The sequence below is a fragment of the Grus americana genome, chromosome Z (assembly GCF_028858705.1).
Source record: "Grus americana isolate bGruAme1 chromosome Z, bGruAme1.mat, whole genome shotgun sequence".
Lineage (NCBI taxonomy): Eukaryota > Metazoa > Chordata > Aves > Gruiformes > Gruidae > Grus > Grus americana.
In genome coordinates, this window is record NC_072891.1 from 64,317,128 (window position 1) to 64,454,221 (window position 137,094).

The window sequence follows — 137,094 nt, forward strand, 5'->3', positions numbered from 1 at the left end:
CCCTTGTCCTGTCACTACACTCCCTGATAAACAGTCCCTCTCCAGCTTTCCTGCGGGCCCCTTCAGGTACCGGTAAGCCGCAATTAGGTCTGCCCAGAGCCTTCTCTTCTCCAGGCTGAACAATCCCAACTCTCTCAGCCTGTCCTCATAGGAGAGGTGCTCCAGCCCTCTGATCAGCTTTGTGGCCCTCCTCTGGATGTGCTCCAACTACTCCATGTCCTTCTTACATTGGGGGCCCCAAAGCTGGATGCAGTACTCCACATGGGGACTCACCAGAGCAGAGCAGAGGGGCAGAATCACCTCCCTCAACCTGCTGGTCATGCTGTTTTTGATGCAGCCCAGGATGCAATTGGCTTTCTAGGCTGCAAGTGCACATTGCCAGGTCATGTCCAATTTTTCATCCAACAGGATCCCCAGGTCCTCTTCTCTGCTCTCAATCCATTCACCCCCATTCTGTATTGATACTGGGGATTGCCCTAACCCATGTGCAGGACTTTGTACTTGGCCTTGTTGAACTTCACAAGGTTCACATGGGATCATTCCTCAAGCTTGTCAAGGTCCCTCTGGATGGCATCCCTTCCCTCTGGAATATCAACTGCACCACTCAGCTTGGTGTCATCTGCAAACTTGCTGACAGTGCACTCAATCCTGCTATGTCATTGATTAACCTATTAAATAGTATTTAATGCTGATGACAGACAGGGTATACCTGTCTCGAAGGGGGAAAAGGATTTTTGCACAGGAGTTAGCAGGGCTCATTGAAAGACCTTTAAACTAGATTTGAAGGGGGAAGGGGATAAAACCAGGCTTGCTAGAGATAAGCCTCAGGGCAGCATGCCAATGTTTGTGGGATGATGTGCTACAGACATCCTTTGGTCTGCCATCTCAGTATAGGTAGGAGATGGAGAGCCATATTGATGGGTAAGAAACGATGGAAGTGCCTGAGAATGGTCAGGTGAGAATTAGAGCTTCTCCCCTCAAAAAGGTGATGGGATCAGTAGCCCAACTGAAGTGCATCTACACCAATGCACACAGCATGGGCAACAAACAGGAGGAGCTGGAAGCCATTGTGCAGCAGGAAAACTATCATATAGTTACCATCATGGAAACATGGTGAGATGATTCCAGTGCTGCAATGGATGGCTATAAACTCTTCAGAAGGGATAGGCAAGGAAGGAGAGGTGGTGAGATGACCCTGTATGTTAAGGAGTGTTTTGATTGCTTAGAGCTGAATGATGGTGACGATAGGGTTGAATGTTTATGGGTAAGAATCAGGGGGAAGGCCACTAAGGCAGATATCATGGTGGGAGTCTGTTATAGACCAGGCAACCAGGATGAAGAGGTAGACAAAATATTCTGTAAGCAGCTGGGACAAATCTCATGATCACTAGCCCTTGTTCTTGTGGGGGATTTCAATTTACCAGATGTCTGCTGCAATTACAATACATCAGAGAGTAAACCATCCAGGAGGTTCCTGGATTATGTGGAAGATAATTTCCTGACACAGCTTGTGAGTAAGCCAACGAGGGAAGGTGCCCTGCTGTACCTGTTGCTTGTGAACAGGGAAGGACTTGTAGGTGATGTGATGGTTGGAGGCCCTCTTGGGCACAGTGATCATGAAATGATGGAGTTTTCAATTCTTGAAGTAAGGAGAGTGGTCAGCAGAACTGTTGCCTTTGACTTCTGGAGGGCAGAATTTGTCCTGTTTAGGAGACTGGTTGACAGAGTCCCTTGGGAGGCAGTCCTGAAAGCAAAGGAGTCCAGGAATGCTGGGCATTTTTCAAGAAGGAAATCTTAAAGGTGCAGGAACAGGCCATCCCCATGTGCTGAAAGATGAGCCAGTGGGGAAGAAGACCGGCCTGGCTGAACAGAGAGCTTTGGCTGGACCTCAGGAAAAAAAGGAGAGTTTATGGCCTTTGAAAGAAGGCACAGGTAATTTGGGGGGACTACAAAGATGTCATTAGGCTATGCAGGGAGAAAATGCAGCTAGAACTTAATCTGGCTACTGCAGTTACAGAAAATAAAAAATGTTTCTATAAATACATTAGCAACAAAAGGAGAGTTGAGAATCTCCATCCTTTGTTGGATGTAAGGAGAACCATAGTGACAAAGGATGAAGAAAAGGTTGAGGTACTTAATGCCTTTGCCTCAATCTTTAATAGTAAGACAGTTGTTCTCTGGGTACCCAGCCCCCAGAGCTGGAAGACAGATACAGGGAACAGAATGAAGCCCCCATAATCCACGGGGAAATGGTTAGCAACCTGCTACACCACTTAGACACACACAGGTCTATGGGGCCAGATGGGATCTACCCAAGGGTGCTAAGGGAACTGGTGGAAGTGCTCACCAAGCCACTTTCCATCATTTATCAGCAGTCCAGGCTAACTGGGGAGGTCCCAGTTGACTGGAGGCTAGCCAATGTGAGGCACATCTACAAGAAGGGCCAGAAGGAGGATCCAGGGAACTACAGGCCTGTCAGTCTGACCTCTGTGCCAGGGAAGGCCATCTTGAGTGCCACGATAGGTTTATGAAAGGCAGGTCCTGCTTGACCAACCCGATCTCCTTCTATGATAAGGTAACCTACTTAGAGGGAAAGGCTGTAGATGTTGTCTACCTAGACTTCAGTAAAGCCTTTGACACAGTTTCCCACAGCATTCTCCCGGAGAAACTGGCTGCTCATGGCTTGGATGCGTGCAGTAAAAAACTGGCTGAGCTGCTGGGCCCAAAGTGTGGTGTTGAATGGAGTTACATCCAGTTGGCAACTGGTCACAAGTGGTGTTCCCTGGGGCTCAGTGCTGGGGCAAATTCTCTTTAATATCTTTATCAATGATCTGGGTGAGGGGATCGAGCACACCTTTAGTAAGTTTACAGATGACACAAAGTTGTGCAGAAGTGTGGATCTGCTTGAGGGTAGGAAGGCTGTACAGATGGGTCTGGACAGGCTGGATCAACGGGCCAAGACCAATTGTATGAGGTTCAACAAGGCTTAGTGCTGGGTCCTGCACTTGGGTCACAATAACCCCATGCAACGCTACAGGCTTGGGGAAGACTGGCTGGAATGCTGCCCAGTGGAAAAGGACCTGGGGGTGTTGGTCAACAACCAGCTGAATATGAGCCAGCAATGTGCCCAGGTGGCAAAGATGGCCAACAGCATCCTGGCTTGTCTCAGAAATAGTGTGGCCAGCAGGAGTATGGAAGTGATCGTCCCCCTGTACTTGGACCTCAAGTACTGTGTTCAGTTTGGGCCCCTCACTACAAGAGAGACATTGAGGTGCTGGAGGTGTCGAAAGAAGAGCAATGAAGCTGGTGAAGCGTCTAGAGCACAAGTCTTATGAGGAGTGGCTGAGGGAAATAGCCTAGAGTAAAGGAGGCTGAGGGGAGACCTTATCGCTCTCTACAACTACCTGAAAGGAAGTTGTAGCAAGATGGGTGTCTGTCTCTTCTCCCAAGTAATAAGCAACAGGACAAGAGGAAATGGCCTCAAGTTGAGCCAGGGGAAGTTTAGACTGGATATTAGGAAAATTTTCTTCACCAAAAGGGTTGTCAAGCACTGGAACAGCCTGCCCGGGGAAGTGGTTGAGTCACCATCCCTGGAGGTATTTAAAATACACATAGATGTGGTGCTTAATGACATGGTTTAGTGGTGGACTTGACAGTGCTAGGTTAATGGTTGGACTTGATGATCTTAAAGGTCTTTTCCAACCAAAACAATTCTATGATTCTATGATTCTATTAGTCACAGCACAGACCCTTGAGGGACACCACTCGTTACTGCTTTCCACTTGGACACTGAGCCATTGACTGTAACTCTTTGGACATGGCCATCCAGTCAATTCCTTCTCCATTAAACAGTCTATCCGCCAAAATCAAATCTCTCCAATTTAGAGCTGAGAATGTTGTGGGGGACCGTATCAAAGGTGTCATGGTTTTGCCCTAGTTGGCAGCTAAGCACCACACAGCCACTCACTCACTCACTCACTCACTCCCCCAACAGTGGGACAGGGGAGAGAATCAGAAGAGTAAAAGTGAGAAAACTCCTGGGTTGAGATAAAGACAGTTTAATGGGTAAAGGAAAAGCCATGCGCACAAGTGAAGCAAGACAAGGAATTCATTCCACACTTCCCATGGGCAGGCAGGTGTTCAGCCATCTCCAGGAAAGCAGGGCTCCAGCATGTGTAACAGTTACTTGGGAAGACAAACACCAACGCTCCGAATGTACCCCACTTCCTTCTTCTTCCCCCAGCTTTATACGCTGAGCATGACATCACATGGTATGGAATATCCCTTTGGTCCGTTGGGGTCAGCTGTCCCGGCTGTGTCCCCTCCCAACTCCTTGTGTACGCCCAGCCTCCTCGCTGGTGGGGTGGTGTGAGGAGCAGAAAAGGCCTTGGCTCTGTGTAAGCACTGGTCAGCAGCAACAAAACCATTTCTGTTATCAATGGTTTTCAGCACAAATCAAAAACACAGCTCCATACCAGCTGCTATAAAGAAATGTAACTCTATCCCAGTCAAAACCAGCACAAAAGGCCTTACAGAAATGCAGGTAGATGACATCCATAGCTCTTCCCTTGTCCACTGATGCAGTCACTTCACTGTAGAAGGCCACTAGGTTAGTCAGGCAGAAATTTATTTGAAGACACTCTCATAAATTGGTTTCAAGAAATTGTGAAGGTTTCTCTCTTTTTATGAAGAGGAAGGTTACTGCATGTACCACAGAGACATTTAAAATTGTTTTTATTTAGACTGTCACACAGCTGGACATTGTTTGATCTAATCCAAACAAATTATTATGATTCTCATCCTTTAGCTTTTAGGCAATATGCCAGGGAAAATAAAGGTGACTGAATTTACAAAAATATTACTAAAAACTATTGTCTTTCAAAAAGCCACAATCAGTGCGATTCGTCATATGATTATGTAAAAATATACCATTTGTAACAGTTAATATTAGTTCACCATGCCCATTTTCATTATATTGGTCAAACTTGTAACAGCTTGTATTTAGCTATTCATGATCATGGTTTGTAGGATACAATTTTATGGCCCTTGAAATGGAAAAGGGGATAATCAGGACACAGCAATGACAGAAAATGCAACTAAAAATTATATTCACATTTCAGGAAAATTTCGTTCCTAAAATAAGCAGTACAAACAATATCAAAACATAAAATGCACAGACTCAGCTATTTATCAGTATGTATTGCCTTTCCTAAGTATCTGTTTAACACTCACAAACACTTGCAGTTTGACAGCAGCTTGTGACAGATTCCAGTATGATGTCTGTCCAAGAGGAGTGAGAGAGAGGGCTTGGCAAGGCAATTCCTTTGATACTAATGATGGGGAGTAGAACTTGTCTAGGCCCAAATGAGGAGAACAGAAAGTTGTAAAACACTGCATGTCAGGTCTAAGCAGGAAATGAAGAGGACAAAAAGAATTTGAAGAGCACCTTGCAAAGGATGCTCAAACTGGTAGTAAAAAGGTCTTTATATACATCAAAAGAAAGTAAGTGGTTACAAAACTGGTGAGACTGCTTAATCATAAAAGTCTAAAAAGCTCGGGGGAGGGGGGGAACGTCAAGGATGGCAAAGGTGGCACAGAGAAGCTCACAGAGTGGTCTGCCCTAGATTGCAGTTGGGGATGCTGGAGATTTGTAACTCCACACCTTTTTCACAATGGGGACACCAGAGGAACTATCAACTTGAAGTAACTTTATAGGAAATATGAGCCCAAAGAGGAAAATGAAATACAGGGTGCATAAGCTTGTCACCTGGAAGTGGAGAAAGTCACCTGAACCACGTGACATTCAGCCAAAAGTGACGAAGGACCTTGGCTATCAAACAGCAGAACTGGTCACGTACAACCCATTCTTAAGGCTGGGAGCTGGCTACCAAAGCATCTTCACCAACTCCAGGCATGCTGGAGCCTACCTTGAGGACACACCAGAGAGACTGGAGTGTCTTGCTGCAAAGGTGAAGCATTTATGGTAAAGCTCACTGAGCATGTGGACGAACACAGGCTGACAAGGAAGAATGTATCTTCTGGGAAGGGAAACTGGTGGGTGACGGTCCCAATAAACATGTAGGGAAAGGGGATAGGTCCCACATTGTCCTTCAGCCTCCATACTTGGCTGCACATGGACACACAGGCCTTTCTGCCAGGGTGAGAGGCATTTCTAGCCTGTCTCTCCTACACCTGACAGTAAATTATGCTCCACAGTCGGGCCAGGACACCCCTCAGGAAAGACCTCAGTTTTGCTGCAACCACTCGAGTGCTACTTCAGGCTCTCACCACCGAGCGACTTTGCTCGATCAGCGCAGCGCAACGCAACACAGCCCCATCCCATGCCATCGACCTCCAGGCCTCCATGCGGGGAAAGGACCCCAGCAAGGCAGCCGAGGCTTCGGAAATAGCAGGTGGCCCCGGAAGCGGCGGGCAACCGGTAACGGTTGGCCCCAGTGAAACCGCCCGTCGCGGCAGGTGTGCTCCACAGGGAGGGGAACGCGCATGCGTGCCGCCGCCGCTGCGACCGGGATTTCCTCGACTGCGCCTGCGTGCTCTTCTCTCCCCTTGGGCAAGATGGCGGCGGGGAGATCAGTCCTGAGGAGCAAGTGAGGGAGGCGGCTGAGGAGCCGGGCTGGTGGGGAGAGGGCCCTGGCGCCTCAGCTGAGGTGCGCCTGAGGGTGGCAGCTGCCGGGCGGGGGCTGAGCCCGCGCAGAATCTGGGGAGGAGGCCAGGGCTGCCCTGGAGCCCGCCGCGGGGATGAGGAGCTGGGGAGACGGGGCAGGGACCGGCCCTCGCCGGTGAGGAGGGGCCCCCATATGCGCGCCCGCCCGCCGGCTGCCCCTGCACGCCGCTCCGCGGGACCGCGGCGGGAGGCGTCGGAGGAGTCGCGGTGGCGCTGCCGGGCGGGGAGAGCAAGGCAGACAGGTGAGTGCCCGTCGGCCGGAGCGCTGGCCCCAGTGGACCCTGCTCGCTTCGCCCCCACCTTCTCGGGCAGCACTCGCTAACGGCAGCCCCGGGGGGCGGGGGTTGAACCAGGTATCCGTCTGGTTAAGGCTTGTGTGCGCTTCTTCCTGAAAGCGCCCGCCCCTGCCCCTCGTCTTCGCGGCCCTGCCGCGGGGGTCGCTGTGCCGGGATAGGGCTGAGCCCCGTAGGTGCTGTATCCCCCGCGGAAGGAGCCTGGTCTTGTAGGTGTTACTCGAAGCCAGTAGTGGCTGCTTTTTTTTTTTTTTTTTGTGGTAGTATAATGTGATTTTACTTCATTTAGTCGTTTTGTTCTTCAAAATCTGCATTCAGATATTCGGTAGCTACCACTGGAATATGAAGGCAATAGATCAAGGCCCAGTGACTAGGTCTTAGGAAGATTTCAGCTACTGTCTTCTATGAAAAGGAGATATTTAAAGTCCTTGACATGTAAAAACCTTCCTCTAACTGTTAGATGAGTCTTCAAATACTTTAATACTTAAAAACTCAGTAGGGCTTATTTTTTCTGTTATGTGTCCTCTGACGTCTTGTAATGTGGGGTGGATCTGTACAGGTGTGTGTGACTACAGCCTCAGTTTCTGAAGCAATTCTAGCCTCAGTTGCCACTGGTAGCAGCAGAAGTGATTGAATGTAAAGTAAAAGAGTTCACGTTTCTGTAAACGTCAGCTTCATTGTGTAATTGCAGAGTAGTGGAGAAGTGAAGATGTGAGTGTACTAAACAATATAACTGACGTGTTGCCCCCCTCTCTTCCCCCGACTATAAATAATATGACGGTAGTGGCCACTAAAACTGGGAGGACAAGCCTTTTGGTAAAGCTGTCACAGAATTCTTTAACTGTCTGAAAAATAAAATAAGGTTCTGCAGAAACTGTTTTCATGTACTTGCTTCTGTCAGCTACTGATTGACAAGAGATGATTTTTGTATGTACTGGGGGAGAAGCACAGATTTGAAAGCTTTGCTTCAGGAGTACTGCTAACATTTTGGTAAGTTAAGGTTATGGCACTAGTGAAGTAAGCTTAGGTAATTGAAATGCAGAGAAACTGAACCTTTTTCCTATTCAGGTGCTGTAATCTTATAAACTGGATTTGAAAAAAAAAAATGTATGCCAGATGGGTTCATCCAATTCTAAACATTCAAGAAATATTAAAGTGAATGTCATGAGATCATTGTTATGCTTCAGCTTCAACTTCCTTGGTATGTTTTTTTTTCCTTTAGTTATGGTGAAGACTATTTATAGAATAGTTCTGCCCAGTGAGGAAGACCTTGCAAGTACTTGCTCTCCTTGGATGTTTTAGGTTTCAAAAACCAACCAACCAACCAAACAAAAACCTGGTAAAAGATATTTATACTGAGTGGTATAAAGGAATAAAAAACAAAACTGTGGAAATACAAATGGGGGTATAGTTGATAAAATAATTTTTATTTCTAAATAATGCATTGGGAAATGGTATTGAGTATAAGAACATGTCCTACTATGTGTTTTATTTCCATGCAATGAAATACATGCTCAAGTGTGTCAACTTTTGATACCTATCTGTTGCACAGAATGTTTCTACAGTTTCTTTAGAATGTCCAACGAATACCATCAACAATGTGCTGTGATGCTATATGTAGAAAGTTTCTGATAATCTGTTTAGGTCTATGCTAGTGCTAAAGTAATAGCTGTTGACCCCAATGAACACCTGCATTTTGTATTTACAGTACCGTGTTTATGCTTTCAAAAATATGTATGTATTTGTGTGTAAACATATAATTTACTTTCAATAATGTCTTCTAGATTATTTTTAGAATGTTCTTATACCTAGATAATTTCTAGAGTAAGGGAGTTATATCCCTTTATGATAGTATTACCAGATTCACAGATTGGTAGGGGTTGGAAAGGACCTCTAGAAATCATCTAGTCCAACCCCCCTGCTAGAGTAGGATCACCTAGAACATGTTGCCCAGGGTTGCGTCCAGGTGGGTTTTGAATATCTCCAGAGAAGGAGACTCCACAGCATCTCTGAGCAGCCTGTTCCAGTGCTCTGGCACACTCACAGTAAAGAAATTTTTCCTCATGTTCAGATGGAACTTCCTGTGTTCCAGTTTGTGCCCATTAACCCTTGTCCTGTCTCTGGGCACCATTGAGAAGAGTCTGGCCCCATCCTCTTGACACCCTCCTTTTAGATATTTATAAACATTGCTAAGACCCCCTCTCAGTCTTCTCTTCTCCAGGCTAAACAGACCCAGCTCTCTCAGCCTTTCCTCATACGAGAGATGCTCCAGTCCTTTAATCATCTTTGTAGCCCTCCACTGGACTCTCTCCAGTAGTTTCCTGTCTTTCTTGAACTGGGGAGCCCAGAACTGGACACAGTACTCCAGATGTGGCCTCACCAGGGCAGAGTAGAGGGGGAGGATAACCTCCCTCGACCTGCTGACCATGCTTTTCTTAATGCACCCCAAGATACCATTGGCCATTTAAAACTAAATAGCACAGTTAACAATAAAACTTCATTAATCATGTAAAGATCAAGAAAGCAAATTTTAATTTGGCTAACTTCTTGGCTAGACTCAAAATTCTTTGAGTGAAAGCAAAATAGTTTGGATTGTTTTATAGTAAACTTCTCTTGTTTGTTTCAAGCAGCTCAGTAACAATAAACAGAAATATTCACACTGGTATTTTTATATATATGCGCTATGGAAATATTTTATGGTAGCAAGTTGTTCTAAAGTATCATGAGTGGCAAGTGAAAGCATAGCACTGATTTAGGATAGTGCGCATCTTGTTTCTATCTTCAAACTACGCTGCAGAAGTTGTTTCATAGCATTATACAGTAGAAATCCATTAATTCTTTGATCTTCTCTCACCCTATATGAAACTCAGTGTAAGAATCCTTTTTTTGTTGTTGTTGTGGATGTATGTTCTCCTTTGAGTGGTCTTGATTTTATTTGGACAGTAGAAAGCAATGTGTCTTTGTCTTTTCTTTGTATCAAGTTACCATGGTTTCACAGTGTGATTTTTAGTAACTTGTAGGATAGTGATGGAATACAATGGTTTAATGGACTAAAATTATGTGGGTAACCATCTTGGTGAATAAAACATACACTGCTAACTTCTCATGTTTTAATGAGATTATCAATATTTTCAGTGTTAAAAGGAAAAAAGGTGTATCGAGATTATTTTATGAGCTTAGCTTTCAATGAAGTCTCCATTGCAAGTTTAAAAATGCAATATGGCTGTGCTAAATGAATGTATATGGACTCAGCTGGGAAGTGGAATACAGTAGTTGTAACTGATCTTTAAATAGACCGTCTAGTTGTTTCCTGTTCAAGTTCATATTATTTTCTTCATCCATTTATTACCAGTATTAGCAAAGCAAAACCAGTTTTACTGTGTAGTCTTAGCTTTGACTCCTCCAGATTTACATACCCAACTTCTAATGTTTTGATATTTAATACCTCACTCTGTTGGGATTTTGACCCTAATTGACTTGAATTATGACTACAAATAGGACTTTGTTAAAATAACCTGTGATAGTGATTTCAATGGCAAGTCATGCTCTGCTATTGTAGAACTTGGTTTGTTGGGTTATTGCCGTTCAGTTTTAGTTGAAAGTTTGCATCTTGTTGTATCAGGTGTAGCAGGACAATAAAGGTGCTAGGCAGTAAGGATTTGCTCAAAATATTGGAGATCTAAATTCAGGAATGGTATGTTTCAGTGAAGGTTGTAGGAGAGGTAAGTAGTTGGCAAAAAGGTTAAAAAGATTAATACTTGTTTAGTTTTGTTATCTCCACATGCTACTATAACAGTACCTCTGATACTGCTGGTCATGGTCACAAGGCTAGTATATGCTAATCTGAATGGAATGCCAAAGATTAATTGGGTTCCATGAATATGTTAATTTGTGTCTTTATTAGACAATGATTGCTTTAATGTTAGTCATCACTAGTGGAAATGAGACATTTTAAAAACGTAAATGCCTTTTGAGATCAGAGAGAATTCATTTTACCATTACTTCCATGTGGATTTTCAGAAGGTGAGAAATAAAATTCAGTAGACAAGAATATCTTTTGAAATAGTCAATACAGTTGTATTAGATTACAAGTAGTTTGATTTCTCTATGGCAATGGTATACTAAAACATTGAAGTTTGAGGATCAATAACATTTTGAGATGTCTTTCATAAATGTAGTTTTATTCTTTGGGGGTGCGTTTTAACCACAAATTGATAGAATATTAATCTCTAATGAAAGAAGAGACCTTACTCATGTAGACATTATAGTTCAAAATAAAAATAATTTAGGCTTGTGTGAAATGGTATAATGATGCCTTTCTTAATGCTGTGGTTTTTTGAAGATATGAACTTTTTATTCTTATCCTGTAATACAACTTTGGTGACACAGTAAGGCTTAGCTTTTCACACATAGATTAAATTCTTTGAGTGAAAAATGTGTATTTTCTCTGGAAATCGGATATCAATAAAAAGCTTTCTTATTTGTGCAGTTAATGGTATGAGTGTTGGCTGTTTTAAATGGAGTCTGAAAGGTGCTGAGTTTCACAAAACTGAATTTGGCTGTTAGTAGATTGGCCTTTTTGTAGAAACTGGCATGTGGAGGGAACTGGAAAGAAACTAGGACTTCTCATTGTTGTGTGACAAGGGTGCAAAGAAATCATGAAAGCATAAATTGTGTGAGTTGGCTCTCCCTTTATTAAAGGAAAAAGGTTCTCAGGATCACATGAGCTTTTTCCACTCTCTGAAACCCCTGCTATGGAGATCCCACATTACTGCTGCTCTTCCATTTAAAGGGGTTCAGCTAAGAATCTCTTTAGTACTAAGGAATAATTTTTCTTCTATAATAGTGTTAAAAATTCCAATTTAACACATTTTATACAGAAATTTACTTATTTTACTCAAACATGCCTACTTTGTCTCATTGTTCTTTTACTTTAATTTCATTGAGTATATTGAATTTTATGACTTGGTTGTGCTTTGCTGCTATTTCTTGGTTAAGATTTCCACTTTTTTTTTAACATACTATGAATTGAAATTCAGTTGATCGATAAGAAGCATTTCCTTCAAGCACCCTCTGGCTTGTTTTGGTACAGGCTCTACTGGAGTTTGCATTTGGATCGCAAACTCCCTGTTTAGGTAGTGGGGTGACTTCTGTCTATTATTTGAATGCCTGAGGAAGCATGTCAGGATAGAACTTACGGGGATCACTGTATATGCTGAAGTGAAGTGCTCCTTATTTTGGTTTATCTCCTGATGTGTGATTTGTTTGGTTATTGGGTGGTTTTGTTGGGGTTTTTTTTGTTATACAGGAGTATTTTTCTTAACTGATTTTTGGGAATATGGAAAGTTAGGTATTAGTATGAATAAAAATATGATGTGGGTGGAGGCTCTGGTTATATAAACAAGAAATGAGGTTCAAACATGGTGGCGAAAATCAAAAGTACTGTAATATTAAATGTATCCCTATAGCTTTAGAGGAAATACCCATCAGATTGTCTTTGCAAGGGTTTTTTTTTTTTTTTTGGACAAAAGTCCTGCGAACATCTTTGGTCACAGACTTTATATTCAAGTATATACAGCAGAACATATCTGAATCCATGTTGCTACTTAAGTTGGAGAAATAATCTTTAGAGTGATAGGAGCAAAATGTTACTACATCAGAAGTATTACAAGGAGTCTGTCCAACTTAGTAGTTTTATGTAATGTGGCTTTGTGTTGTAATTATTTCCTAGAAATTGATGGGTGTTACTAAAAACAAAGAAATACGTATGTAGTGTGCAGAGATTTTTGTTGTCACAAGGAGTGTTTCTTGTTTGGGGTTTTTATAATTAATAGTTTTTCATAAATAATTGTAATAAATTTGTGGCCTTCTCAGGATAAAGTTGGTAGAGTTCATGCTTCTCTACAATTTAGTAATTATAATGATGGCTCTCCTGTTTGTTATAGGTAGCTGTTCATGCACTGTGGGTGTAAAATTCTTGCTTACAATATCTTATCTTGCAGTGGATCTCTGTTCTCAGAAATGATTGATTTGCCAAGCTTGTGGAGTTCGATGTGAGTAATGTTGCTTTTCATGCCAGTTGTGCTTGGATTTGGAAGAGAATATAAGAAAAGGTGTTGATGGCAGGTAGTTATAAGTTGTAATGAAGAGAAACAAAGCGGTGTGCTGCAGAGCAAGTTAAAATTGAGATGAGTATATAGCTGTACCTACATTTCAGTGCTTTTGTTTGGGGGGGGAGGAGCAGGGGAAGGTTTAGTTATTCCTTGCAGCATAGACCTGAAGATCAAACTTACACACTCCATTAAGAAGCAGTAGACTGTGCTATTATAAGAGGACTACATACTGAAACGACTCTTTTCACATGTATGTGGGTTCTTTGTTAAGGAATAGGATAATCTTTTTCTATATAGATTGTATGTACTGATTTTTATGTACAAACTGCTTATATGCTAAACATACATTCTAGCAAGTCCTACTGTGTAGTTAACATTAATGTACCTTTCTTTGGGTACGTCTGAGAGTATATGAAGGATGTTTTAGGAAATACAGGTACCATGTTGTTACCTACTTACTGGCATTGGAATTTACTGGTTTGGAGATTAGATTCTTTCAGTTCCTAATTTTTTAGAAGTGTTACTTCAGACACAGTAACAGTGCTGTCCTAGAATGTAGTAACACTAGGAGTTAAGCTTTTCGTGCGGCTGTGGTATAAGAATTTGAGCAGATAAGCTCATGACAAGAAGCAGTCATGCTACTTGTTATCCTAATAGATGCTTTAATCATAGAATGGTTTGGGTTGAAAGGGACCTCAAAGATCATCTAGTTCCAACCCCACCACTAGACACCCTCCACTAGACCACGTTGCCCAAAGCCTCATCCAACCTGGCCTTAAACAATTCCAGGGATGGGGCCTCCACAACGTCTCTGGGCAACCTGTTCCAGTGCCTCAGCACCCTCACAGTAAAGAATTTCTAACACCTAATCTAAATCGACCTTCCTTTAGCTTAAATCCATTACCCCTTGTCCTGTCACTACACTCCCTGATAAACAGTCCCTCACCAGCTTTCCTGTAGACCCATTTAGGTACTGGAGGGCTGAAATTAGGCCTCCCCGGAGTCTTCTCTTCTCCAGGCTGAACAGCCCAACTCTCTCAGCCTGGTTTCACAGGAGAGGTGCTCCAGCCCTCTGATCAGCTTTGTGGCCCTCCTCTGGACTCGCTCCAACAGCTCCATGTCTCTCCTGTACTGGGGCCCCCAGAGCTGGACGCAGTACTCCAGGTGGGGTCTCACAAGAGCGGAGTAGAGGGGCAGAATCACCTCCCTCAACCTGCTGGTCACGCTTTTTTTAATGCAGCCCAGGACATGGTTGGCTTTCTGGGCTGCAGGCGCACACTGCTGGCTCATGTTGAGCTTCTCATCAATCAACACCCCCAAGTCCTTCTCCTTGGGGCTGCTTTCAATCCATTCCTCGCCCAGCCTATAGTCGTGCTTGGGATTGCACCAACCCACGTGCAGGACCTCGCACTTGGCCTTGTTGAACTTCATGTGGTTCGCACAGGCCCACCTCTCCAGCCTGTCAAGGTCCCTCTGGATGGCATCCCTTCCCTCCAGCATGTTGACCCCACCACACAGCTTGGTGTTGTCGGCAGCCTTGCTGAGGGTGCACTCGATCCCACTGTCCATGGCGCTGACAAAGATGTTAAACAGTGCCAGTCCCAGTACCGACCCCTGAGGAACACTGCTCATCACTGTTCTCCACTTGGACATTGAGCCGTTGACCACAACTCTTTGATTGCGACGGTCCAGTCAATTCCTTATCCACCGAGTGTTCCATCCATCAAATCCATGTCTCTCCAATTTAGACACAAGGATATCATGCAGGACAGTGTCAAATGCCTTGCACAAGTCCAGGCAGATGATGTCAGTTGCTCTTCCCTTGTCCATCAATGCTGTAACCCCATCACAGAAGGCCACCAAATTTGTCAGGCACAATTTGCCGTTAGTGAAGCCACGTTGGCTGTCACCAGTTACCTCCTTATTTTCCATGTGCCTGAGCATAGTCTCCAGGAGAGTCTGCTCCATAATCTTGCCAGGCCTGGAGGTGAGACTGACCGGCCTGTGGTTCCCTGGGTCTTCCTTTTTTCCCTTCTTAAAAATGGGGGTTATGTTTCCCCTTTTCCAATCAGTGGGAACTTCGCCAGACTGCCAGGACTTCTCAAATATGATGGCAAGTGGCCTGGCCACTTCATCTGCCGGTTCCCTCAAGACCCGTGGATACAACTCATCAGGTCCCATGGACTTGCGCACCTTCAGGTTCCTTAGATATTCTAAAATCTGATCTTCTCCTATGGTGGGCATTCTGCCAGTCCCTGCCTTTGCCTTCTGTGACCTGGGCAGTGTGGCTTGAGCACTTGCCAGTGAAGACTGAGGCAAAACAGTTGTTGAGTAACTCAGCCTTCTCCATATCCTGGGTAACCAGGTCACCTGTTTCCTTACAGAGAGGGCCAACATTTTCCCTCGTCTTCCTTTTATCACTGACATACCTATAGAAGCTTTTCTTGTTGTCCTTAACATCCCTGGCCAGATTTAATTCTATCAGGGATTTAGCTTTCCTAACCTGATCCGTGGCTGCTTGGACAATTTCTCTGTATTCCTCCCAGGCTACCTGCCCTTGCTTCCACCCTCTGTAGGCTTCCTTTTTTTGTTTGACTTTGCCCAGGAGCTCCTTGTTCATCCACGCAGGCCTCCTGGCATTTTTGCCTGACTTCCTCTTTGTTGGGATGCGTCACTCCCAACCTTGGAGGAGGTGACCCTTGCATATTAGCCACCTGTCTTGGGCCCCTCTTCCTTCCAGGGCTTTGTCCCATGGTATTCTACCAAGCAGATCCCTGAAGAGGCCAAAGTCTGCTCTGCTGAAGTCCAGGGTAGTGAGCTTGCTGTGTGGCCTCCTCGCTGGCCTGAGGATCTTGAACTCCACCATGTTGTGGTCACTGCAGCCAAGGCTGCCCTTGAGCTTCACATCCCCTACCAGCCCCTCCTTGTTGGTGAGAAGAAGGTCCAGCATGGCACCTCTCCTTGTTGGCTCCTGTATCACTTGGAGAAGGAATTTATCATCAACGCATTCCAGGAACCTCCTGGATTGCTTATGCCCTTCTGTGTTGCCCCTCCAACAGATGTCAGGGTGATTGAAGTCCCCCATATGGACCAGGGCTTGTGAACGTGAGGCTGCTCCTATCTGCCTATAGAGAGCCTCATCTGCTTAGTCTCCCTGGTCAGGTGGCCTGTAGCAGACCCCCGCTGTGGTGTCCCCTGCCCCTGTGCTGGCCATAGAGAGGGACACCCCCTCCTTGTCTGCCCTCCCTGTCCTTCCTAAGAGCCTGTATCCTTCCATCCCAACACTCCAGTCATAGGAGCCATCCCACCATGTCTCTGTGATGCCAGTAAGGTCATAGTCCTGCAGGTGTGTGCATGTGTCCAACTCCTCTTGTTTGTTCCCCGTGCTACGTGTGTTAGCATAGAGGCATTTCAGTTGGGCCCCCAGTGAGGCTGGCTTACTGGCTGGAGTGGCTGGAATTCCTTTGATGTATTTTCCCGTTGTTTCCCAGTTGGTTCCTGTTGCCCCAGGAGCCCCTGGCTCATCTCCTCTAGACTTCAAGCATGCTGCAGTGTGTCCAGCATGTCTCTGAGCAACAGGCTGAGGGCCATCGCCAGCACCCTGTCCCTCCAACCTTGGCATGTCATCCACAACTTGTCACAGGCAAGCCTGATATCCCCGTCCCCCTTTGAGCCTAGTTTAAAGCTGTGTCAGTGAGCCCTGCTAGTTCCTGGGCAAAGACCCTTTTTCCCCTTTGAGAGAGGTGAATCCCATCAGAGTTCATCAGGCCTGGTGCCTTGTAGGCCGTCCCATTGTCAAAAAACCCAAAGCTGTGGTGGTGACCCCAGCCATGGACCCATGCATTTATGGTAATGGTGAAGGCTTCTTCTAATAGTGTGATATAACAATAGCTTTTATTTTTATTTGAATGATAATTAAAACATTGAAACATGCCATTATCAATGATAATTTAAACATTTAAATATTTTCTATATTTTTTAAAAAATCTAGAGTAAAAAATTTCTGATTGATCTTCATTTTAATAATGCAGTCCATTCCTTTCTGGCTTGAACCATCTGAAAATAGGATCTTAGAAAGTACAAGAGGTTTTTTACTGTTACCTCCCTTGCTTTGTGTATGTATAACATAATTTGGAATAGGCAACGATTCATTAAACTGTGAAACAAGATACTGCTTTTGAAAATGGAGCAAAATAGTTCAATCAAACAAGTTCATGATTGTACTAAGTTGTATTTTGCTTGTACTGTATCTGAATAAAAATACTGAGTTCCTCAGTTGTTCCTCTTGGAGGCCGGTCATAGTAGTGCAGTCTTTTATAAATTTAAATTCAGATGTCAGTCTTGCAAAGAGCTTCCACTTTGCCTCAAGTTGCTGACATCTTAGTGTAATACTGCTATTGTCTATTGGTCTTGGTTTGTTCTACTCAGATTAAATATCTGTTTTCAAAACACCATCCTAATATGTATTTTGAAAATATAATTGAAAATATTTTTCTTGTTATAGAGTGTTTCGATAATCACATTGGTCTTGATGGTTGGTCTTTACTATTCAGTGAAAATTAAATTCAGTTTAGTTAAACTGTGGATTTCTAGAAGCTTGTTCTTAAAACTAGCAGTTTAGTGTGCCTTCATTTGTGAACCTTTTTTGTCAGTTAAATGCTGACTTATAGTTTCCAAAGCTTTGAAGCATTGTCAGAATGCTTATAAGGCTTAATGCCTTGTAAGGGCCTAAGGAAGTGGGTGATACTCACACCACTCTTGCATACTTAGATCAGCTACAGGAAAGGTATTTTTCACTAGTGCCTGGTTTGAAATTTTAGTATCGTGTTGCAACCTGCTTATTTCAGTGAACATGCTGGCCATCCTATCATTTTGGTATTCAGTAAAAGCTTCAAATAGGTAGGAAGGCACTACATTTTCATGAGAAAGAGAAGTCAGCTTCCATTCTGAAAGAGAAGTTTGTATTTTGTCAGTCCTGCTCTAGTGTCCTTCCAGCGCCCATAATGGTTACCTCAAGGAAGGATTGTCTCTTTTCCTCATGTTTAGGAGTTTTTCAAGTAGAAAATACCCATTTGTGATGTGTGGAGCATATAGGTCATAAAAGGGCTAAGTAGCAGTGCTTCTTTTACTATAGTGGAAGGGCTACAAGACCAAAGTTAATTTGAACCCAGAACTTTTTTTGTTAGGCTTTGGGTTTTTTTGGTGGGTTTCATTTTGTTGTGGGGTTTTTGTGTGTTTGGGTTTTTTTATTTCAGCTTTGTTTTTTAATGTGTGTGTGTGAAATCAGGTATTTGAATTATACCTTGAATAATGGGATTTCTGGAGTTAAATGTCTGCCTTGTGTCTCTGACATTGTTTGCAACTTCTATATTTTCTGTTCAGACAGATGAACATTCAAGGTTTCTACTCTTTCTAAGCTCTTTCCCACAGAACTTGCAATCCAAGGGCTCATGTAAAGTCTCCTCAATTACTCTGTATTAGTCATTAAAGGCTTGAATGTGAAATGAAGTTTGGGTAAAATTGTTGGCTGTCAGCAGGTGCTATACACCAGGATCTAGACCAACCAAAAAAAAATGCTGATTATGTTATAATTAACTTTTGGCATCAAAAGCCCCCTTGTCAGCAGTTTTGGAGTAAAAGCTTTGGTGCAGGTAACCTTGACGCTATAATTGGCACCTATTGCTGCCGAGAAGACAGCGTCAGCAGGTAATGCTGAGATACATTACGTGAGTGTCATGGTTCAGCCCCAGATGGCAGTTGAGCACCAGGCGGCTGCTCGCTCACCCCTCCCCGTGGCAGGATGGGGAGGAGAATGGGAAGACAAAGGCAAAACCTCCTTGGTTGGTATAAGGATAGTTTACTGGGACAGCAAAGGGAGAGGGAAATAACAACAGTGCTAGTAAAAGAATATATAAAGTGGGTGATAACAGAAAGCAATTTACCAGTCTGACAACTGACTGGACACTCAGCCCACACTCAGACCTTCCCAGAGCTGTGACAACCCACCCCTCCCCAACTAGCTCCCTTTTATGGTGAGCATGATGTCACGTGGTATGGAATAGCCTCCTGAGCTTGGCTTACCTGTCCTGGCTCCTTGTGAAACTTAACTCTATCCTAGCCAAAACCAGGACAATGAGATTCTGAGGTTAGCAGAATCTAGTGTATGACCATATTCCTTCCACATTGTTGCTTTTTAACACACAGCTAAATTGATTTTTTTTATAATACAACGTAACAAAAATTTTCTTTACAGACTGTTGACACTAAGATTAAGCACAACTCTGAATACTTCCCAATTCCCTTATATATCTGTTTTTTTAATCTTTCTTGGTACTAGTATTCCTCCTCCCCTCTATTTCAGCAGAATGACTCTATTGGGATTTTGTTCCCTGGTATTCCAGTTGTTCAACTACAAGCATTTCATTGTATAGGTCTCTAATTTTAGCCCAGTCTAGTGGAGTGGTGACTCAAACTTATGTAAAATTCCTCTTTCCACAAGAGCAGGCAAAATACAGAGTTCCTACCATTTGCTCCAGCATTTTTCTACATTTTGGATGTTGGGAAACCACAGATCTAAATTACAAAGACAAGCTGAATAAAGGCATTAGCTAATGTGATTTTTCTTCTTTGGTTCCAAATATAGCTTATTTGTTTATATGTATTGTTATATATGTTCATGACTTTTTAAAAATTCTGTATGGACTCAGGGTAGAAATGTCAACATAGAATAATGGTACTTAATTCACATGTATTAGTCTCTACATGTGGTGCAGAATGAGCTCCAGAAAGGTTTAAGATCAGGACTCAGCTTGGAATCAATGAGAGAATTTTATTTCATCAGATCTTTTTTCCTCTTCTTTTTTTTTTTTACTTGCATTTCATTATAATTGCATCCAGGCTACCAGGAAGCACAGAATATGCCTGAGTACCAGTTCATCCACAAATGTAGTTGTTATATTTTTGTCTTAAAATATCCTTGCTAATTTAACGTGTGCACACTGTAAATCTGTGTCCTTGCATTCAGTTAGTCTCACTCCACTGTTGTGTTAATGTGTGCCAGTGCAATCAAGTAGCCAGAATATTATGAGGCTTCTTGTTAGTTAATATAAGAGGAATGGGATGTTTGAATTGGCATTGAATTAGGTCTCTGACAAAAGCTTTAGATGCCAGTCCAAGTGATGGCTTGCTAATTAAATGTCTAAATGTCATTGTTAAGACCTTGAGAACTAGACTTGATTCATAAAGCTTTTTCCAAAAACTGTTTCAAGTGCTGGAAGCTGAAAAGAATGAATTGAATGGAGAAAGAGAGCTTGTCTTCCTCTAAAACCAGTGGATTTGTGTATTGCTTTATTTTCATGAAAAAGTAGTTGTCTGTACATGACTGTCTTTATACTGTTCCAAATCTCTCTCTGTTTTACTTGTGAGCAAGGTATCAAGCTTTTTTGTGTTTTGTGGTTTGTTTTTTTTTTTTAACAAGTGAAATAATGCCTTGAATGATGTAAAGGTACTGAAGAGTTCATGTGGTAGTCTAGTATGCACGCAGCAAGGAAGACTTGAAACTAGTTGTAATGACAAAGCCTCGTTGTAGTTCGCTGTTTTATATTTTAGAAGTCTCGGGTGGTTTAGAATGTTTTAATTTATTCAGAGAATAATGGGAAGACATCTACCTTCAACATACTGGGGTTACCATGGCAAAGTTTTACATTTGCTCCCTGCCAATGTATTAATTCTTGCTTTTGAAGTCAACTCCGATTATAGGTAGTGTAGGAATGTACAAATTTGTTACTTGCTCAATCAGTGTTTATTGCTTGAAAATTTTCTGACTTGTGACTTATAAGTGATGGAGTTCTTTACAAAGCCAAGTAATTGTTCCTGTGGGCAGTTTGCCACCTAGTTTGCCGTTTGAAGGAGAACTGTCTATTTTATTCAATTCATGTTCTTTTAAGTATATTGCACCATTTGTAAACGTGGATGGACAGTGCTTTTCATCATTCTTGTCTCTGTTCTGCATTTCCTGAGTTGTTATGTAATTATATTGCAGGAGTCTCTAGAAGCCCCATAAGCATCAGAATTGCTTTGTGTTGGGCAAACCTCAAATCCATAAAGTGACATGATTCCTGTACAGAAGCAATTACACTGCTCATAGCCTGCGGTGTAGAACATTACCAGACATTTGAACTGGGGAGTAGAGTTTTCACAAGGCTCACTACTAGTACTTGGCAGCATTTACTCTTTGGGAAGAGAAAGTTAATAAACAGTAAATAAAAGAACATCGGAAAAATATCAGCCATGTGTAGATGAAAAGCTCCTGCTCTTGTGACACACTTGTCTTTCAGTGAAGTCATGCTATACAGACTTTCATGGAAGTGCTTGGACTTGATGGAGTGGCCATGTGGGTGCACATCTGGACAAACAAGAACTGTTCCAGTCAACTCATCCGGATGACTTTAGCCACATACATGTTTGATCACATGATGAACAAGTGCTGTGATGTGATTGTCACACTAAACTTCCAAGTGGTAAGACATGTCTGGTCACAAGATAGGGCAAAAAATTCAGGGAAAGTGCAAAAGAAAGAAGCGAGACTGGGGAACAATTAATCCATAATCTTAAATAAGAAAATTTCAATTACTGCCAATTGTGTTTCTGTAGGACTGTGGTTTTCTGTTCATGTGACGGAATTTTGCCAATGACATGGGATCTCTTCTATTGTTTTTTCCTTGTCAGAACAAGTAATATCTACTGTGAAGATTTCTGTCTTTCTCTTGCCACCTGGGGTAATTACCTTGCAAAATTAACCCCTTAAATGTTGGGGGAAATGCTTAAAACTCTTGAGATCTCAGCCTGTCTTGATTTGCAGGTGTGGTGGGGTAGCTCCGTCTGGAGGCCAGGTGCCCCCCAAAGCTGCTCTATCACTGCCCTCCTCAGCTGGATGGGGAGAGAAAATACAATGAAAGGCTTCTGGGTCAAGATGAGGACAGGGAGAGATCACTCACCAGTTACTGTCATGGGCAAAACAGACTCAACTTAGAAAAAAATTCATCTAATTTATTACCAAGCAAAACAGAGTAATGAGAAATAAACCCAAACCTTAACACCCCTTCCCCCCACCCCTCCCTTCTTCTTGGGCTCAACTTCACTCCCCATTTCTCTCCCTCCTCCCCCGCAGCAGCACAGGGGGACGGGGGAATGGGGGTTGTGGTCAGTTCATCACATGTTGTCTCTGCTGCTCCTTCCTCCTCAGGGGGAGGACTCCTCACACTCTGCCCCTGCTCCAGCATGGGGTCCCTCCCACAGGAAACAGTCCTCCACCAACTTCTCCAATGTGAGTCCTTCCCGTGGGCTGCAGTTCTTCACCAGCTGCTCCAGTGTGGGTCCCCCACGGGGTCACAAGTCCTGCCAGCAAACCTGCTGCAGCGTGGCCTCCTCTTTCCATGGGGCCACAGATCCTGCCAGGAGCTTGCTCCAGCATGGGCTTCCCACAGGGTCACAGCCTCCTTCGAGTGCATCCACATGGTCCAGCATGGGGTCCTCCATGGGCTGCAGGTGGAATCTCCGTTCCTGCATCATCCTCCATGGACTGCAGGGGGACAACCTGCTTCATCATGGTCTTCTGCAGGGGCTGGAGAGGAATCTCTGCTGCGGCACTTGGAGCACTTCATCCCCCTCCTTTTTCACTGACCTGGATGTCTGCAGGGCTATTTCTCTCACATCTTTTTACTCCTCTCTGTGGCTGCAAAATGCTGCTGGGTTGGGTTTTTTTCCCTTTCTCAACTGTGTTGTCCCAGAGGCCCTACCACCGTGGCTGATGGGCTCGGCCTTGGCCAGCAGTGAGTCCATCTTGGAGCTGGCTGGCATTGGCTCTGTTGGACATAGGGGAAGCCTCTAGCAGCTTCTCACAGAGGCCAGCCCTGTAGCCCCCCACCCCTGCTACCAAACCTTGCCATGCAAACCCAAAACAGCAGGCGCTAAGTTTGCCTGCATGATTTGGAATTTTTGTTTGTGTAGAAACAATGTGTTAATGTCTGACAGAGTTTACTGAGGATTGCTCAGTGCCGGGCAAACTTTAAACTTGAATGATTTGAGTTTTAACATTAAAACAATACAAATTATTTCTAGTAAGGCATTCAGTACTTGATTAAAAATATAAACGGTTTTAAAGGAGTAATGGATCAATAAGATGCAAATCCTTGCTGAGGAGGCAGGAAGATCAAATATGAGTGTCAAATATGGTTTTCTCTAAGTCTCAGCTAGTTGGGGCTAGTGTTCTAGCTGACTTGCTTTGGAGATCTTTGAAAATACATCTTTTAATTTAAGATTGAACTATCGGGGTTATGTGTTAGGAGAAAAAAAAAAGGGAGTGTTCTTCTAGTACACTTTGCAATTGAGAGTTTTTCTAAATATGGTTGTGACTATTTAAAATTTTCCCTTCCCATGTGTGTAGGGATTGGAGTCTGAGATGCAAAATGAATCTGTAATCAGTAAGATGTTTTTCCTCTCAGTGATAGTATTTTAAATTCTACCTCTAGTCTGAATGTTTAAAAAGAGTTGCAATACACTTTAATCATGCAATTGTATTATACATTTGGAGATTTACTATTTGCAACTTAGGTATTTTGATTGTCTAAGTCGACTAGCTGGTGGCCCTGGATCCAAGCTGGGGGAGGGAAGCTGTCACTTAAATATGCACTTTACCTAAATCAAGGAGTTTAAAAACACTCCTGTTTTCTCTGTTTTGACAAACTTAAGTGCATTTTTCTGCTCTGTTATTCCACTGATGCTTTGTTTGGTCTGGGCATGGTTATCAGCCCTTTTCTTCTTCAATTGCTTTTCCCAAGTACTTTCCTGAAGTAACTTTGGTGGTGGTAAATTTTTAGTAACAGCTCTCTCAGATACTGGCTTTGTTACTTGTTAAATGCATGTTGATTTCCAAGATGAAGAATGGCCTGAAGAAAAGGCCAGCTTTGTGTGACTTCTAAAAGTGTGGATCATTGAGCACTGTTCCTACATGTATAGAGCTTGGTACTGGAAGCAGCTTGCTTGGAGATCAATGAATATTTCAATTTTGCATTCTTTTTCTACAGAGAAGGTGGATCAATTTCAAAAAGTATTCATGCTGCTTGAATACGGGATAAGGTAGACTGAGTCACCCACCCCTAGCTTATACTTGAATTTTTGTTCTTTACAGACTATTAGGAGAAAATATCCTAAGATATTATAGACTTGTCAGATTTTTGTAACCACCACCCCAATGGAAGCAAAAAGTCTTTTTTCAGCCTGACAAGTGTTACAGAAGTTAAGACTTGAAGACGCTGTTCACTCAAAACCCGAAAGAAAAACATAACTCCTAGCACCCACCCCATCAACACCATAAAACTTCATATTTTGAAATGAGGCTGGGGATTTTTAACTTTCAGTAAACACACTAAAATATGTGCCAAGAGAGGAGGGAAAATAAAAAATTAGTATGCCACCAATGCCTAGAGGCTTATGTAACAGCAAATTCCCTAGGGGAGTCAGACCCAAATCATCCAAGGAAGCATATTTATGATGATAAATAAGCTGAAGGGAGCAAGAACATTTACAAAACAAAAGCTAACCCAAAAATCTGACATGAGTCATTAGGCTTGATGATTAATATGGCTGTGAGCAGGAAAACTGCATGCTGGCCAGGTGTTTGTGGGGTTTCTGCTACCTGGGAGCACAAGTCTGTTCTGCAGGAGTGCTGCCTCCCACAGCAGCTCATCTCTGCATATGGAGAAATCAGTTAATGGTGAAGTTCTGCATTGGTCCTGAGAAAAGAGCTGGAGGACTTTCTTTCCTAACCTTAACAAGCAATCAACGAAATCTCAGTAGTGTGAGAGAGTTGTTGCAACACATGATGTGTATATGCATATTGCAAGGAATTAAATTCTTGCAGGATTAAACAAATTGTGAACTTTCATCTGTTTCAAGCCCAGAAGGGATCCCAGCACTGTTCAGTATGACCGTTGTATTGGAAGCTGCAGAACACTAGAAGTCAGTATTTCTTAAAGAAATATCTTGTATTACCTTGTGGGCTCAGTTTTTACTGAGCTTTTGTGATTTGATTAACCACACCAATGTTGGGAAATTCAATTCCAATTGGTCTATTTTCCAGCTGATGGATCTCTTTAAACTTGTGACAAACTTGGAAATATTTTCCATATACAGTAATAAAAATCCAGCCTACTTTTTGCTAAACCAGCTAAGTTGTACTCCTTAAACCATACAGCATAAATCTTCCTTAACAAACTGAGCTGTTTTTTGTGGTCCTTCCTTGAACTCCTTAGTAATTACTGTTATGTACTGAAATGTGGAATTTGTTGAGATTTTTAAGGAAGATACTTACATCCTCAGATTCTTTGTCAACACTTTATCCTGTAAAGAACAGTTTTTCTAGATTGATTTGATATGGTGGTTGTGTTCCAGCTAAGAGCCTCTGAGGCTCAGGCCTTAATTTAACTGTTTAAAAGGTTATAGTTTTGGTGAGAGAACTTAGAGCCATTACTTAGCAAGATCTTTGTGTTTCTAGACCTTGTCACAGCATTTCTTAATGCGGTAGGCTTTAAGAAACTTGTCTGTAGCTGGAACTTTTTTTTCTTAGCAGACTTGCAGAATGGTGATGGTTAACATACCTTTTTGTAAAAGGTCTTTGCTTACAGGATTTCACAAAAATTGACCTTCCCTCCTTTTCAATATCCTGGGCAACAAACTTGTTGATGACCTTTAGCTAAATAGATTTTTAACTGATTTATTACTGCTAAAATGTCAGAATGCTTACAAGAAATCGACTCTTGTATTAAGAACATCTGGTTCAAACCAAACAAAGGGAAGACTGAAAAGAAGATTGTGAACAACAAGGTAAATATTCCACTCAAGTGATAGAGCTTCCATTTGTCAGAGTGGTGTGGAGTTCTGGGATGCTCCTGGGTTCACTATAAAACATACATAACCATGTACCGACCATTTTTTTTAGCCATGACCTCTGTCAACCACAATGTAACAAGAAACTGAATCTGATCATCCATTTGCCTGTACAGTCATCCATTTGTCATGTACAGATATGAATAGTGCAACTTCTTATGGCTGATGCTAAGTAATAACTGAAATAGGGCTTTGTCTTGTAATTCATGCCACTGTAAGTATTCTAGGTACGTGCTGAATTTCTTCTACTGGGTCTGACCTTTAATCAGTCTCTGAGCAGCTGATGGATGCGCAGCCCTGTGTAAAAAGGTACATCAGAGCCAAGAGCTGTGCGACAGCTAAGGACAAAGTATTCTAAAACAAAATGCTTTGCTTACAAAAGATAGCTCTAGTGGAGACCAGGCAGATCCAGAGCCTGATGCTCCCCAAGAAACATTGGAAAACATAAAATTCTTGATCTTTATCTAAACACTTAATATTTTTCTACTCTGTGGTCCGGATGGGGAGAAGAGGAGACATCTGTATCAATAAACAAAGTCCTCTAGGAAGTTTTTCTTCTGAAAAAATTTCCCCCAGAGAATCCCTGAGTTATGCTAGACAGGGGCTTTTATATGGAAGATGTTCAGCACTACAGTTGTTCAGCCTTAAATACGGTTATCGGATTACTGAAATAAAATTAAAGATGGGTTAGAAGGTGCAGTTACAGGTTTCCAAAAATACTGAATAAGCCTTTAGTTTGCAGGAGGCTTGGAATGCATGGGTAGGCACATGCATGAATCTACATATTAAAGTCAACTCTTTGGTTTATCAGGTCAGCGTGAACTTTCCAGATTTCTGTAAGAGTCGACCCCTTTAGTGGATTGGATGAGCACCATCCATTTCTGTTTTCTGCCTTTTTAGCTTGTTTATCTTCCTGTTATGTTGTTTCAACAGAGCTTTTTGGATAAGATTGGTTTTCCATTTAGAATGCAGAAATTTGTGTGAAAATTAATGCACAGTGTTAATATTGGGTAAGATAAAGATATCTGCAGTTGGGGAAAGCAAGAGGTGATGTAGGTATGTATTGAATTTCTCTGTTGCCTTTCATCTGAGGCAGTGCACAACATTGCTCTAACTTGCTGCCTCCTGATGTCCTACAGTTGAGGCCCAGATTAAATAACAATTAAGTTTGTTGGTATTTGAACAGAAATATTTCTGATAAAGACTTGTACTCTAAAGTCCATTAGAAATTATGCCTAACTACTGTCATGCTTTGTCGTAGTATTAAGAGGAGGTGGAAAATAAAGGTGAATAAAAGGAAGGCTGAAAAAGTAATATGCAGCTGGTTATAAGGGAAAGAAAACACAAGGCATGGCTGAAGTAAGAAGTGGTAATTGCAGTACACAGATACAGTAAACTACCTAACAAGCCTGAAAGAGCTGCAGCAGAGGAAACAGATAAGGTACCAGGATACTGTGATGCTCTTAATTAGAGGGTAAGGAAACCATAGTTAACATGGCACGAAGTTGTGTCAGGTGGGGTTTATTATATAGCTGAGATAGAAGAATGGGTGAAGTTTACTGGGTCGATGGTTTGCTATGCAAACTCTTTTCATTATTGTACTGTTTTTGGAACATAAGTAACTGATACTATGGATTAGGCCATGGCACCATACTAGATCTAACAGATGTGAGGAAGGAAGCAGTCCTTCTCCTTGAATCTTCATTTCTTCAAGTTGCAGCAAGAAACCAGCATGCAGATGGAGAAACTTAATCAGAGGGAAGAAGGCATGAGTGGGAGATGTCCCAGAGAATACAGTACTTCTAGTCAAAACTAAGGAATTGGCAAACAGTAGAGAGCATTAGATAGTAAAGGATTTCAAGAGCAGGTGATAGCTTTCTGTACATCTGACTTATTTATGAAATAATTAAACAGCAAAGATTTTTCTGCTTTTTCCATTTAGCTTATATTACATGACTTTCTGGTAGTTAATTGACCTCTGTGAAAGACAAATCTGTTCATTGCTTGTGGAAGAATCTTCTCAAGTTTAGGAACTTGTAGCATAACCTTCTGGGAAAAAAAAAAAAGGTGAAATGTTAGTACATCAGGATAATAGAAAATCGTAAAAGAACAATTTGATTTCTAATTCTTTATTTTCAGTACAGAAATTTCCTATTTATTTTTGTAGGATTAGTGTCAGAAGTTGAATGCATGTGTTCTGGATGATGCATTAAGAACAATGACAGTTATTTTCTCCATTCTTTATGCAACAGAACAAGAAAGGTGGTCCTTTAGTTTCTTGGTCCTCAGGAAAACTCTTTTTCTGATGATCTTCCTAATGTTTGTAGGGAGGCCACCTGTATGGGGAAATAATACGCAACATTTCTGAGAGAATCCTGATGGACAAAGTAGGAATACAGCTTTTTGTGCTCAAAACACTGATATTAAATGCTGATGGGAGCGGGTTATGAGTATTCCTGATGTGTGTATATACAAACTATCATTGATCCTAGTCACATGGTAAGGACAAGGCTCAGAGGGAACAATACACAGTCTGTGTGTGGTAGTGAGAGGGGTGAAAGCAACTTCACAATTTCCAAGGAAATGAGAAGCGAAGAGCATGTTCAGCTTCATCAATTTTTAAAATAAAGTTGAAAGGCAGGAAGTGATCTTTGGTTATAGCAGCTGCTAAAATATTTTATAAAGTCTTGTGTTAAAATGAAATTTGCATCTATGTAAAACCGATGTGAAATGTTTTAAGTTTATTTTGTTAATAAAATCTGTTTGTACCACTTTTCTAAAAGATGTGGCCTGATGTAAGTCAATATGTAGAACTTACTAATATAAGTGAAGTTCTGAAGGCAGGGTCTCTTAGATTGGCAACACTGTGTTTCACATTTGTGAGTAATAACAACCCTAGTGCCTGGCAACACAGGGACAGAATTTAACTCATTATCCAACCCATTCACTGTGCCCAGAGTCTCTGAGGTAGAACTGTGCATGTACTAATAATGAGATATCAGTTGCTTTAAATATATTTAAATAGTGAAAAGCTTCTAGGGAGAAGGGTACTGTTGCAGAGAATGAGGTTGTGAAGGTACAGAGAACTGTCCCATTTATGAGCCAGTTATCTAAAACCAGAAAACCTCTTTCATTTTCTTGTAATAGTCTTGATTTTATGAAGCAAAGAAATATTCTGGGGAATGTCCTTTATGTTTTTAAAAATGTGGGTCTTCATCTGCTGAGAGCTTCTATTTAGCACTGTTTAGTAGTGGGGGAAACAGGGTTACGACAGTCTTATTTGGTCTCAAATTGGATTTCTATAAACGCAATAAGAAGTTGGGAAATACTTAGTGCATGGATTACATCAAATGCTCTATGAAAAGATTTCCAATTCCTTTTCTGGTGCAGAATTACCATTTAGCTGTGCTTGGTAGACTGCAGGGATCTTGTCCAAAATAATAGAAGTAATTGTATTTTGAATACTGAAACTGAGCTGATATTTTTAATACTAAAATTTCGTGTCGCTAGGATTTGATAGCTTAGATGCAGAGATTTCATTCTTTTAATAGATTTTAAAGGTGGTTTTTGTGTAATATGGAGCAGGTATTGCTAGGTCTGTCTGGGTAATGGTACCTTTCAAAGAATGAAAAAACCATCTGGTCCTTTCTGCTGGATAGTTTATTTCTGTTAGTTACTTTCTAAGTCTAAACAAGACTTTTGTCTGTACAGTTCCTTTCTGTGTTTTGTTTTTTTCTTGAGAGACTGACCTTTTTTATTCAAATACTGTTTCATTGGTATCGGTTCTAGTAGCAGAATCCAGTACTGCACTAAGAAAGCAGTTTTGAAAGAAAATAAGAGTATGTGTCACAATAATGTTCACCTGTTGGGCTGTATATCAATGTCTTAACACCACTGGAATATACAGTATGAGAAGGGTCATCTTATTACTAAGACACTGCTTATTAAACTGAATTTCACTTAATACTGGATTTTGCTTCAGAGGCAAGTGCATGTGACACAGACACAAAACATAAGCTGCCATTTTTATGAAATCATAACAGAATGGGCATTACTACAAGCAAGGAAGGGAAAGCTTTCTGCCTCCCACTCAGCTGTCATTTTGGCAGAATGTCACGGGAGAATTAGTGCTGCTGCTTATTCTCTGCTTGTTCTGCGAATAAATATGGGACTTCAGGCTACAGAGGAGTGAATCTAACATCACTCATCAGCACTGAATTTACTCAGACTTGCACATCTTGTGACTGCCAGGCTCAGAAAGGACTAACCATTACCAGCACTAAGAAGAATCTTTTCACAGAGCGAGAACTACAGTTATTTTTTCAGAGTTGCAGAAAATGCAATATGATATGTGTAAACAAATGGAATACATTATGTAGCCTTCGATCTTTGATATTCCCATTTTGGATTCTAGAAAACTAAGTGTACTTCTCAAGCTTAGTTTAAGTATACAGTTTAGCTTTGAAGTATATAGGATTTCAGTTTCTCTGGCATTTGGTTTGGCATCAGTTCTCTGATACTGTCTTTGCGCACTTAAAATAGTTGTTCCAGACTGTGTTGCACTTAAAACTTCTGAACATGAGTTAAAACCATTACTGGACCAACCTGATGGGTATATAAGCCACAACTCATTGCAACAACTTGCCAACTGATAACCTAAGTGTTGAGCTATGTCTATACTCGAGTATACACTTATGCTAATGTAAATAATTTTAGGATGGAGAGACCTGCACAATAACAACCGGCAGCATTTTGGTTTGCTTTTCTGAGTGGAGGAACAGTGGCATAGATCAGTAAGATACAAAGTAAGATGGCTTGAGATCTAATGCCTAGCTAGGTTCTAAACCTAAAACCTGTTAAGAGTAATGTGGTCAATTGTTACAGCTGAGGGAGTATGAACTCAGTTTCTGTAGTACATCAAGTCTAAAATGAAATTGAGTGGATCAAAAACCAGAAGGATGTTAACTGTTGCTGTAATTAATAGAAGTTTTATAGCAAAAAATCATATAGCCTGAAACACCATTGAATACTGGCCCACTTTTGTTTAAAATGGTTTACCGTAACTGCTTAAGTGACAGGACCTCCATAGTTAGGCATACTGATGAAGTCAAAGAGGATTTTGTATGATACCATGCTGAAGGTAGCAGATGACGTGGTATTACACATCTCCTCAATCGTCATGACGTTTGGTGAAAGGTTATCTGGCAAAGACCATCTTTGCTGAGAGTGGAGTACTGCCTTTTATTACTGGAAAAAGGAGCCATGAAAAACAAGCTGAAATTAAAATTGTAGTATTTAAGTATCTGTGGTGCAATTTCTCACACGCATGCACAGGCCTGTAGTGTCTTTAACTTTGGTCCCAGCCATGAGGTTATTATGAGCCTGCTTGTTTCATACAGATCAGAGAAATTGCTATAGGAAGAATGAAATTTCCTCAGGCTTGTAAGGATAGATGTACTTAATGAGCCATCTATCCTTATGTTCACTTGTATAAGTATATAACTCCACAATTTATCTGAAGTGCCACAGGGAAGGGCATTCATTTGCTCTAGTTGAGAAACCGTTGCACTTTTTCAGATGCCTTCTGTCTGGTGTTAGTCTGCACTGTTAGACTGCACTGCCCATAGATTTATTCTTGAATGCTTCTTCTAGGGGATTAAAAAGACTTCATTTTGTGCTATTTCTACAAAGCTGCCTTTTGTATTAGAGCTGGATTTTCTTAAACATCATCCCCATAGTACCTGTTACCTACCCAACCTTTTTTTAAAGTAAAAATACAGACTACAAACTCAAACAGCTGAAATATAGCTCAATTTCTGCTTTTGTATTCAGTAGTGTGCTTCTGTGGGGTTTTAAGTTTTCTTCATGAATACTTTGCTACATCCTTATCCTGGGAGAGAGATCAGTTCTGGAAGGAGATTCTAAAATAGTTTCATGAATTGATTTGTTTATTCATCTGTCTTTTGGGTTGTTTTTTTTCAACCTATCACTAAACTGGTACTTACTGTTCTAATTTGGTATAGCTTACATACTTGATCTGTTACTAAACTATCAAGTAGTAGTGACAACTTTTATGTCTGAAAAACACATGAAAACAGTATTTTACTGAACTGCAAATAAATCTGAGATACCCCTGAAGGATATGCTTACTGTTGCCTTTTTAATAAGGCAATGTATTTCTTTAAAAACCAAATGAACTGTATTAGCTTTATTTCTAGTACATGCAGAACCTCATTTCATTTTTATATAAAAGCATTTTCATTTATATAAATGCAAAAGATTGTAGTATTACATGGTATTTAGTCCTTGTGTCCCTTGAAGGGAGAACGAATGGTAATCATCACAACTGAAGTGATGCAGTAAGCTAATTACTGCAGAGCGCGAGTTAAGTCTCTTGCCCGTGGCTATGCAGAGTGAGTGCTGATGCTCGAACATTGATCGAGGGGTGCTATATGTATTGAAAATAAGCTCCTGTCTGCCTTCTCAGTGGTTTAAAACCTACCTAACGTACGCAGGCATGCGCCTGTGTGCAGTAGCAGAAATCATATTCCGTATTTTACGTCATGGATGCGCAGCAGGCAGTAACAGGTTTTGGACAGCGCAGGCCTTCAGCGGTGCGCGCCGGTGGGGACGGCCGCAGCGCTGTCCTGCGGGGAGGAGGGCGTCCTCACATTGGCATTGCGCTTGAGCTCGCCTTGTCTCCTTCCCATTGACTGCCCGGCTCCCAACCACGGGTCCCGCCGGCGCGGTTGGCTACGGGAGAGCGCTCAGCCCCTCCGGGCGCTGGTGGACCGCGGGGCAGCCCGCCGCAGTGCCGGCGCCCCGAAGCTGCTCGCAGGCCCGCCCCGGGCCGTGCCGGTCCCGGTGCTGAGAGCCGCAGCTCCCGGCCTGCCCGCCGGCGCGGCTCCGCCTCCGGCGCTGGCGCGGGGCGGCGACGCAGCCGTTGCCCGCGGAGGGGGCGGGCGCATCCTCCGGGGCGTGCCTCCCCATTGGCTGCGCCGCCGCGCCGGGCGGCACGTGACCGGCGGGGCGGTATTGGCCGCGGCGCTGGCGCAGCCGGTGGGTGCGGGCGGGGCCGGCCGGGCGCTAGCGGCGGGATGGAGGCGCAGCGGCCGCTGCCATGGGGTGAGTGCCGCGGCGGCTCCGTGGGGCCGCCGTGCCCGGGCGGCAGCGGCGGGCGAGGCGGCTCCCTCCGCCTGTGACAGGGAGGCGGCGGCGCCGCCGCCGGGAAGGGAGAAGAAAGCGGCTTTTGTGGCTAAAAAAAAACCAAAAAAAAACCCCAAAAAGCGGGCTGCGGGAAAAGGGCTGCCGGCGCGGGGAGGAGGAAAACCCGCGGCCGGGCATGGCGGGGAGCCACTGCGGGCGGGACCGAGCCCCAGCCCGCCCCGCAGGCGAGGGGCACAAAGCCGCCGCGGAGCCCTGGCGCGGCCGTGCACCCCGCAGCGCGGGCTCCGGGGCCAGGCGGGAGGCGGGCGGCCCCTGCCCGGTGTGCGGAGGTGCTCCTCGGGGCCGGGGGGGGGCGGCGAGGCGCTGCCCGAGGGTGGCACCGGCCCGGCTTTGTTAGTGACGGGGGGCGGCGGTGTCTCCGCTGCCGCAGCGCGTCCCCTTCGCCGGGAAGGGCGAGCCGCGGGGGGACGGGAGGCCGGGCGCGCGGCGGAGGGCCGCGCCGAGCGGGCCTGGCGAGGAGCGCTCTGGGGGCAGTGCTGCGCGTTCGGTGCGCCCTGGGATCCGCTGACTTCTTACAAATTTATTTACCATCACAAAGAGATGCTTGGGTCCGCGACTTAACCTGAATGCTGTGGGAAATCTTAATAAATTATGTATGAAGCAATGGGTTCTTTCTTTCCCTTTGTCAGATACGCAGCTTTTATTCTAATAATTAGGTCATTGCCAGCAGAACGCTCCTTGCTTCTGCAAAAATGTGTGGCGATTTTTGGAAGATGCATGTGCTGCCAAATTATTTCATCCTATTCGCTGTTTAGTCCAGATTTAAAATCCTTCCTGTTGACTTACACGGAGGACCCCAGCTATGAGCCGTAAAGAGCATTTTTCATTTGGTAGGATTTTCTTCAAGGGATCGGCAGAGCCCAGTTTTGGCTTCATTTGGATAGTCATACACTGAAAGATGCCTTTTAAAGGCCTAGCAAGAAAGCCTAGCAAGCTTCTTAATTAGCATAGAAGTCTTTTCAGTAAATTACTGTGCATACATGAATAATAGAATATAGATCAATTTCAGTTTTTAAATACTTCCCCCCTCTGCTGTTTGTTCTGTTGAAAGTGCTCCTTAATGTTCTTTCTACTCTGTTTTTACTATTCAGTTAATTTTTCTGTTACTTCTAATGCAATTAATACATTTATGAATATTTTGTCAGAATTACAGTTCTTTGAAAATACATGTAAACATATGTACTGAAAGGAGTTTCCTGGAACCAGACTTTTCTGTATTTTTAAGGAAACTCGGAAGTAACTGGTAAAATATTTCTTCTTCATTCTCGGTTCTGTTAAATGCAGTGATGCATGAAAAAGGTCTGATGAAGACAAGTCTCACTTACCGAGTTTAAATTTCTAAACATCCCCTCAAAACCTTTTCTGTATATATACTATTATTTTTTAGAATCATAGATTTCCTGTCTATCAGTAAGAGAGGCTTTGGATGATGTTAAATTTTAAAACATTGGTTGAGGACTTACCACTTGGAGTAATTGGTTTCAAAAGATAAATGGGTGATACTAGATGTTTCTCCTGTAACATTTTGAATGTTTGTTACAGTTGCTTAAACATTAGAACATACAGTAGATGCAGAGGTGCTTTCACTACTTTTTTTGTGAAAGAAAAAAGGGTGACAAAAGCACAGTAGTGATTATGACTGTTATTATGGTGACGCTTCTTCCTGTATCTTTTTAAGTCTTACAAAGAAATTATCTTAGTATTGTTTTGTGTAACAAGCAGATTAGTTCCTGGAAGAAACAGTAGTCACACTCTTAAAAATGGTAGCTTGAATAAAAGATCACTTTTAAATATAATACTTTAAATTATTTATGAGTGCAGACTTTCCTAAACATCTTCCCTCAAATGCTATCGTGATGCTTGCCAAAACATTTGCACAAAATATTTGGGTATGATAAATGTTCTGATGCATGTTGTCATAGTACACTGTTAGTATATCATCAGCATGGAATAATACAGTGTAAGTTGGAAATGCATATGTCTAAAATAGGTTCATCTGGTTTCTATATTCTTATGTTGGATTTCAGTATGTGTAAAATGTTTATGTTGATGAAACATGATTAATTATTGTTTCATCAATGTAATGAAATCCTATTTAAAATTGTCTCTACTACTAATGATATGCTGTGACAGTAAGTTATTGTCAGCGAAGTGCAGACCAAGTCTCCACTGGTGATTTTCCAAATTTTGTGCAGGACCTGTGTGAACAGATGCTGATATATTCCCTTCAGCACATCCTGATAGGTGATCTGATATGGGGGACTGTTTCTTTATTATAAAGTAATATTTTTTTCTTTTTTTTTAGAGCTGATTTATTTAATATTAATGGTTTGGGGTTTATTTTGTGTTTTCAGTTAAAATAGGAAAATAAAGACCTGTCTCAGACTTCTTAATAGCTTAAACTTTCTAGAATTGAATCCTTAAAAGATTATGAGAAATACAAAAGTTAACAAGAGCAAGTCGTATGCAGTGAGGACATACACAATTAGCCATGAATAGCAAAGATGATCATAATGAAGAATGAGTGGTCAGGCTTGTGAATCATCCCTGGTCCAATGTAAGTTATGATTCAAATGATGTCTGGACTACTTTGTGTTCAATGTAGTATTTAAATGCAAATCATGTTTCCTATTTTCACAGTCGTATTCTGAATGTGGCATGACTAACCAGCTAAGGAACTTCCCAACCCAGAGTTATAAAGGAAGAAGTGGGGCTTTTTTCTTGGCAGTGTAATAAAAGCTGAACTTGACTGTTCATAGCCTGAAATGTATGACTTATGGATTTCACTCTTTTTTTTTATATTAATAGGAATGGTTTTTTCATTGTTAGCATTCTTTAGTGAAATCCTAAATATGAGGTCATTTCTATTTCACAAACACATGCACTTGAACCCCATCATACTTCACCTCTAATGAGGAAGGCAAGCCAAGAGTTCAGACCATCATCTTCTCTTTCCTTCTCCTCCTGGTCTTTTAAGGAATGCAGAAGACATGGATCACTTACTATTTCAATTATTTTGATGGTTGGTGAGTACAGACCAAATATTGAACTTAAGTATCCCAAAATATAACAGTGGATTGAAAGCACTTGCCAAGTTATGAATTGATTTATGGAAGAACAAAACAAAAAAACTTTCTACCATACCCCCTAGTCAAAAGGATTTGGGAAGGTCAGGTATAGTAGCACTTCAGTGTTTTAGTCTGCTGCCCACGAAAATAACCTTCATGCAGAAGTGGGCAGAAAAGCTAAGAGGAAAATCCTCTTGATGCAGCTGAGGTTTAGAGAAAATTGTGTGGCCCCCTTTTAAAGGGACTGACCCTTTTACACGTTGTATTAGGATAACTGATAATAGTAATGGCTTTTCACCTGGCCCTTGTTTTTTCTACACAGCTGAAAGCCCCAGGAATTCAGAGGGTACCTAAGCTAGAGATTATAGTTTGGTATAATTTGCTGACAATTTTTTTCAATGTCAGCTTTTTCAAATATATTAAAAGGAGTAGTGTTACATACCTTGCAATTCACTTTCTGATATCAAAGCCCTTGTTGCTAAAACAAGCTGATGAATAGCAGTTTTCTGTGATGGCTGTTTTCTACTCCTTCCTGCATTCCTTTGATGACCTGAGCATTCTGATACAGAAGGAATGAGAGCATGAGCAGAAGGTACTAGATCTGCTGTTCCACTCATGGGCAATTCTCATTCTGTACCGAGTCTTTTCTTAATTCTCTCTAACCATACCCAAAGCTGTACAGTATTTTCAGACTCCTCATTATATGTGTGCGCCCACGTAGCTCGGATGAGGAAAAATCAAACAAAATAGCCTCCCTTCTAACTGCTGCAGACTAGAAGTTTCGGGGTTTGTTCTTAAATGCAGCTAGGGATAGGAGGATTAAATATGCCATTTTAATAAAGCATAGGCTTATCAGGTGGAAATTACATAGTTGTTCAGTGTGGTGCTGGAGGAGGCAGAAATACAATTTTTCTGCTCTATCTGGAAAGAATCAGGATAATGGGCTTTTACAATCTGAGGCCAATGGAGTATTTTTCAGTGAGTAGAAAAGGAGAGTATTAAACAATGCCTGTGAAAGATAAACATTTTCAAATAAGCAAGCCTGGAAAGCTTGCCCCAAACTGAAATGGATAAGACAGTCCCTGGCCCACTGATACTCATTTTTTGTAAGTTCTTAAACATAGCACTTAAAGTGCTGATACTTTGCCAGAGTGGAAAAAGGACAAGCAGAAGGATGTTTATATATAAACCATTTAACCTGAAGACAAGCTTCAAACAAAGTAGTGGAAAACCTGATACAGGATTTAATCAAGAGAGAAATTGAATTAATGCAAATTGGCATGGTTTGATATGTTCAAAATAAGAACAGCAAAAAAGAAAATGCTCACTTGAGTGTATTGATAAAGGTAACTACATGAAAATGGTCCATTTAAGACTGAAGTTAGTAAGCGGGGCTGGCTTACCTTAGAACAGCTGTGCCAAATTTTTGCCCCTGTCTGTCAGCCTTGCCCCTCTTTTGGAAATAGCCATGTAACAGCTGCTGAGCCATTGTGGTTAGTGTCCCAGCATAGCAAATTAAACCAACACCTATTTCAGATTACCTCGGTAGTCAGACGGTAATCTGCAGCGGTTTAGGCAGCTGCCACTTGAGCAGCTGAGCCCTTCTCTCTTCCCTGGGTGGGAACCTTGCGGAGATGGGTAGGGCAGACAGCTGGGGGCAGGCACCGGTGCAGTCCTCCCAGCTGTCCCGGCATTAGCACTAACTGCTTCCAACTCAGAACCCCTAGACCTAGTGCTTCCAAAAAAAATCTCTTTTTAAATGTATTTAAGCTAAACTAATTGGAAATATCTCATGGCAGTATGGCTGTTTTTTTCCCTGCTGTATTCAGTGTGATGTGCCCTTGAAGAAACAATTCCCCATTAGTCACATGGGAATGAATGACAAAAATTGACAGAATGGTAAAGAACAATAAGGTCAAGGTATTTGGCTCAGCACTGAATAATTGCATAAAATTTCTGGATGTAGAAAGAAATCAGAGTTGATGGTCCTTTCCAACCTGACTAAATGATAATTAGATATTCATGAATTTTAGATACAATAGTTACAAGTTGTTACACTAAAATAAATTACATTGTGAAAAATTTTCTATTAGAGAGCACAGGAGCACATCTGCTTAACTGCTGGTTGTAGCAGAATACTAAATTCTGTTTGCTTATTAGAGAGTTGAACATCTGATTTACTACTGTCAACAAAACTCATAATCCAAAATAAATTACACAAACAGGAGCCTTGGTTGACACTGGTGTTTTTTGTATTGGGACTTATTGAAGAAAGTAGTTTTTCCTTTTTCCATTGATTTTGATGTCTGAAGTGGCCATACCACTTACTTGCTAATAAAAAGCAAAAAAAGCCCAACAAACCAACTCAAAAAATCACCCTTGGGCAGTTACTGTGGGTGACAGAATAATTATTCCATTAAAGATGTCTAAAATCAAAACAAATAGGTTATCTAAAAATGTTATGTAGCTTTACAGTGCCAGGTATCTGTCTCTATTGTTGAAAAAAACATGTGGTAGGGTTTTATATCTTAGATTATTCTTAACCTCTGTTCTAAAAAAACTAAGACTAATGTGTTTTACAAAAGTTGCTTTATAAAAATAGAATGCTCCAGTAACAGTGATAGCTTTTATGGATGAAAAAATAGTAATGCGAGTCTGAAATATTTTCATAATGAAATTTAATTAATATATCACAAATTTTGGAGGTTCTTAAGTGGAACCTCTTTAGGGCATGTTGAGTATATATGCTTATTGATTTCAAAGAAAAAAGACTCAGATCAATAAAAATTTTTAAGTTTTCAGAGAATATTGGGGGTTTTGCCTATCTCTTGGGATTTGAGACTAAAAAGTACATAAAAGTTCCTGATTTCTGGGCAGCTGTTACTAGTATAGTTGTCTTAATGTAGAAAAATGCCTATCTATATCTTAACAGTACATTTGCATAAATCTAGGCTTCTCATTAGTTTTTATTTTAGTGTGCAAGAGAGTTATATCCAGCTTGAAATTCCTCTTTGAAGTGTGTATTCGTGCAAACTGCTGATTCAGTCAAGCATGAAATTTCTTCTCATAATTTTGCCTTACTTTGTTAAGAGATGGAGAAGAAACCTCTTAATGATGGGAAATACAGATCAGGGAAGTAGGAGACCTAGATTTAGGTGCTTCTTACAATAAGAGAAATGGAATAATTTCAAAGTTTCTGTATTCCAAGAGGGTTATTTCTTGGAGTAAATCCAGAGAAAGGGGTATCTCCATTCCTACCTTTGAATGATGACCACTCTGCGAAGAAGCAGCGCAGATAAAGTGCAAAAAGGAGCACAGGTGGGTGGCATTGCAGGTGTCTTGCATTTTCCCATGGGCTGGGTAAAATGTGAAATGGGTATTGGAGCCCAGAGTTTTTCCTCTTCCCTTCCTAGTCCTTACTGTAGTGGTTTCTTACTGGGAGGAAAAGTAATTTTTTCTTGATTCATCTGATTCTGGCCCCAATAATCTTGAATATGTTTGTGCATGTGTGTGCAGTGGTACAGCTTCAGGCTAGTGGGCCCTCTGTAAACTATTCCTTGCTTTCCTTTGGACTAGTTACTGATTACTTCCACTGTGAATGAGGTGCTACGTGGCTGTGAACCCTGTCTGGCTGAGGGGTCTAGGGTTTGACTCATTCCCCAAGGCATGTGTTTTGACCACTGAGAAATTACAAGAAGGAGATGCAGCAATGCAGTCAATGTCTATTGATGCCACAAGTTCTGTGTTTAAAAATAAAGTAGTTTTTTTGTATTCAAATAATTTGGAGCATAAATCCAAGGATTAGTTTTGGGACCTGAACTCTGATCTGATGTGTCTAGTTTGAGGCTATTGGTAAAAACCTATTTCCAGGAGAGAGGCAGATTTTAATTTCGAGGGTGTTAGCTCAATATACGTGAAACAGCTTGTGTGTAACAGAGCTTTGTGATTTTACTCTACAAACTTAAGTGCCTGAGAAGTGTCTCAGTGTTCAGCATCAGAAAGCCTAAGCTGCTTTGTGGTCATGCATTACCTGTGTCCGTTTCCCCCATTTTAAAATTAAATAATGATGTCTTTTGTGAAATGGCTTTGGCATTTCTTTATTTCAGGAGAAAAAGATACAAATAGCTTGGAGATACGAAAATGAATATTCTTCTGTATTTGAAGTTAAGGAATATGGGATTGGATTTCTGAACTACTAAGTCCAGTTAGTTCCTTCCTGTGCAGTGAGCTAGGCAAGGATGTTGCTGAATTTACAACTTTTAATGGATGTTGCTAGCCTACGTTCATAAATGACCGATTTATACCCCTTTGTTCTGTGTCAGTATTATGTTTTAAGATAAATATTTTCTCCCTCTTGAGCGTTTTGCCCTCCCTAATAACAAAGTGTAGCTGTGTTGTTCCAGCCTTTGTTGTGCTGAGGCAGCACAGGCTTGCTCATGAAGTCTCCTCTCATATGAGAGACCCGTTAGTCCCCTGATCACTTAGCTTCTTTCTCTGCACCCACTTAAATTCACTTTTCTTACACATGTCTTTGTAAAATGGCTTGGTAACTCCAGGGACTGTGTTTGCTTTCCTTGTGCCAGCCTTGTGTTGGCAGTGCCCTGCAGGCTGGCTGCCGAGAGGCTCCAGTTGTTTTTCCCCACTCACTGCTTCCAGGTGATGAGGTTCCTATATGGGTGACCTTACACTGTTATGCTATTTAATTCCACCCTGTTTCTACAGCTCCGTTTCTCAGTTCATCAAATTCCTTGTGTATTACATGGAGTCCTCTGACCCTGTGAAGCCTCTTGAATTTATTGGCACAAGTTTTGGTGCCACTTCTTGTGCCAAGGTCAATAATGAAACATTTAAAAATATGTGTCACAGGCTAGTTTTGGGGAACTTTGCAAACAACCTGCCTTTGGCCCAACAATTTGGCTTTCAGCACTGCCCGGTGTCATCTTAAGCCACTCCTTAACTGTGTACAGTTTTTCTGCTCATCTCTGTTATAACCATGGGTAGTTTTACATGTGGCTCTGTATCAAACACCTTGGTGCAGCCAGGCTAGTTGAGATCCATTATTTCTAAAACGTAGTTTACTGTTCTCCTCAAATACATGGTACTCCTTCCTTTATGGGCAGGAAAAAGGAGAATTACCTTGGAAGGACAGGGAGGCAGGTGTGCATCTCTGTGCGCCCAAGAAGTCCAGATGCCTCAGCCAGTGGGGTGGCAGGCAGCGCTGGAAGCAGATGCCTCGGTGGCTCACAGTGTGTTGGTGACGTGAGACTGGCTGCCTTCAGTCCAGTTTGCAGTGTGGATGTACTGACTGCAAACACACTTTGCCCAAACCTTGCCATGCTCGCAAAAGATATGGTGTATGCTTCCCCCCCCCCACCCCCAGGAGGTTCTCTTTAAAATGTATGCCGCATCCTGAGGTGCTGATGTGAATGCCTGGGTAGCGAGAGCAGCTGCCAGGCGTTGCTGCGATCCTGCTGGTGCAGGCACCTTTCGGGCCAGCAGAGCTGCAGTTGGGCAGCATTGCTCCAGCCGTGTGCCAGACTGGCAGGAGTGTCTGCTGGTGGCACTGTCCCTCGTTGCCCATTTGGGCATCTATTTAACTACAAAATGAAGATGTTTTGGGTTACACAGCTTGTGGTAATCACCTACCTCAGTTGTTTTTTATCTGAAAACCCACAGAGTAAAGTTTGACATCTGAATAAATCAGGAAGTGACTCCTACTCTGGGGCAGAATACTGTCTTAGTGGTGATGTCCTACTTCCATTTTATGAAAATAAAATACACAAGCAGAACCTTAGGAACTTAGATGAGGAGGCGAAGAAGACAAACCAAACCTCCCTCTCCTTCAGAAACTGGGTCCTTACTCATTTAACATAAGTACATTTAAGCTTATTTTGCATTTAAAATAGAACTATGCAGTTGCTGTGTTTCTGTTGTAGCTCCAACCCCTCATTTAGTTTTCTCCATTTTCTTCATTGTGTGTATGCATCTGTTCCTTCATGTGGACAGAAAGTGGAAAAATTTGGTATTTTTTATCATTGCCTGTCCTTTCATAGTAATAATGAATTAAAGTAATGGGAGAAAAAGATATTCTACCTAGAATTAAAATGAATGTCAAATACGTGGCATGCAGCAGCTTAGGTGTAAATTAATAACAGCGTGATATACTTGAGTTGAAACCAACAGATTCTACTAATTTTACAATATAATACTAATTTATGACAGGTAATGTGAAAATGTTTCCACTTCTACCTACCTTTCCTTGGGCTTGTGCAGAATTGTCCATGCAGTATATGTTCTGAAAAGAAATGTGAACTACAACTGTTGGTATTATTAATAAGAAGGGAAGCTGTCACCTATTAAATAAAAACATACATGAAATGGAACAGAACCAGTCTGCCTTTATTATTATTATTTTTTCCTTTTCCTTTTTTTTTTTGTTACAAATCTCTTTGACAGCTCTCTACCTTTTAGGTGAAACAGCAGGATGGTAAAAGCACAGAATTCACAGAATAGAGTACATGCTTCAGATGGTCTTCATTTCTCTAAAAATGAGGTCTCCCGTAAAGCATGACCAAATTTTGAAAGAGAAATGTGTTAGGGATTTTTTTTCTTCGGGTTATGGGTAGTGTCATGGAGATCACAGTTCTGTAAGGGGCAGGCTTCTTCCTTCTCCCATCTTTGATGATGACAGGTGCTTAGGGCGTGAAGACTTGCTTCTTGGAAAGGAGATAAACTAGTCATACTAAATGCACTACAGCTTTTGTGGTTATTCCTGTCTTCAATGGTATATATTCTTCTTTACAGTTCATTGAGTTTAAATTTAGAAAGATTAAACACAATTTTCAAAATTTGTGTTGGGGAACTAAATGCTTTTTGAATAATTTTACGTATTTTTAGTAGACTGGATAATTCAATTAAGATTCGTCTGGAAGAGCAAAGTTGATTACATAAAGAGTTACATGAGCAGTAAGGTCAAAGCCTTAGTGAAAGGATACACAGAAATGCTAAATAAGAGCTTTTTAATTGTTTCTTCTTCTCCAAAGTACCACCATAATGATGAAAAGGAATGTTTTCCCGTAAGCTTGTTATTTTTTTTTCCTTTGAGTTACAGGCTGCATACTTAGGAAATTCCTGCAATGACATTGGAAGGGTGACTTGTACGATTATGAAGTGCTAGGCTTCCTTTTATTCATTTGAATGGCTGATGAATAAGAAATTGATAGCTTCCACTGTAAAGAGCTTCAGACGTGGTTAGCCATGTCCATTAGTAGATGAACAACTTTGATGGTTTTTGGTTTGGAAAGTGGGAAACAATTTGAATTTTACAGTTTAAATTGGAGTATTTGTTTCTTTCTCTGTTGTAATGGCTGAATAATTGTGATGGTGTTCTGAGTGTGTTACAGTATGTCTTGATATCACGAATAGCCTTTTATCTTTTTATTCTACTGTGCAATATGACTACTTCTTGTGTTGAAATTTTGTGAGTATATTTGTTATAATCTTTATGCCTTGGAGGTATTTTTGCAACAGACTTGATTACTACTGCATTTGGTACTTTTTTCCCTGTTAAAATTCCTCAATATTTACTGTTTGACTTTCATACATCTCATTTAGTATGTGCTATTTCTTGGAATTTTTAGCATCTTTTGTTTGATAAAATAAGTAGGCAGTCAGCATCTTTTAGATATGGTTGATGGTGCTTGTTGTCTATCCCAAAATGTTTAAATATGGTCCATTATCTGCATAGTTTCTCAATGTTAGAATTGAAATGTGAATAGTAAGGATGCTTTTGTATGATGCTATGATTTTCTTTCACGTATTCTGGCTTTCCCTAATACCTAATGCAATTGTTAATGAAATTCTTTCATTTACTTAATCATGTGTATCAAATGGAAGCCCACTGAAAAAAGTCTTTGAACTGACATTCATTCTAGGCATTAATAGTTTGGTTTAATGGCTTTAAATTGAATGTTTAGAAAGTTGAGTGATAAATGGGAAAGAGAGCTAATTTTGGGTTAGATATTTTAATTTTTTTTTCCTAAAATGTTTAATATTTTCTCGTACTTTTTTTTAGGGCTGAGGGTAGCCCAGGATGGCCGCAGCTTCATATGATCAGTTGTTAAAGCAAGTTGAGGCATTAAAGATGGAGAACTCCAACCTTCGGCAAGAGCTAGAGGATAACTCAAATCACCTAACAAAACTGGAAACCGAGGCATCTAATATGAAGGTATTGCAAGCTCTGTGCCTGTGTGCATCAGCATTTCTGTTACTGCCTTTTGTGTCATGGACTGGTAGCTCAACAAGTTTTGTGTGCTTTTAGATTCCTACAGAAGTCCTTTTCCAGGCTGTGTAAGGGAAAAAACATCAAATCTACTTAGTGAAGAATTTTTACTTTTTTAATTTGAAAATTGAAATATTTCAAAGCAATTTTTTAGAAAGAGCTTCCAGTTTTCATAGCTTCTTTTCTGGTGTGTCATGATAAGCACTACCATTTTAGCACTGCTGTGCTTACCAGCAGGAAGTCCAATCTACTGACAGTTTGACAAAGCAAGTATTGTTCAGCTCTTGAAAACATGGGAGAGAATGGAGGTTTTTGGTGTTTTAAGATAAGTTTAAAAATGTTTGGGTTTCCTACAATTACAATATTTTAACATCCTGAAAGGCAAAGTTCATTTTAAATGAAGACCACAAGTTCTCCAGCCTCTCCCAAAGCCTAAATTCATACTTAATAATTTCACCCAAATCTGTCCATCTGGTGTTTATTAGCTAGGTGTGGGCCCTCAGAGCCACCTATCCAATAGGAAATGCTTGGATCAGCTGGAATTGAGATGGATTTTGATCAGTAGGAAGACAGATACACAGCTGCATCCATTGTGATCCATGACACTGAACAAGGCAGAATTTCACAAGCATTATGCTGAATTAATGTCATGCTCTTCCTAAGCTGACAAATCCTGCTGGTTTTTGCTAACAGCCAGCAAAACTAGGCTGCTTTTGGTACTTCAGTATGGCTCAGAAATTGTTGGTATCTCTGCATATGCTCCTGTACAGGGTGGGCATATTCTAAATATTAAACAACATTTGTATGTCCATCTCCTTGCTTTGTGACCTTCATATCACAGACTTACTGTTCCTTTATAAATGACCTTTAATTTTTTTTATGTGTTTTTACATATGGTAATCTGATGAATATAGCAGTTAAAAATACTTTGAACTGAACTTTCTTTTCTTCTGGCACATAGGTTGTGACCTGTATGTTCACTGTAAGAAGAAAAACTTTCTTGTGTTCTGAAGCACTGTCACTAGTAACAACACTTGAAAGAAGCACATTTTTTCAGATACATTTAATCCTTGCATTGCAGTGTAAAAGGAAGATGCCTCTGCTACCTAAATTGAAATGAAATTATAGTTCTTAATGCCAGCTATTTGAAACAGTGGTTGGCATTAGCAACTGTAGAAAAAAAAATGTTTGTTTGCTCAGTTATGTATCTGAAAGCTAGTTCTGTCATTTATACTGTTTTTCTTGAGATAATGTTCTCTCAAATTTGTCAGTAACTCCCTTCTCTCTGTGTCATTGCAGTCTAAAATAAGGGAGGGAAGAACAGGAGACATGATCTTCCTCATAGTTTGAAAAAGGAAGAGCAAAAATGTCTTTTTTCCCTTCTTTGTCCCCATACAGTTCTTTCTCTTTTTTTTGTTTGCTTTTGTGCAGATAATTAAATTTCCACTGACCTAGAGACAGACCAGCTGTATAAGCTCGTCTCTAGAGCATTAATTTGCCCAGCTTTCTGTCCTTACTTCAAACCTGGCAGACCACCAAATGGAAAGTGGCTCTATCGCACTCCACAGAGGAGTGCTTATGAACAGTAGATGTTGCATTTTTTCTCTCCTGAAGTGCCATTCTAGATCTAAGGAATTTATCCTAAAAACACTCTGACTGAAATATCAAACGCAGTATGTTTCTTTTCATTTGGGGGGATGGGTAGGGAAAAGATTATTCACATCAATTTGATTTTTTTTTTTAAAATCCATATTCTATGAAGAAATCTTAATTGACTGTGTTCCTCAGGAGTGCTTGTTCCTGCACCTGAACCAAAAAGCTGTTTCTTTGCCTTGTTTGTTTCAGATGTGTTTGGAAAGGATTGAAATGTAGCTTTGACTTGACTTGAACCTGAAGGATGGTGTGGGAGTGATCTTGGAGTCTGTTTGGAGTCTGGGGGTGAAGTGCGGAGACAGTTGCAGATTCTCTTTAGTCAGGAGATACTTTAGTTTTGCAAGCTTTTGGAGAAAGTATGCACTGGCTTTTTTCCACTGAAAGAAACTGCATCATTTGTGTGGTTCCAGTGCCATTTTTAGAGAGATTTACAAGAAAAGTAATTAGAAGAACCAGAGCAGTGGAGATTGAACGCCTTTTGGCCACCATATAAGTAGTTAAAACTTCAAATATTTTGGAAAAAACAATCCTTTGGAAGTGTGTAAATGTCACAGAGCCCTAGCAGCCCCTCCCACCAAATAAAATCCCAGATACTAGTGGGAGAAGGGGAAGCAGCAGTGGGGAAAACAAGCTGCAGTTCTGTGGCAAATATCACTGTTCTTGCACCATGAATTTTGATTTGTGAGCTAGTACAGAAATGTCTCACAGTGATTCTTTGGCCTGTTAATGTGTTTGGTTGTGACTCCTCTTTTGCCTTATTTTCTTTAATCAGTTGTGAAAGGCAATAGTAGGAAAGGCATTTTAAAGACAATATTGTTTCTTTAAAGAAATTGATTTTGGAAGTAGCAGTATTAAAGGGTTGTATAAGTGTGCCTCATCTTTATAATCGTTCCATTTCAGAAATGTAAGGTAATCATACTGGAATTAAAAGCTTAACATGAGCTCATCTTGCACAACTATTTATAATAAACTATTACTGACCTATATAAGAACGATGTCTGAATGCATCATGTTAAAAGCTAAATTTCGTATTTAAAAGCAAAAACTGTACATTTGCTGACCAGAAAACAACATGATGTCTAAACAAAGATAAATGTGATAAAGGGGGTGCCAAAATGATTAGAAAAACAGTGTCCACTTTGTTTTTTAATTTGTGTTGTCCTAGGGATTAACTGTTCAAACAAAAGAAATCCCTCAGAGTATTATGACTAACTTGGGAAATTAAGTTGGCCTACTGTCAGATGAAATACAGCAGTTTGGTATGATAGAATGTTCTTTTTAAATCAAGAAATATGCTGTTGATGGTCAATGAAATAATTATGTTGGCCTATAAATGAAGAAAAACAGTTTCAGTGTCTAGATATAGATAGTAACAGTAACTGCATAAAACACAGACCATGGACAAATTTAGAAAAAAATGAAGATATTATTTGAATTCAAAACCTGTAAAATTCATGAAGAGGCAAAAGCAGTCCAACATCAGCTATACTACTTTATGCGCATGTAAGCGTAGGACACCTTCTGTCAGAAGATGACCTCAGTTTTTGAGACATACATTGAAAATGAAGACTCTTCTGCCTGGTTCTTGTAAAAGACAAGTTTTTTTGTGTTAAGGATGGCTTTTTTTTTTTAATATATGTCATAACTAATTTATATCACCATATGTAACTTAACTTCAAGTACTCAAGAAGTAGCAAAAGAGTAATGTCATGCTTGATTTCCACACTCACTCTGAGTGCTTGGATTTTACAGTAAATGAGTAATGCGTGTTAGATTGTCTAAGAAAGCTATCTTTATTATATGTGATGCTCTGTGCGCAAAACGTTCTTTCATCTTTATATAGTACAATTGAAATTATATTCTACATAAGATTTTCCAACTTATTTAATGTCCTCTGTATTGTGTCCACATATATCAATAATAAAATAGAAAGACTGTCAGGAGAACTAATTCAGATTTCTTGAAATGTTTTGAGAAACATTCTAACCCGCTAAATATACACTGTAAAGCAAAAGGCAGTGGTTAAACTCTTGTTCTCAGAAAATCATGAGTTGCTTATTCTTGGGTGTTTTTTACAGTTTTTTGTTTTGTGAAGGATGGGGGGTTTTTGGCAGATGATTGTCCTCATATAAAGGTTTTAGTTTTAATAAAATTTCTGTGGGGTTTTTTGGTTGGTTTTTTTAAAGAATTCAGGTTCTAAAGACAAAGTTCTAGAGAGCTAGTTACTATGATGTTCAGTGCAGGTCCAAAGAGTAGTTTATTTTCAATATGGATGGTGTTCGTGGGTTTCTTCCACTAATTAGACAGCAGGGTGATAAACCTTGTAATGCTGTTATGTTGGATCGGAATGGATTTTGAGTAAATAAAAAAAGCAAATGCTAAGAAGTTTTGAGGATTTTGATTTTGAATGTGTTTGTACAATGTTAAGCTAATTTAGTGTGGTTGCAAAAGAATTTTAGGCCTATACAATATAATATTGCAGATTTATTTCAGTGTTGTGCATACTCTGTGAGATTGGTTAATTAATACTCAAATTAGCAGAATTAAACGTAAAAAGAGTGCTAAAGAAGATGCCATCGTGCCTGGTTTTCATCTTGTTTCCGTCATGATGGATTTGTGAGAATATGAGAAAGCTTATATCATATTAGAATAGAATGTGATTTTATAATTAAACATGATTAAATTGCATTTAATTTTATCTGCAAATATAACTTGCTGTGGTATCTTTTTATGACTATTCAAAGGGATGAATATACAAATCCTTAGCAGGAATAGCAGACTGACTACCAACTTAGCAACTTAACAGTTACAGTAGCGTGTTTGTTTCATTAAAAAGAAGGAATCTGAAAAATGTACTGCTTCTACTGTGGAGTTTGTTAGCATACATTTGTTTATAAAAACAGAAGATTGATGTTCAGAATGTTCCAGGAACTGTCTGGCTTGCAAGGTTTTGATGTGCTTTTACACTTTTTGGACATGAACTCTTTGTCAACCTTGTATGGAACTAACATTTTGTGATTTATAAGCCATAAGAGTTAAAAAAAAAAAAGAGAGCTGATCCTTTACATAAGGTATACCAGTGGCTGAATCACATCCTTTTTTTTTTTTTTTTTTGAAGTTTACACATGTAGTGACATAAGATTTCAGATACCATTGGTACTCTTTATCCCCCTTGCCTAAATGTTAAGGTTTGCTTTAAAATGGCTGCTGAGGGATTCTTTCTTGGAATGTGTGACTATTTTTAACAGCTGTCTCCTTGATTAGGTAAGCAGGTGATCACATCTTCTTTTAACATACCAAACCCCATTTTATGATCATACAATCTGCTTAGCCACCATTTCTTGACATTTAACCTTGAAAACCTACTGTATTCTGATCATCAGTGTTTAACAATCCTCATTGTAAGCATAGAAGGTGCTAGGAGATATTTTTATAACTGGCACAAGAATTTTTAGGTCCAGATATCGTGGTAAGCCATGTGCTTGCAAATTAGATTTTGAAGCCTAACATGTTCACAGACACGTCTGATACATACAGCTTAACAATTTTGTCGTGTGCTGTATACATACGTAGTGTGTATCTATCTGTATAAGAGGTTCCTCAAGTAGATGATAAATACATTTAATGGATACCCATGTTTGCAATCCCATCTTTAGAAATCTAACAACAGTTTTTCTTCTGATGTACCAGAAATTATACATTTCGCTGGGGATACTTACTGTATCAGATAACAGGACTTTCCCATCTCTTTCCAAGCTTCATCTTGCCTTTTTCCTTTTATTTTCAGAGAAAAGATTTTTAGTTGGCGCTACACACAGTAAAATGTTTCACCAAGGCATACAGAAAAAAAAAAAAAAAAAACTGAGAAATTATGTTAGGCTATGAAAGCAAAGCATTCAGTACACAGAAAAGAAATGCTCATGTTAAAATGGATATATTTGATCTGGAATTGCTATCCGTGAATAGGCTACACATAGTAAGCAAACTGCAATATAACTTGAGAAGTTTGCATTTGAGTCTTAAATTTAGTATGATAGGCATTTCTTTGTGCATCCTGTTACACATTAGAGTATTAGCATCATTTCCAGAACCGTCACTGGAAATCTGACTTTCAAGTGATCTCAGTTATCTGGCATGTTGTTATTTCTGCTAAGAGGTCAAGTCAGATATTACATAGTGGATTATAGTTGCTTCATGAACCAAACCAATGTTGTGGTATCTCCACAGTAATTGCTCGTATGGGCCTTAGGGATATTTGCCTACTCTGTAGAGAACATCTCAGTGGCTCTGTCAACAATAAAACTTTTAGAACAAAGGGATATAGTAAAATATCAGAAATAAATTATATTTGCCAAAGTGTTTGAAAGCAACTCGAGTATGAAATTGCTGAAGTGTCAACTGTAAGGTATAACTTGCCCCACTCCCTGCTCTTCAGTAGTTGGGAAATGGAGGTATGACCCTTTGGCTTTAAAGAAAGAGCAGACTACAGCCTAAAAAAGAGGAGAAATAATTTTCTGGAGTGATCGTGAGATCTGGATACTTAAAATTGTGCATTGTAGTCATGCAAGTTATTTGTCTCTGTCGTGGTTTAACCCCAGCTGGTAACTAAGCACCATGCAGCAGCTCACTCACTTCCTCAACCCCCCTCCCCACCCCCAACGGAATGGGGAGGAGAATGGAAAAAAAAAAACTTGTGGGTTGAAATAAAGACAGTTTAATAGGATAATAAAGGAGGGTAATAATTATAATTAGGAAAATATAAAGCAAGTGATGCACAAATGTAATGGCTCACCACATGCAGAAAAAAAAAACCCAAATCCTGATGCGCAATCTGTTTCTGAGCAGCGATCCCACCTCCCAGCTAGCTTCCCCAGGGAGCAAGATGTTAACATGGTATGGAATATCCCTTTGGCCAGCCTGGGTCAGCTGTCCTGGCTGTGCTCTCCCAGTTTCTTGTGCACCTGGCAAAACAAGAAGCTGAAAAGTCCCTGACATTGTGTAGATACAACAACTGCCTAGCAACAACTGAAAACATCAGTGTGTTATCAACATCATTCTTGTACTAAATCCAAAATACAGCACTGTACCACCTACTAGAATTAACTCTATCTCAGCCATAACCCTTCTGTCAAAAGTCTTCATCAGTTTGTCAGCCGATAATTTCTTGTTTGTTCATGGGTCCTGAAGTTCCTCTATGGTAGGTTCCCTCCTTGCAGCACTTCAGCAAGTGTGGCTTCTTAGTCAAAGCTTCTCTTCTGTATAATCCACACTATGTCAACCTTGCTGCTTAACAGAGATCTTCTGTTTGTTAGGCATCCCCTAGCCCCTGAGATTCTTTGCCAGCATGTTTCCACTTGCTTCCTTACCTATCTTGCTTTATTTGTTGTCTGTTAAACGTAATGCCGCAATGTCAAATTATAGAATTCAAACTGAAGAAAGCCCGGTAATCCAGTTGGGGGTTTTTTGCTCTTCCACCAGACAGACATTTGCATTGCTTACCAAATTTGTATGCATGTAATTTTCCTGCAGAATCCTGTACATGTTTAAGTCCTCCTGAATATAACAACCACTTGTGTTTGTCAGACAAAGATCAAGATCTGTATTTTGTGTTTAAAATGGCCCAGCATGCAAGTTATGGAAAGTGACAGGTGTGATGCCACTTTTTAGGAAGAAAGAAAAGTTCAGGAAAAACTGCTGATCTGTTGCATGCTTGAGTTTGTAACGGACATGTTGTCAGAAACCACAGTAAAGAACAGACTGCTGGTGGGCAAAGACTTAACATTTTCTTAGGGAGAAGTGTAGCTCACAAATATGACTTCATTGAAGGAATCGTTGAGTAGGAGGTAAGCAATATTGGCACTGATGAGTCTGCTTGGATTTCTAAAACGAGTTCAAACTCCTGAAGAACCTAAGTTGATTTAGGAAGGTTCTTTGATTACTATCCAACCTAAAGGTAGGAAATGAAGAGCAGAATAAATAGCCAGGATTTTGTGGGGTTTTTTTATTTTACTGGTAGTGTCCTAGTGGGATTTCTGCCATGACCTGTGTTTTTTCAACATATTCATAAGTTATCTGGAAAAAAAGAATGAGATGTAAAAGTTTGGCTGATGATTTTCAGTGTGGTAAAAATGACCACAGAGCGTGAAGAGCTGCAGAAGAATCTTGTGGTATTGAGTGACTGAATTGAATACACGGCAATTAGAATTCAGTGCTCTGAAGCATAAAACAATCATGATGGAAAACAGCCTTAACTTTATTATGTAATGAGTGGTTCTGAATTAGCACGGCAACAACATAGAAAGAGGTCTTGGAGATACTATAAATATGTGAAAATGTCAGGATTTTTTTCACAAGTTGGTAGGTTAGTGCTTCGATCGGATCCAAAAAGTCATTCTGATACTGGGAATTATGGGCTGTAGATAGGGAAACAAAAAAGCTGTAATTATGTCAGGATGGACACACGCTGCATCCAGAAGATGAGTAGTATGTCCTGTTCTGATGAACTTCCTTAGGAAGAATCTAGTAGAATTAGTATAGGTGCAAAAAAAATCAGTGATATGAAGAGTTTCCTTAAGTGGCATGATTGAATAGAATGGGACTTTTCAGGTGGGAAGAGAGAGACGGATGGGATGGAAAGGTTGTTGAGCTTTAAAAGATCGTAAGTAGCATGAGGAGATTTAATAGGGAATGATTAGTTTCCCCCAATACTAGATCAAAGGGATATCAAATAACATTATCAGATAGCAAGTGGAAAACAAACAAAACAAGGTTAGTTTGTTATTAAAAGTCTTTGCCATGGGAGCATTTGGATGCCGAAAGAATTGATCAGGAGGTAGTACTGCTGGAGAAGTGGTTTCAGGATGTCTGCAAGTCAAGGCCAGCTGGAAGCTGAGGAGAGGACATTCAAAAGAAATGAATGATGGGTTTTGTTTTGTTCAGGTTCCTGCTGTTGGAGGTGGGATGTTGGTATGGAGGGGTGTTTGGTCTGTCTCAGTGTGAAGGATAGTGTTTGCTCTGGATTCTGCTCTTTTTTTGCCCCAGCTGGGTTATGCTTCTTTAAAACGGGGGTGGGGGGATGAGGAAGAATTTCCCTCCCTTCTAGAGCTCCTGAGCATTGTGAAGGAGAGGGGCCTCCAGAGGTTGGGGTGGGGGGGCTGGAGTGGGGTGAAGGGGGGAAGGTGGCAGCAGCCTGGGAGCCCATGGCTGAAGAAGAAATCCAAAGAGCATGTGGTAGAGTAGGAAATGGAGACCTCTGCTTGGCCAGTGATGGAGAGCCCTTTCTCAGACCAGGTAGCACTCTGCAGTTCACATCTACCCTGCAAGGGTACAGTAGGCAGTGGGGCGGTTGTACTGAGACTCAAGAATAGCAAGGGAAGTGCCTCTTCAAGTAGCCTTTTTTTTTTCCCCTCTCATTTGAATGGTTAATATTTTTAATTAAAAGGTTGGCTAATTATCCTGGTTTATAGTTTGACTTTTTGTTTTGTGTAAAAACTTTTCCGTCTTCTTTGGGAGCTCAACAGAAGGTGTTAATGAGAAGGTCTAAGCAGATCTACCACAAAGCTCTGGCCACCAAGAAAGTAGCATGGTCCCCAGTGCATTAGTTTTTATGTTCCTGGAGAACACTTTAGCAAGTAATTTCAGGAAAGCATTTTTGGTGAAAATTTGTACTTATGTCAATTGGGACTAAAATATGTGGTAATTTAACTTCAAAAATTCTATATGAGGTGGCACTAGGATACCTTTTATCATGTTAAAAAGTGGTAGTGTTTGGGTGGTGGGGTTTGGGTTTGGTGGGTTTTGTTGTGGTTTTTTTTTTAAAGCAACCAGAGTTGTGAGATTATTATATAAAAGTCCAGAGACTTTGAATAATTCAAGTTGTCAGTATGATCCAGAGTTTCTTTACAATTTATGAAGCATTTGCAAAGCATCATGATCATCCTGTGATGCCAATACTGTGCTGCTATGAGGCTGCAGACACATTACCATTTTTTACAGTATCCCTTGGTTCTGGCATTTGTTTTTTTCGCATCATCCTAATTCTGCCTGTGCATGCCTGGCTTACAGTTTTTTGGAGGAGAATCCTATTTACCTGGATACAGATGGTAGTGAAAGAAACTTTGGTTTTCGCTTGTTACTAGCAGCAGTTGAACATCAATTTTCCCTCCTTAATTAGCCTGCATGTCCCCAACTGATGAGAACCTTCTAGCATGCTCTTCACTTCCTCATTGCCATGCAAGTAGCGTACCTCAGAAAGTGGTGCCTGTGTTGAATATGCCCTTGTCCTGGCATTGTTTCCATGCATCTTCCAGCCAACTCTAATGAGTCAACTTCATTTTGTCTGACTTTTTCAGCGTTCTGGATGATGTGGCCAAAGTTAAGGGTGGGTTTTTTTTATTATTATTTGTACTCCTGGCTCTTAGGAGTTATTTGTATGGTACTGTGCGCTCTACTGACTTAACAGAGCTTGTTTTTCTTGTCTAAACCTCCATTTTTTAAAGCTTGTTTTGATACATGCTCTGTCTGGCACACAGTAGAGGCTTTGTCTTGATTTCTTTGATACTTAACTGAATTTTGTTGTGGCCCAGCTTTATGGGAGCTTTAAGCAGGAACATAAATTACAGCACACAATAAAGGGAAACGTAAAGGAACTAGAAGTGCTTTGAAAAACAGGTCAAGGTGCAGTAGCAAACAAGGAGTTTGTGTAATAAGTTTGCTGTTTTTGAGAAGGAAGCTACAGAAGGAAATTAATTAAAAGCATAAAGTAAGAAATTTCTGAGAAATTTTTGTTTGTATCAGTTTTCAATGGTGAGGACATTGCAATGAATCTGACCCCCAGATGTGTTCTTCGCTCATAGCACTAACAAACCTTGTGATTGAAATAAACTACAAAAAAGTAGTAATTTACAGAATAGAATTTATTTTTCTTTTTTTTCCTCTTTAGATGAAAAAGTATACCACTGAAAAAAGACTTAAAATGCATTTTATTTGACTTTGCACATTCATAGATTAAGGAAATGCCAGCTTTAAGGTAGGCAGTGCCACCCTGATTTTGTCAGCTGGTTTGTACACCCTATGATACAATTTTACATGCTCTACCAAAAAAACCTTCCAAAGTTAGCATGCTCAGTGCTCACTATAAGGATGAAAATACACCCTTATATAAAATAGTGTTATTTTCTAATTTACCTCTGCAAATGAAGTCTTTAAATACAGATTTTCATATATAGAATGATCCATAGAGAGTCAGGTGTTTATTTCTCTTGAAAGTTACTACTAGACAGAAATGCAGTCTGAAGGAAAAAAATTATGTTTTACAGTATTAAAGCTGAAACTCCATCCTCTTCTGTCAGCTGAATTCCTTAGCCAGTCCACGTCTCCTTGTATGAGCTGTGGTCTCACTATGAGTGGGTAGCATATATCATGGAAATTACACAACTGCAGTCACTGTCAGAAACACTGTCTGCAGACAGCTGAGCTAGTAGGAGAGAATTCAGCGAGAACTGTGGAGATACAGATCTTACACAGCACTGGAGCATCCTGGACAGATTGTGCTCAAAATCTAATTACATTCAGTACAACCTGCGAAAATATTTTGACTCAATAATAATCTATTGTTGTGAGTTGACCCTGGCTGGAGGCCCCCCAAAGCTGCTCTATCACTGCCCTCCTCAGCTGGATGGGGAGAGAAAATACAATGAAAGGCTCCTGGGTCGAGATCAGGACAGGGAGAGATTACTCACCAATTACTGTCACGGGCAAACCAGACTCAGAAAAAAATTCATCTAATTTATTGCCAAGCAAAACAGAGTAGAGTAATGAGAAATAAAACCAAATCTTAACACCCCTTCCCCCCACCCCTCCCTTCTTCTTGGGCTCAACTTCACTCCCCATTTCTCTCCCTCCTCCCCCGCAGCAGCACAGGGGGACGGGGGAATGGGGGTTGTGGTCAGTTCATCACATGATGTCTCTGCCGCTCTTTGTTGCTCCTTAGGGGGAGGACTCCTCACACTCTGCCCCTGCTCCAGCATGGGGTCCCTCCCACAGGAAACAGTCCTCCACCAACTTCTCCAATGTGAGTCCTTCCCGTGGGCTGCAGTTCTTCACCAACTGCTCCAGTGTGGGTCCCTTCCACGGGGTGCAGACCTTCAGGACCAGACTGCTCCAGTGTGGGTCCCCCACAGGGTCACAAGTGCTGCCAGCAAACCTGCTCCAGCATGGCCTCCTCTTTCCATGGGGCCACAGATCCTGCCAGGAGCCTGCTCCAGCATGGACTTCCCACGGGGTCACAGCCTCCTCCAGGTGCTTCCACGTGCTCCAGCATGGGGTCCTCCATGGTCTGCAGGTGGAGATCTGTTCCACCATTAACTTCCATGGGCTGCAGGGGCACAGCCTGCTTCCCCATGGTCTTCTGTAGGGGCTGCAGGGGAATCTCTGCTCCAGTGCCTGGAGCACCTCCTCCTTCTGCACTGACCTTGGTGTCTGCAGACTTCCTCACATCTTCTCACTCACTGGCTGCAAAAGCTGCTGCTAATTTTTACTTTTTTCCCCTTTCTTAACTGTGTTATCCCAGAGGCGCTACCACCATCACTGATTGGCTCAGCCTTGGCCTGCGACAGGACCCTCTTGGAGCCGGCTGGCATTGACTCTGTCGGACATGGGGGAAGCTTCTAGCAGCTTCTTGCAGAAGCCACCCCTGTAGCCCCTCACCCCTGCTACCAAAACCTTGCCATGCAAACTCAATACATCTATATTTTGCTTTCAGTGTATCTGAATTATGTTTCGTATTCTGAAATACAGATTTTTAAAAATTGCTACAAGCTAATTGTTCACAGTAATGAATCAACTAGCTGTAGAAATTTTGCATTATACCTGTTTAATAAAGGAGAACTCGAAAATACAGTAGCAGCATAGGATCTGACACTTTGAAAGTCAGGTCCTCTTCCAAATAGTTGACCGTACAGGCATTTGCACAGCAGATAATGTATACCCCTGTTCTCGGTGAAAGCCTATTTTAGCTTTGTATTCATCCCATTCTGTGCAACAGGTGTGATAAAAATGGACAGAACATGGTGACACCATGCCACTAATTCAGCAGCAACATTCCTTGCCTGTATAAATATTTGTGAAATAGGTGCTAAATTCTGAGCTTGTGTAACTTGTGCTGTGTGAATCCATCCAGTATTTTCTTTCCAGTACATGCTTGGTTTCCATTAAATTTCAATACTTCCTTTCCCAGTGCGTAAGTGCTTGAACTTTTTAAGTCTTTCAAGGGAAAATTGTAATCATGGTTAGCATAGGGAACATCTTATGATTTTTTCCCTTTTTTTTTTTTCTTCTTCTTCTCCTAATGTAAGCTTTCATCTTCCTTCTCAAATTAATTCCCTTACTCTCAGTTGAATTTTTCACATGCAGAATGTTTTTGTGGTGCCCCATGCACCCATGCTTTTCAGGAGGGAAGAGGTGATGTTAGTCTTAAGGCACATAAGGGAGACTGTCACGTCAGGATTGTGACACAGGGCAGAATAATACTGGTATTACAGTAAATATTCAAGGGATAGTGCAATGGATCAATCCTCTAAAAATACTAATAAAAATAAAATAATTTTGAAGGTATTGATGTGTATTGGTCATTTGACAAATTCTGATGTGCAAGTGGAAGAAACTCCCATAAGCTGAACTGATTTTTACAAATTGAATCAAATGGTAAATTCTGGGAAATACCTCTCTTCAGTGATTGCACAAGCAATGCATCTAGACATTTGCAAAAACTCTTAAGTTCATGTGAACTAAAAATGTGTTTATAAAAGTCGTTTAACATCTTACAAAACACAGACATTTAAAATATCAGTGAATTTATTTGAACAGTAGAGAAGCAGCAGTGGCATTATATTGTGTTTGGTTTGTGTCTTTTTAAGTTTGCTGATATGGTTTCACAATAAGTAATATTTTAGCATTATCTTTGCAATTCTAAAGATTCTACCAGAATCCAAATGGGTTGGCAAATTGAATAAATTATTATTTTAATTTTATTTTTTTTTTTTTTAGGATTTAGGTGCAGTTGAGCTGGTGAAATGTATAGTTACTGACATTACTTCAGACAGCATTCTTTCTGAGCATAAAATCTGATTACGTTAGTTGATCTGACAGTGGGTTTGCACTAAAAACTTAGTAGACTTCAGTCTGTGGTTACAGCAAGCGACAGCTCTTGAGCATGGTGGCACCAAGTGAATATTTATCTCTTAGTAAATGACATTGTTTGAAATTAAAATGGACAACATCATTTCACATAACAAATGCCTTCCTTCTGTAAGGGTAAAAGTTGAGTTGCTCCAGTGTTTCACCTCAGTCAGCAGTGCTGTCGTCATTGCTCTTACCATTTGAACCTGGTTATAAGGGTGAGCAACCAGAGTGGTTGCTTGGCACTTCAGGCAATTAGAAGGGCTCCATGGCACTTGATTAAGTAGCGGTGTAATTCACCAAAATGTATAGGAGTAAAATCCTCTTCCATAGGTCTCACTTGGCCCCTGTGAGCGTTGTACCATGTGTGATGGTAGTATTGAGACACTGTCAAGTTCATATAGTTATGAGGGGTCGTGTAAGAACTTGAATTTAAGTTTATGCTTTTTATAAGTGCATAGAAAATGCATTTCCCCCCACGCTGTTTTGACATCTCATGTTTTTGTTGAATTTGAGTGATGGATGTGCTTTTATTATATGTTACCTCTTTTCTTGCCCTTTTAAACCATTAATAATTGAAACAATGTGCAACACTTGATTGAGCTTCAAAAATCACTTTCAGTTTAGAGTGCAATTATATGTTAAGTTTTCAGTGTATTGGGTTAAAAACATGAATACAAATGCTGTTAGGAATATTCTAATCTAAAAATACTGCTGATTTCCTTAAAAATAATAGCTCTGAGTCATTCAGTGTGCATTATTCCCATCCTATATGGTGCTAAGATAGATGTTCAATTACTTTCTGAAATTTTAAACTCTTTCTATACTTGTGCAGTTAAACCTGTTTTTACACTAAATGTTGCAAATACAGTGGTAACCAAGGTCAGCAAAAACTAAACTGAAGGATAACTCAATTTGGGTTTTGTTTGCAAACGTTGAAAGAAACACACAGTGAAGTCTGTGTGTGTGTGTATATATGTAGATGACAAGAAGGTCTCTTCACACAGGCCCAAATATAGTTACTAGCTGAAAAGGAGGATCAGGTATGAAGATGTCTTGCTAAAAATTCATTGCTGTAATAGCTTTTCTTGGAAGCCTTTTTAAATGTAGACTCATGCTTACTTTTAAAAGATCCTGTAAATTTCAAAACATCTTGGCTTACTATTCCAGCTGATACTGGCCTGTGAGTGTACCTGGTGTACTGCTGCTAGCATTTCGTATATTTGATTTTTGTTACAATTTTCATACATTAGGGCATTCACTGAATACACAAAGCTTTTAGAAAAGTGAGTATGAGTAATAAATCTCATTGTATTAAAGGAGGGAGAGGGAAGTAAGTAGTGTTTACAGAAGACTAAAAGTATCTGATTTGTTTGAATTGCCCTCAGTGCTCCTTTTCCTGCCAAAGGAGAGGTATATGTCTAAACCAAAATGTCTTTTTACAGATACCATCTTTTGAAATATTTCTGAGTATGAATATTAATAATTATACTTGCAGTCCTCAAAAATTGAATATACTTTTAAATCTTAATTCATTGGGATTTGAAATCTGACATTGTTAGTGTTGTTGCTCTGTGGTTCCATTCTTTATTAGCAGCTTGAGTAAATTCACAACCCCGAAGCAATTTTATTTACAACCCTTACCACTTAGCTGAGTGCATGTACTGTGTTAGTTAAGGTGCTTTTCTTCTCAGTAGTTTTCCAGTTACTTGCTGATGGGTCTGATCTTTTTTATTTAATAACCCATAAAGTAGTTGTAAGGTCAGGACTGTATTCATAGAGTCTAAACAAAAAAAATTTGACATTGTTTCTGTACTTCACAGTCCAGAGACTGTGAAGACAGAAACCTTTCTAAATGATGATGAGTCACAGGGACAGCTCCATTTCCAAGAGCATTCTGCTGTAATTCTCCAGTAGGACAAGATAAACTAGGTTATGTTTAAGTGACCATTAAAGTAATTTGACTTAGATTCTTTAAAAGAACAGAAAAAACTTTTGCAGCCTTCCTTATAGATACACTTATGTTTGTGAGTTTTATCAGTAAGTCACTATTAAGTTAGTAAAGAATTTGCTTAGAATAATGCTATAAACCACTACTAATAATGTTTATTCAAACTTGCATAACTGTATAGAATATTAATTTAACTTCAGTTAAATTGATTCAGTTTTATTTGTGGAAAAGATTTTACACTGTTTAGCAGACGTATCAAAAGTAATGTAAAATTATTGTGGAAAAGTACTATTTCAAAGCACTGTATTAATCTTGGAGGAAAAAGGGGAGAACTGCACATAAACAGCATTGGCGTTGAATCCTGGAGTTACAATACGTGAACAAATAAAAATTCATATTATCACACTAATAGATAAATTGCCGTGTTTCCTCTAAATGGGTTATTGCAGAAGACTTTTCTGTTCCTTTATTCAAGTAAAACTGCAAATTCCCCAATTTGTCATTTTAATTCACTGCCTCATATTCCGCAGTACCTGGCCCAGGGGCTGCATCTCCCTCTCTGGCCTTTGTCTGCTTCATCAGCTTAGATTTCAAAGTGTGCCATGATTGAGTTTGAAATTGATATCATAGCCTCATAATGCATTGTTACTGTAGAAAAGAAATGTAGAAAAATATAGAAAAGAACACTTTGTCTACTATACTAAAAAATGCATGTGCTGTTGAAGAGAAGGGGATAATTTAAAATCTGAAAGTTACAACCTAAATTAATGAATTGTAGCAGAGAAAATGAAGAGAGGTGATCCAGTATGCTACTGTTTAACTGCTGCCAATAATCAGAAAGAGCTGCCTGGACACCTCAATCATGTAATTTGGTAGCACAGGAAAAGGTGATAGTATTTCCACTTAGCTGTTCATATTGACTCTTGAAACAGGAAAGCTCATTGTGTAGGAAAGTATCCTGAATGTACGATTTCCAAAATAGTAGAACTGCCACACAGAGAGGTGAGGAGGAGGCTTCTAAAAAGGGAATGGGAGGAGGTGTTGGAAGTTTGGGTTGTTTTTTTTCCCCTGCACCAAGGTGCTGTTCTCAGAGGAAAGAGATTCATTAGTTATTTCTAAATTTAATCTGAGTTGACAGGTCTTTCAGAAGCCTGCAAAACTCCAAGACCACTCAACATACCCACATTGCCCTTTTAGGCTTTTAAGCTAAGACTGTTGTCTGCAAATGTTATCTGCCCTTATGTCAGATAACGTAGGAATCCTTCTTTGAGAAAAAACAGATTACTTGTTTGTCTGACTTTGCTGACAAGGCAGATGTTATGTATAGAGATGGCTGGGCCATATGGCTAATGAGGATGCCCTTGAATGTGCTTAAAAGCACAAGCACAGTGGAGATGTCTTTCCAAGAGTAGTGATTTTATCACCCCAGACTTGATCCTAAGGGCTATGCTGGCATTAACAGGTAGTGCAGTAAAAGCAGATCTGTAGATGAATTATGTTGAGGACCCAGCGTGCATGCTGTATATGTTTCAAGAGGTTTTGGTTTTGGTCTAGCTCCATGCTGGTCCCATGGAGTGAATGCCTGTTAGCAGTCTTGAGTGTCACTGCTGGCTTGGTTTGATCGGAATGGAACTCAGTTCATGCTCTGAGATCACCCTACAATGTGAACTGAAGTACAGCTGGTGGGGCAGATGGGAGTCTGGCGTCAGACTGATCCAAACTAAAATGCAGATGCAGACACACACTCGACTCCAGTCAGGCAACATGGAAATTGGGAAATTTGGCCTCAACTCCACCTGCAGAATTATTTCCACAAAACAGTGTAAACACAATTAGTGTGTCCATACTCCAAAATTCCTCTTCCTAGAGACAGGCATCTAATTACATTGTGGGTGGGTGTAGTGACTGTGCTGCTACTGTTTGCTCTGAGTCTACTGCTTGGAGATTATTTCCCCAGAAACCTGTGCGGTTCTTTACTCAAAATCTTTTTAATTTTTTACTTTTTTTTTGGTACAAGGAACACTTTGAATACAGAAAAGCTCAGTAGTGTGTCTCTTTAAAGAATATCTTGACTTCTTGTACCTGCCGTTTTGTTTCCTTTGAAAAGAGCAAAATGCATTTAGAAGGTATCCTCTGTACAAGTAAGTTGCAAGAACTATTAATGTTGACAGTAAGGTATGCTAGGCTCTTAAAAGACCAAAACAGTAATGTGGAGATTTCTTTAAATTGTCTAAAATTCATTAGTTTTCAGGTCAGAACAGAAGTACAGTTCTGGGTGTAGACTCTTATGTATGAAAAGTATGGAGTACTTTTCATTATTCAGAATTTTTTTTATTTCCTGACTATTGCTGCTGCTTAAAATATTATATATGCCATAGTATGAAAAATGAATTTCAGTAAGAGTGTTTTGCCTTGTGGCCAGTCTTTTCAATTTATTTTTGCTATTGATGTATCCACCATTATGATAGAGAACAGGCATTCACTAACTTGCATTTAATTTTCTACCTGAATTTAGGCCACTGAGCGTTAGGGACCTGGAGGCTTACAGGCCCCTTTTAGTGTTGTAGTCAGTGTTTGCTATAAATCTTACTGTGCATTAGAAGAATGTTCGTTCAGCTGTATAATTTTATAAGTCTCACAGTTGTGGTGGTGGTAGCAATAATAGTAGTAGTAAGAATAATGACTCTCCTTGCTGGTTTACAGTGGTGCTGAGGCCCTGCAGAAAATAAATCCTGGGGGTTACTTCTGCTCCATTATCTTTGAGGTTTAAAAAATGTGGTATTCCAGATATTTTTGTAACTTTTAGATATGGATCCAAATTTTATTTTTACAAAACTAACTGTAGGTACACAGATGGAGAGATTTAACTAATTTCTTTGTACTTCCATTTCATCATCTGTAAATTCATGACAACTAGTATTCACTTTGAGAAGAACTTTTAAATAGGCTAATAGATTGGACTACCAGTGAGGGTGAGTTATTCAGAATATACTTTACATCATGACAGTGCTTGGGGAAATACTGTAGAATATATTTGATGGCAATTAAAATTATGATACTTGATCACTACTCACATGAAATGCAGTTTACATCATCAGTGTCTCAGTAGCTGTTGCATAAATGTGCACTTGAGGGCAGGATAAGATGTATTTACCTTGTGGTTTATTATTATAAGGATTTCTTAATTAAGGTTAATTTCTTACAGGAGGTGCTGAAACAGCTACAAGGAAGTATTGAAGATGAGGCAATGGCGTCTTCTGGACAAATTGACTTACTGGAACGACTTAAAGGTAAATCTAGAATTACGATTTAAGTAGGTTCATTTGTTTCTCAGTTGTTTTTAATTTGGGATAAAATTTTCTAACTCAGCTGCATCTTTCCAGTGCAGACTTTGATGCTTAGGCGTAGTCTCAATGCCTGTTATTTTTGCTAAGCATTTTAAGACACATTCTCAAAAAAATATATTCCTATGCTGCTTTTGTGCTTTTGCTACTGTTACCCTAGGGCTTTATATTAATTGCTTTTGATACAACTTGCATTTCATTCAGTTCTTCAGAAAAAATATGTTTGTTTAAATTAATGATGGATTAGTTCCACCAGTTTTCTAAACTTGTTTGCATGCCCTGCCCTCTCCATGTCATATTACTGGAATTTTATCTGTCATGCTGCAAATTGATGCCCCCCTTCCCTAGAGCATCCACTGGAATATGCACCGTCCCTTATATAGGATGTGCAAAGCAAGCTCAGACCACTGACTCCCTCTATACATCCATTATCCCTACCACTGAACCAGAAATGTCATAGGGGATGTCTACATTTAAGGGCCCTGTGGTGAACAGACTTGTCATCATTAACGTGACAGTGAAGCATCTGCAGGATCTCTGAGAAAGAAGCTATTAGGAAGTAGGCCACAAGAACAATTTATATGATGTTTATGCAAAACTCTGCCCATTTCTTAAGTCCTCTGGGAAAGAGACAGGCAGGCTTGTGTGGGGATACTGTTCTGATGTCAGGATTGCAGTTTGGCGATCTGCTCAGATGACTAGTATTCTCCAAATGTACCATTAAGACTGGTTTTGCTCACGTTATGTTCTTCTGTGGATTCCAATGCAAAATGTTTCCATCAAAAATCATGGATTTGTTCAAGAAATAAGAAATTAAGATAGACACAATCTTTTAAATTTGTGCTGCTGAACCTCAACTCTGAAAGTGTTTGTTCTTTATTATCCAGAACTGAACTTGGAAAGTACCAACTTCCCTGGAGTGAAGTTGAGGCCAAAGGTGTCTGTGCGTTCATATGGGAGCCGGGAAGGGTCTGTGTCCAGCCGTTCAGGAGAGGGGAGTCCTGTTCCCATGGGATCATTTCCAAGAAGAGGATTTATGAATGGAAGCAGAGAAAGCACTGGTTATTTAGAAGAGCTAGAAAAAGAGAGGTAAATTTCTTTGTTTATTCATTCAGTATGTATTGACTTCTAATTCCAACATGAAAGTTTACTGACACGCTGAGTATTTAACTATCATGTGTATGGTTTTGATCATTGTTATATTTATCTTGACAGGTGAGGAAACCAGGAATCTACATTATATTTAGATGCACACACACAAAAAACAAAACAAAACAAAAAAACAAACAAAAAAAAAAACTTAATACACATGTCGTGGTTTAGGCCCAGCCGGCAGCTGAGCGCCACGTGGCTGCTCACTCACCACTCCCTCAGTGGGATGGGGAGAAGTATAACGAAAAGCTTGGGTCGAGATAAGGACAGGGAGAGATCACTCACTAATTATCGTCACAAGCAAAACAGACCGAACTTAGAGAGGAGATTCATCTAACTTATTACTAAGCAAAACAGAGTAGAGGAATGAGAAATAAAATCAAGTCTTAAAACACCTCCCCCCACCCCTCCCATCTTCCCGGGCTCAACTTCACACCCAGCTTCAACCTCATCCCCCCTCAGCGGCACAGGGGGACGGGGACTGGGGGTTGCGGTCAGTTCAGCACACATTGTTTCTGCCACTTCTTCATCCTCAGGGGGAGGACTCCTCTCATCATTCCCCTGCTCCAGCATGGAGTCTCTCCCATGGGTTACAGTCCACAAACTGCTCCAGCGTGGGCCTCTCCCATGGGGTGCAGACCTTCAGGAGCAAAGTGCTCCAGCGTGGGTCCCCCACGGGGTCACAAGTCCTGCCAGCAAACCTGCCCTGGCATGGGCTCCCCTCTCCACGGGTCCACTGGTCCAGCCAGGAGCTTGCTCCAGCGTGGGCTTCCCACGGGCCGCAGCCTCCTTCAGGTGCCTCCATGTGCTCCGGCGTGGGGTCCTCCACGGGCTGCAGGTGGAATCTCTACACCCCCTCATCCTTCCTCCATGGGCTGCAGGGGGACAGCCTGCTTCACCATGGTCTTCACCACGGGCTGCAGGGGGATCTCTGCTCCGGCGCCTGGAGCTCCTCCTCCCCCTCCTTCTGCGCTGACCTTGGTGTCTGCAGAGTTTCTTACATCTTCTCACTCCTCTCTCCGGCTGCAAAAGCTCTCTCTCTAACTGTTTTGTTTTCCTTCTTAAATATGTTATCACAGAGGCGCTGATTGGCTTGGCCTTGGCCAGGGGCGGGTCCATCTTGGAGCCAGCTGGCATTGGCTCTGTCAGACACAGGGGGAGCTTCTAGCAGCTTCTCACAGAAGCCACCCCTGTAGCCCCCCCGCTACCAAAACCTTGCCACGCAAACCCAACACAATGCATCATACAGTTTCTACTGCTTCTTCATATATGCATTTCATTGTTACTGTTTGTTGGCTGAGGGTTATTTTATGTTGATCAGCAGATACAAGCATCTGAAATATGCATCCCAAATACCTCCATATCTCTTCACCACTATTGATAAGTGGTGATACTGTTACAGTGTGGTGGTGCAGTCTGTCTTTTTTGCAAATTGTTATAACTGCTGTAGCTGCCTGATCAGTTATTTACTACTAGCAGACATTTACCTAGTGATTTTACTCTCTCAGCAAAAACATCAGCTAAACAAAAATATCTGTCTTCAAGATGATGTTCCCATCTGATGTTTTGTGTTGACAAAAATCAAGAAATTTCTTTTCTTGTAAGGTAGTGATACCCATTTAATAGGAATAACATACTGTCAGAGCGTAATACAGATTTGTAGCACTTTAAAATCACTTAGAGAGGAAATGCAAAGTTAGAGACATGCAGCTGTTTCCACTGAAGACATCCTTGTATCTTAAAATGAACCTGACTGAAATCCCAGATGATTTCAGAGGCCTTTCTGTAAGACAGGGTTCCTAATGATTTGGTCATTGACAGGTACTTAATGGATAGCATGTCAAGCTGGGGGCTGCAAAACCAAATAAACAGCAGCACAGTATTTTTATGCCTAGGAACCAATACAAAAGTTCGGTGGGTAATAAGTTGTTTGTGGGCAGCCCTTCAGAAACACCGCTTCTAACTTTCCTGGTGTTCGGTGAAATTTTTGCCATCAAGAGCTGAAAGGAGTACGCTTTTCCTCCAAGGTACTGCATCTAGGTCCTTTTCTTTTGGTCTTGTTAGTAGTATAAAAGTAACTTCCCATGGGTCCATATTGAGCTGCTTCTAGCAACTACTCTGTTTTTTCATTTTCCTAGTCAGGATCACTAATCGTATTTGTTCCATTGCATAAAACCTAGATTTTCGAGAAGCTGTATAAGAAGAGTATTTAGGAATTTGGGAATCTCATCCCAGTCTTCAAGAATCTAATGTGTCTACCATTTTCCATCTTGACAAAACAGTGTGCTTGTTTGTTTTCTTTCCATGGTGTTTTTTATCGCATGTGGTATTAAAATCTTTTAAGTGTAGTTAGGACTTTCAGTTACAATTCAAGTGAACTCCAGGTCACTTGGAAGAAGGAGTATTAATTTATAGCAGATGGAGTTCTTCAAGGTGGTTAGCACATCTGATTTATGATCTGTGATCCTTTCCCCCTCTCATGGATTCTAAGGTGATAGTTCTTTGGACTTTTTTCTCAGCGATAAAGACTGCTTAGGCAGTGAACTAGTCTTTCTTCCAAATAATGCTAAAAAAAAGGGATAAGGATATTTTAATTCCAGATGAGCTCAAGCAGTGTTACTGTCACAGCTGATAGGATAAAGATTTGTGCTGTGGAGAAGTCGATCTCTAGAGGCATGGCCAGATCACATCTGCCTTCATTATTAGTGAAATGATGGATAACCCAAACTGCCCTATGCTTTATGCTGTTTTGGGGGACATGTAGGAACATGTAGGGCATTGATGTGGATGCTGGGTAGTGAAATGGATCAGAACCTGGGGTGGGGGAGTGTAGGACCATGCATCTGAAATCACTACAATTTCTGAAAGAAAATGAATTGCATATTTTCCTGTGCTTTGTGTCTGAACTCGTTTGGCATACTTACTAAGTTTTTGTGTTTCTAAACATGTATATAAACATACATTATTTGCTAACAGAATTTTTTTTGGCACTTAAACAGACTTTCAAAGAACTCGTGGAACTTGCCAAGCCTCAAAATATTAAAATGACTCAGAAGAAAATAACATTTTTTTGGAAACCTGCAGCAAGGGAACATTTCCACTCCGTATCTTAACACGCTGGCACAATATATGCTGCTTATGGGCAACAGTGTTTAGGCAAGGACCAAATCATGTATTAACTGCCTGTGAACTTGGCAAATTCCTGAAATGTTTATAAATTGGCATATCCACGAGATGTTTATTAATGTAAACAAGTAAGAAACAAGAAAAAATTCTTAAAATTTGTTTTGTTTTGAAAAAAATTATTTAGCTTGGCTCAAAGTGATCTTCTGAGGGGAAGAAAGTTAATCAATTGATTCACTTACCAGCATGAAGATGAAATTGTGTGCCTGCTTCTCATTTGCTTAGCTCTCCTCTAATTTCAAAGTAAAAAAAAAAAAGATAAAAAAGTGTGGGGTGTATGTTTTTAGGTTAACAATTTAGAATACACTATTCATTAAATATCTCCTGCTTTCTCTCTGACTATTTCCAGGTGTCTTTGGTAAGACACTATATCAAGAGCAAAACTTTTCAGAGTACACTGCAGATTACTTTTTTTTGTTGGTTTGCCTTTTGCAGTTTAGTAAATTTAATAATCTCACCTTTCTAAATTCTGTAATTTACCACTAAAGATGACAACCTTATGATGAAGTTTTTATGAAAGTGTTTGTATGCCTTGTTTATTCCTTCTGGTTTATGCAACTCCTTTTTTTATTAATGTTGATTTTGAGCATTTTCTCTGTCTCATGACTTCTTTCTCCCCCTATTCTTATCTCCCTTTGGCTGACTGCAGGATTTACTTAAGTCTTTACAGCATCCATCAACAGTGTTTCATTTTCAAGATTTTATTTTATCACCTACCAAGGAAGTGAAAGTATTGGTTATCATTGTAATTTACATAATGGTAGTAAAGTAGCACATAGTTTGTTTCCCTTCTGCCTTTTAACTGGGAATAACATTGACATCATTATCCAGAAAACATTTCCAAAAGAAGAAACCCATTTTCTGCATTGATTCAGCTTCATCTATTGTTGGGAGCTTCAAAAATACCACATTAGAGAACTCTTTTGAAATATCCACCCTTCAGAAGAGCAGTTCAAATGGAAAACTTTTTGTTAACTCATAAAAATAGCGTAAGGTTCCAGAAGCTTCCTTCGTCTTGCTGCATTCTCACTGAACTTGACAGTGCATGACACAGAACAGAATTTTCTCTGATACTATGAAAGTCCTGATATAAACAATTTTGGGGTATAAAAAGATGGAATAATTTTCTTCTATGATCAGTAACAGCTCTTCCACCTTAAATGGTCTCCTAGCCTCAGGAGGTTCCAGGAGACTGAGAAGGAGCTATACTCCTGGTTGGTATGGTATCTGATAGTAACATTAATTGCGGGGAGCAGCTTATCAGACACATCTACAGAGATGTGCTGCTTATTTCCAAGGAAATTGAAGTGCAACCTGCTATGGTTGTACCAACCCTTCAAGCTTTGTGCTGAGAGACCATAAAGACATCGTTAAAACCTGAATTGTAATGGAGCAGTGCTACCAAGCTAGTAATCCCAAATAAAGCATTACTCAGAAGCAAAAATCATACTGTTAAATAAGAGGAGTCACCCTCGGGTCATCCATTATGTTGTTTATGGAGCACTGATGGTTTGTAAGTTCTTTTCTTGCTTCTAGCATCCATTTTGCATGTCAGAACAAATTGAATGACACAGTGTCTCACAAACTGAATACCCTACATTTACAAGAGGAACTTAATCACATGTTCACTTAGCTGAAAGTAATCCTTCCGGTTTCTACTACCAGTTCTTTGACATCCAGAGGCAGAATTAGTCGGTCCTTTCACATTTGCAAACCCTTTATGGTAAAAATACTTTTTATAAGGATTGCATTAATTACGTTTTTGCAAATTTGATTTCATAAACTGGACACAACCAGTGTGTTGGCACCCAATGTGGAAAAAAGGGGAGCCATGCAGAATGCCAGTGTGTGCAGAGGTCGGGCACCCAGAGTATGTGTTAGATGATGGGTAAGGGCAGGAGAAAATTACCATCCTCACAGGCTTTCCCCAAGCACCATCTATTAGCTTTTCCTTCAGTCTGTCTAAAGGACTTGGGGAATTCCTGCCAGCCCCATCCTTGTGGCTGAAGAATTACTGTTTTTCTGTAATACTGCTACAGTTACCTGCAATATATATAGTAATTGTTGTCTTTTGCTGATTTTGATTGTAAACCTGTCTGATGTAAAAGCTACCCAGTAAATGACTTAATGTGTAGCCTTGACATTCTTAAAACAGTTCTGTTTCAACATAACTGTTGAATCAAATCTGGAAATTTATGTCATTCTGTTCATGTTTAAAAACATTCAGCACTCTTAGATGTGTGTAGTTTTTCAGTCTCTTGTGGTTGAAGTGAGGGTTCCTGCCAATTTTAATTTTCCATTTGAACACTGGTCAGGTTACTTGCATTGAATATGGAGTATAAATATTAAGTCACCAAAACTAGTTTGAAACATTTTTAAAGCAAGAACTAAGTTGAACAGATCTTTTAAAATACATATTTTTAACTTCTTTCTTCTACATGAAGTTCTGTTACAGTGGAGTTTGATTATCTTCATCCTAAATCATGACTGGGATGCTTTATCAAAATAGGGGAAATTTGTATTTTTGTTGTATGCAGTGTTTTTGTTCCTTAACGACTTACAGTAGTTATCCATAATGTGTTTGTGTACTTTACAAAGGTTCATATGGCTCTTGCTCAGAAAGACTGCAACCTGAGTTTAGAGAGAGGGATGCAGAAGTCAAGGGATGGGAAACAATACTGGACAAACTTGTATGCAGCTTTCTGTCCTCAGGCTAAGTATTGATTTTAGCATTTCTGTTAATGAGCAATATTAAAATGTCAGAAGGAAGAAGTATGCTCGCAGAAAGCATTTATAAGAAACTAACAAATTTGTATTTAAAAAACAACAAAACCCCCCAAAAAACAAGAGTGGCTTTTCTATATACTCCTACCCGGATTTTGCCTGAAAATTTTAATACATACTTTGAAAAGTGTTGTAACAATGAACGCTATATAATGGTATGTGGTGGCTTGGCCCTGGCTGGATGCCAGGTGCCCCCCAAAGCTGCTCTATCACTGCCCTCCTCAGCTGGGCAGGGGACAGAGAATATAATGAAAAGCTCCTGGGTCAAGATGAGGACAGGGAGAGATCACTCACCAGTTACTGTCATGGGCAAAACAGACTCAACTTAGAAAAAAATTCATCTAATTTATTACCAAGCAAAACAGAGTAGAGCAATGAGAAATAAACCCAAACCTTAAAAACACCTCCCCCCACTCCTCCCTTCTTCTTGGGCTCAACTTCACTCCCCATTTCTCTCCCTCCTCCCCTGCAGCAGCACAGGGGGACGGGGGAATGGGGGTTGTGGTCAGTTCATCACACGTTGTCTCTGCCGCTCTTTGTTGCTCCTTAGGGGGAGGACTCCTCACACTCTGCCCCTGCTCCAGCATGGGGTCCCTCCCACAGGAAACAGTCCTCCACCAACTTCTCCAATGTGAGTCCTTCCCGTGGGCTGCAGTTCTTCACCAACTGTGCCAGCGTGGGTCCCCCACGGGGTCACAAGTCCTGCCAGCAAACCTGCTGCAGCGTGGCCTCCTCTTTCCATGGGGCCACAGATCCTGCCAGGAGCTTGCTCCAGCATGGGCTTCCCACAGGGTCACAGCCTCCTTCAGGTGCTTCCACGTGCTCCAGCATGGGGTCCTCCATGGGCTGCAGGTGGATATCTGCCGCACCATGGACCTCTGTGAGCTGCAGGGGTACAGCCTGCTTCACGGTGGTCTTCTCCAGGGGCTGCAGGGGAATCTCTGCTCTGGCACCTGGAGCACCTCCTGCTTCTTCTTCACTGACCTGGGTGTCTGCAGGGCTGTTTGTCTCACATCTTCTCATTCCTCTCTTCAGCTGCAATTACTCTTGACTTTTTTTTCCCCCCTTCTTAACTGTGTTGTCCCAGAGGTCCTACCACCGTGGCTGATGGGCTCGGCCTTGGCCAGCAGTGGGTCCATCTTGGAGCCAGCTGGCATTGGCTCTGTCGGACATAGGGGAAGCTTCTAGCAGCTTCTCACAGAGGCCAGCCCTGTAGCCCCCCACCCCTGCTACCAAAACCTTGCCACACAAACCCAATACATGATACTGATAAAATTTACAACTATATAAGTGTAGTTTCTGAAGGACTGATAAAATAGATTTTTTGTGGTAGTCTGCATATATGTGGTGGGTTGACCCTGGCTGGAGGCCAGGTGCCCACCAGAGCCGCTCTCTCACTCCTCTCATTCACTAGACAGGGGAGAAAAGGTATAACGAAACGCTTGTGGGTCGAGATAAGGACAGGGAGAGATCACTCACTAATTGTTGTCACGACCAAAACAGATTGAACTTAGGGAATTCATCTAATTTATTACTAGGCAAAGCAGAGTAGAGGAATGAGAAATAAAATCAAGTCTTAAAACACCTCCCCCCACCCCTTCCATCTTCCCGGGCTCAACTTCACTCCCAGCTTCAACCTTCCCCCCCTCAGCGGCACAGGGGGATGGGGAATGGGGGTTATGGTCAGTTCATCACGTTTTTTCTGCCGCTTCTTCATCCTCAGGGGGAGGACTCCTCTCATCGTTCCCTTGCTCCAGCATGGAGCCCCTCTCACGGGGTGCAGACCTTCAGGAGCAAACTGCTCCAGCGTGGGTCCCCCACGGGGTCACAAGTCCTGCCAGCAAACCTGCCCTGGCGTGGGCTCCCCCCTTCACGGGTCCACTGGTCCGGCCAGGAACTTGCTCCAGCGTGGGCCTCCCACAGGCCACAGCCTCCTTCAGGTGCCTCCACCTGCTCCGGCGTGGGGTCCTCCACGGGCTGCAGGTGGAATCTCTACACCCCCTCATCCTTCCTCCATGGGCTGCAGGGGGACAGCCTGCTTCACCATGGTCTTCACCACGGGCTGCAGGGGGATCTCTGCTCCGGCGCCTGGAGCTCCTCCTCCCCCTCCATCTGCACTGACCTTGGTGTCTGCAGAGTTTCTTACATCTTCTCACTCCTCTCTCCGGCTGCAAAAGCTCTCTCCCTAACTGTTTTGTTTTCCTTCTTAAATATGTTATCACAGAGGCGCTGATTGGCTTGGCCTTGGCCAGCGGCGGGCCCGTCTTAGAGCCAGCTGGCATTGGCTCTGTCAGACACAGGGGGAGCTTCTAGCAGCTTCTCACAGAAGCCACCCCTGTAGCCCCCCCGCTACCAAAACCTTGCCATGCAAACCCAACACAATATATTAATCTTCTTATCTTTCTCATATACTACTCAGGTATGCAGTGTGATAACCATTCAAAATGTTTTAAACAGCTGCAAGTGTATTCTGTCCATAACATTTGATGGAAAATACTCTTTTAAAGTATTTTTAATACTCAGAAATATCTTGATTTTGTGTGCTTTAGTCATTGTTTTGTTATGGGTGACAAAGTTAGTAAGGAGACACTGCAAAGGCTGATGAGGTAATTTAATTCAGTAATGTGATTCAGGGATGTCTGTGCTCCTGTAACATCCAGGCCTTTTCATAAATGTAGTTTGGTGCATTGTAAAAAGCATATAATCTAAAAGAAGGATACAAGTTAGCCCACAACGTAACTGCTTTTTGCTTTAACAAAATGCCTCTTAGCTTTAGATTTCAAAGTGGTTTTGCAGAGAAATGTAGGTATTTTCCTCTTTTGTAGATGTGGACCTGGTATACAAGAAGCTAGTGACTTGCTTAGCGCAGAGGAGTGGATAGGTTGTTTAGCCAGGGCCAGGGAACTGCACCCCCCTTCTCAGATGTCTTCTTCCTACCCTCTTCACGCCTTGTTTCTCATTTAACCTTTTTTTATGGGTATCAGTGCCTGTTTCTGTACCTACACATGGTAATGAGGTCTTAATAGTGAAACTTCCCACTTCTGTTTTTAATAGATCTCTTTTGCTTGCGGAACTTGAGAAGGAAGAAAAAGAAAAGGACTGGTATTATGCCCAGCTTCAGAACCTGACTAAAAGGATTGATAGTCTCCCCCTTACTGAAAATGTAAGTACCTTAAGTATGCTTGGTCATGTATCTGGTGCTATGATCTCTGCTTAGATGCTGTATATATTTTATGAATTTGGTGACATTGTCTACCATCATTTTAATTTATAACATTTTTTATTCACTATGTAAATCTAACAGCCTAAATAATGCATTTTTCATGTATAATTTTACTCATTAAAATTAATACCTATCAATATGAATAAAATTTATAATAATTCTTACCAGTATGAATAAAATTCACGCCTATCAGTGATAGAGAGGAGCACTGAAAAGTTGTTACAACGAATTATTTTGTCAATATGCTGCTTCTTTAACTGTATCCCCCCAAAGTTTTTTCTGTATCTGTTCTTTTATTTAATGGATTTTTTTTTTTTTTTTTTTTAGTTTTGAGAGCAATATTAGCCTAAGAGATAATTTATACAGGAGCTCTTAATTTGTAACAGCAAGTAAAGTGTTGCTATAGCCTATGCAAGTATTGTTGCTCAAAGCTTTTACCTTGGCATCTCCAAACTATTTATAGTCAAGTCACCATTATCTGGGATAATGCAGATGTCTGCTATCCCAGGTAAAACAGGTTTTCCTGTGCTCAGACTTCAACAGCTCGGATATATTTGCAGTGCATTCCTTCACACATACAGTGCTGGGAATACCTGCCTGTCCATCTTTAGAGTCATACCTAAAATTGTCTCCCCAGTTTCATGAGTAATTAATTAACTTGGCTCTTCTTATGATTAGAATGACTTAACATCTACTCTAAATCTCTTTTGTGGTAATTTGTATCCATTACTACTTACTCCAGCCACAACAGAATGACAGATCACTTTATTTTTAGTAGCATTTTACATAGTTGTAGATGATTGTTTCTTTCTGACTCTCTGAATTGACCTTGGTAAAGTCTTCTGGGAGGACTGCTCTTGGAAACTCATTTATTTGCAAACTGAGTAATTGCCCAAAACCAGCAAAGTGCTTTGCTCCTGCTTTGAAAAAAATCTATCAGTTGAAATGTCTTCCCTTAAGCCATTGTGTTGTTCATGAATTGAACACTTGTGCCTTTTTCACACGACAGTTAAAAATAGGTTAGATAGCTGTAGTATGAATACCATTGCTATGTGCAGTAGCTTGATACCTCTAAATGTTTTTGAAAATACTGATTCAGATGGCACGCATAACGATTTTGTTGGTATGCTGACATACATTCATAGCCAGATGTTCCAGGCTTGTAATGAATGATCCTATCTCAATGTTTATCTATTATATTTAGTCATTTGACAAAACTTGCAGGTAGTTGGTTAAACATTATGTGTTCTTGGTTTTAATAATGCAGTCATATTTTAAGGATCTATTATTATGTTTTCTTTGTTTATGAAGTATGGTGTGGGAAAACAGTTGTTCTGCTTTTGTTCAGAGAAATACATAGTTTACATAAACATTATTACTAAAATACCTTCTCTGTACTTCAATTTCAGTTCTCCTTGCAAACAGATATGACCAGAAGGCAGCTGGAGTATGAGGCAAGGCAAATCAGAGCTGCAATGGAAGAACAACTAGGTACTTGTCAGGACATGGAGAAGCGAGCCCAGGTACAGTTTATCTTTCATTATTAGAAGGAATAGAAAATGTTTTCCTGCGTTTTTATTAAATTATTGGTAGTTGTGTCTTTAAACTGTGTGTAAGCACAGTGATACCTTACAGCATTTAGTTAGCCTTTCAAATACAAAAATAGGAGTCCGGACACAGGAAATAACTACTCAGCAAAAACAACCCTCCTCTGCCTCTTTAAAAGAAGACTTGCGAGTAGGCAGAAGTAGACAATTTCTTGAAAAGAAAATATTTTTATTATTTGCTTATAATTTATTACTATTTTAGCTTCAAACAAACATGTATTTGCAATTGCTTTGTTTTACATCTGTTGTGCTGGGTTTTTTCATGCTTTTAAGTTCAGAATAAAATCCAGCTACTCTTGTTAAGTTTCCTTAACCAGAAACCATGTATCAAGGAATAATTCATGCACGTATCTGGAAGTTGTTTGTTCTCACCAAGAGTTGTTTTGCATTCACGATGAGGATGTGTACAATTCTATATGCAAATCATGTTACAGACATTTGCAAGTGTAACTCAGAATGTAATTTTGTAGAACCTGTAAATGGAATAATCAGTTGCTTGCTGGTTATAAAAATTATTACCCCACAGTAGTAGAGCAACAAGGTGAATTATTTATTACCCCTTATTTCCAGAGATGTTAGATAACCAGCTTGGTAAGATAATCTGGGTTTTTTTATGGTGAATGTTACAAAAATAAGTCATTTCAATAAAAGTAGTCTCTTTAGGCTCTGTTTTTCTTGCTAAGTTTACTCAACACAAAATTTTGCTACATAAGAAACATTTCTAATTAATTTTGTTTGTAATTAGATGAGCTGCTTTAAATTTTAAAGTGAGTAATTTAGTAGGACTTTTTAGAAAATTCATATGGTTTTAAGTATTTTGCAAAACGGATATCCTGCAATTGTCAGGTATGTACATAAAGGCTGTGTAGGGATTTGTCTGTATAAATGTACTCAGACGGACTCAAGTTTAATCTCCCTGGGTAATAACTGTCTCTGATCTAGAAGCTGTATGGCTGTGTTATCAACATTTATCAGCAGTAGTGATGCCCTGCACAAATTTGGCTGGACAACTTGTGCCAGCCTTTTTAAAACAAAATAATATTCCTTATTTTTGCTTTGTAGAAAGTGACTGTTTTTCTATCACTGTGAAAGATGGAGGAGTTTTAATTTTGTTAGAAGTCTTACTGGAGCAGTGAAATCCAAATAATTTGTAACTTTAAATGTTAAGTTACTTTATCCAACAATTTTATGTTAATAAAAGTGATGAGTAAATACAACAGAATGAATGGGAATATACTATGAACAAATAGGAATAAAAAGGCATGTTTCTTGTATAGGTTCTAAAGTTAAAACAGTGCTTGCTTGACTGTGTACCTCTGGTTTTCTGTGTTTGTTGTTATGCTGTACGCCTTTGTGGCAAGAAATGCATTCTTTTTTCTGCTTGTACAGTGTTTGGTACAAAATATTCTCCTGGTTAATGGAACTCCTCAAATTTTCCTGTAATACAAATAGTGAATTAGGAGAAAGAAGAATGGTCTAGTGTTTAAATCTCTGGACTAAAATTGGGAAGGGTGGATTGAATTCCTGTCCCTTTTGAGGACTCTGTCAGTGACACTGGGCAAATCGTGCAATATTTAATTTTTTTCATCTGCTCAAAAATATTTCCCCATGTTTTGGTGTGTATATACACACATTCAGATGCTTTTGATGCCCTTTATGGAATAAATTGCTGGTTACACAGGAAGAAACTGAATTTAAGGGAAATTCAAGTCACCCTTAAAGGCAGTAAGAGACATATTCTGTCAGTCATACATCACTTCATCAATGCACAGTTATTTCCAGGAATTTATTTTTATTGTCTTTCTAATACTTAAGAATTTCTTGATCCAGGATCAAAGGGGGGATGAATTATCTGTTTGCCTAATGTTGTGCTGAAGTTTCTGTGTGTGCAGCTTTAAAATTTTTATTGGCATTTTTTCTGATACTTTTCTTTACAATTTCAAATAAAATTTATAGTTTAATGTTCATAGCTTTGCATCTCTACTAAATGTTGACATTTATGATGCTTTTCCTATAGCTGGTTATGATGCATGTTTCAGGAATTTATTCTGTTTTGTGATTAGGTCTTCGACATTTCTAAAATTTGTAGTTAACATTGTGTTTCTATTCCATGTGTATCTTTTGGCATTAGCACCTTTAAAAGTTCATCTTATTTCCATTTTCAGATTATAAAGGTCTTAAATAAGATTGGTTCTAATGGTGATCCTTGCAGTGTCCACTAGATGCACTAAAGCCTTTTCTTTTTTAGTATAGCGTTGTAAATGTTAATCAGGTGAAAGAATCAGGATTTTTCTTTCAACTATGTGTCCATTTTATTAAGCTATCCATCACACACACACACAATATTATTTAATCAGTTTGATGTTCTGTTTATATCCTGATACTATTGGGCTAATTATTTTCTGCCCACTTTTAAAGTCAAATAATGTCAGTTTATTAAATTATCAAGCTCATACTGGGATATATAACTTTACTGTTTCACAGAACCATAATGCATTCTGTGCTTCACAGTACAACTTGTATGGAGTATATGTATCCTGTAACGCTTTTTAACATTCCCTTTACTAACCACAGAATGTTGCCGTGGGAAATGAGTAGCAATGTGAGTAGCAGTAAAAGACTCTGATTCAGAGATGTCTATAAAATTGTAGACAAACTAAAGAAGCAGTATGTACTTTTCTTCATACTTAGCCTGTTAAATTCTTTGAGATTTGTAGGAGCAGAAAATATTCAGAGGCAGTGCATAAACAAAACTCCCCAGTCATTGTAGTAACTGAAAATAATAGAAGTCATTCAGGATTCCATACCTTCAAGACACTCTGCAAATATAAATCTCTCTCAAATCTCTGTAAGGCAAGTAGAATGCTAACATTTGAGAAGAAAGTCAAACAATTTGTTAAAGATCTGCACAAAATGTCAGTTTCAGAAATGGGAAAATAGTGCAAGTCAACTGGAGCATTTTTCTACACCTGAATGTGTACCGCGTGATGACCGATTATATCCAAATGAGTATCAATTTTATTAAAAACCCAACTACTAACTATATTTTGAATGATTGCAATCATACCTGTGTTTTATTATGAAGAACACTTGAATTACCACATGAATTAAGTAGTTTTGTTTTGTAGTCAGCTGTATTTGCAAAGAACTCTTCATATGGTCATTCTGTACAGTAAGTCAAAGGAGTTTTTGAACAAAACCAAACATGAAAATGCATTCATTTCAGGCAAGGGTGGCGAGAATTCAACAAATAGAGAAGGACATTCTTCGTATACGACAGCTCCTGCAATCACAAGCAGCTGATGGAGAGGTTAGTGAGCAATTACTTGCCTTCTTTTGATTATGGTATGTATCTTTTTCTAAAAAAAAAAAAAAAACAAAAAACCCAAACCCAAATTATTTTAATAAAGTGGTAGACAGGATTATTTCCATCAGCTAGTGATGTCACAGTTAATCAACTGGTCAATGTATATAGACAGTTGCTTGCTCTCTTACCAGTGAACTGAGGGTGGAATACTTAATTAGTCTTCATGCTACTATTGAACTTTAACCGCTAATGGTGTATCGGTTAAAAGTTTAACTTGAAATTTCAGTAAAAGTGCCAAAGTACAATGTATTATAAAGGCTGAGTCTTGGCTTTAGCAAATAATTATAACAATCAGTTGTAAATGCCTCTCTAAATATGAATCTCTGATAGGCACCTTCATGGTTTGCTTATCCTTTGAGAGAGATAAGATTAAAGAAAGGTTGAATACAGCTTCCATCAGACTTCATTGTAAAAGCCTGGCATACTTTTAGTGTTTAAGCATTGGGTTCTATATTAAGAAATACAAGATAACATTTCCTGTAAATTACAAAGTCCATAGTAGTAATTGCCATTAGCAAAAACTACTCTCATAGGGGAAATTTGCTTACAAAGTCAACTCCATTTCTTGTACTGGTAAATTAAATATAAATTTTATGTTGGACCTGAATATTTTATGGTTTGTCTTCACCCAAAATACCTACTGTGAAAGCTTAGACCACCATTTGGACTACTAAGGGATGTTTATTTTTCCATTTTGAAAAAGAATGGTTTCATAATTTCAGGATTTTGGGGAAACTCTGGCTTTATAAGTGAAGCAGACAGTAGTGTGTATAATTAAAGATGCCCGGTCTTTTGACATATTAGCCAATCCGGGTGTTTGTACACATTGATGAGATCCCCCCAAGCCTTCTCTTCTCCAGGCTGAACAGTCCCAGCTCTCTGAGCCTTTCTGAATATGAGAGATGCTCCAGTCCATTAACCACTGTTGCGGCCCTGCACAGGACTTGCTCCAGTAAGTCTGTATCTTTATTGTACTGAGGAGGCCAGAATGGGATGCAGTACTCCAGATGCAGCCTCACTGGCTGAGTAGAGAGGAAGGATCACCTCCCTCAGCCTGCTGGCAGCACACTTCTTAATGCAGCTCAGGATACTGTTGGACTTTTTGCCTCACAGGTCCATTGCTAGCATGTTCAACTTGTCCATCAGGACTTCCAGGTCCTGTTCTGCCAAGCTGTTTTGCAGCTGGGTGGCCCCCAGCCTGTACTGGTGCCTAGGGTTGTTCCTCCACAGGAGCAGGACTTTGCACTTCCCCTCGCTGAACTGCCTGGTTCCTGTCAGCCCATTTCCCCAGCCTGTCCAGGTCCTTCTGAAAGGTGGCTGAACCATCTGGTGTATTAGCTTCTCCTCCCAGTTTTTTGTCACCTGCAAACTTGGTGAGGATGCACTGTGTCCCAGCATCCAGGTCATTAATGAAGATGTTGAAGAGTACTGGTCCCAGTATTGACCCCTGGGGTACATCACTAGTGACTTGCCTCCAACTGTACTGTGTGCTACTGATCACAACTCTCTGGTGCCCAGCTGCTCCACCAGTTTTCAGTCCACATCACTGCCAACTTACCTAACCCATACATTGTCAGCTTGTCTGTGATGATGTTATGGGAGACAGTGTCTAAAGGCTTACTAAAGTTGATGTAAATAACATCAGCTGCTCTACCCTCACCCACCAAGCTGGTCACCTCATTGTAGGACAGTCAAGCCTGACTTCCCCTTTGTAAAACCCTGCTGACTGCTCCCATTCACCTTCTTGTCTTTCATGTGTTTGGAAATGCTTTCCACAAGGATTTCCTCTATCACGTTCAATCGCCAGGGACTCAGGTGAGGTTGACTAGCCTGTAGTTCCCTTGATTTTCCTTCTTGATATTCTTGAAGATAGTGACATTTGCTTTCCTCCATTCTTAAAGAATATCTCCCTGCTGCCATGACCATTTAAGAGTGGGCTTGCAATGACATCATCCCTTTCCCTCAGCGCTCATGGGTGCAACCTGTGAGGCCGTTAGGACTTACATATGTCCAGTTCGTTTGAGCTCTCCCTAACCTGGTCCTCCCCACCAAGGTAAGTCTTTTGTGCTCCAGACTTTCTTTCTGGTCTCAGGGACCTGGATTCCTGAAGGGTGTGAGGCAATGAAGGCATTGAGTACCTTGGCTTTTTTTGTGTCCTGTGTCACCAGGTCACCTTCCCAATTCACCATAAGGCTCCCACTTTCCCTAGTTTCTTTTTCCTGATCAGGAATTCTTTAGCAGATGTCCACTACAACAGCACTCATGTTGGTCTGCAGGCTAATCTACACCCATAAGCTCTTGACTGACTCCTGACCCATCCCCAGGCAGAGCTCCATACACTCTAGCTGCTCTCTCACATAAAGGACAACTCCCCCTCCTCACCTTAGAATCACAGAATCATTCAGGTTGGAAAATACCTTTCCTTTAAGATAATCGAGTCCAACTGTAAACCTGGCACTTCCAAGTCCCACTAAACCATGTCCCTAAGTGCCATGTCTGCACATCTTTTAAATACCTTCAGGAATGGTGACTCAGCCACTTCCCTGGGCAGCCTGTTCCAGTGATTGATAACCCTTTTGGTGAAGAAATTTTTCCTAATATCCAATCTAAACCTCCTCTGGTGCAACTTGAGGCCATTTCCTCTTGTCCTATCACTTGTTACTTGGGAAAAGAGATGGACACCCACCTCACTATAGCCTCCTTTCAGGTAGTTGTAGAGAGCGATAAGGTCTCCCCTGAGCCTTCCCAGCCTGTCCTTCCTAAAATGTCTGTATTTGTCAATTGCAGCCTTCCAGTCACAAGAGCTATCCCGCCACATCTCCATGATCCCAGGGAGGTCATAGCCCCATGACTGCACACGCTTTAACTCCTCCTGTTTGTTCCCCATGCAGTGTGCATTAGTGTAGAGACATACCAGAGAGGCACCCAAGCATGCTGATTCCCCAGCACAAGCTTGAGAGCTTTCCCCACGAGGCTGCACATCCTTCCTTGCATGCCTATGCCCAAGGGCATTCCACTTCATCTCGGTGGATTGCCCTTGTGTTCCCATCAGCAGGACCTTTGCCTTGCTGCCCTACCCCAACTTCCTTACTTTGTTGAGAAATCACTCTGTCCAGTGTTATTTCTAGTTTAAAGCTCTCCCCACCTGGTTGTGTTGTCCCAAAGCGGGGTTCTTTAGCCGGTGTGCAAAGAGCTGATAACACACAGAGACGAGGTACTTGTTTATTTCATGTCTGTGTAGAGATGGGTGCTAGGTGGTCAGTCCACAAAGCTAGCACACCAGCTACAGTTACTTTGTTTGTTTGTTTATACAGGTCAAGATGTTAGTTACACTTCTTAGTCACATCAAATCTTCTCAGCTACCATTGGTTAACTCTTTTCTCATTTCAGTTTAAATATACAGTATATATACCTCTTAAATGTACTCCCCATGTTTGGTGAGTAGGGGTCTTTATCTTGGGGGAGGGTTGTATTCAGCACTGGAGGTGGGGTTTTCATATTTAGTGAGACAGTTCACTCTAAGGACACCAATTAGAGGAATTTTGCAGACTTTTGATTCTCAGGGATGTACATCTCCCTTGTTTTGATAATTTGTTCCTCTGTTCAAGGTTCCTTTGCTACATCTTATCTAAGAATTCTTCATTCTACAATAAATTGGGTATGTGGTATGTTAGTTACGTTAGTTATGTCCTTAAGCAGCTAAGCAGTTAATCATCAGTTGCCCAGTCTCTCAACAGATACTTTTGCCCCATTTAGTCAGATCCTGTCCTCAGAGTTTTTATCTCTTGCTCTTGTAAAAAAAAAAACCACTGTATTTTGGACTGATGTAAGCTCAAGGACTCAAATGGCATTGAGATGCAACTACAGAATTAAAGAAGTTTTCATTTTAGTTCTTCACTCCTTTCACCAAATTATTTGGCTGCTGAATGCATGGAAATTCTAATATATTGAAATGTTGTTTTGGTGTCTTATCTGTAAAGTGTCTGGATGGCTGGTTGTATAGTTACATGTTTTAGGACAGAGTTACCAGGGTGCTGGTGGTAAAAGAGGCAGTCACTACACACTTATTAATAGCTTATGGTGTGTTTTGATAATTTCCAAAAGGTGGCCATTTCCTGTGGAAGACAGCTGGATCTAGTTCTGAAATTGCCTGGTGGCAAGGAGGAAGATAGTAGCAGTCAAACTGCAGAGACTGTATAACTGAGAAATAAAAACATGAGGCATTTATTATCTTTTTATACTGTGCCTGATATAGTGATATCCAAATTGAATGTGCCTCTTATGTTTATAAAGATTCAGTAACAACAATAATAAATACCATAGCTTGTCTGTTGATATAGTTGGCCCCTGTGGTGCTGCCAATCACTGTGGAATACAAGTGCAACATTTCTTGTAGAATAAGAAAAAATAATACTGCGCCATAAAAACAGATCTTGGAAATCAGGGAGCAGAGATGATTTTGGCTCACATTTTTAAGGTTTGGCAAATTACTAAGTCTTGTTAATGCTACTGGAAGAAGTTGAAGTAATTTACCTGCAAGTGATAGTACCTTCAAATTTCATGAGACTTCTGTTAGATATTTTGCAAGATTTTCATAATAAGATTTGAAATCCACTGTAGAGTTAGACCCCTCCAAAGAGAATTTTTGGCTGTCAGGTACAAATCTGAAATTATTTAAACAAAAAAAGCAATTTTTTGGCAAATGTTTAATATGGGGTTTTCAATTTGTTACAGTGGTACAAGCCTTTCTTTCATAATATCTGTCATTTGAAATATGTGAAGTATTTCCATTGGGCAGCGTGGCTGTAGATAAAATGTAAAGGATTTATTCCATACAGAGATTATGCTCAGCAAGCTTTAAACTGTGATGAACAGGAGTTCTCTCAAAGATTTGCCTCACTAGACTTTTTTTTCTTCTTTGACTCAACTGTAGCAAAATTGTTTCAATCTTATGGTTTCTTATTTTTGTTTCTTGCATTGTTGTTTGTCTTACCTTCTTATACTTGTACATGTGTTGCATTTAATATGAAGCAATGGTAAAATTAACATTTTCTGGTATCTAGAAAATAATAGTATATCTATAATTTTCAATATGCAGAAAATAATAAGGTAGTTGATTATTGGGGAAAAAGCAGTGGTTTATGCATGGAAAAGATTTCTGTCCTAATAAATACACAAGGGGCTGCTTTGGCAACTCATGTTCACAGAGTATTAGGTAAAATTATTTGTAATTGGTTGTCTTAGCAAAAATGATCAAGGCCTGCTATGCTTTGAAATGTCATAAAATAGCTAGAGAAGTATAATTTTTCTACTAGTAAATATAGAGCAATTAGTAATTGACAAGTGGTAGTTATTGATGACTTCAGAAGTACATAAAAAATAGTGGCAAGCGGGATGGAGGGAGCGGGTCTACCTTCCTGTAATAGGCATGAGTGCTCTTCTGCCATTTTGCTGCGAGAGCAAACAAGCTTACCCCCTTAAGGTGACTTTTGTAGTCCGATGCCAGAATTCAGAAATGGCAGAGGGCTATAAACCCAGCTTACATCTCCTCAAAAATCGTGCTTCAGAATAGGTGGTGGTGCTTAACCCGGGGACCTGCGTGCCGGTCTCTAGCTGCAGTACCTCATGTAGAGGTGACAGTCTGCTGCTCTTTACGTGCTCTGGTTCTTTGCTGATGTGGTGGGTAGTTTATACATTTTCATCCACAGGTCCTACGTTCAGCTCTAAAAGGTAATGCGAAGAGGGGGCATATTTTGCAGTGGTTATGCTGTCTTTATAACCACTAATCCAGTCTGTCAGATGAATATTAATGTATTTACAGTAATGCTATCTCTATACAAAAAATATATTTTAATCATCCATATGTGTGTGTAGATACCTATTATTTTTATATTTTATATGCATATATAATATATGATGATACATTAAATATATATTAATACATTTCTAATATCTACTTATATGAAGAATGAGTTTTCAGTAAATACCTGCTATCTGGTGCCTATGTTATTGTTAACTCTTTTGGGCCAGTCTGTGTGAAGAGAATGCCTTCTCACTTCAAATTACTTCAGTAGCTGTAGTGGTAAAAACTCATCGCTGTGAACTTGCAGTTTTGACATTCAAGCCCAGCTGGTGAATTATGCAACAGTAATGCGTGTGCATGTTTGTGCATGTCGTGAGTGCATACTGCATTTGAAGTTAGATAAGCCCTGCTAGTAACTGTTAAAAATTGCCTTATAATTGTATATTAATTTGGGTGTTGACTGTTTTTTTTAGTGGCATATTTTTGAGAGCACTTGAGAGGAATAGGAAGCCGCATCTTTCATAAATAGCATGTAGCAAATGAAGTGTATGTGAATGGGAGAACAGAGAGTGCTGATGAGCAGAAGCTTTTCTTGTCAGACAGTATCTCCATGTTTGTGCTCTAGATGTATCAAAACTATTTAATATATACACAATAATCACCACCCCCAAAAAATTGCCCCAACTCAGAGAGTGTTCTTGGAAGAATAGTGTTATTCCCCCTCAGGTGACCCAGTGGGTCAGAGCCTGGCTAATGAACAGTTCAGCCTTTCACCTCTAGGTACACTGAATACTACTTTCTTCATGGGATTGAAAATTACTCTCGCCTAATGACTGGAAAATTCTGTCCTGAGTTATACTGGAGGCTTAGATCTAGATTTTGTCAAACTCATCATTACAGGTTATTCAAGATCGAAAGTACTGTGAGACAGGGATTCAGCATATAATACATTATACTGTATTCAGCACGTCATACAGCAAGGCCTGATCTTGACTGGGTCCCCAGTCTTGTATTGGGAGCTAAAATTTCTTTAGTCATTCTGAGCATCAGTAACAATGTCATTTCATACACAATGACAGAGATGGTAACTTCTAAAATTATGGGTCAGATTTAAAAGAATAGTAACACTGTGTCTCCTAAAATATTTTGTGAATTTTGTTTTGTGGGTTAAGCATTTTCCATAACTGAACATTTAATGTTAAGAAAAATGTTACCCATCATTGTGTTCCGTTTTCTGATGTTATTACTTTGTCTAATAGTACTGTGTTCTTTGGCATACCATACTCCTTTCATTAAACAGTTTAGATTTCATTTTCTAAGTTTATCCCTAAATTATCACTTCATGTTTGTTTAGTTACTGGTTTCTGAAATTCTGTTCAACATTAAATATTTTCTGAGTTTGAAACTCTAATGTCCTTCTAAGAACAAAACAGAGCTAGCATGCCAGTGATATGTATGATTTTGATCACCAGGTAACTAAAGAAGTTTCAGTGTATGTACATTGAAGAGAAGTATGTTTCTGCTAAAAGTTAAAGAGAAATTTCCATAAAGCAAGATGAGGCAGACTGTGTTATCATAGGTTCTACTGCTCAAGAACATTGCAGAGCTGCATAGAAACGGAATTTAATATACCAAGTGTAGTTAAACAAATTAATTGAGAGGGACAAAAGAGTGTTGTCTGTTAAGGTAGTAGCCTCTGAGTCTGAAAAAGGAGATTTGGCATCAAAACTAACACTATGATAATAATCGTGCTTCAGAGATAAGACGATACCTTTTCAACTCCAGATTTGAAGCCACTTCCAAGGACAGGATTATTTATGTCTTTCTGCAAATCTGAAAGATTTTATAAACATTCATAGATAATGGTGGATACGTCACACGCTTCATAACTACTCATTCATTCAATTTGCTTTATTAAGAAACTGTATTTAAAGGCCTGATTTTCATGTTGATCTCATGATCCCTGTCAGTGGGAGGGACACCAATTTAATTTTCATGTAGTTGTATAGAAAATTTGGTCTCCTGGAAGAACTGAAAGATGTCTGTATCAGCTTGCTAGATCAGTTGAATTTATTTTCATAAAATATGGTTAGGTGCATCAGGATATATAAATTTTGTTTGCATCAAAGTCGTTATTCCTACACTGTTTGTCCTTAAAATTTAGAAGGATTCTTACAGTACAGATGCCCTTCTGTTCACACAGAAATTCCTCATCTTTGAATGCAAGGTTTAATTGAACTATGTGAAGCGTAATTGAACTATGCTAGCCGTAGTCTCCAGTAAATGCACGGATCATGTGACAGTGCAGAGAAGACAGTTTTTTGCTCCATTTCTGTTACATTTCTGATAGCAATGTGAGCACAGCTGGTGGAAAATGGTGTTTGTGTGTCTCAGCAAATCCTTTGTCTTGCAGGGCTATAATCCTCAGAGGACGTGCTTCACTTTCATCTTGCAGTTTTTCGAAGACGCTCAGTCTCAGCTGCTAATTATTGAGGCTAAGGGTTATGAAATACAAAGTACTATTCAACGGCTTTGTGAGGATGCAGCATTGATGCATTCTCAGTCTAGAGAGCATTGAGTGGTATAGTGTACTTGATTTCTGTATGTAATTTCATAAACTCTTATATTAACAGAGAGCACCTCAAAACAAGCATGATACAGCTTCCCATGATACAGAGAGGCAGAATGAAGGTCAGGGAGCAGCAGAAATCAGCATGGCAACTAGCAGTACTGGTCAGGTAAATTGGTTATTTTGTTTGTTGATAGTATAATTAAATACCCGAAATGTACAGTGCTTATATATTGGTGTATGCCTTATATGGTGTTTGTGTGCCTGCTCGTTTTAAAAAGATACATGTTTTTCTTCTTTCCATCTATTTGTGAGAAATTTATTGTATTTATTGGAAGGAAATGTTTTAATAAGATGAAGTATAAATATTCGATAATGCAGGGAGCATTTTTGTATCAATGATTAATGAGCATAATGCTATGAAGGACATAACAAGAATGACTACAGAAAATTTATTGTAGCTGAACTGTAATATTAGATGGATGATTTAATTATGGGAAATTGTTCAAATTTTCACTTCAGAAATTATCACTGAAATACCAGTGATTTTTAAAAAAGAGGAGAACCAAATGGAGGTTTATCATTAATGTTTCTTTAATACTGTTATAGATAAAGCTTTGAAACAGTAGTATCAATGAGGTAATCTGGAAGTGGGCTGAAGGGTTATTTAAATGCTTCTAAATAATCTTTCATTGCTGTTCCTTTTATTAGTGAAATACATTAGTGGAATATTTTGAGGAGTACATTAAATTATTTACTTGTCTTTTAAAACAAATATTTATCAAATTCTATGACTTGTCTCTTTGGCTAAAAATACTTTGGTTTATTTACCACATGCTAACAATAATTCCCTTCATGATTTCCAACTCTGAGACATTCCCACTAGTAATTTGGGCTCTTAAAACTTCACATTACAAATGTAATAGTTCAATTCATGTGCAAAATATTTTTGCTACTCCAGGGAAGTAAAATTATTTAAATCCCTCTGAAAGTGTCTTGTATAGGAAGATTTATCAGAAAGAACTATGGTTTGGCTAGAATATTTCACTTGATTAAACATTAAGCACAGCCCATAATTCTGCTTTTGAAATATGTTTGATCACCATTTGGAATGAAGTTCTATCAGCCATATCTGAGCAATTGCTTGAGGCTCTGACTCTAATTCTTATGACAGCTTTATTGTTTGGGAAGAGAATAGTTCAGTGCTGCTTTGGGGCTGAAAGCATAATGTATTTAAATAATTGATGCATTGTGCCTACATCATCCATCTTCAGTGTATGGATCAGGAGTTACTCTGGACAACAGATATTTACAGGGCAGGAAGGAAGGAAGAAGGGATTGTCATGTCTTGGCAGACTTATGGAAGTTTGAGATTCATTCATACTTTGAGGTCTTATGTTGAAAATTTGTGCAATTTTGAACTTTGCCTCATAAAAATGTATAAAACATGCATATTCCTTCCTGCTGGGGGTGGATAGATCCAGGGCGCTGAATCTGTGTTGAGAGAGACATCTGGGGATTATTTACTTTCACTGCAAGTCCAGACAGAGGAGGTTTAATGGGTTGGGCATAACATTTACTTCTGATAAACCAGTTCAATATACTTTGAGCAATCACTGTTCAACTGAGTGCAAAAAAGATTTTAACCAAATCACTTGGTTCTAATTGGTTTTGTAGTCATATAATCAATATTAATTGAAACACTGTGAACTGAATCCAGGATTTTTCAGGATTCAGTTATGTACTTTTGTGCACCATCTTTCACCTGTCTTCTCTTTTCCATTACACTCACTATCCTGCTGCTGAAGTAAAAATTTTTTCATGCCTTTGTTTTGCAAGTTTTATAAAGGTATTCAATGAGATGATTGTCTTTTTTGTGAAGAAAATGTGCCACAAAATAGGGAAAATTACCTAATTGGCAGAGTAAATAACAAGCGTAGTAAAACAATGGGTGAAAGACAGTAAAATATAAAAGAGAAAACAAGACGAAGTAGATAGAAGATTTTGAAAGAAATGGTTCTACACAAGAAGGGTAACGTCTCCTTGTCATTTCCCATTTTCTCAGCTGAATGGGAACTAGTTATTTCACGTTGGTCTTTAGGAGCCAGTAGGAAACGTAGTTACACTTCATTTGGACATCCTCAAAGGAGCAAGGCCATGTGATGGCTCTGAAGGAAATAGTTATCTGAATCAAAGTTGAATTAGTTTTGTGAAAACGATAGGAAAATTATGCTATTTCCATATACACTGTGGTGAATTTTAATAGGTAGTGCTCCAAACTTATGTCTTGTTTATCTTCTTGGATAAAATGATCGTACTGAACTTAATAATGGAGAGTTCTGGCATGTATGCATCCATTCTGACATGCATCTGTGTTCTGGATTCAAATTGGAGAGTGAAATGAGTATTTAAATAATACAATATAACTAGAATTTTTTTTCTGTCTAGACAAACACTACATGAAGTTAGTTATTCCTACCTTCTACTAATAGTCACTTTCAACTTCAAATTTAAGATGTTGAACTGTATGAACAGCAGATGCTCGGAGAGCATTCTTCTTTCTTTATGGTGCACCTAGAGAAAACATAGAAATTATTTCAAAGTGTCTTTCATACAGTTTTCTTCAGTGTGTTATATATTTTTATTGAAAAAAATTGATACTCTTTGATCCAGATAGCTTGAAAATGTTGTTTTGCAAATTAATAATTTCATGAACAGATTTTACCTTTTGTAGAGGATCAACAAAAGACTGGTGACTACCTCAGTAAAACTGTTCTGCTACTAAAAGCGTTCGCTCTTCAAATGTATTTTTAAGTTCCCCAAAGTGAACAGGAAGGGAGGGACATAGTAAGGGTAACTTCACAGATAGGAAGCAGAGAAAAAGAAAGCAACAACAAAGGTAAAAAAAAAGAGCAGAGTGAGTGGATAAAATGTGGTAGAAAAAGGAAAAAATGTAAATACACAAAATTAATTAAAAGAGGACAAAGATGCTAATAACTGGGTCTTGCTACTACAGGTAGGAGCATGCTATTTACAATAATTTCTAGGAAAATTAGAGCAAATACTGTCAAGCATTACTTCATTAGCTTTTCATTAAAAAAATAAGTAGATTCATCCACTCATAATCTGCTTTTGATATAGACAAATTCAAGTAGGGTTACTCCTTATCCAGGTGAATCTCTTTTTACTTGTCAGTTCTTTTACATACCTGGTTGTGTTCTGAAGAAGTACAGACTTATTCCTCTGCACTACATAACAATAATTCCATTGAAAATACAACTCCTGACTTAATTTCAGGAGAAGTGCTTAGTAAAACTGAGTATAACAGTGACCTCTAAGCTGTGTCAGGGCAGAGAGGACCTAACTTAACAAAAGTGAGTTTGCAGTTCATTACTATCAGTACAATTTCACGATCTAGAGCTGAAACTGATTAGGCAATAGTTCGTTTTTTCACTCAGACTTTGTTTTATACTGAATTGTTGTTTAAATTTGTAGGGTTCTACTGCTCGAATGGACCACGAGACAGCCAGTGTTATGAGCTCTAGTAATAACTATTCTGTTCCTCGCAGACTGACAAGTCATCTGGGTACCAAGGTAACCGAAGATTACAAACCACAGGTCGCTAATGCTACATTTTTACTAATACAATAACCTCATTGTTTCTACCAATAGTACTAATATTAGCTGAACGATCTGTCCACACATAGTAATTTTATGCAGTTAAAATTTTAGAATATTTTTTCAACTTTTAAAATAAATGCACATAAGTCCTTTTTGTTACTTGTTGATGATCAGTTAAGAGTTGTTACAGTAAGGGAAAATGATTGCTAGAAATTACTTGAATGTCTAAAAAGCTTGTGATGTTGATTTATAATTCATGATGAAAACTAACCCTTTTAAGAGCAGGTCTTCAAATACTTTTCCAGAGCCCAAATCCACAAAACAGATGTAATTGCTAAGAAATTAAATGGAAAAAAAAAAAAAAAAACAGGAAAAAATTATGTAAGCCCTTCACAGTGATAAATCCCTGTTCACAAATTACTGTGCTCAAACTATATGTGGAGCATGAAAAGAGAGGGGAAGAAAAGGGCAAATCTGGAATACAAAACTGAGTTAATGAACCACTAGAGTTTATTATGCTGCCTCTGGAATCAGCAGCAGTACAGATAGTACTGGTGGTGTGCTGAGCGCGGTCTTCTGGGAAGGAAGGTCTATTAGCTTGACGTACTATTAATTACTTTGGGCCTTAAAACAACATTATAATGTTGTAATTTCGGTCCTGCACTGTATGCATGTACCAAATGGGGGTGGCATCAGCTAGTCTGTCTGTGAGCTTTCATTCCAAATTGTACTATCCCCAAAAGCTGCAGACAACGGGAGAGCCCTCAAGGCAGGGAAGGGGACTGGTGTGGAAGGATACAGGCAAAGAAATAGGTTGAGCTGAGTGTGCTGTGGGTTAGGAAAAGCTTAACATTAATGCATGAGAAGAAGAGAAAGTGGTAGAGACTGTAAACAGAGCAATGCATTTACAGATGCAGAAAGACATGTGTCTGTGGGCAGTATGTGCATACAGAGACAGACACAATTTTTTTTATTAGTTAGTTTTTCCTGTACTATATTAGTCACAAACTGAAGGCCAGGTTTTGGCGAATTTCTTAGGCTTTATTCTCTGACAAAAACTTCACTTTCCAAATCTAAATAACACTGGATTAAAGCTTCCACTTGAAATATCTGTCAAGAGGCATGCATAAAACAGATTACATTCACTCTCCTTTAAGAACCCAAGTGGTTTGTTTTAATACTGTATTTGATTTTTCCCAGACCAAGAAGACAGGATCTCCAAACTGGGTTGCTAGGCTTTCATAAAAATGGCTCCAAGACTATTTCAGTGGATTTTGCATGTGATCATACAGTTTCACAGATTCTAAGATTCCCATTGCTTCAGCAATCTATAGTATTTAGAGAAGTACATGTTAACGAACTTTCTGCTTAGTCTACCCAGTGCTATCCAAATTTTTTGTAACTTGGTATTTGTACTTCTCTTCAGGCACATTAGAATTGTCTCTGAAGAAACCAAGTAAAATTATTCATTGGTCCAGTAACCACTGCAAATATCTGGTTATTAGTAGAAAGCTTTGTATAACATTACAAAGTCACATTTCTTCCTTAAATAGTATATTCTAAAGAAACACACATGCTGCTACTTCACAGTTCCCTTTGATAGATTCTTTATGCTTTGAATGTTCCTGTTTATCTTGGCTTTAGGTGTTTGGAGTTTGGCATTTCTAGGTAGTATCTGAAATTGTCCTCTACATCCTGATATTCTACTAAAAGTTTACCAGAAGAACAAAATGCATTTCTTGATATAAAGCTATTATTGAAGAAAACAGAATGGAAAAGACAAACCAAATAGTGTGTTGACCACTACATTACACGACAGCCAAGGAATTCCCTCAAAAATTACTATTTTTTTAATGAGAAATTTGGTTACTCCCAAGTTAAATGTGTAATGCTGGGTTTTCATGGCTTGATTTAATTTGACAAATGCTCGGTATATTATATATATTAAATGAGCATTTGTTTGCTTTACTGGTTTTATACCTGTAAACTTGAAAAAGTGTTAATTTAACTCTTGAGTTTTGCATTTGCTGTGAATAATCTTGACCATATGCAAATCAGTCATAATAACAAAAAGATTAATTTGAAATAGTTTTAAAGGAAAATTATAATATATATGCATGTCAGATTTTTTTAGCACAATGTAAGTTAAAAATTCATATAATCATTCTTATCCTTTGTCTAGAATAATTGTATTTAATGCCATATAACTTCAGTTTTTCACTGAAGAGCATCTTTACATGAAAGTGTGATTCATACAGAGCATATTTTTGGACATAGAATTAATTTTAAATGTATTTTAGATTTCTCAAACTGAAACATGTTCATTAGTATGCTTATTTAACCTTTTTGTACAATGGAAATTTAGAAGTCTTTGCCATTGGTCTTGTAGATTAATACAGTTACATACAGCTACCACCCACCTCTTCTAGCTGTTTAACCACTAAGTGAAATTTATTAAGATTATGAATACTGAAGTGGTAATAGTACTTACTTATTTCTAAATAGCATGATTTTTTGCACCATTAAACACGTTTTTTTGCTCATGTGTACCATTCAAATTTAATTTTAAATGAATGTGTATTTTTTAAATGTAATTGTATTTTTAAAATCATTTGACCTGCAGGTGGAAATGGTGTATTCATTATTATCAATGCTTGGTACTCATGATAAAGATGACATGTCAAGAACATTGCTAGCTATGTCTAGCTCCCAAGACAGCTGCATAGCCATGCGTCAATCTGGATGTCTTCCTCTCCTCATCCAGCTTTTACATGGCAACGATAAAGACTCTGTCTTGTTAGGAAACTCTCGTGGTAGTAAAGAGGCCCGTGCCAGAGCCAGCGCAGCACTGCATAACATCATTCACTCCCAGCCTGATGATAAGCGAGGCAGACGGGAAATCCGCGTGCTCCATCTCTTGGAGCAGATCCGTGCTTACTGTGAAACATGTTGGGAATGGCAGGAAGCGCATGAACAAGGCATGGACCAAGACAAAAACCCAAGTAGGTTCTGCAAGCCATATAAAAATGTTTCAAGGATATATTGAAAACAGTGAATTTACAGAAAGTACTACTTTAATCTGACTTCTGGTGGAACATATCTGAGTTTTCTTTTGTGTGTGTGTGTGTGTGTGTGTATTTTATTTTTTTTTTAAAGTTGAGGTAATATTAGGAAAAAACAGATATGATACCCTATTTGTAAACTTGTTATTTAAATCATAGACCTTGGTTTGCCTTCAAGATAATAATTCTAGTATTAGTACCAATTTTGTAAATTAATATTGACTGTGTACTAATTCTAGTTTATGTTTTAATGGATAATGAAGCATATCTAAATAAATAAAACCAAATTGCTTTTCATGCGGATGTATTCAGGAAATAGTATATTTCATTTAGGAGAGGGACAGACAGCACACATTAAATAATCTCAGTCTATTCAATATAATATGAACTGTTATTTATACTATTATATTTAAGAAGTAGTTCAGTATTAAAATACAAGAGAAGTGACAATGTAAGTGAATAGGAGTTTCCTCAGGAAACAGTTAGAAAAAAGATTTAACCTTCTGGATTGGTTAGCTGCTTTTTGGAATTGAGGGTATTTTGTAAATACAGACTTGTAGGTGTCTGTACAGAAGTACTGCTGAAATCAGTGGGCTGCGTCATGGGTGTTGGGCTTTACCGCAAGAGCCATTTAGCAGGAGTGGGGCTCTGAAGATGATGTACCAATACTATTTGTGCATTAGCCAGAATCTAGCTCACAAAATTATGAGCTTAAAAACATCTTGGTTATGAAGTAAAGGGTTTAATTAACCATTCATAAGGACATAACACCCAAAGAAACAGCTTCACATTGGGTGGCGTGTTATTTAATGCCACCAGAACATTTAACCTTTTCACTAAGATTATTAATTTTTAAAAGTAGTAAGATAATTTTTTTGTACTGGAAGTAATATTTCTTTCTTAATACATACATTCATCATTCTCCCTGATTTCTTTTTTAGCATCAAATATGTTTCTAGTACGCACATTCGTTAGTAATATTCTTAACTAATTGTCTGTTCTTGGATTACTGGGAAGAGACAAACCCTGAACGAAACTGCAATAGATTTATCTTAAGATTAGATTTGCTTTGGAAATTCTAGACAAAATCACCTAGGAATTACTAATTGTTACCTATTTCTGCATCAGTGCCTGCTCCAGTGGATCACCAAATCTGCCCTGCAGTGTGTGTTTTGATGAAACTTTCATTTGATGAAGAACACAGGCATGCAATGAATGAGCTTGGTAAGACCCAACGTATTTTTCTGACTTCCTTTGAGAAGTTTGCTGGAAACGCTGATACTCCTTGTGTACCTCACTGCATATATGGCTTTTTTCATTACTAGTTTAAACTGATCATCACTTCATTTGTGTCAGGTGTTACCCTCTAAGTGATGAATGCAGTTTAAATTAACCAGACCATGTCCGAGTGCATAAATTACTATGTCAGTTACTCTTTTTTTTTTTTCTGGCATTAATTGTGAATTTTTGAAAAGTTATTATTATGGAAATATTTGCAATTTTAGAAGTATTGGACTTAAAATGGAAGCTACTTTCTGGCATGGACATTTTTTTGTTAGTTTGTTTTTTGGTTGTTTGGTGTTTGGTGGTTTGTTGTTTGGTTGGGGTTTTTTTTGTCATGAGTTGGTTTTGTCATGAGTGTTTTAACAGCCTGATTTTTTTAGTCCATACACAGTAAATTCTATGCATGCAGTTTTCCTTAATTTGCCACTTTTCATTATCAATGAAAATATTCTATGTATTTTTCTCAGAAAATAATATTCAGTGATAATAATTAAACCAGTAATTTTCAGATCTGCTAAATGGCTTTCTATGTAACTATTGTGAGTTCATTGGTCAAACATGATTTTGACTGGGTGGAATTACAAGATGAGTGTGCTTCTTACTTTCTCATTTCCTGTTCCCATTTTCTCCTGAAATCTCAGTGTCATGCTATTGTACCTTTCAGCTTCTACTCAGCGCAGGATTCAAGATCCAGAGTCAGTATTTAACAATTTATTTACCTTTCTGAGCTTTCTGATTTTCGGATGTTTGACATTTGTCCTGTACATATAAATGCAATTTGTTCCTTGCTATATATGTACCGTACTTGTGGTATTAGACTACAGATATTATTTATTTTTCTTATTTGTTTTTAAAGGAGGTTTGCAGGCCATTGCTGAACTGTTGCAAGTGGATTGTGAAATGTATGGACTTACAAATGATCACTATAGCGTTACCTTAAGGAGGTACGCTGGAATGGCTCTGACAAACTTGACTTTTGGAGATGTGGCAAACAAGGTGAGAGCAGAATTTAAAATATACAGTAATTTCAATTCATAGCTATGTTTGTAGTTTTCAAGACAGGTGTTAAAAGTCTCCAGGATAGAATATTGAGTTTGAGCTCAAGAGAGAAGTTCAAAATACCTCAGTCATTCCATCCTGTTCCTGACAGAGAGCACCACAAACTGATGTTTCTGAGAATGTAGAACAAAAACTGCTAATTGAGTCAAATTTTGTAAAGTTTTTAGTTATTTAACAGTAGTATTACTGTCTGATGAGATTTTGCAAACCTCTTCAGGCTGGAGCTTGCTTTTAAATACTTGGAGCATATTAGCTCATAGTGTCACTCCATCAAAATTATAAGAGAAAATAGGTTCCCTGATTTCTGACAAGAATCTTGCTTTCAAAAGATAGAAAGCTTTGATAATTTCTTGCCCCAAAGTTTGCCAAGCTGTGGATCTTAAAATAACTTCATACTGAGAAGACTTCTATCTTTCTACTCTAGAGGAAGACATTTCAGGAGTGAATGGAAATAACAGGCTTCATATAACTTGCTTTTTGTTCCAATTTTTAGACAAGACTAAGGCATAAATCCGTGCTGCAAATGAATTGCTTCACAAAATATTGGCTCTTTACATCATGAAATCAGTAACCACTACAGGGCTGCAGATACTGGGTTTATAGCATGAACTAAACTACTCAGCGATGTAAATGTACATGCTGTCCAGCTGATGAGTAGTACAGTTTTAATACATACTTTGATTTTGAATAATTTTTGATTGCACTTTGTCACAAACAATTTCCAATATAAGCCTTACAGTTTTTCAATTGCTATTGTATTCTTAAAAAGTTGTTTTTCAAATGGCAGAAATGTTGATATATTTGTGTCAGTTTTGAATATTCATATTATTTTTCATACTATGTTTATTTCAAAGAAAAAAATATGATTGTGAGACCTAATAGACAGCAGGTAACAACACATTGCCAGCTCACAGGTGATATTTATCTGGGGCATAGTAAAGAAGGCTTCTAAGGTAGCAATGTTGCAAATCAAGTCCTGGACCTGTTGTAAAAAATACAAAATTTAGCACAATTTTACCACTTACGTATTGTCCAGAATAGAAACTGATAGCTATGTTTAACTTTTCAGTAGTTGTAAACCAGCTATTTATTGTCGATAACTTATTTTACTAACCTTTTAGTGAACTTCAGATATGATTAGCTTAAAATATCACAACATTGTGCAGAACCAAGCCACCTAACCTGTCATTTAAAACCATTCATTTTCTTTTTTCTTCTGATTCTTAACAGGCTACATTATGTTCTATGAAGGGCTGCATGAGAGCTCTTGTGGCCCAACTGAAATCTGAAAGCGAAGACTTACAGCAGGTAATGTCTTTTTGAGATTAAATATTTCTTTAGCTTGAACATTTCTATGACTTTGCATCCCATGAATTTTATTGCATTGTATTAAAATATTGTATTTCTGCTAACCTTTCCTAATATTTACCTTCCTTCTACTCATTTAGCCTCGCCACCGGTTACTTTTATACGTGAATTCTGTCATCTTCATGAAGTTTCTAGTGTGCTGTCCACAGACAGACATGTCTTTTTTTTAATTATGCTCTGACTTTGAAATATGTTTCATTCATCCCAGTCAGGTTAGTCAGGTTTTGGGGTTTTTTTGTAAATGTTCTTATTTTGTCTTGTCTGCTTTAATTTTGATGCAAAGTTTGTACCTGTACTCATTCCACAAATTATGAAATACAGCTTTCTTCTTGTAAAAATACTTACCTGTGGATCATATTCTGTTTTTTCACTAAAGGACATGTAACACACAGGCTGTAGAACTCACTTTTATGACCCTTATCTCTTAGTGGAAGTCCAGTTTTAAGGATAAGCTTGATCAACCTTAGATACTCTAGTTTAGTTTACTAGTGATGATGCCAGTGGAGTGGGATTACCCAGAGGGTTGATACAGTTTTGTGGTTCCTTCTTCAGTTGCAGCAGTTAAATAATAGGGGAATAGTAGCAGAGGAAGCTGTATTTTGAAAGAGAATCTGCATTTGACTTGACAACGTTGTTCTCTTAGTACATACATAACTACTTTTAACACTAGCAGCTCCCAAAGAAGCTTTCTAAGTATGAACAAAGCGTTTGGTGTGACACCTGCGTGTCTCTTCCAAGGGCTCCTGCTGTATAAAGAAAATGACCTGAAAATAAAGTCTTTAGGAAGTGCTTAGAGTGATCCTGAGAGTTGAGAGCACAGAAATGTTCTTCATTGATATGGAACTTGTTTACAGTTATTAAATACTAAATTATAATCCATTCTAATGAATATCTACTGTAAACAAACTGGAACAGCTTTTGGAAAGGAAAAACCTGCTTTCCTTGCACTTTGAGTGAATCATCAGATAAGACAACAATTTTACATAAAATTTACTGTATCTCTTAAAACACTCTTCACAAATAATTTTCTCCCCTAGAGGAGAAGCTAGCTAGTTAGAATTGAGAAAATAATTAGAATTACAATAGAGGTTATTGGGCAAGCTCTCTCATTTGGTATTAGGGCAGATATTAAGTATATTTAGTGTTGTTGACAAGGAAGTCACGGACACACGGGCCCTCTGAGCCATGGTGGCTCTCCAGCCACTTGGCATGTAAACCCCCATACACATGCGCACGCACAGAGCAGGAAGTCCCTCAGTCAGGAAAAGTTAGAAATGGGATTTAATAAGAATATGGGACAGACTGTGCTCATCGGGCAAAGGGCATGGCCAGACGAGCTTATCTGCCATGCAGCTGTGCTCTTCTGTCCCCTATCCCTCTATCTTCCCATGCTTGTACCTCCCTGAACCACCTAGATCCATCCTTACTCCTGCCTTTGGACCCTTTGGGTCCTCCTATCCCATAACATGTCTTTTACAACCCCAGAATGCTGTTCCCCTGGATCCCACAAAGTATCCCACGTACCTAGCCCAGGACTTCTGGACTGACCCGCCTCAGCCCAAAAGGTGCAGAGAGCTGCTCCCACTGACTTCCCTGAATGGGTGTCAGCCTGGCCGAGGGGCTGCGGGTCTCCTGGGAGAGCCTGGACAGGGTGTCCCCTCCTCTGAGCCCCCACCTGCCTTTGGGCCCCTCTGGGCACCTTGAGCTGGGTCTCTGACAGGCTGCTGGCTCCTGTGGTGGGCCTGAGAGCAGCCAGGGCAGGGTATTGCTGGCTCCTCCGTCTGCCGCTGCCTCCCTGGGCTCCCTTGTGGGTGTGAGCAGGGGAGCATTCCTTGCATAATCTAACAAGCTTAGGCACTTCTGTGACAATGAGAACATCCATAGGTAAAAGTTTTCTATCAAATCTATTTCATGAGGGATATACATGGTTACTGCAGTCTGTAAATGGATGGAGTTTAATATGGATGGAGTTTAATATGTAGCGACTGTCCACTGTACTGACAGTCTCATCTCCGTCTACCTGCTGCCGAGGACATAGGCTGAATGGCTGCTCATCTTCTATACATAGCTATTCTGATTGTAAATGGGATGGTGTATTTTGAAAAGACTTTAAAGAGCTTTATAAGCATAAATCAAAGTAATCATGCCATCTGAGAGACAGACAAGTGTTATTGTTCTATTTTACAGGAAGAAAAGGGTGATCTAAATCTCTCCTGAGGTGATGTAAGTTTAGTGCAGACATCAGAGTAAAGCACAAATCTGAATTTTTGGACCAGTTTTTTAACCAGTGTGTAAAGTAGGGAACCCAATTTCAAATCTTTGATTTAGATACCCACACACAGAAGCCAGTACCTTTGATCAAACTTCATACTTAAATCTTAGAACAGTCTAGCAGACAACACAACAAAAAGCAGATTTTAACACAGGGTCAGTGCAGTAGCTGAACGTGACCACTGTTAATTAATCCATCGTATTCTAGAAATCCAGGAGGAAAGTCTGATAGCCTCCTAAAGAACTAGCTGTATTGAGATACATTGTTTTTCTTTCACATTTTGCAGGTCATTGCAAGTGTGTTGAGGAACTTGTCCTGGCGGGCAGATGTAAACAGTAAAAAGACTCTAAGAGAAGTTGGAAGTGTGAAAGCATTGATGGAATGTGCTTTAGAAGTTAAGAAGGTATCCTGCATATATGATTGAGATAAGTGTTTGAGAGATTGCATTTACTTTACACAAACCACTAATATTGTTTTCCTTTTTGATAAAAGCAGTTGGTCAAATATTTGGGGTGTTCTGGGTAACTTGCTTTGAAGAAGGGAGCTGCTTAGCGTTAACATGGCAGCAGACCACAATGTAGCAATGACATCTCAAAATTACTAGTACTTCTGTAATATTATTTATGAGGGTTGACAGCTTTTGCTTTTCAGTTTTATGAGCTGTGCTGTTGCAATAGCCTTTTTTATAATTTTGCAATTTAGTAAAACCTCTTTTGAATTCATGAATAGATAACTACCACTTCCGTAATTTTCTAGATATATTTTTGGTATCCAGGTCCCAGATTCCCCTCCCAGTTAGTCTTCAAGCCATTTTTACCATTATGGCAGCTAACAAGTATTGCAGCACATATTTCTGAAAACTTTGGAGCAAGCAATACCAAATCCATAGCTGAAGGAAGGCAAGATGCAAACAAAACTATTTACGTGTGCACTGCTGCCTGCATCTAGCTTACTAGCCCAGAAAGCAGAAATTGGAATATATATACATATATATATATAAAACTCCTTGAAGCTAATGTATGTATTTCTGAGAGCTTGTGATCAGCAGTTGAAAACCTCTAATCCTGTCATTTTGTTACTTTCCTAGGAATCCACGCTAAAAAGTGTTCTGAGTGCCTTATGGAATTTGTCAGCACACTGTACTGAGAACAAAGCTGATATATGTGCTGTTGATGGTGCTCTTGCATTTCTAGTTGGCACACTGACTTACCGGAGCCAAACAAACACTTTAGCCATCATAGAAAGTGGAGGAGGAATATTAAGAAATGTTTCTAGCTTAATTGCTACAAATGAGGACCATAGGTGGGTATATTTTTTCAGAAAAAATCTTTAGCAGTTCCACATATATATTTAGTAGACGGTTCCTATGACTGAGTCTTACTATGAATGCATGTATTAAGTGTAGTAATTAAGTACAGTTAATTTTTAATGGATTTGATAAGGCAGGTATTTCATTTACATAATAGGAATATGCAGACAGATTAACACCTGCTGGCTGTTAATGATTAATTGTACTAAAAGCTAACTATCCATATTTGTAATGGGATTTGATTAGCGTTCAGATGAAAGCTAGATGAAACATGAGATAAATTTGCACTGGATAATTCACGATTATACTTTCTAAGGGCAAAACTTGCTTCTAGCATAGTAGGTTTTTGTTTTGCATTGTCCCTTATCCTTTTGAAATGCCACTTACTGATGTTTATTTTCGATTACTCAACACCAGGCAAATCTTGCGAGAGAACAGCTGCTTGCAAACCTTGTTACAACACTTGAAGTCACACAGTTTGACAATAGTCAGTAATGCATGTGGGACCCTGTGGAATCTTTCCGCACGAAATGCGAAGGATCAGGAGGCGCTGTGGGACATGGGAGCAGTCAGCATGCTGAAAAATCTCATTCACTCAAAACACAAAATGATAGCCATGGGTAGTGCTGCAGCTCTAAGAAACCTCATGGCAAACAGGCCTGCAAAATATAAGGATGCCAACATTATGTCTCCAGGATCAAGCTTACCATCTCTTCATGTCAGAAAACAAAAGGCACTGGAAGCAGAATTAGATGCTCAGCATTTATCAGAGACTTTTGACAACATTGATAATTTAAGTCCAAAAGCATCTCACCGTAATAAGCAGAGACATAAGCAAAATATGTACAGTGAGTATGTCTTGGACTCCAGTCGGCATGATGATGGTGTATGCAGATCAGAGAGTTTTAATGCTGGTAATATGACTGTACTTTCACCGTATGTAAATACTACAGTATTGCCTGGCTCCTCCTCTTCCAGTAGAGGAAACCTAGAAAATTCTCGATCTGAGAAAGACAGAAGTCTTGACAGGGATCGAACAGTAGGTTTAAATACCTATCATCCAGCTGCAGAGAATACTGGCAACTCCTCTAAGAGAATTGGAATGCAGATTTCTACTGCTGCAGCTCAGATCGCCAAAGTTATGGATGAAGTAACAAGCATGCATATTCCACAAGAAGACAGAAGTTCTGGTTCCTCTTCTGAAATGCACTGTTTGACAGAAGACAGAAACGCCCCAAGGAGATCAGCCACTGCCCATACTCACTCAAATACCTACTTTCCTAAATCTGAGAATTCAAACAGGACATGTCCTGTACCTTATACAAAAATGGAATACAAGAGATCTTCAAATGATAGCTTAAATAGCGTCAGCAGCAGTGATGGCTATGGTAAAAGAGGCCAAATGAAGCCTTCCATTGAGTCTTACTCTGAAGATGATGAAAGTAAATTTTGTAGTTATGGTCAATATCCAGCTGACTTGGCACATAAGATTCATAGTGCAAATCATATGGATGACAATGATGGAGAGCTAGACACTCCTATTAATTATAGTCTTAAATACTCAGATGAACAGTTAAATTCTGGAAGGCAAAGTCCCTCTCAGAATGAAAGATGGGCAAGGCCTAAGCATATAGTAGATGATGAAATGAAACAAAATGAACAGAGGCAGTCAAGGAGTCAAAATGCAACCTACCCTGTGTACACTGAAAGTGGAGACGATAAACACATGAAATATCAGTCACCTTTTGGACAGCAAGAGTGTGTTTCCTCTTTTAGATCAAGAGGATCCAGTGGTTCAGATCAGAACAGAGTAGGTTCAACTCTTGGAATTAATCAAAAAGTAAACCAGTCCTTGTGCCAGGTTGATGATTATGATGATGATAAGCCAACCAACTATAGTGAACGTTACTCTGAGGAGGAACAACATGAAGAGGAAGACAGACCAACTAATTACAGCATAAAGTACAATGAAGAGGAACATCATGTGGATCAGCCTATTGATTATAGTTTAAAATACTCAACAGAAGTTCCTCCTCCTTCTCAGAAGCCATCTTTTACTTTTTCAAAGACTTCTTCAGTGCAAAGCACTAAAACTGACCATATTTCCTCAAGCAGTGGGAACACATCAGCGCCCTCAGCTGGTTCAAAGAGACAGAATCAGCTTCACCCAAATTCTGCACAGAGCAGAGGTGGTCATGCGCAAAAGACTGCCTCCTGTAAAACTCCCTCTATTAATCAGGAAACTATACAAACTTACTGTGTGGAAGATACCCCAATATGTTTTTCAAGGTGTAGTTCTTTGTCATCTTTGTCATCAGCTGAAGATGAAATAGGGCGTGATCAATCCACACGTGTGACAGATGCAAGTAACACACTACAGATAGCAGAACTAAAGGAAAACAGTGGGGCTTTATCTACCGAAGGTACAGTAAGTGAAATCACATCAACATCGCAACACATCAGAACAAAATCCAGTAGACTTCAAACTTCTAGTTTGTCTCCTTCTGATTCCTCTAGACATAAAGCTGTTGAATTTTCTTCAGGTGCCAAATCTCCCTCAAAGAGTGGTGCACAGACTCCTAAAAGCCCACCAGAACATTATGTGCAGGAAACACCACTCATGTTCAGCAGATGTACTTCTGTAAGTTCCCTGGATAGTTTTGAAAGCCGTTCAATTGCTAGTTCAGTTCAAAGTGAGCCTTGCAGTGGCATGGTAAGTGGTATTATAAGTCCCAGTGACCTACCAGACAGCCCGGGACAAACAATGCCTCCAAGCAGAAGTAAAACACCACCCCCTGCTCAAGGAGTTCAAGTAAAAAGAGATGTAGCTAAAAGTAAAGTACCTAGTGCAGAAAAGAGAGAGGCTGGTCCTAGACAGGCAGCTGTAAATGCAGCTGTTCAAAGAGTTCAGGTGCTGCCAGATGCTGATACACTATTACACTTTGCCACAGAAAGCACACCGGATGGGTTTTCTTGTTCTTCTAGTCTGAGTGCTCTGAGTCTTGATGAGCCGTTTATACAGAAAGATGTAGAGTTAAGAATAATGCCTCCAGTTCATGAAAATGAACAAGGAAATGAAGCAGAACCTGAACAGTCAGATGATACAAAGGATAACCAAGAGAAGAAAGCGGAGAAGCCTACTGAAGCAGAAAAAGACATTCTGGATGATTCTGATGATGATGATGATATTGAAATACTGGAAGCATGTATTATTTCTGCAATGCCAACGAAGTCTTCACGTAAAGCCAAAAAGCCTTCTCAAGCATCTGCTCCAAAAATACCTCCTCCTGTAGCCAGAAAGCCCAGCCAGTTGCCTGTTTACAAACTTTTGCCTTCACAAAGCAGACTGCAATCCCAAAAGCATGTGAGTTTTACACCAGGAGATGATATGCCACGGGTATATTGTGTTGAGGGTACACCAATAAATTTTTCAACAGCTACATCTCTGAGTGATCTCACAATAGAATCGCCCCCAAGTGAGTTGGCCAATGTTGGCAGCGTGGGTACGGGAGCAGAGTCAGGGGAATTTGCAAAGCGAGACACCATTCCTACAGAAGGTAGAAGTACCGATGACTCTCAGAGAGCAAAAAGTGCAACTGTGACTCCCTCAAGCCTGGATGATGACAAAACAGAAGAGGGTGATATTCTGGCAGAGTGCATTAACTCAGCTATGCCAAAAGGAAAAAGTCATAAGCCTTTCAGAGTGAAGAAGATAATGGATCAAATTCAACAAGCATCTTCATCTCTAAGCAATAAAAACCAGCCAGAAGGTGAGAAGAAGAAACCAACATCACCAGTAAAGCCTGTTCCCCAAAATAATGAGTACAGAGCACGTATGAGAAAAAACACAGAGCCTAAAAGCAATATTAATAATGAAAGAAGCTATCCAGAGAACAGGGATGCAAAGAAACAGAATCTTAAAAATAATTCAAGAGATTTTAATGACAAATTGCCAAATAATGAAGAGCGTGTAAGAGGAAGCTTTGCATTTGATTCCCCTCATCATTACACACCTATTGAGGGAACTCCTTATTGTTTTTCACGGAATGATTCCCTAAGCTCTTTAGATTTTGATGATGATGATGTTGACCTTTCAAGGGAGAAGGCAGAATTAAGAAAAGGAAAAGAAGCAAAGGAAACAGAAACTAAAGACTGCACTAACCCAGAACAATCTTCAAATCAGCAACCAAGTAACAGGACACAAGTTTGTCAAAAACACCCAACAGGCAGAAGCCAGCCTAAAACTTTCTCTCAGTCAGCTAAAGAAGTTCCAGACAGAGGAGCAGCTACAGATGAGAAAATGCAGAATTTTGCTATTGAAAACACACCTGTTTGTTTTTCTCGCAATTCATCTCTCAGTTCCCTCAGTGATATTGATCAGGAAAACAATAACAACAAAGAAGGGGAACCTGCAAAACATACTGAGGCTCCTGAGTCACAGATGGAATCAAACAGACCACAGACTTCTGGTTATGCACCTAAATCATTTCATGTTGAAGATACTCCTGTATGTTTCTCTAGAAACAGCTCTCTGAGTTCTCTTAGTATTGACTCAGAAGATGATCTTTTGCAGGAATGCATTAGTTCTGCTATGCCTAAAAAGAAAAGACCCTCAAGAATAAAGAGTGAAAGTGAAAAAAATAATTCCAGAAATACAGGTGGTATATTGGCAGAAGATTTAACACTGGATTTGAGAGACATACAGAGGCCGGATTCAGAACATGGTTTCTCACCTGATTCAGAGAACTTTGATTGGAAAGCTATACAAGAAGGTGCAAATTCTATAGTTAGTAGCTTGCATCAAGCTGCAGCTGCTGCATCGCTGTCTAGACAAGCTTCATCAGACTCTGATTCTATCCTTTCATTAAAATCTGGTATTTCTCTAGGGTCACCATTTCATCTTACCCCAGACCAAGAAGAAAAACCTTTCACTAGTAGTAAAGGTCCAAGAATTCTTAAGCCAGGAGAGAAGAGTACCCTGGAGTCTAAAAAAGTAGAATCTGAAAGTAGGGGAATCAAAGGAGGGAAGAAAGTGTATAAAAGTATAATTACAGGAAAAGCTCGCTCCAATTCAGAAGTTTCAAGCCAGTTGAAGCAACCACAACAGACAAGTGTGCCTTCGATTTCACGTGGTAGGACAATGATCCATATTCCAGGAGTTCGAAATAGTTCTTCAAGTACTAGTCCTGTTTCCAAAAAAGGTCCCCCGCTCAAAAACACGAACTCCAAGAGTCCCAGTGAAGGCCAAAGTTTGACTAGTTCTCCAAGAGGAGTCAAGTCATCAGTGAAACCTGAGCCAGCTCCTGTAACTAGGCAACCATCAGGGCTGAACCAGAGTGGATCAAGTAAAGGACCTTCTAGATCAGGATCTAGAGACTCCACTCCTTCTAGACCTCAACAGCAGCCATTAAGTAGGCCTCTGCAATCTCCCGGCCGAAACTCTATTTCCCCAGGAAGAAATGGTATAAGTCCTCCCAACAAACTATCTCAGTTGCCAAGGACATCATCTCCTAGCACAGCCTCAACAAAATCTTCAAGTTCAGGTAGAATGTCATATACATCACCAGGCAGGCAGATGAGCCAGCAAAACCTTACGAAGCAAACTGCCTTACCTAAGAGTACCAGTAGCATTCCACGAAGTGAGTCTGCTTCAAAAGGGTTAAACCAAGCTTTCAGCAGTGGCGGATCAAACAAAAAGACTGACCTATCCAGAATGTCATCCACAAAATCTAGTGGAAGTGAATCTGACAGATCCGAGAGACCTGTTCTCGTTCGTCAGTCAACTTTTATTAAAGAAACTCCGAGCCCAACTCTGAGACGGAAATTAGAAGAGTCGGCTTCATTTGAATCTTTGTCTCCTTCCAGGCCAGATTCTCCCACAAGGTCCCAACTACAGACCCCAGTTTTAAGTCCATCTCTTCCTGATATGTCTTTGTCCACACATTCAACTGCCCAGACTAGTGGTTGGCGAAAATTACCCCCTAATCTGAGCCCTTCTGTAGAATATGATGGGAGACCAGCAAAACGTCATGATATAGCTCGTTCGCATTCTGAGAGTCCATCTAGATTGCCAGTCAATAGATCAGGAACATGGAAGCGTGAGAATAGTAAGCATTCCTCGTCACTTCCTCGTGTAAGCACTTGGCGAAGAACTGGAAGTTCCTCCTCAATTCTGTCAGCTTCTTCAGAATCCAGTGAAAAGGCAAAAAGTGAAGATGAAAAGCAACATGGAAGTTCTCTTTCTGGACACAAGCAAAGTAAAGAAAGCCAAGCACCAGCAAAAGGTACTTGGAGAAAAATAAAAGAAAATGAAATTCCTCAGATAATGAATGATCCTCAGCATTCTTCCTCAGGTGCCACTAATGGCTCCGATACCAAAACCCTCATCTATCAGATGGCACCAGCTGTCTCTAAGACAGAGGACGTGTGGGTGAGGATAGAGGACTGCCCAATTAACAATCCTCGATCTGGAAGGTCCCCAACTGGAAATACTCCTCCTGTTATTGACACTGTTTCAGAGAAAGGGGGTGTGAATGGTAAAGATTCTAAAGAGATGCAAGAAAAACAAACCCCAGGGAATGGAGGTGTTCCTGTTCGTACCGTTGGTTTAGAAAACCGTCTGAACTCTTTCTTTCAGATGGACAGTCCAGACAAGAAAGGCACTGAAACAAAGCCTCTGCAGAATAATCCTGTTCCTGCACCAGAAAATAATGAAAGTACTGTAAGTGAGCGTACACCATTCAGTTCCAGTAGCTCAAGCAAACATAGCTCCCCCATTGGTGCTGTTGCAGCAAGGGTGACTCCTTTCAACTACAATCCAAGCCGCAGGAAGAGTAGTGTGGACAATAGTTCTGCTCGGCCATCGCAAATACCAACACCAGTAAATAACAGCACGAAGAAACGTGACTCCAAGTCTGAAAATCCAGACTCCAGTGGAAGTCAGAGTCCTAAACGTCACTCTGGCTCTTACCTGGTAACTTCTGTTTAAGTGCAACAAAAATTAAATAAAACTGATGTATTATATACAGCAGCTATTTAGAAATTTTGTTTCAAATGAAACTAAAAAAATGGGGATTGATTTTTTTGTTGTTGTTGTTGGTTTTATTTGTTGTAAATAGGTTTGATTCTTGTTAGAGGGTCCTTGTTCTGGAAGCCATATTTGATAGTATACTTTGTCTTCACTGGTAGTATTTTGGAGGAATACCTGATTGACAGTTTGGAATAAAATTGCTAATGCAAGTATATTTGTACAGTATGTTTGACATGTATTTAATTAGCATCCCATCCCATAATCCGTTAAATACTGCTTGTCATAAGAGTCATGGAACATTGCAGATAGAGGTGATACAGTCAAATTGTTTTATCAATCATTTCTAGGTTACAGACTAACTAAACTACATCAGGGAAGAATTGGTATTATTTATGCAAAAAAGTATACTCAGTTTTAGTATTTGTGAGTCCATCTAACCCAATAATTAATCATGTGGCTGTGAAATTCACAGTAATATGGTTTCTGCTGAACAAGCTTTCCCAGCCTGCTTTTCTGCATGAATGGAACTGATGGTTCATTTTCTGAAGTAATGATTAACATTTCTGTGGTCACATAATGTGCATAGATAGTTAACGGTGTAATAATTTACACTTTCTTTGTGCTCTGAAAAAAAAAAAAAGAAAACTGTGTAACTGTAAAACCTTGAACAAAATTATTTTACCAGAATTAGATTTTATCTTAAAGTAGGTAGAATTTTTTTGCTATGCTGTAACTTGTTGTATATTCTGGTATTTGAGGTGAGATGGCTGCTCTTTATTAATGAGACATGGCTGATGTCTCAACAGAGACTAAAATGAACATTTCAGAATAAATTATTACTATATGTAAATTGTGTGTGTTACTTCTGCATTACATAAAAATACAGTATTTTATTTTGAGATGTCACCATATAATGTGTTGTATAATGCACTTACACTTAAGGCCTGATCCAGCAGAATCTTGCACCTCCAATATTTGTTCTTCCTTATCACTGACAAATGGCTGTTGTAGGATGCCTATAACATTGCAGGATCAGGCCCTAGGTCTTCTGTAATATATTTGTAATTGAGGCAGTTTCACACATCTCAGGTGCATAACAAGGCTAAAGGCAGGGTATTTCCAGTAGCCAAGCAGTATAATTGTTTCCATGACTGCAAGCCTGAAACAATATTGTATGTATAAAAATAATATTTGTAAAACAAAAGATTTTTTTTTTAATTGGGGGAAATAATGTAGAATGTGAAATAGTGACTATAAGATGAAATCTGAATTCTATTTGTAGTCTTTGTGCATTTTTTTAAATTTATTTTTTAAAAATTATGAAGGGGAAAATATCACAATAATCACATGGCAGCAAGAAATCTGTTATCCTAGTAGAAAAACAATTTTATACACAAACCAGGACGTTTGCTGCCTCAAGCCTTTTTGATGCAAATATGGTTTATGCTAGAAGAATGCTGAAAAGACAGATTTGTGCTTCAAAAATATAAATACAGTCTGAATTTAGATGAGAATTGGTTTAAAGTAGAAACATGAGAGAATAGAACATGAACCATTCTGTGCATGATTGAACAAACCATGAAACAGTATGTCAATTTTGTTGTATCTCAACTGGACTGTTCTCAAATTAGCATTCTAAATAATTGATATTCAGGATTCAAAATGCCCTGATTTCAGGAAGTCCTGAAATAGAGCAATTTACCTTTATGGTAGCTTTAACAAAGTTGCAGAGTGTATCACATCTGTGGCTTTTGTACTTCATCTGATACTGAAATGAATCCATTTTTATGGTGAATTCACCATAAGACATGCACTGTTTATGAACAGAATTGAGATACTATCAGCAGACAGAAGTGAATTTAGATAAAGTTAAAAGCCAATACCAAAAATACCTGTTTGGCAGAAATGGTATCTTATTTGCTCTTTTGTTCTTTGCTTCCTGTCAAATTTGCTTAGAAATATGCCATGTTTCTGTGTCATCTGGTGAATCTGTTAACAAGCAGCACTCCTTGTGTTAGCATTTGAAATATTTTACGTATAGTATCTTCAGAAAACTTTTAATATGAATATTAGTGTCATTTCAAAGATTAAATAGAGACAGATTATGAAATAGAGACAGATTATGTGAAGTGTTCGAAGTCAGGACTTTCTATTGGACTTGAATACAGAACTCCGTCCTTGAGTTTAAAATGCAAGACCACTTTTCTTATAAATGGTGTGATACTTTTTTTGTGCTGGGCTTTTAACTACTAATACGAAGATATACCGCATAATCCAAGATAGTTGTTTAACACCAACTTTACATCTGTGTCCTGTCAATTTAAGAATTTAAAGGTAAACTCAATCTCAGTAAATTCTGATTTCAGTTTTATAACCGAGGGAATCAGAAGATGATGATGTGAAACAATAATTGTATGTGTATCAAAACACCAGAATGTCTTTGAAAATTGTAGTGGCTTCCCTAGATAGTCTTGGAGGTACTTCATGATCATTATAATTGGGAAGTTTCTCTTAATATCCTGATAAGTAACCTATATTTGTAGCAAAGACAAGTGAGAGAAACTTTCCAACTATAAGAGTAGTGATACGCTAAAATATGCTTCCCATGGGAGTTGTTACATTTCCATTATAGAAGTTTTAAGAAGAGGTTTATGAAGCATCTCATAGGGATGGACTACACTGTATTTCATATTGCCTGTGTGCAGAGGTGGGCTTAGGTGATCTTTTGAAATCCCCCAGGTCTACATTTCTCTGTTTCTTTATCTAAAATACTTAGTATCCACTGAGAGCCTTTTAGAATATTTAAAGACATCCATGATGGTTGATTTATGTTGGTGATGAGGATACAAAGTTATATTCTAGGCTTAACTATAAAAACAGATCCCAGAAATATAAGCTCAAAAAAAAAAAAAAAAAAAAAGAAAAATGGCTGCAATAAGTATATTTGGTCTTGGATTTTGTTAATGATGTTGTCTAGATTCATGATAGTCAGATTTTATTTATGCTGCTAAAGATCTGCTCTTGTTCCTTGGTTTTATTTTTATGAAGTTGCCATAGCAGGTGAGAGGACATTATGTCAAGGCAAAACAAAGAAAAAGCAAGGAGCTAAGGAAACAAAGACTCATTTTACTGTTCTTCTGGCATGCACTGCTTTTCTTCCTACAGATTTTGGTAGAACTTTTGTGACATGTGCTCAGACCTTTAGTTGTCCTTGAATTAGCTTACCATATCCAGAACATATCAAACTTGTACTTAAAAATCAGTTTATACTGAAAATACACTCAGAAAGCTCATTTCAGACTGACTTACAGCTTTGTCCTCTTGATGTGAAAAACAGAAGTGTGACCTCCCCACAAATTCTAATTAGTTCACTTTTTAGAATGTACATTCATTTTAGTTTCTTGCAGTGTGCCACAGTTAAGGTTATTGCTCAATTTCTGTGAAAGCTTTTCTGACTAAATATTGCAAACTTTAAAGGGGAACTAATCTGTTTCTATTTTTCATGTGCAGTTCTCTATCAGAATATTTTCCCCTGAAAGCTTAAAGATAATTCTCAAAACTGTGTCAGAGGACAACTTAAAAATTGAAAACCTTGCCAGGATTTCCTGATGAGATTGGAATATTGTTTCAAGCAGGATTTGGCTGCAGAATACAGATATAGTTCATGCTATAAACTTTGGTAAGCCATAGTATTCTTCAGCATGGACTTTGTCCAGTATCTTCAATGGCTTTGGAATTGAGTTGCTCTGTCTTGGGTGAAGGGGGAGGGAAAGAAAAGGGACAATTTTGGGAGACTCTCAGCCATATTGTCCTAGGGATGTTCTTTCTTATCTTCGCCAGTAAACTGCATGAACTGCACAGGAGATAACATTTTGTCCACGAGTTAATGAGGTTTTATTTTGAAAGTATACCAGTAGACCATGAAACTGCAAAACTTTTGTCTGATAATCTGACAGCTGAATTCTTTGGTGGTCTCTTTGGAGTACTTCTAACTGTCCATCCCCCTTAAGAGAAACTGAGATTACCAAGTATTAGCTTCTTCATTCTTAAGAATAAAGATCTGTATTATTTCTAGAATCAATAGCATGCACTGTTGAAAGAAGTTTTCTTGTCCCATCCATGCTCCTGGCTGTGAATCCTGGCACTCATCTGACTCTTCAGTGGACCAGCTCACCTCTTACCTAGCAGAGCTGATGGCAGGCATAGGATTAGTGCTGCATCTAGTACACGGAATTTGCTCAGTGCAGAGTTGGACAAGTGCCACCTGAGCCAGCAGAAAGGAAAATAAACAGCTTCGGCTGGTAGAAAGCGGTTGGGATAGTTTCATTTATAGGTGGTCAGTGGGTTGGATCAAGCCATTACAGGCAATTTTAAGCTGATGTGCCAAGTTTCAGACCTGTTGACCTGTTTCAGACTCTTCTGAGAGAGCAAAAGCAAATGGAAGTTGGGTTTTTTTTTACTCTTGACTATTGTTCACTCTGAACTTCTGCCTAATGACCCCTAGTGATTTGCATTTAAATACATCATGTTTGGGTAAGTCCTTCACCCTGGAAATTCTGATAACTAACTTCAGAAGTATTACATCAGTCTGTAGTTTGTGCTTGGTGAAAATAAATATTTCTTCTTCAAAAATACCCAAAGACCAAATTTTTTTACCATGGGTAAACTTCTAGGTGACAATTTTTAAAATTTGCAATATTAAATTAAATGCAGTAAATCCTTCCAGTAAAAAGATTTATTGCAACTAGTAGTTTTCTGGAAGAGGCTCAAAGAGGGAGAGAACGCACCCCCTTGCTAATGAAGTAGGGAAGTACTAGTAGAGATGATCTGGAAAATGTTTAGGTGGACATTTACAAGCTCTTCTACTGTCTTGTTACTAGATGCCTTCCAAACTGTTTTTTCTCATCTAGCTTTCATTAAATAATACTAACAGCCATAGGAGTGTTGCTAACAGTCACATGTAGACTTCCACCTTAATGTAACTTCATATATGTACTGTAATGCCTTGCAAAGTCTCATCCACCTGACAGCTTTGTTCTTGATGCGATGTGTGATTTGGATGAAGCTGCAAATCAAAAGTGAAGTGTCAGTTAATATGAAGCATGGTTTCCTCCACATGCTTAAACCTTCTTAATACCAAATTACCCAAATGTATTCACTCTCTGGTTCCACAGCCATCTCCTTTGCACTTTTAAGTATAACCAGAAGGGATGCCCACACTTTATTTTCGTTTCAAATCACATACAGAAATATTCCTGCTTCATGGTCTCCTATATGCAGAATAATAGATCGTATCTGTAAATGTGTTGAAAGAGAGTGTTAATGTAGTTGAGGTTGAGTTTTTAGTCAGAATGGTAAGTTAATTGGTTACGTGTTGTGTGCAAGGGAATTTGGTGTGGTGCTGAAGAGCTTAAGAGTTCACAACAATAGTTAAAGTAGGTTTCAATGAATTTGTGATGCCAGGATGCATATAAACTACATAGTTAATACATAGGATTTCTGCTGTCAACTTTCAGTTTACCAGATGTGCTGTTTACTTGCTCTAAGACTGGATAATGCCTCCCTAGGATAGTTTTGCAAATAACCTTTCTTAGGAAATTTCCACATAGTTACAGGCTTACATATTTATGAATTTCTGCCACTTCAAGATTTAAGGAAATTATTTTAATTTTGCTGTTTGTGAAAGCATCCTTTGCTTGAGTGGCTGTGGAATCGCAATTAGGGTATCAGGAAGATGTAGAGGGAGCTTGTTCACTCAGTAAAACGCACTTCTGTCCAGACCTAAAGCTGTACATACTAACAGTATCTCTAATGCCCTACTTTCTGGTGGGATTTAACATGCATAATGCTTGTGCTGGTTCTCTGCAAGTAATTAAATTGTCATTCTCTGAGATCGGATGCATTTTCCCACCTGTAAATGTTGTTTCTCTTGAACAAACTCAGCCCACAATTATCTTCCTTCAGTTTTGTTGTTTGCTTCTGCCTGAGATGCATTACTGTTTATATTCTAACTCTGTAATTAATTCTTTCTTCAACTATTCTAATGTATTTTGTTTCACAGTATACTAATTCTGAATTTAGTCTTGCTATGCATAATTTATTTATTACTTGCAGTGTTATATAAAATTTCCTCCTGATTGCACCTTGTTGGAGTGGAATTGTTTTCTTGGCTACTACTGAAAGTTAGGTGTCTGGCTGCTGTATTAGAACTATGATTTAATTTTAAAAGGAAGTTGCTGTTAAGACACTTCAGCAATGATTCAGTGTATCAGAACAAATGCTCTAAAAACCCATGCAGTTTCATTTTGGTGGCAGTCACATTTCAGATAAACAAGCAGTGGAAAAAAGTTCAGAGACGTGGTTCACCGGCAGAACTCTCTATTCTCTTCCATGTTTCTTTTTAGAACAAACTGCACAAAACAAAACGTAGTTCCAATACAGTGCAATTCCATAATCTCTCTGTTACTTACAAGAAGTTCACAGGAAGGTTTATTTCATTGTGAGTCATAAGCACAGCAAACACTCAGTTAATTCCAAAGTCTTTCTTTTCCATAATGAATGCATTCTTTAGGCCCTGATTAGAGACTATTAAGGGAGTGTCATGGTTTAACCCGGCCGGCAGCTCAAACAACCACAGGGCCCTTTGCTCAGTGCCCTCACACCCCACCCCATGGGATGAGGGAGCAAATTGAAAAGGATGGGGGGGGGCGGGGAAGTAAAACTCATAGGTTGAGATAAAGACATTTCAATAGGGCAGAAAAGAAAGAGAATAATAATAATAATAGAAATATACAAAACAAGTGATGCACAGCACAATGGCTGACTACCCAAAGCTGATGCTGAGCTAGTTCCTGAGCCATGCTGTCTCCTGGCCCACCCCCCAGTTATATGCTGAATATGATGTTGCATGGTATGGAGTATCCCTGTGGCCACCTGGGGTCAGCTGTCCTGGCTGTGTCCCCTCCCAGCTTCTTGGGTGCCCCCCACCTTCTCGTTGGCAGGGCAGTATGAGAAGCTGAAAAGTCCGTGACTGCTTGGCAACAACTGAAAACATCAGTGTATTATCAACATTATTCTCATCCTAAATCCAAGACACAGCACTACACCAGCTGCTAGGAAGAGAAGTAACTCTGTCCCAGCCAAAACCAGACTGATTAATTCCCAACTCACACATACAAACATGTATTTATATATGCATGGTATTTTGCACTCTTACATTCACTGTAGGCTTTGACATAGTTAGAAGCACTTAAACGAAAAAAAAAGTCACTGTTGCTGAGTTACTAATATCCTTTGCTTTCTAATATTTGTAGTGCTCTGTTCATAGTTGAGAAGATGAGTTCTAATTTCAGGACTGATTAGCTGGTACCTTATTTTTGAAGTGTTCTAGAGAAGGATGCACTGAAGTCTTGATTTATAAGCAGAAAATTAAATTCCCTTGCTAATTATGTAAACATTTTTATTCAGAATAAAGAAAAAGCATTAGTATTATCACCTGCAGTTTAAAGTCAATAGAGATGGTGAAAACAAGATTTTGAGTGATTATACTTAATAAAATGCAGGTAGATTATGTCTAATTCTGTCCTTTCTTCTAACAATCCTCTGCACAAAAAACGTATAGTTTGGTGCAGGCAGGGAAAAGGCAGTCTGGATACACGGTAACACAGAGTTCAGAATTGCTTGTGCATCTTACCTAGATTATTGGTAAGGTCTGTGATGGCACACATTTAGAGTGGAAGTAGCTAAGGAAGAGCAAGAAGGTAGATGTAAAAATTAAGCCATAATATGAATGGTAGAAAATTCCCATTTTTTAATATTATTATTCCATTGCGTGATGAAAAGGAGTTGGCATCTTCTTTTTTTCTTACTACAATCGAGCAGTTCAACAACTGTGATGGATTATTCGATGCTTTTAAGAGTTTTAGGTCATTTGGAATTCTTACAAACAGAAATCCCCTAGCTTAAGTGAAAGCTATGAATTCAGTGCAAATATTGTATTTTGTGTCACACACAGGGGATGGATGGTTCCTTTTGATCTTATAAACTGACTGTACACAGCTGTGACTTTACACAGCTGTCAGTTGTTCTACAAGGGTAAAACAGAAGAGCAAAGAATGGATGCAAAACTGAGGTCTATGCTTAAGAGACATAGTCTTTGCAAATATGAAGGAATGAGAGATGGGTAGAAATGCCCATTTTTCTATTTGCACTTTGCCAGTTCTCCTGTTGCCAGCTAAATAGGGATTTGGATAGTCTTGGCAATGTGCTGCCTGACAGGCTCCCCTGTATCTTAGTGAAATACTGTATATATATGTCTGCTGTACTTTCTAAATCAATTCATGTAAGTCAGGGCTTGGGTCTAGGTGACATAATCCAAAAGACTTAGTTTTGAACAGCATACAAGTCAGGACGACTTTCAAGGCTGCTTTGTGATTGTCAGCTGGTCTTGTGGTACAGCACTTACACGGACTGAAACAAGCAAGCCTAAGGTGGCTTTAGAACATCCCATGTGCCCTAAAAAGTCATGAACATCCCCAAGATGGTTCTGCTGGTTAATAAAGTTGTGTAGCTGTTGTCTCTGTAGGATTGGCATGAGTTAGTGCCTCTTCAGAAAACACTTAGGTAAAAGACAGGATTTTGGATTATTAAGTCTGAAAGAACTGGGGTAGTCTATGGATTTAAAATAACCATTTCTTTTGGGAAAATGCTGTATACAGTCTTTTAAAAGTGGCGTATACCAAGAATGGTATGGTTAATTCTGCACATTGAGGTTTCATGGTAAGTAAATACCAGTTTTATGAAACTAAATGGACAGCATTAATTTCTCTCTTCTCTATGCTGTTTAAAGTTCTCTGTTGGAGAGACCTAGTTCACACCTTTCTATTACTTCCACCTTAAGAACTGTATTTCATGAAGTATGTTTCCATTTTGAACAATTTCTCTTTTTTACCCAGCCCCTTTATTATATTTAAAAAGCTATTTTGGGAGTCCTTGCTTATAAAGATTGTTGAGAAAATGCTTCTCAGCTTGACCCTTCAATATCTATTGAACCAACCAAGATTTCACTTTACAGCCCCTTTCTTTGTGCTGCATTTTATCTGCAGTACACTATGGAGCTGGTCCACCAGTCTAGCTGAAAATACACCTCCTCCAGAATTTCTGGCATGATTAGACTATGCAGAGTAACATCAGGTTAGAGAAAACTGAACATGTAAACTAGGTCTGAATAAGCTGGCATCTATACACAACACTTCCAGTAAAACACAGAAAAACTGTGTCACCTCAAACCATGTACATTCTCTTGGGCTCCCACTTCTATTTAGGGCATCTGCATTTATCCCAGGTGAAATGTACCAGCCCGTATCATAACCGCTTTGAATTTCTGTTTCACAATTGTACAGGGCTCTTGCTGCTGGGTTGTTTTGTTTGTTGGGGTTTTTTTGTTTGTGGTTTGGTGTTGGGTGGGGTTTTTTCCCCCTATTTTTCTTTCCCAGACATGCTTAACAGTAAAAATAGTCTGACTAAGGACACCTGACTTGCTGCTGACAGTGTATGCAGTATATGCTTGAAATGCTTGTAGTGCAGTGCTCATTCCCTGCCACTTCCCCTTCCACTGCAGTTACAGCAAATGGAATAACCTCACCAAGTTATACATAGCTTTCAGAGAGCAGTATCCCTGCTACTAACCAAAGGCATTATTTGCCATCTTGAAATTTTGCTGCAGACGTACATGAGTCCTATCCTCACCAGAAATTCTACCTTCTCTTCATACTGTTTTAAAGTATTTAAAAGCTGTCAGGCTTTGATTGCTTCATCATTCAATTTCTAGGTTAAGGACAGCAGATATTTGAGAAGCACATGCAGCTACAACGTGCCTGAGCTAGTGTGTTTTGTGACCTACTTCTGTCTCCAAATTCCTCAGGCTAGAAATACGCAGAATTCAAGTTTGAAATGTATTTCTTATGGCACTAGAACAAATGCAGTGACTGGATGCCATATACTCAATGAAGTTATTCTACAGTGATGATGGGGATTAAATTGACATGTTTGTACCCAGTACTTCATTTTAGACATGCTAATTTCAAGATATTGTGAATTCTAGCACCAATAAAGGTGATTGGTATGTAATAATACCATCTGTAGAAAAGAAGACGTGCCTCCCTTCTTGTGGTCAGTCATGTATGCCACATGATCTGATTTGAAACTCCATTTCCAACAATTTTTAAATTATTTTTCCATCTGAAAAAGATGTGAAGAATAATTTTTGTCATCTCCACAAATACTGTTACAGGCTATGTAGCTTTTGTTCTGTTACAGTAGGTTTAAATGTTGTTTTAAAAGAGAAAGCATTAATCTAATATGTTGGTATTAAAAAGCAGTATGAATTCAAGGGGAAAAACATAACATGCAATAACATGCAATTGTCAAATACAACAACATTAAACAAACACACAAAATCTTAATTCAGTGTCCTGAACTAAGTGGACTGACTGAGATCAGTCTTAATATGTAACGATGGAACTGTGCCATTCATAAACTGCAGCTGTGTTCAGTGCCTTCTTTAACGTAATGTCAGAGCAGTGTTTCTTAAAGTGATGTCCAATGATAGCCTATTATGCACCAGAAATTGCTTTACAAAGTAACTAAGAAACTAAAAACATTGCGGAAATCCAAGGGAAAAAAAAAGTGAAAAAGTAAATTTTAGTATTTGTTCACTACATTTTAGCCTATTTTTTTATTTAATTGTATATGAAGCTGTGGTAATACTAAATAAATATTTCTTAGCATTTTTTCCTAAAAGCATTAGATTGTTCTTTGATTTAAACTCTGCTAGAGCTCTGTCCTTCAGAGGAAGATGTATGTTTATACCCTTTTGATGAGTTCAAATCTACGTGTCCCAAAAGGAAAGGGCTATGCATATTATTTGACACAACCAAACGGGAATAAGCTTGATTTGTAACATGGTTTAGTGATGACCATGTTTCATGCAATGGTCAGATCATAAGTATGCCGTGTATGCTGCATGCCTGCATGAAGACACAATGAATATAATGAAATCTAATCTGTCCACAGTTCACATTGTATGTACAGTCCTGGAGGATTAAGTGGCGTAAACCGTTGTTGAAGCCTTTTTTAGCTTTAGGACCTTCTTCTCCCCAGTCTCAGGGACAGGGATGACAGTCCAGTGTTTGGGAAGCACAACCCCACCAGCATGGGATCCACTTACCATGCAGGGGGCATGCAGGTGAAATGCTTGTAGGCCAAGGCTACAAAGGCTGCTGACCTGCCTGCCTCCCTCCTTCCCTCCCCTACAGCCTACCTCTGCCTTGCTGAATGCAGGGGACAACGGCTGACAGAACAAGCTTCTGCCACTGTGCCTGATGCACAGATTAAGCATTGAAAACATGGACAACAGGACAACAACTCCTGAGGTAACGGCAGCTCTAACACTTTTTAGGTAGTGAGGATCTCAACAGAAAATCATTCAATAGACTCTTTTAATGAGTGTGTGTATGCAATGGAGATTGAAAAGAAAAACACTATGCAAAAAAAGAACAACATAGGAAATCCATTAACAAGATGAGAACATTTTGTCATTAAGCAATAAAAAATGTCAAAGTAATCATTTGTAATAGATTACCTCTTAGAGAGGTACACTTAACTCTGTATCTGCTAGCTTGATGGTAATCAGGAGATCACCCTCCAAAAATCTGTCTTTAGCGCTGGACAACTATTGCATCAAAAGCTTCCTTTGTAACTTGACACACCTCGTTTACATAACTTTTTCTTTTCTTTTTTTTTTTTTTTAGCTGAGGAGCTTGTTGAGTCATGTTTGTGAGGCACTGCCAAATCGCTGCCTTGCTACCGGACAGCTGCAGTTGCATTTTCAAAAGCTGCTACTGCTGAGGCCACACAGTCGTACTGTTCATGTTTCTTTTCTGTAGTACTTTGTACAGTGTATTCACTCCTGACATAATGAGAGCAAAGACAAAAGACAACAAAACTGCCCATCATTCAAAAGACTGAATAGTCCAAATAACTCATTAGTGGGTGCCAAATGCCACACTGATTCTTTTTGAAGCTTCTCCATAACTCAACTCTTCCTAGTTTTCATGAACTGCACTTGCAGTCCTTCCCTTCCCTGGGAACACCACTCTGCTGCACTGGGTCTCAGCACCCTCCTCACTAGTTCATTGTGGGGAGCTGGATGCTTTGTTGGAGAAAAAAATATAAGAACATGGATAAATACTGAACAAATACCTTCAGTTCTTTGCCCTGGTATGTAGCTGCTTCATGAAGTTTAACTGGTGAGCGTAACAGTGCACAAAATGTGCCCTGTGGAATTCAGAGTGACCAAATTGTTGATGTAGCAGGGACCTCTGGAGATCATCTGGTTCAACCCCCCTGCTCAAGCAGGGCCACCTAAAGTCAGTTCCAAGGATATGCAACATCCCTGGGCAACCTGTGCCAGTGCTCCATAACCCTCACAGGGAAAAATTGTTTCCTGATGTTGAGAGGGAACCTCCTGTGTTTCAGTCTGTGCCTGCTGCCTCTGGTCCTGTCTCTGGGCACCACTGAACAGAGCCTGGCTACGTCCTCTTTGCACCCTCCCTGCAGGGATTTGTATACATTGATGGGATCCCCCTCAGATCCTTCTCTTGTTCGGGCTGAACAGTCCCAGCTCTCTCTGCCTTTCCTCATGTGGGACATGCTCCAGTCCCTTCATCATCTTGGTGGCCTTTGCTGGACTCTCTCCAGTATACCCACGTCTGTCATGTACTGGGGAGCCCAGAACAGGACCCAGCACTCCAGGTGTGGCCTCACCAGCGCTGAGCACAGCAGAAGGATCACCTCCCCTGCCCTGCTGGCAACCCTCCTTCTAATGCAGCCCGGGATACCATTGGCCTTTGTTGCTGCAAGTACCTGTTGCTGCTGCATGTTTAGCCCTTGGTGTCCACCAGGACCCCCAGGTCCCTTTCTGCCACGCTGCTTTGCAGCTGGGCGGCCCCCAGCCTGTGCTGGTGCCTGGGGCTGTTCCTCCCCAGGGGCAGGACTTTGCACTTCCCCTTGTTGAACTGCCTGAGGTTCCTGTCAGCCCGTGTCTCCAGCCTGTCCAGGTCCCTCTGGATGGCGGCAGCACCACCCTCTGGTGTACCGGTCTCCGCCCGCCTCCCGGTCCCGCCGCAAAGGCGCATGCGCAGCGGAGCCCCCGCGCTGCCCAGCGACGCTTACGTAGCGGCTTCTTACAGGGTGGTGCGCTTTAGAGACAGCATCACTGACCAATGGAATTCCCGAGCCTGGAGGGCAGGGGCGGGATTTCCTGGCGAAGGGGAAGAGGGCTAAGGCTGCTTGTGGGTCGGAGGCGTCAGAGGTGTCGGTGCTGCCGTTATTATGGCCGCTGCCGCCACGTCTCCTGCTGATAAGGAGAGGTAACGTGAGCTGTGCTCTCCGAGGCAGCGGCACGCCCAGGTGCTGCCCTCATGTCGGGGGCTGCCGGCATCCTTCGTTGGAGCGGGGCGCGGGCGGGGGCGCGGGCGCGTTAAGGCCGCAGCCGGCGGCAGGGGGGCGGCCTGCTCATGTGGCGAAAAGACACCGGTTCGAGACGGCGGGAGGTGGGTCAGGCCTGCAGCTGTAATATTTCCAAGTATGTGCGATAATATTACAATAAAACGTCATATAACGTGGCGGCACGCTGAATTTGATGCAGCTGGCATGGCGAGCTTCTCCCGAGCAGTCCTTGTAGCGGTGGCTTGGGGCCGGTTCCCCGAGGCAGCAGTCAGGTTGGCAGTCTGCATGTAGGGCAGCAAGGCGCCAGCCGCCGTGATTCACGGCAGTGGGGGTGCGTGTTGTACCAGGCAAAGGTGATTACGATGCATATGTTGAAGTGGGAGGCTAAGATTTGGCAGCTTCTGATGACAGAGTGCTTGGTGCTGCGCTATCCTGTTGTTCCTTTAACGTATCGTGTTATTTAAAGCCCAGAAAAGGTAAACAGCAAGAGGTGGTGGTGGTGGTCAGTGTAGTATGTTGATGGTTGTGAATGTCAGTAACAAGACTGAAAATTTCCTGTGCAGAACTGTGCCACTTACACAGAAGTACTAGTTGGCTCATAAAGAGGGCTGTAGGGGAAAATGTCAGTGAAAAAGTGTTTAAGAGGGCAAGAGTAATGACTTGAGATCATAGAATCATAGAATGGTTTGGGTTGGAAGGGACCTCAAAGATCATCTAGTTCCAACCCCCCTGCTGCGGGCAGGGACACCCTCCACTAGACCACGTTGCCCAAAGCCCCATCCAACCTGGCCTTGAACACTTCCAGGGAGGGGGCATCCACAACCTCTCTGGGCAACCTGTTCCAGTGCCTCACCACCCTCAAAGTGAAGAATTTCTTTCTAACTTCTAATCTAAATCAACCCTCCTTCAGCTTAAACCCATTACCCCTTGTCCTGTCACTACACTCCCTGATAAACAGTCCCTCACCAGCTTTCCTGTAGGCCCGTTTAGGTACTGGAAGGTCGCAATTAGATCTCCCTGGAGCCTTCTCTTCTCTAGGCTGCACAACCCCAACTCTGAGCCTGTCCTTACAGGAGAGGTGCTCCAGCCCTCTGATCATCTTTGTGGCCCTCCTCTGGACTCGCTCCAACAGCTCCATGTCTCTCCTGTACTGGGGCCCCCAGAGCTGGACGCAGTACTCCAGGTGGGGTCTCACCAGAGCAGAGCAGAGGGGCAGGATCACCTCCCTTGACCTGCTGATCACACCTCTTTTGATGCAGCCCAGGACACTGTTGGCTTTCTGGGCTGCAAGCACACACTGCCGGCTCATGTTGAGCTTCTCATCAATCAACACCCCCAAGATGACTGAGGCTAGTTTTAGAGGCAGCAAGAGATGCCTCCTAGGAGGCAGTAAGGATCAGTGAGCCTTGTCAGTCTCCAAATAACTGAGCGCTAGTGTGCTCCAGATTATTTGCTCACTTTCTGCTTCCCTGTTTTCTTACACTGTCATAGCTTCTCATTCAGATGTAGGCATTCTTCAGGCTGTCCTTGTGGGCCTCATGTAGTTGGGTTTTTTTATTGTCCGTTAAGAAGTATAATTGAGGTTCTGTCACTCTTGTCCCCTGTATGTGTTTGACAGGTTTAAATCTACTGAAAAATCGTAAGCAACTTTCTAAGCATAGTTTTTCAGAGGCATTATGACTTAACCAAATCTGGGTTGTTCTGTGTGTGAGTGTGAATAGGCAAACAAAAAAAAAAAGCAAATCCATAGCAAAAAAAAAAATCCCCAGTTCTTGCTTCTATCAAGATCTTAGTCAGCAATTAGTGTACTACAGCCTTTTCAGGAAACCTTTAATTCTTTTCAGGGAAATGTGTATGTTTTCTTCTAGATTTCAGGGGTTTAAGAAGTGGGTCAAAACATTTTCTTTCAACCTTCTTTTCTTCTCAAGATAAATAGTGCTGTCCTTTGTACACACAGTGCCCCAAAAAGTGGTGTTGTGCAAGGAACATTTCAGCCGGATCATCATGCAGTGACCTGGATAACTCAAAATGGGGTTTTGCAATAACTTATTAATTGGTCTAGGGAAAATAAATGGTTGTTCACAGCTGCTGTGGGAACATCTGTGTTATAGCCATGAGACTGATTTTTTGTTTTACTAGGAAAATATTGCATAAACAATTAAGGAGTTAATATTACTTAAACTCACTGTTTTCTCTTTTTAGATTCATCTGCATTTATCCAGCATATTTGAATAACAAGAAGACAATAGCAGAAGGAAGAAGGATACCTATAGACAAAGTAATTTTGTGGGTGGCAGGGAAATAATGATGTTTTGTTTTGCTATGCAATATTGTGTAGAGTTGGAAAATAAATCTCAAAGCTGTTGATCCCCCATGGCAAGTAGCTCAATAACTGGAAATTACAGTGTATTTGAAGATAACGTAGTGTCAGCATATGAATTTGGTAGAAGAGCACTGGGTTTAAGTGTCTACTTTCATGTGAGCAGCACCTTTGGCAAGCAAGTGAAGTGATGCAGAAAAGAATAGCTAGCTAATGATTGTTTTGTGACTGACTATATATGCCTGTATTCTTGCCCTGTCCCCTTTGCTGCTGTCAAGGATAGAATTTACAATGCATGTGGCACATACACTTGGTAGTAGTTGTTGCTTTTAATCTGTCCAGAAATAGTTTTTCATCGTCTCACTCCTTTATAATATTTTTAACAATCAGTGATGGGAATATAAAGGGGTTTTCTCACTGCTTAGGGTTGGGGTTTTTTTTCTGATAATAGTTAAAAATCAAATCTTTCTTGAGCATGTAAGTTGCCAATCGAAGATCTATCTGTGGGAGGAGACTGCTGCCCTGTGCCTAGAAAGTTTCTATTCTTTTCTCCTTGAGTCCTTGCTGTACGTTTGCTGTTGCTCATTCATGGTGTTTTGGGGGGGGGGTTGTAAATATAATAAATGCTATTTAATTTCAGTTATTTTTCCTAAGCAGTTCTTTTATTTACTTCCATCCTAATTAATTTTCTCATCTGTTTCCTGTTTTGCTGATGTCTTATCTCTTTTTTTTTTTTTACTTTGATGTTTTCTAGATGATAGGAGTGCTCACAGATGACTTCTACAGTATTTTTGTCATTATTTGAAGTACCTTCTCTTTCCTCATCTGCTTTTTCTAGTTATAGAGTATAGGGTGGGAAAGAGCTAACTATTACTGTATAGGTAGGTCATCACTGAAAAATAATTAACACATTGTTTCAACAGGCTGTTGAAAACCCTACGTCTACAGAAATCCAAGATGTATGTGCAGCTGTGGGATTCAACGTGCTATTAGAGGTGAATTAGAAAAACAAAACCACAAAAAGCCCCAAAAACTTGATATGTGTCTCTGTTCTTCTTTCATCATATCTTTTGTTACAGACAAGATAAATTGCAATTTAGAAGTTTTTGTTATCAGGCAAGATATTTGCTTGCTTTGAGTAACAGCTGACTAAAATGATGAATGTTGGAAAACTGTATGCAATGCAGGAATAACCTGGATTGCTGAGACTATGCCATTTTTTAAGCTTATAAAAAGATTGCTTTTATTTAACTATCCTTCTGAGAAGACTATCTTAGATGCTTAAAAGTGTGTCAGAATAAAAGATAAATTTGCAAGATGCAACTCTGCAAATTAAGCTTTTTAAAAAAGCATTTTTTTAATGAAAGGTGATTACCTTTTGGAATGACTGTCCTGTAGGAATAGAATTCTGATGCTTGAAATCTTCAGCGTCCTCTGGAGTTATGTTTTAGCCAGAGAATGTTAATATTTTTGTTGCAATACCTGCTTGGTCTTTAAAAAGTTTGTTACTTTTTTGTTAGGGAATGAGTCTGGGTTTCTGGAGAGGTAACTTTTTGCAATTCATTTTCTGAAGTAATTATCAATTTAAAATACTGTTGCATTTTTTGTCGCTTCTTTACTAAAGAACTTAGGTCCTCATCTAAGAGTGTGACTGGTATCCAAAGACCAGTACAATATCACTTTGCTTTTCAGAAGTCGTTGAATATATTCTGCATACCAGCCCATGAAATAGCCATTGCCTGTAAGAAACCTGTAACATTTTAATAAAAATGACGGTTATGAACATTCAGAAGCAGTGGGCCTCAGACTGTGACTGACTGACACACTGTCTCTAGGTGTCCAGAAGGGTTTGAAGCTGTGGAGATGAAACAAAAACCTGTGTCACTGTGGTCCAGACTGGTGGAGAAGTAGAACAGTCCCTGTAGCAGGTTACTCACTAAATTGTTCAGTACCAGTAGCTGGTTGCAGCAGTGCTTCTGAAAAAGTTACGTTATAGCTTTGGGTGCTGCTGCAGTGGCTAAGTGGTGGGTGACACTGTGGAGAGCTACGGTTATGGCTTGCATCTGTTCAGAAGACTTTCAGGCTGCTATGACTTAGATTGCCTAATGAATTTTGCAGAAAATTATTCCAGTACTTACCATAACAAGTTTCTCCTTTTGTATGACAGAAAAATAAGATGTATCCTAGAGAGTGGAACAGAGATGTGCAGTACAGAGGTAGAGTACGAATACAGCTCAAACAAGATGATGGCAACCCATGTTTACCTCAGTTTCCAACACGTGAGTAGAGTACCTGGCTCTGCCACTTTATCTGTTACTGAAACAGAAAGACTTTGTTTGTTTTGTTATGTTACCAGCTTGTTTAATTAGTTTTACTATTATAATTTTTACAACTTTAAGTTAAATTTGTTTGTGTGAGCATTGAGTGGAGTTTGTAAAATGCTGTTGTGAAGAATGTTGCGTGATTGGTGTTCAGTTCAGCAGCCATTCAGTTCTGTTTTGTTGACAGTCAAAACAGAGGTTTCATTATTAAAATGGCTAAATTCCACCTTTTTCTTAGGTTACATCCATCAGCTAGGCATCCTTATGGATGCCAAATTGATAAAATACAATACCGACTTCAGTTTTCTGCTGGCCATTTTCATAAATTAACAATGGAGCAGTTCTCTTTAACTAATTAACAGGAATAGTTCATCTTGAATGACAAGTAATTTAGTCTTTTGAATTTTTCCTGATGAGTAATCAGTGTGTAAAAGGGAAGCAAATGTGTATCTGAAGAAGCATGTATCTTAAGGAAAGAGCAAGAAGAATACTGAATCTAGAGTAGCCTAAGAATGCTGTTGGTGAGGGGATGATTTAAAACCATATTCCCGCTAGAAGACAGCAGTGTCTTTTAAAAAATGCTTGTAGCTTTTGGCTGTCCCAGGTATTTTAGGACATTAAAAGGTGAAGGGGAAGAGTAACAGGAAGTATGTAGATACTTAGGACATTGTCAGGTTATGTGTGAGAACCAGTATGCTGTCACATTTATCAGTCCTGCACTTTTTTTAAAATTAAAAGGAAGAAGTTGATAAGAGTTTTTTACAGACTTCTAGCTACACAGTGTAAGGAAGCAGAACTCCTAGGCTTTGTATCTAGCTTAACAGAAATCTAAAGTGGGGCTGAAGTTTCTAACTTTGAGAATTATGCAAATGTTCTTAACATAGTAGGCATGCATTGATCTCTCCCTTTATTTTTAGGTAAATCAGTGATGCTCTATGCTGCAGAAACCATTCCCAAACTGAAAACAAGAACCCAAAAGATGGGAGGTAGTGATCAAAGTCTTCAGCAAGGAGAGGGAGGCAAGAAAGGTAAAGGGAAGAAAAAGAAATGAGCTCACATCTGGAATAATTGTTACATCACATAGTTGTACGTATGACAAATATGGATGGACACATTACTGCTGCAACTTTGGAGTGAAAGATAACGAGCAAGAAATAAACAGGTGAAACTGAATAGAACTGCCTCATTTTCTCAGAACTGGAATGCATGTTGCTGCCTCGCATCTGTGTAACAATAAATATGTCTTCATACACAACCTGCAAGTCTGAAGCTAGCATCCACTTTTAAAAGCAGAAGAACATAGGCAAATGGGGTGGGCAGGAGAATTATTCTTTCTGGAAGAAATATGCAGCTTTTGATAGATAAATAAATGTTCTTATGCAGACTAGATATCTGAAAACTGGTTGCCTTAGTAAACCATTTATCTATGCTAGTAAAGTGATTGTCTTAATTCTGGAGAGTCTTTATCACTAATAGAAAAATGTAAATCAATGAGGTTGTGGCTCTGTAAACTTCCCTTGCTAATAATCTTTCACAACTGTCAAATGTACTAATAAAGGTGACGTGTTAATTCTATAAAATTACATTTTTTAAAATACTTTTTTCCAAAAGTGTTACTCTTTCCTCCACAGCCTATTGTAAAGAAGGCAGTGACATATATTGTAAGGATAATATTGTAAACTTTTAAGATACTTTGAAAAAAAATAGTTCCCTTTTGTATCTTGTATAATACAGTATACTCTATTTTATTTTGGGTTGTTGTTTGAGAGCTTAGGAAATGTAGCTTTATTTTCTACCTGTCAAATACTATTCCAGATGTCTGAGGCTTGCAATATCTGGTAACTTAAAATATTTTACTTTTTTTAATGTAGCCCACAGATAGGGACAGAAAGTTACTTGAAAGGATGAGTTGGTCAGAACAGCTCCAGTAGTAAGGCTCCTTCAGATAATTAAGAAATGTCCTGTGCAACTTCAACGAGATGTGGTTTAGTATAAGGAGACTAGAAAAGAAGTAGCAGTACTTGTTTTGAGTGAAAACAAACATCCTGCATGAGTTTTCTAATCCTTACTATATGAAAACAAAGTCACTTGAATGCCTTCACAGATGACTACTGGAAGCAAGTTATCAGATTATTTTTGATAAATGTTTCATGTGGCAATGTTCTCTTTTAGGGTTTGTTGATCAGGTATGCTATTATATGGAATCACATTTTTCCATTTTAAAGATAAACAGCATTCAAAATGTCTCTAGACATTTAATGACTATTCTAAAGTAGTGAAACTTGGTAAAGTTTCTCATGATCCCTGCTCAAATTACTCATGCTTGTGGTTCGAGTTTTCTTATGTTCTTACATTGTTCCACTCAACTACCATCTTTTTCAATAGATGATGAGTTACTAGTTGCCCCTTGAAGTCAATGCTGATAGGTAGTAATAGTGCAACTGCTTAGAGCCCCCGACTCGTGAATAGTTCAAAGTCATTTGCATTTCCTGTATGTAATACTTTGTAAGCAAGGTTCTTGTAGTGGGTTGACCCAGGCTGGGGGCCAGGTGCCCCCCAAAGCTGCTCTATCACTCCCCTCCTCAGCTGGGCAGGGGAGAGAAAATATAACAAAAGGCTCCTGGGTCGACATCAGGACAGGGAGAGATCACTCACCAGTTACCATCAGAGGCAAAACAGACTCGACCTGGGGAAATTAATTTCATTTATTACCAATCAAATCAGAGTAGAGGAATGAGGAATAAAACCAAATGTTAAAACACCTCCCCCCACTCCTCCCTTCTTCCCAGGCCCAGCTTCACTCCCCATTTCTCTCCCTCCTTCCCCCCAGCAGCACAGGGGGATGGGGAATGGGGGTTGTGGTCAGTTCATCACACGTTGTCTCTGCCACTCCTTCCTCCTCAGGGGGAGGACTCCTCACACTCTGCCCCTGCTCCAGCATGGGGTCCTTTCCACAGGAGACAGTCCTCCACCAACTGCTCCAGTGTGAGTCCTTCCCACGGGCTGCAGTTCTTCACCAACTGCTCCAGCGTGGGTCCCCCATGGGGTCACAAGTCCTGCCTCTGATGCCTGGAGCACCTCCTCCTCCTCCATCTTCACTGACCTGGGTGTCTGCAGGGCTGTTTCTCTCACATCTTACTCCTCTCCCTGGCTGCAAAATGTTGCTGGGTTTTTCTGCTCCCCCCCCCCCCCCCCTTCTCAACTGTGCTATCCCAGAGGTGCTACCACCGTGGCTGATGGACTCAGCCTTGGCCAGCGGCGGGTCCCTCTTGGAGCCGGCTGGCATTGGCTCTGTCGGACATGGGGGAAGCTTCTAGCAGCTTCTCACAGAGGCCAGTCCTGTAGCCCCCCACCCCTGCTACCAAAATGTGGCCATGCAAACCCAAAACAGTTGTTTAATGGAGGAGGAGAAGGATGCATTTTCATTCTCACTGCAGTTGTAACAAATCCAAAAGCTGCCATGGCAAATTCCTCAGGCCAAGCCCTGTACCAGTGTGGGAGTAGCAGTATGTAGACTCTAAAATAGAATAGCTTAGGAGAAGAAATACTGTGTTCTAAAGATTGACCATATACAAATGTTTTCAGGTTTTTTTCTGCTGATGTAACAGCTTACACAAGCTACTTTTGGAGTGTCTGGTCTTGAAAGCACACCTAAATTTTGAGGTGTTAGTTAAATAGTATCTCTGTGAGTTGATGGAATGCCATGGCACAGGAACAGCAGGAACAGGTGCTATCTGAAAGTTGTTTTTGTTACAGAAAACAACTGGGCATGGTCAGAGGTTGTTATTTACATCCATTCTATAGAGTTAGGGAAGTGCTACAAGTTAGTTGTAATATGGGGAAAAATACCAAGTGAGGTACGCAAGCAAGAATGGAAGATACACTTGTGATATAAAAGACAGATTGTGGGGCTCAGGTTATCCCTGCCTTCTCCTGAGTGCTAAGTAACTTTTCTGAAACTTTATTTAAAGGGAGAGCTCTGTGAAAATTAATTGGTACAAGATAACTTGGCTTCAAGATGTTAAGTGATTCCAGCCAAGTCATGATCATGTTATGCCTAAATATTTTAAGTCAGAGCTTTAGAGCATGGACAGCTGAAAAAGGTGGAGGTAAGTCTCATGGAATATCTGTTCACAGTGGTCGGAAATCAAATACCTTAAGAACTTGTCTCTGCTATGGTGAGTTGAGAAAGAATCTTAGTGGCATTGCTTACCAAATTTCCCAATCAAAGAACCCAAAATAGTAAAGCTATTTTAAAGTGTAAGGATCTTACAAAAAAGACTGAGAAAGATTTCTGAAAAGAGTAATATTGAGCTGAAATATATAAAACTGTGATTTTATCAAATAAACAAAAAGACAGTTCTACAGGTAAAGCTGACTTTTTTAAGCAAATTGTGCAGTGCTGGGAAATGAGATGATTACTACCAATAGGGAGTTGAAGTCTGATTCCCTAAACCCCTGCCTGCTTATCCTCCATCTCTAACAGTGTTCAGCATTTTGCCTTTTTTTTTTTTAATTTCTATCTGGCTTTAGAGTAAGTATACTATGTGAGTAATATTTGTTCCCAAATGAGGCATCTGAAAGTTAAACACAATTCCCCCTTTCCTGCCAGGGTTAGGCTTACAAACCAGACTTCCAATTGTATATTTCCTGGTTTTTAATAAACTGGGTTCCTTAGAGAATGAAAAACAAGCTGGTTGAGATAGTAAGTCGGGTTCTTCTGCAGGTCTTTCCCCCTTCTTCAACACCCTTCCCCTCTCACCTTCTCACCTTCACACACACACCCCCCCACACACACACACCAGTTTCTGGGAACAGGGAAGATGGTTGGAGGCTGTTGTGGGACTTGGGAGTGGAGACGAGGCTGCTGTAAAAATACACAAGTACTACAACTGTTGGTCTCAATGCTATCAATAAATGTTGTTTTTTTTTTTTGAGGGAAAAACTGGGTGATAATGGACGTCTTTTTATTTCATCTGTCTCGCTTTTACAGTTTTCTGTGAGAATTTGCTTAAGCAGTGTAGTTTCTAAAACAACACTGTGCATCTGTGGTTTCCTGTAGGTGGCAATATTAACAAAGGCAGACATGCATCACCCAGTGGGAATTTACTCTGCACCCAAGGTGTGAGGAATAGTGATGTTGAGATAGTGCTCCTCCGGAAGATACTTGTCTAGCTAATTAAATGTATATACGTGTTATTTTCCTATACTGTTTTTTTTTGTACCCAAAGATCAAATGTTTGAAATGGGTATGTGAACTCAGAATCCCTATAACAATCCTAACAGTGATGTCTGTGTCAGCAATGGATGGGGACATTGACACTGAGCATTAGGCAGATCTGAAGACACAGGCAAACAGCAAAAGCATAGATAACAATGAAAATTCAGCACTGTGGTGAGATAGATGCTGTATTCTTTCAGATGTGTGGAAGAGAGTATGTAGCTGCTGTAACAGCATCATTATTCAGTTCTTAATGTTTCAGAAGATTATTTTGAAATGTGGTTTAACTTGGGAAGTGACGATAATGTATGACCATACGTAGCTCTCCACCTTAAGCCATGAAGTAAATTTCTCAAAGATGACATTTGCAGAAAACAGCTGCTCTTTAAAAACTTGCCTGTGTGTATATCCTGTTCCTTGTGTGCACTTAACAGTTAGAGCTTTTTAGCCAGAACTGCTTTTTGGGGCAGCGTATTGTGACAGTTGCACATAAGAGGTTAAAAGCACAGGTGTCTGCTTTTCTCTTATACAAACATTGAGGATGGAGAGCTGCAAGGCTGGTATGAGAAGTGGCTGAAGGAGGGAGTTTTATGGTGGCAAGACAGCCTTGTTTTGTCTAGAGAATGCAGAATAAACAGACAGTTTCTACACAGAATCTCAAAGGCCACAGTGCCTGGAGTGAGACCTTTTGCTTAATTATCCATGAAATGAATATTAAAGTATGATAAGGAGCTAAAAGATGTACATGCTAAACATATATGACTATAGTACTCAACTCTCCACCCAAATTATGTTAATTGTAACCCCAGGGAGGGGAACAGCTAAGGCTGGGGTATAAAGGACACTGAGGAAGTTACCCCTGGGGGTGGGGAGAGAAGAGATTGAAGACCCAGAAGAGGCAGTTGACAGGCTGTGCTCCTTCTCCTCCACCCAAGATAGGGACCCCTTCTTGGTAAGCATTGTGCCTTCATCTTTTGGTGAAGAACACCCAGGATAGCATTTGGCTGGCACTATCATCATATGTTAGCGCTACTGCAGTAAGTGCATTTATCAGTCGCAATTCTGAACTCTTTATATCTGTTGCTTTAACAAACTATCTTTTTCAACTTTGCAAAACTGTCTCAGTGAAAGTCCTTCGGGGGCTCCAGCAGGCAAACATTGATTCTCATAAGTGGCTATACATAATTCTTTCGACATGAACTGTTGACGAAGCCTGGGACTAAGACTGGACCTAGCTGCACCTAGGCTCCTCTCTGAGAAGGAGTTTAGAAAGCAAGGAGGTTCTTTCTGAACCTTGTGACTCAATGGGAGGGCCTCCCTCAGCCACGCATCAGACTCACACCCTTTATGCGACGTATCACATAAAGAGCAACAGATGTCATCTACCTGGACTTGTGCAAAGCATTCGACACTAACCTGCATGACATCCTTGTCTCTAAATTGGAGAGACATGGATTTGATGGATGGACCACTCGGTGAATAAGGAATTGACTGGACTGTCACACTTAAAGAATTGTGGTCAATGGCTCAATGTCCAAGCAGAGATCAGTGACGAGTGGCGTCCCTCAGGGGTCGGTACCGGGACCAGCACTGTTCAACATCTTTGTCAGCGACATGGACAGTGGGATCGAGTGCACCCTCAGCAAGTTTGTCGATGACACCAACCTGTGTGGCGGGGTCAACACGCTGGAGGGAAGGGATGCCATCCAGAGGGACCTTGACAGGCTGGAGAGGTGGGCCTGTGCGAACCGCATGAAGTTCAACAAGGCCAAGTGCAAGGTCCTGCACGTGGGTCGGCGCAATTCCAAGCATAATTACAGGCTGGGTGAGGAATGGATTGAAAGCAGCCTGGAGGAGAAGGACTTGGAGGTATTGATTGATGAGAAGCTCAACATGAGCCGGCAGTGTGTGCTTGCAGCCCAGAAAGCCAACCATGTCCTGGGCTGCATCAAAAGAGGCATGACCAGCAGGTCAAGGGAGGTGATCCTGCCCCTCTATTCTGCTCTTGTGAGACCCCCACCTGGAATACTGCGTCCAGCTCTGGGGTGCCCAGTACGAGGACGACACAGAGCTGTTGGAGTGAGTCCAGAGGAGGGCCACAAAGCTGATCAGAGGGCTGGAGCACCTCTCCTGTGAGGACAGGCTGAGACAGTTGGGATTGTGCAGCCTGAAGCGAAGGCTCTGGGGAGACCTTGTTGGGGCCTTCCAGTACCTGAAGGAGCCTACAGGAAAGCTGGAGAGGGACTGTTTATCAGGGACTGTAGCGACAGGACAAGGGGTAATGGGTTTAAGCTGAAGGAGGGTCGATTTAGATGAGATGTTAGGAAGAAATTCTTTACTGTGAGGGTGGTGAGGCACTGGAACAGGTTGCCCAGAGAGGTTGTGGATGCCCCCTCCCTGGAAGTGTTCAAGGCCAGGTTGGATGGGGCTTTGGGCAACGTGGTCTAGTGGAGGGTGTCCCTGCCTGTGGCGGGGAGGGGGGGGGGTTGGAACTAGATGATCTTTGAGGTCCCTTCCAACCCAAACCACTCTATGATTCTATGCTTCACATCTGGGATGTTCACATGTGCTGTACTGAGAGCATGAAAGAAGGCATGGCTCCCTGGTTTCCTTCTCTGTCCATAGCTGTAGATGTAGCTAGAGTAGACTATTTCAGTTGGAAAGGAACTACAACCATCATGTAATCCAACTGCCTGACCACTTCAGGGCTGACCAAAAGTTAAATCAAATTTTTAAGGGCATTGACCAAATGCCTCTTAAACAGTGCCAGACTTGGGGCATCGACCACCTCTCTAGGAAGCCTGTTCTAGCGTTTGACCACCCTTTCATTAAAGAAACGCTTCCTAATGCCCAGTCTGAACCTCCCCTGGCACAGCTTTCAACCATTCCCATGCATCCTTTCACTGGGTCCCAGTTATTTAGCTTCTTCCTGCTACAGACTGGCCATTATGGGGTTATTTCATCTCTTAGGATAAAATAACTTCACTTTTCAAAGAAGTTTTTTTCCCCTAAAGCAAAAAGACTTAATACAAATACTTTCTTCATCTATTGCTTTATAACTCCTGAGCCTGTCGAGTTGACATGATAAAAGAGTTGTCTTCTCAAAGATAGTAACTTCCTCTAAGTCTTGAAGCTAAGTGGTCAGATTAGGAGATAGGACTATGGTAATGCATCATCCAGTGAAGAACCTTTCTATGTCCCGGATCGGACAAGGAAAGGCAAGGAGAATGAATGTTTATCCTTTTTGGTTGGCAGTTTGCTCTGACCAAACTGCATTTAATACGTTGAGTGTTCAGTCAGCGCACCTGCAGCTGCAGATTTAGGTACAGATTAGATCTGGTAAAACAGCTACCAAATGAGCTGCCTTTTGCTAAAGTTCCTGAAAAGGTGGGAGAATTGCATATACTGTGAGGGAGATGGGAGGAAACTGACATCATTGATAGTATGGGATCTGGGAGAGAGCATGGGACGCTCCAGGTAGGAACTGAGTAGCCTGCACCATAGTGCTATTCTTGTGAAACAGTATGTGTGTCTTTTTTGTTTTCCTCTAGCAAAATTTTGGGTGGGGGGTGGGTGGGTGTGTTTGTGGGTTCCCCCCCCCGATAGGAGAACTTAAGACATGTTTAATTGAAGGCTTTAAGAATTCTCCTCCTGCAAGAATGCAATAATACAAAATGGTAGGTATGTAAAGTGTTACTTGTTTTGTGCAATTCCACAGCCTCAGCAAAGGAATCAACTATATGTCCTTCCAAAAGATGCAAAATTTAGAGAAGTTCATCTTCAATTCTTTTACGTGACCAGTTGATATGGTCATCTGAGGATGTTTTGCTCCAGAATATCTTAGTATGTTATATGTACCAGTAGGAAATGCGTTCTTCGGAAAGTTATGTCAACATGGGTGTACAACTGAGGACTCCCTTAGTGGTCCTAGGTTGTTATTCCTCACGTACTGTTTCATTCCATCACACTGGATGTGGCAGTTCTCTGGGAAAACCAGACTGATGTTCATTGTATCTGCATGGCTGCCAAACATGCAGTTCACAGGAAACACTGACAGTCTCTCATGACCTACAAGAATTTGTGATTTTGTTTTTTAGAACTCTGTACTTCTTCCTTTACATAAGGAAGTGTGGTGGGTTGACCCTGGCTGGGGGCCAGGTGCCCACCAGAGACGCTCTATCACTCCCCTCATTCACTAAACAGGGGAGAAAAGGCATAACGAAATGCTTGTAGGTCGAGATAAGGACAGGGAGAGATCACTCACTAATTGTTGTCACGAGCAAAACAGACCGAACTTAGAGAGGGAATTCATCTAATTTATTACTAAGCAAAAGAGAGTAGAGGAATGAGAAATAAAATCAAGTCTTAAAACACTTCCCCCCACCCCTCCCATCTTCCCGGGCTCAGCTTCACTCCCGGCTTCAACCTTCCCCCCCTCAGCGGCACAGGGGGATGGGGAATGGGGGTTACGGTCAGTTCATCTCACGGTGTTTCTGCTGCTTCTTCATCCTCAGGGGGAGGACTCCTCTCATCGTTCCCCTGCTCCAGCATGGAGTCCCTCTCACGGGGTGCAGACCTTCAGGGGCAAACTGCTCCAGTGTGGGTCCCCCACGGGGTCACAAGTCCTGCCAGCAAACCTGCCCTGGTGTGGGCTCCCCTCTGCACGGGTCCACCGGTCCGGCCAGGAACTTGCTCCAGCGTGGGCTTCCCACAGGCCACAGCCTCCTTCAGGTGCCTCAACCTGCTCCGGCGTGGGGTCCTCCACGGGCTGCAGGTGGAATCTCTACACCCCCTCATCCTTCCTCCATGGGCTGCAGGGGGACAGCCTGCTTCACCATGGCCTTCACCACGGGCTGCAGGGGGAATTTCTGCTCCGGCGCCTGGAGCTCCTCCTCCCCCTCCATCTGCACTGACCTTGGTGTCTGCAGAGTTTCTTACATCTTCTCACTCCTCTCTCCAGCTGCAAAAGCTCTCTCTCTCTAAGTGTTTTTCTTCTTCTTAAATATGTTATCACAGAGGCACTGATGGGCTTGGCCTTGGCCAGCGGTGGGCCCATCTTAGAGCCGGCTGGCATTGGCTCTATCAGACACAGGGGGAGCTTCTAGCAGCTTCTCACAGAAGCCACCCCTGTAGCCCCCCCGCTACCAAAACCTTGCCATGCAAACCCAACACAGGAAGTTATTGTTGGTTGAGTTTGAAATGGGGGTGGAAGGTGACTAAGGAATTAGTCATAATATTTTTGTGTTGGTTCTCAGACTAAACAGAGTTGACAAGACCAGAATGCAAACTCAAG

General features: G+C 40.1%; 2 protein-coding genes across 10 annotated transcripts; both read left to right on the forward strand.

Annotated features, from left to right (window-relative positions):
* Positions 1–6,565: 6,565 nt before the first annotated feature.
* APC (APC regulator of WNT signaling pathway) lies at positions 6,566–109,280 on the forward strand. 9 transcript variants are annotated; one of them, XM_054809540.1, is made up of 16 exons: positions 6,566–6,927; positions 44,406–44,558; positions 63,599–63,683; positions 64,625–64,826; positions 73,911–74,019; positions 75,489–75,602; positions 78,913–78,996; positions 87,490–87,594; positions 90,921–91,019; positions 93,670–94,048; positions 95,237–95,332; positions 96,249–96,388; positions 97,682–97,759; positions 100,378–100,494; positions 101,179–101,393; positions 101,818–109,280. In XM_054809540.1, the coding sequence occupies exons 2-16, from the start codon at positions 44,424–44,426 to the stop codon at positions 108,386–108,388; spliced, it is 8,529 nt and encodes a 2,842-aa protein (XP_054665515.1). In that variant the 5' UTR covers positions 6,566–6,927; positions 44,406–44,423; the 3' UTR covers positions 108,389–109,280. The 9 variants fall into 9 exon arrangements, with proteins under 9 accessions (XP_054665515.1, XP_054665511.1, XP_054665512.1 ...); XM_054809536.1 differs by having other exon boundaries at positions 6,570–6,927; positions 90,921–91,043; XM_054809537.1 differs by having other exon boundaries at positions 6,587–6,668; positions 90,921–91,043.
* A 12,475-nt stretch (positions 109,281–121,755) lies between these two features.
* On the forward strand, positions 121,756–128,177 carry SRP19 (signal recognition particle 19). The gene is made up of 5 exons (XM_054809553.1): positions 121,756–121,860; positions 124,142–124,217; positions 125,183–125,254; positions 126,427–126,538; positions 127,498–128,177. Exons 1-5 carry the CDS (start codon positions 121,823–121,825, stop codon positions 127,629–127,631), a joined length of 432 nt encoding a protein of 143 aa, XP_054665528.1. The 5' UTR covers positions 121,756–121,822; the 3' UTR covers positions 127,632–128,177.
* Positions 128,178–137,094: the final 8,917 nt, after the last annotated feature.

What these genes read in the sequence shown, in the direction of transcription:
- APC (XM_054809536.1), top strand. Translation starts at nt 44,424, where the DNA reads ATGGCCGCAGCTTCATATGATCAGTTGTTAAAGCAAGTTGAGGCATTA. An exon ending in GTCTCCCCCTTACTGAAAAT is followed by an intron (nt 74,020 to 75,488) that starts GTAAGTACCTTA and finishes CTTCAATTTCAG; the next exon opens with TTCTCCTTGCAAACAGATAT. An exon ending in AAAGCGAAGACTTACAGCAG is followed by an intron (nt 97,760 to 100,377) that starts GTAATGTCTTTT and finishes CACATTTTGCAG; the next exon opens with GTCATTGCAAGTGTGTTGAG.
- SRP19 (XM_054809553.1), top strand. Translation starts at nt 121,823, where the DNA reads ATGGCCGCTGCCGCCACGTCTCCTGCTGATAAGGAGAG. An exon ending in TCTCCTGCTGATAAGGAGAG is followed by an intron (nt 121,861 to 124,141) that starts GTAACGTGAGCT and finishes TTCTCTTTTTAG; the next exon opens with ATTCATCTGCATTTATCCAG. An exon ending in GAAGGATACCTATAGACAAA is followed by an intron (nt 124,218 to 125,182) that starts GTAATTTTGTGG and finishes TTGTTTCAACAG; the next exon opens with GCTGTTGAAAACCCTACGTC.